At 45.1% G+C, this 114,393-nt stretch overlaps 7 protein-coding genes, 2 long non-coding RNA genes and 1 pseudogene across 20 annotated transcripts; 5 read left to right on the forward strand and 5 right to left on the reverse strand.

Moving 5' to 3' along the window:
* Positions 1–3,275: 3,275 nt before the first annotated feature.
* Positions 3,276–31,355, reverse strand: Gtf2h1 (general transcription factor IIH subunit 1). Its single transcript, XM_021655203.2, has 15 exons — positions 30,895–31,355; positions 24,948–25,116; positions 22,383–22,575; positions 21,380–21,542; positions 19,351–19,444; positions 18,586–18,735; positions 18,387–18,466; positions 15,024–15,151; positions 14,822–14,909; positions 12,793–12,881; positions 11,200–11,317; positions 10,119–10,209; positions 9,632–9,747; positions 6,502–6,594; positions 3,276–4,235 (listed from the first exon to the last, which is right to left on the reverse strand). Exons 2-15 carry the CDS (start codon positions 25,099–25,101, stop codon positions 4,149–4,151), a joined length of 1,644 nt encoding a protein of 547 aa, XP_021510878.2. The 5' UTR covers positions 25,102–25,116; positions 30,895–31,355; the 3' UTR covers positions 3,276–4,148.
* Positions 31,356–31,471: 116 nt separating this feature from the next.
* Positions 31,472–70,425, forward strand: Hps5 (HPS5 biogenesis of lysosomal organelles complex 2 subunit 2). 6 transcript variants are annotated; one of them, XM_060378705.1, is made up of 23 exons: positions 31,472–31,638; positions 35,524–35,690; positions 38,216–38,326; positions 38,422–38,486; positions 39,043–39,235; positions 40,780–40,913; positions 43,191–43,403; positions 43,651–43,722; positions 46,793–46,881; positions 47,571–47,749; positions 48,373–48,531; positions 49,577–49,763; positions 50,392–50,515; positions 52,056–52,205; positions 52,712–52,783; positions 53,066–53,643; positions 57,711–57,831; positions 58,031–58,186; positions 59,009–59,128; positions 59,962–60,075; positions 62,205–62,311; positions 67,925–68,106; positions 68,782–70,425. In XM_060378705.1, the coding sequence occupies exons 2-23, from the start codon at positions 35,583–35,585 to the stop codon at positions 68,965–68,967; spliced, it is 3,420 nt and encodes a 1,139-aa protein (XP_060234688.1). In that variant the 5' UTR covers positions 31,472–31,638; positions 35,524–35,582; the 3' UTR covers positions 68,968–70,425. The 6 variants fall into 6 exon arrangements, with proteins under 6 accessions (XP_060234688.1, XP_060234690.1, XP_021510883.1 ...); XM_060378707.1 differs by having other exon boundaries at positions 35,559–35,690; XM_021655208.2 differs by lacking the exons at positions 67,925–68,106; positions 68,782–70,425 and adding exons at positions 63,658–63,928; positions 65,401–66,475.
* On the reverse strand, positions 64,362–71,804 carry LOC132652822 (serum amyloid A-4 protein). Of its 2 annotated transcripts, none has more exons than XM_060378750.1 (3): positions 71,727–71,804; positions 67,278–67,416; positions 64,362–66,932 (listed from the first exon to the last, which is right to left on the reverse strand). In XM_060378750.1, exons 1-3 carry the CDS (start codon positions 71,764–71,766, stop codon positions 66,770–66,772), a joined length of 342 nt encoding a protein of 113 aa, XP_060234733.1. In that variant the 5' UTR covers positions 71,767–71,804; the 3' UTR covers positions 64,362–66,769. The 2 variants fall into 2 exon arrangements, with proteins under 2 accessions (XP_060234733.1, XP_060234739.1); XM_060378756.1 differs by lacking the exon at positions 71,727–71,804 and adding an exon at positions 69,130–69,227 and having other exon boundaries at positions 67,278–67,433.
* A 2,004-nt stretch (positions 71,805–73,808) lies between these two features.
* On the reverse strand, positions 73,809–76,323 carry LOC110559661 (serum amyloid A-5 protein-like; annotated as a pseudogene).
* A 7,658-nt stretch (positions 76,324–83,981) lies between these two features.
* Positions 83,982–85,902, forward strand: LOC110543558 (serum amyloid A-5 protein-like). 4 transcript variants are annotated; one of them, XM_021629854.2, is made up of 4 exons: positions 84,086–84,156; positions 84,580–84,668; positions 85,123–85,261; positions 85,656–85,902. In XM_021629854.2, the coding sequence occupies exons 2-4, from the start codon at positions 84,584–84,586 to the stop codon at positions 85,792–85,794; spliced, it is 363 nt and encodes a 120-aa protein (XP_021485529.2). In that variant the 5' UTR covers positions 84,086–84,156; positions 84,580–84,583; the 3' UTR covers positions 85,795–85,902. The 4 variants fall into 4 exon arrangements, with proteins under 4 accessions (XP_060234712.1, XP_060234710.1, XP_021485529.2 ...); XM_021629855.2 differs by having other exon boundaries at positions 84,583–84,668; XM_060378729.1 differs by lacking the exon at positions 85,656–85,902 and having other exon boundaries at positions 83,982–84,156; positions 84,583–84,668; positions 85,074–85,252.
* A 2,350-nt stretch (positions 85,903–88,252) lies between these two features.
* Positions 88,253–90,210, reverse strand: LOC110543557 (serum amyloid A-5 protein). 3 transcript variants are annotated; one of them, XM_021629853.2, is made up of 4 exons: positions 89,999–90,210; positions 89,487–89,572; positions 88,894–89,032; positions 88,253–88,499 (listed from the first exon to the last, which is right to left on the reverse strand). In XM_021629853.2, the coding sequence occupies exons 1-4, from the start codon at positions 90,193–90,195 to the stop codon at positions 88,361–88,363; spliced, it is 561 nt and encodes a 186-aa protein (XP_021485528.2). In that variant the 5' UTR covers positions 90,196–90,210; the 3' UTR covers positions 88,253–88,360. The 3 variants fall into 3 exon arrangements, with proteins under 3 accessions (XP_021485528.2, XP_021485527.2, XP_060234722.1); XM_021629852.2 differs by having other exon boundaries at positions 89,487–89,575; XM_060378739.1 differs by having other exon boundaries at positions 88,894–89,081; positions 89,487–89,575; positions 89,999–90,024.
* On the forward strand, positions 90,202–97,705 carry LOC132652831 (uncharacterized). The gene is made up of 3 exons (XR_009590378.1): positions 90,202–90,564; positions 97,207–97,488; positions 97,582–97,705. It is a non-coding gene; the product is annotated as an uncharacterized LOC132652831 (long non-coding RNA).
* Positions 97,706–98,330: 625 nt separating this feature from the next.
* Positions 98,331–100,377, forward strand: LOC132650721 (serum amyloid A-5 protein-like). Its single transcript, XM_060376063.1, has 3 exons — positions 98,331–98,336; positions 98,541–98,676; positions 99,716–100,377. Exons 1-3 carry the CDS (start codon positions 98,331–98,333, stop codon positions 99,910–99,912), a joined length of 339 nt encoding a protein of 112 aa, XP_060232046.1. The 3' UTR covers positions 99,913–100,377.
* Positions 100,378–104,297: 3,920 nt separating this feature from the next.
* LOC110559672 (serum amyloid A-4 protein) lies at positions 104,298–108,370 on the forward strand. The gene is made up of 3 exons (XM_021655211.2): positions 104,298–105,019; positions 106,710–106,865; positions 107,211–108,370. The coding sequence occupies exons 1-3, from the start codon at positions 104,922–104,924 to the stop codon at positions 107,371–107,373; spliced, it is 417 nt and encodes a 138-aa protein (XP_021510886.1). The 5' UTR covers positions 104,298–104,921; the 3' UTR covers positions 107,374–108,370.
* On the reverse strand, positions 104,555–106,728 carry LOC132652835 (uncharacterized). The gene is made up of 2 exons (XR_009590382.1): positions 106,037–106,728; positions 104,555–105,367 (listed from the first exon to the last, which is right to left on the reverse strand). It is a non-coding gene; the product is annotated as an uncharacterized LOC132652835 (long non-coding RNA).
* Positions 108,371–114,393: the final 6,023 nt, after the last annotated feature.

A 114,393-nucleotide genomic window follows, 5' to 3' on the forward strand; every position in this document is an offset into this window, starting at 1 on the left:
GAGCAAGCTAAACTGGGAAAGGGCAGAGGTAACTGAGGAATCCCAGGCAAGACCTGACACAGGAGACAGCGGACCTAAGTTTAAATCCGGCCAGCTTTCCATCCTGGCTCTGGTGGATGCAGCACGGCAGGGTGCTTCCCGGGTAACCAGAGACCCATTACCTTTCTAGCTCCCAACATTCTGCTGTTTCAGACTGAAGGAAGTACCACAAGGTCACGTAGTGTGACTTTACACTAACCCTACCAACCTTACCAGCTTCTCTGCACAAGGCAAGACATGCTTTTCCAACTATTGCAACTTGCAGCTCACGGGCTCAACTGACTTTAACGTACTTTAGAGAATGAAAGCCAGGGTGCAATAGCCTGTCATAGAAACCTCACCTAAGTGCCTGGAGGTGGCTTTGTACTCCAGGGTTAATCCCAACTGCGCTTCTGGTCAGTTACTTGGCTAAGACTTTCTTTTCTTTTTTGTCTGAGACAGGTTTCTCTGTGTAGCCTTGGCTGTCCTGGAACTCACTCTGTAGATGGCCTCGAATGCACAGAGTTCCACGCCTGCCTCTGCCTCCCTGAGTGCTGGGACTATAGTTTGTGTGCCACTGTGCCTGGCTTTCCAAATCACTTCTAATCTACAGAATGATCTTCAGTACCCTCTGCTTCACTGGCTGCTTTGAAGGAAGTGATATGACAGTTACGTGTTCCGCACAGGGTTGGTTTATGACAGTCCTGTCATTAGTAGCTGCCATTACCATCCAGAATTTGGGTGGGGTGGGCGAGGTGATACTAGGTTTTACAATGGTTAAGGTTTTTTTTTTAATTACTTAAGAATTTTATCACTGTGTTACCTGCATTATGTATGTGCACCACATACAGTGCCCACAGAGATCAGAAGAGGGAGCTGGATCCCCTGGAACTGGAATTATGAATGAACTGTGTGGGTGCTGGGAACTAAACCTGAATCCTCTATAGGAGCAACAAATGCTCTGAAATGCTGAACCATCTCGCCAGCTCCTAAAGTTCATTTTTTTTTTTATGCCAGGCAACGATGATGGTGCAATGCCTTTAATCCAAGCACCTGAGAGGCAGAGGCATGTGGAGCTCTGTGAGTTCAACGCCAGCTTGATCTACATAGTTCCAGGACAGCCAGGATTATTATGGAGAAGCCCTGTCTTGAAAACAAAACAACATAACTTATTATTGAGACAGGGTCTATGAAGCCCTGGTTATCCTCCAACTCACTAAGACCAGACTGACCTCAGATTCAGAGATATGCTGATTGAGTGCTCAGAACTGAACTCAGCTCCTCTGGAAGAACATTATATGTTCTAGCTGCTGGAGCCAAATCTCCAGCTCCTAAGTTTGTTTTAAAAGGATCCCAAAACCAAACTATTTCAAGTATAGATAGACATAAAATAGAACTACCTCTCACAATGACTTCAAACTCCTGAGACACGGTCACATATGTGCATTTTTTGAAGACGGGGTCTCAAATAGCCCTTGACCTTTCTATGTAGCTAGGGAAGACCTTGAATTTCTGTCTCTTGCCTCCATCTGGTCAAGTGCTTATATTATATGGCATCACCATGCCTGGAGTATCTTGGGATTAAGTCAGGAGGGCGCTGTATAGCTAAGCTACATCCCCAGCCTCTGCTGACTCTCTTCCACTCTGCATATAATGCTCCACTTTCTCACCTTTCTAGTCCCAATTACTCCAAAGCACGGTAGAGTCTGGCTTCCCTGCCTGCCAGACTTTATTTAAATTACTACCAATTAATGAAACAACTTTATACTCGAACCTTCCAGCTGTACATGCGGCTTGCAATTGGAATTAAAGCCCTTTATCCAAGCTAGGTATGGTAGCTCAGGTTGGTAACCCCAACACTCAAGAGGCAGAGAGGATACTCTAAGTTCAAGTTCTCCTGTTCTACACAGTGAGTTACATACAGACTAGCCGAAAGTAGATAGTAAGACTGTTTCCAAAAGAATAATCAGCCACACCCTATAACCCTTTGCAGGCTCTGCTAAATCTCCAATTTTAACATTAACATTTTTTCCCCTTGTTCCTCTAGCAGTTGGGAGTCTTTCAAAGCTCCACCATGTTCCTTCCTAGAACAAATGACTTTCTTTATAAAGCCTTAACCTCCAAGGCTTAGCTAGGATGTCATGTTTTACTGTGCAGTGGATCATCCTTTTTCCACACTGAGTGCTGGGATTACAGAAACATTCTATCATGTATTGCAAAAAATTTTATGTGTATATCCCAGTTTCCTAGCACCTCTTTCCTTCCTCAAGCTCCTTTATGAGCATCATTTCATCTTTCTTGTTACCAGGGTAGCTGGCCTCGAACCCAGAGATCCACTTAGAGATGACTGAGATTAAAGGTGTGTGCCACTGGGGCTGGAGAGATGGCTCAGTAGTTAAGAGCACTGGCTGCTCTTCTACCCGGGTTCAATTTCCAGAACCCACACAGCAACTCAGTTTTCTGTAACTCCAGTTCTAGAAGAACTAACCCCCTCCCCCAAAATATACAACAAACAGGCATAACTCATATATAAAAACAACAAAGTAAAAATGATAGACCCATCGCTGTTATCATTTCTTAATGTAACACTCCAGTTTTGCTTATGCCTATCTATACCAACAATAGTCCTTTTTAATTTCAAACTTTTAAATTTTGCTTTACTGCTGCTATTACTCTAAGTAGCTGTGTTAGTAACACATCTGAAAAGCACGCTGTGAAGTGTTAGGGCCTCTCTCCCTTTTACCAGTTCAAAGCCCTACAGAGGACATGGTCTACTGTAACATGCTATTAGAATAACCAGCTTTGATAAGCTGGTGTGATGGCACAGGACTTTAGTCCCAGCACTCTGGTGGCAGAGGCAGGGAGATTTCTGAGTTCAACGCCAGCCTGATCTATATAGTGAATTCCAGAGTAGCCAGGACATCATAGTGAGACCATCTCAAAACAAGAAAAAAGGGAGCACACAGCTTGCAAATATATTTAAAAGAAGAGGCGGTCCTTGGGCAGCACCTGAGTGTGCTCAGCTTTCCTAATGGGAAACTACAAGTGATGGTTGTCCAGTTAAAGGTGCACAGCACATAATACAAGTATCTACAGTTGTTTGCAGAGAGGCAGGAGCTGACACACAAGAACAGAATAAGGCACAGACTCCGGAAACAACCCAGGCGTATATTACCAATGTGAGTGTCATAATTAGGCTCCTGCAGTCACTACCCACTCACTGAGATAGTAGCAGTCAAGACACCAAGAAGAGCAAGTATGAGAAATTTCCTTTATTTCTTCTAAACAGGTGAAAATAAGCAATTCTTATACTTCTCACTTGTAAGATTCTTAAACTCTTAAAAAAAATGCAATTTCTTCTTTTCAAAGCACATGCTGTCTTTAAAAAATTCTCAGCAATATACATTTGCACCCAAGAAATACATGCAGCATCATTGTCGCCTGACAACACCCTGCACTAACCCACCGACTCCCGCAGACGTGCCTTCTACTTGGTGACTGAGAGCACAGGCTTCAGTGCAACACTTATTTCCGTAGGAAACGCAGGGCCAGTGGTGTCTTCTGACAACTGTGTCCTGATGGCTGAGCAACAGCCCCTCCCGGCCTTCTTTAAAGCACTTTTCTTTAACGTGCTGTAGGGGACAACTAGAATTCAGTAACATTTGAGGATCCCCATGTGGGATGGAGGAGGGATACTTAGGGCTACCCTGTGCCAGAAAATTAGGGAAAAAATTACCCAGAAAACAAAAACGAAAAACCTCAGATTTTATCAATGCACCCAGTAGGTATTTTTTTCCTTTAAATTTTGAAAGCAGCTTAACGTGAATGAAAAGCAGTTCCTGAGTAACTGCAGTAAACAGTCTTTAAATACATATACATGTACATAAACATATATATTTGCAACTTAGCTCATTTTGGTTCTGCCTTAATTTACCTCCCCAGAGTTAGGTGAATCCCGTCCCTTCCTTCTTTCAGTTCTCATGTGCAAGTACAATAGCATCAGCTCTGGGAGTCGGCATGCAGCAGATGTCTCCTCGGTGTGAGCATCTGCTTGTCCTCAGCCAGGTTTCCAGAGTCACTGCAGGTCAGCTTTGTTCAACCCACAAAAACCTGTGAGTACCAAGAATGCTTCACGTCTTCTTCATCAGGCGCCGTGACTGCCACGAGTGGAGCTTGTTGTAGGCTGTCTGCAGCATCTCTTCTATGTGACTTACCAGCTGAGAGACACAGGGAGACACAGGGAGTACAGTCAGGGAAGCTCAGGCTTCACATCCAAACCTGGCACATATATCTAAGCCAACGAGGCGTGGGATAAGCGCTCAGGCAAAGATGCAACCACACTCTGTATGCATAAGACAGGTGGTGGGTGCAGCGCAGGGTCCGGACAGCCACCTACTCGACCTGGCTTGTGACAGTGCTGCCTGGCCACTACCCAGCACCAGGATGTGAAAGCTCTCACTGAATTCCGGGCCTGCTTCTTTTGTGCAATGAGAGCCAAACCAAAATGATTTCTCAGTTGATACACTGGATGGCTAAGAAGGCCAGGATGGCAGTAGCAACACATTTTTTCCTGAGACACTCACTGGAACAGTCTGGCTTGGAACTTTTGGCAGTTTTCCTGCCCCTGTCTGAGTGCCAGGATCACAGGCACACTGCAGCAAAACCTGACTAAACTTTGTAACACTTCTCTCCTTTGTGAGTTTAACTCAAGTCAAAGGACCACAGTAACACTTGAGGTTAGAAAACTTGAAATGCGCTTCCTTATAGGTGTGTGAGTGTTTCGTGGTAAGAAGTCTTTTATTATTCTGGGTGGAGGGGTATAGATGAGGGTAAATCGTTTTAGCAGGTCAGTGTTTTTGGTCTAGATCAGGGAGATTTAAGTATGCCCCCACCCCAACTGGACATGTAAGGCACTGGACATGGAGAACACTTGCCTTGAATGTATAAAGTACAGATTCAATCTTCAGCAACCCTCAACCCTAGTTCCTTTTCTCAGGGGAGGATAGTCTGCCATTCTTTGTCTGGAAAAAGTAGCAATTTTTCTTTCTGCTTGACAGGTAGCAGTGGCTTTATAGTACCAATGAGATGCGTTCCACATACTACTATATGGCTGTACATGGCCTGAGAATCCTCAGCACAGTGCTGCAAACAGTTAAGTGAGGTGGCACAGGGGGCAGAGACCCTGCTTAGTGTTCTTGTATAGTAAGAGACACTCAAGGCTCACCGGAAAAAAAATCATAAGTGAAGATTTTGCAGGTTTCAGATTTCGCAAAATCCCATTTCTAATCATCCTAGTCATTGAAATGCTGGATGCCATGTTTGCATATACTTTTTCTCACCAAGTCAGTATCTCTTGAAGAAATCTCTTTGACGTTTGCTCTAGTTTTGCTTGGAATCAAGACCTTGTGCAAAGCGATGCCGCTTCATCACGGGCCTTACCGCTGTAAAGCACCATCCAGGAAGAGCTCAGTTTCCTGTCATTAATAATTTACCTGTCTTTCACTGCCAGGTTTGTGAATGACACTCACATTTTCCAAATTAGTAACATATTTTTAGGACTATATCCTTGGTAAATCTATCAAGAGAAACAAGGGCTGGAGAGATGGCACCTGGGGCCTCGTCCAACAATCTGAGTTTGACCTTTACATCCCACTCATTTTGGAAGGAGAAATGACTCCTACAAGTCGTCTTCTTAGTAGTGTGAGACACACACACCTCTGTCCTGCCTCAACATACTACATAAAACAGAAAACATTGAGATGATTCTTATAAATACGGGTAGGAGGCAATGGTGTGCAGCTGGATGGGACACTCAGGAAATTTGCACTAAATGGCAAGTATTTTTTTTTTTTTAAGTATTTTTGTTTTAAGACAGGGTCTCACTATGTAGTTCTGGCTAGTGTAGTGAGAATTCTTTAATTTTGTTTCTTTAAAAAAAAAAAACACACACAAATACTTTAAGAATGTTTTCTTTTCAATTCCAGCTGTGCGGATATGGAGGTTTGCAGCAGCTGACTATGATTTACCTAGTGCTCTAGCAGAGGCATGGTTTTGCCAGCTGCAGATAGTTTCTGCGACTGTGTGACATTCGGATTTCCGGTAACTTTTTCCAGGGCCTGAGAGGCAGAAGGGGTGTGGTTGGGTGTGCTTGTTTAGGGGGGTTGACTGCATGTTAGTTGTGCTCAAAGGAAAAACAAGAAAGAAATTAGATTCAGTAATCTCTATCTCTCTCCCCCCTCTATCCTTCTTTCATTAGTGATTAGGGAGTGAAACTGGGGGATAAAGGGTGGGAAAAAGAACCCACAAAATGGCAAAGGCCAGCTATAAGAGTAGTACATGCACTTTATACTCTGTTTTGAACGCATGGCACATTAAAAAATTAAAAATAGTATACTGAGCAAAGAAATGAACAATGTACTCATATATATGAAAGCAAAGTTAATTACATCATTCAATACAAAGAGGCAGAAAATTGGGACCTACATTTGTGCTTAAATACTGCCTCCGAATCTTTTCTTGGAATGGGCAGAGCTTTGTAACTTGGAACCGTTCCAAATTACTCTTCATTTTCACTACCTAAAAAAGATGAGAAACAACAAATTACAGAGAAATTGCAAAGAATCTGTAGGAACCAAGAGAAGAATACTATCTTCTTTCTAAGAAGGTGACGTCTGTTAACGATAACCATGTATATTCTTTTATTTTGGTTTTTCGAGGCAGGATTTCTCTGCGTAACCTTGACACCTGGAACTCACTCTGTAGACCAGGCTGATCTCAAATTCAGAGATCCACCTGTCTCTGCCTCCTGAGTGCTGAGATCAAAGGCATGCGCCACTATCACCCAATAATCCAAGTATATTTCATTAGTCATAAATCATCTTTAACAACATATGTAATCACATGAGCATAAATATCTGCAAAGAAGCAGATCATACCCTTTTAAAATTTCTCATTTAATATGAACATCTTTTATTCAGTAAATACTTATCTTAGTCACTGTTTTAAATGGCTACATAGTGTTTGACTGTGTGAAAAAAAAAATCACATGCTTTCTCATTCGATTCTCCTTAGGTATTGGAGCCCCTTCTACTATTTTAGTCTTATATGGTGGCATAGGAACATTTCTCTAGCTAAATATTCATACACATTATAATTTCCTTAATGTCAATCTTCATTATTTATCTCCTTTTCGTTGTTTTGGTTTTTGAAACAGTCTCTGTGTAGCCTTTGCTGTTCTGGACTCCTGTACATCTGAGTGTTTGTCTGCATGTTTGCACACTATACTATGTTTGTGCCAAGTACCCCGGAGAGAGATTATCTACTGGAACTGGAATCACAGATCAACTGCTCTTTTAACTCTCTGTCCCAACTTTAGGATAATTCTCTCCCAACCCCCTGACAAGGTTTCTACATAACCCTGGCTGTCCTGTAACTCATTCTGCAGACTAGGCTGGCCTTGAATTCAGAGATCTGCCAGCCTCAGTCTCCGAAATGATGGGCTTAAAGGCATATGCCACCATTGCCTGTCACTTTACAGCAAAATTTTAAACAAATTCTAAGTCAAAGAATGTTTATAATTACGGAAAACAGATTCTCCTCTTAGCAACTAGGCATTAGTGATCATTCTGAGTGTTATATTTAGTAAATTGTTGGGTAAAAATGTTCTTTAACTGCAATCTGAGTGAGTCTGAGCTGCCTGGGTCCACTTTGCCTCCTTGATAAGGGTGAAAGCCCAGGATCTTGCACATGGCTTGCACTGCCACTGAACTAGGTTGTCAGCCTTCTTCTTTCCCCACCCACTATGGAAGTGCAGGAGTCAAATTCAGGGCTTCACACCCACTACACAAGGGCTGTAGCTTTTCTTTTTTCTTTTTCATTCTATCATATGGCAAATCACATTTATTGATTTTTGGTTTTATCTTTCCACCATGAATTCTAGAATCTAAACTCATGTCATCAGAGGTGTATGCCTTTAAAATCAAGACCTATGACTGAGCCATTCTGATGGCCTTAAGGTTTTAAAACTTATATTAAATTTCTTTTTTACTATCTTTCATTACAATTTATTCAATTTGTATCCCGGCTGTAGCTCCCTCCCTTGTCCCCTTCTAATCCTGCCCTCCCTCATCTCCCCCTATGTCCCTCCCCTAGTCCACTGATAAGGGAGGTCCTCCTCCCTTTCCCTCTGACCCTAGCTAATCAGGTCTCATCAGGACCGGTTGCTTTGTCTTCCTCTGTGGCCTAACAAGGCTGTACCCCCCCAGGGGGAGGTGATCAGACAGCCTGCCACTGAGTTCATGCCAGAGAAAGTCCCTGCTCCCCTTACTAGGGATCCCACTTGGAGACTTGAATCTATGGGGTATATTTGAGCCGGAGTTTTAGGTCCTTTCCATGCACTGTCCTTGTTTGAGGTATAATTCTCTTCAGGGTCACCAGAGCCCAGTTTTTACGGCTCTGCTGGTCTCCTTTCGAAGCTTCTGACCCCTCCAAGTCTTTCTATCTCCCCTTTCTTTCATAAGATTCCCTTCACTCTGCCCTTTATTTAGTTCTGATATGCAGATTTTTATAAAAGATAAGGTCTTACTAGGTAATTCTGGATAACTTAAACTTCTTATGTAGATCAGGCTATCTTCAAATTCACAATTCTAGAATTAAAGGTATGTATCACCATTCCCAACTGTTGTCTGAATCTTGAACTCAAGATTTTTATCTCCTCTGCTTGAATACTTGAATTACAGCTGTGTATCCTGTCTACCTGTTACTTGTATTCTCTAGGGTCCTGGCAGTCAGGTCCTTTGCTTAATGCTTTTATTTATTAAGTAATTAATTTTTAGACAGGATCTCACTGTGAAGCTCTGGGTGGCCCAGTGTCTCATGCTGGGGTTAAAGGTGTGTAGCATCCCACCTGACCCTTCTGCCCATTGTTTTAAAAGGTTTTTTTCCTTTTTCCCCTTTCTTTTCCCTTTCCCCTCTCTTCTGCTGCTGACTGGGCCCTGGACTTCTTCCTAAGCACATGCTCTAGCACCCAGCTTTACTACCTGTCCTGCCTTTTCCTTAATGTTTGCTTAAAGAGCAGTTTTTAGAGGATGCAACACATAGTTTTTGTTAATTGTTCTTTAATAGGTAACAGGAGTTTTTATTTATTTTAAATAAATAAAATTCATAATTCATGCTAGGACTTGGGATGCAACTTAGTGGTAAAACACTTAAGCATGCATAAGTCTCTGGAATTAACCCTAGCAATACAAAAAGATAAAAAAAAAGTGCTATTTGTTGTCAGTCTTTGCGATTTTTTCCACTTTATATTTTTATTTGTGATTTTTCATTAACAAATGTATCAAATAAACAGTAATCTGTACTGAGTCTCTGTTTACCACTTATTTATGGTCTAGAGGTAGGGTGTTCTAAACTATATTCTCAGTTATGCAACTTCTATGGCTCAGTTTCCTAATCTAGGAAATGGGTATTATAATCAATATCTTTCCCATAAAGACACAGTGAGGCTTAAATGATGTATGAATGCCTAACAGTGATATTATCTGGCACATGGTAATGCATGTTTACCTCTCAGTCATTACCACAGTAGCTGGCTGTATTTAGAATCAGTTCTAACCTTTTCTTCTAGGAATGGTGTATTAACAGGAAAGCAAGACCAGAAATGCCTCAGAAGCTCGCCAACAGCCACATACAAATGTTTCAATTCAGACTGAATATCATTTGGCACCATTTCTGCAAAAAAAAAAAAAAAAAAAGAAGAGGGCATTAGGGCAACAGCTACTCCCACAGTCCTAAAAATGAACACTCTAGGTGCTGAGTGTAGAGCTGAGCAGTGCTGAGCATGCACATCACACAGGAGGTCTGGGTTACAGGCCCCAAGCTCATGCCCACAAACCCACAAACCCTCAGCAAAATACCCCACTTCCCTACATGGTGGCGAGAAAGGACTCTTGTAAGTTGTTCTCTGACCTCCACATGTGCCATGGCACTGACAACTTCTGCACCCCAGCAAAGAAATTTAAAAAAAGCCAAGCAGCACAGCCTTGGCATTTCTTTGGCACTAACTTAAGCAGAGAGAGAGGAAGAAGGTGGCCGCTACGTACGGTTTACAGCTTGTTGTGCCCCTCCTTGCATGAGTGCTCCTCCAGGTGACAAGGCTGTAATGGTGCTGCTAGCAGCACTGCTTGAGAGAACCTGAAAGGAATGGATCAGAACTGACTTCACTCCCTCTTGGCAGTTATCTTAACAGTAGTTTTACTCCTATGCAAATATGTTATGTATAGCAACCAGAGTGAATAACTTCTCTTGAGGCTAGAAATGGTCTGTGTAGAAAACTCATCTAGCAGAAACATAGTAGCACCCTTAAAAGAACCTTTAAATTTTTTTTAACTGCTACGTGTGTGTGTGTGTCTGTGTGTTTGTGTGAGTCAATGCCACAAGTGTGCAGGTGCCTTTGGTATCTAGCGAAGGATATCAGATCCCTTGAAGCCAAGTTAAAAGTGGCTGTGAGCTACCAACTGTGGGTTCTGGGAGGCAAATGTGAGTCCTCTGAAACAAGAGCAGCATGCATTTTTAACCTCTGAGCCAAGTAATTGTCTGTCCACCTCCTAAAACTTCACTTTAGGAGATTTTAGTTCCCTTAAGTCAGCTATGCTCTGACAATATTAAATATGGGACACTGAGATACTTCAGTTTGTTTGTTTGGTTTTTCAAGAAAGGGTTTCTCTGTGTAGCCTTGGCTGTCCTGGACTTGCTTTGTAGAGCAGGCTGGCCTCAAACTTGGAGTAATCCACCTGCCTCTGCCTCCCTGAGTGCTAGGATTAAAGGTGTGCACCACCATGCCTGGCAATACTGCAGTTTATAAAGGTGCTTGCTGGCAAGCTTGATGACCTGAGTTTAGTCCCTGGGACTCACATGGTAGACAGCACTGACTCCATGTTGTACTGTATACTTGGGGTTATACAACTGCTTTGGCTCTGTTTCCTAATCTATGGGTCCCAAGTTTACACAGACGTAATTACTTACGTACAGCTCCTAGAACACTATAAATTTTCATGAAAATGGCCTCATGCAACCCAGTATAAAGACCAACATGTGTTTAGTTACACAGTTCAGTTGGCTGTGCTTGTAACCTGAGGCAGCAGCTACAAGAATTCTGGCCTTGAAACAGTGTAAGTCACCTACCTGAGTTAACTTGGGTGTATAAGCTTCCATTTCTTGTCTAATACTTTGAAAAGAATTAATAATATCTTGACTTGTTGCATACTGTAGTGACTGAATTGGAGTAGGACCATGATAATACCTGGAGATTAGCACAGGAGACATAATTATATAGAGTAAAGGTGTTCAGTATCTCTTTCAAATATTTTATCACCAACAAAACATTCCCTTACAGGAAAAAAAAAAAAAAGAGATAATACATGTGGGTGACGTAATCTCTTCCTTCGAGGTTTTATTTTTTTATTTTTAGTTTTAGGTATGTCAGGTGGTGGCGGGCAGGCATGTGCATGTGAACACAGAGGCCTGTAGAGGCCAGATGCTGGATCCCCTGGAGCTGGAATCACAAATGGCTGTGACCCGCTTGCTGTGGGTGTTGGAAATTACACTGGTGTTGGTATAATGCTCTTGTGGACTGTGTAGTTTGCCCTTGTTCATTCAAATGCTGATTTTTCTACCCCACTATGTGGTTTCAATCCCGATACTGCACTGTGATGTTTACTCTAAGTAACTCCTTTCTCAACTTTCTGTAAACATGCCATCATTCGTTCTCTGTATTGTTAATAAAAGATAACCAGACAATGCCGGGCAAGACAGGGAATAGGGTAGGACATCTTAGTCTGGTGTGGGAAGGAGAAGGGACAGGAAGTTTAGGATAGATCCATGAGGATAATACCAGGAAACACTAGAAGAAATGAACTGTATCTAGGATATGATTAAAAAGCAAGCATAATGTGTGAAAATCTGAGTAGAAAAAGCTCTACTAGCTTGGAGGTTTAGGATGGAGAATTACTGCACAGTGCTTTAGGCTAATAAGTCCTAGTCTTTCTGTGTGGTTATTGGGGTTTATAGTTGGTTAGGGAGCAACCGCTGCTCTACTAAAATATAAATCAATATTAATATTAATAATATTTTAACAAACAGAGGTCCTCTGCAAGAGCAAGGTGAGTTCTTTACCACTGAGCCACTTCTCCAGCCCTTATAATTTCTATGAAAAAGAAGAAAGTAATATGAAAATCCAAAATCTGAGCATGTGAGATGGCTCAGTGGGTAAAGGTATCCACTGCTAAAGATGACCTGAGTTGGGGCCTAAGTGAAAGGAGAGAACTGACCCCAAGCTGGCCTGACTTCTACACTTGCTGTGACATATGGACATATCCTGTATAGTAAATATTAGTTTTCTCGAGTTTAATAAATGAAGATGCATTCCAGGTTTGTATAAAGTTACTTTTTTTAAGATTGATTTTAGGCTTATTATGCCTATATGTATATCTGCACTTCATGGGTGCCTGGTGCCAGAAGAGAGTTGGATCCCCTGGAACTGGAGTTCTGAATGAGTCTTATTAGCCCAGGAAAGCCTTCAATTTGCTGTACGGCTGAGGATATCCTTGAACTAGTAGTGCTCCTCCTACTTCTTTCTTCCTCCTGCTGAGGTCACAAAGCAAACTTTTAAAGAAAATTGTATATTGTGTTTTTCTGGCAACAAACTGACTTTAGATTTGCAGAGTCTGTTCTGCACTGACTGCTGTGTAAGTATTCGCTTCCACCAGCCAAACTGACCTGTCTGACTTCTTGAGATTCAATGCAATTGTTTTCACGGAACTGTTGTTTCCCAAGTCTTCATATTCAATGGATTCCTGTAACTTCGCCTGTAATTATTGACATGGTATTTTTGTCAGAAACTGAAATTTCACAGAGTATGAAAAATAAAGCCTTTCTATCATGAGCAAGTACCTTTTAATTGGTTAAGACAGTATTCTCACCAATACCCAACATGAAGTAATATTTCCTACACTTTGGTCATACCAGTGTTATATATATATATGTATGTATATATATATTATATACACACATACAAATATATACGAGACAGGGTTTCTCTGTGTAGCCCTGGCTGTCCTGGATCGCTCTGTAGACCAGGATGGTCTTGAACTCAGAGAGGGACCTGCCTCTGCCTCCTGAGTGCTGCAATAAAAGGCATGAGCCACCACAGTTGTTTTTGTTTGTTTGTTTGTTTGTTGCTTTTTAAATGTGTATGAGTAGCAGTCTATGAGACATAGGCCTTTGATCCTTCTATCTCTGCTAATCTGATACTGTGAGCTGTTTTTGAATACAGGCATTCTCCGTTTTGAATTGGGCCATAGATACACCTTGACAAGCAGAAAACATTGTAAGTTGAAAATGTACTTAAAACCCTAGAAAGTTATCACAAAAATAAGTAACTGTAATGAGGCTCACCTGTATGTCCTTACTATTTCTTATAATTTTTTTTTGGGTGCTGAGGAATTGAATCCAGCACTCCCTGAATCTTCACTAAGCTCTTTACCACTAAGCTTTACCCCAGCCCCACTAATTCTAACAAAGTTACAATGGCTGCATAGACCTTTGTAGATACAACATGAACATCAACTGCATTCTATCTAATTCTATGTCGTATTTCTATCTAATTCTTTGCACAATGCAGCCGTCCTTTCCTTAAATATGTACAAGTGGAAGAGTATAAATCGTTAAACTTTTCACCGTCCTTTCCTTAAATATGTACAAGTGGAAGAGTATAAATCGTTAAACTTTTCACCGTCCTTTCCTTAAATATGTACAAGTGGAAGAGTATAAATCGTTAAACTTTTCACCGTCCTTTCCTTAAATATGTACAAGTGGAAGAGTATAAATCGTTAAACTTTTCATATGTACTACTTGACTGGCCTCTACGTATCCTTTTTATACATGGGGAGAAGGGACTTATAAAGAAGTGAAATTACGAGCAAGTAGCTACTTCTATCCACACTTCTGCATTCTCCTAAATGGCTTTTTAGTGAGATGTTTTCTTATTTATTTATTTCGTGTAGATGGGTGCTCTATCTACATGTACACCTGCATGCCAAAAGAAGGCATCATATCCCTGTATTGATGGCTGTGAGCCACCATGTGGTTGCAGGGAATTGACTCAGGACCTCTGGAAGAGCAGACAGTGCTCTTTTTTTTTTTTTTTTTAAATATTTTATGTGTGAAGGTGTCAGATCCCTTGGAGTTGGTGGTAGACAGTTGTGAGCTGCCATGTGGGTGCTGGGAATTGAACCCAGGTCCATTTCAAAGAGCAGACAGTGCTCTTAACCACTGAGCCATCTCTCCAGCCCCCAGACAGTGCTCTTAATAGCTGAGCCATCTCTCCAGCCCATAATGAGAAGTTTTTAACCAGGAAATACCAATTTAATGGAAGGGTTAACTAACTTTCTTTGTAAACAAAACACAAGAAACTTTCTACTGTCTCTGTTAAACATTTGTTTCTTTGTAAACAAAACACAGGAAACTTTCTCTCTACTGTCTTTGTTAAACATTTTCCCCAGAAAACAGATTCACACACGCAGAAACGGGAGGTAAAACTGAATAAACTGCTCATCAGAACAAAGTCAGTGGGAAGCTAGCAGCTTAAGTTTATGTTGAGCTTCATAATGCTCTACAGTGATGGGAATGCTTCTAACATCTCAGTTAAAAATCAAAATCAGCCTTACGAAATAAGTAATATAAACAACTTAGAAACCTTGTACCTAGAGATATGCAATCCCCAAATGGCCTCACTTGATGCCCATACCCTTTTGACTGCTGGCTGAAAGCAATCTGCATCTCCGGAATTTCCATCCACACTGCTGGGCTCACCATTCTGTCCATTTTGTGCTTGTCTTAAAAAGCAATGGAAAAACAAGCTCATGTCAAAATTGCTGAACTGAACACCACCACCCCTTCACCTGGTTATCCTGAAAAGGTCAGTGACAATTTCTACATGTATACTTAACTGTTTCCTGAGACCAGCAGCCAGGACCATGGCACTGTGGTGGTTAAACCTTTTAATGATGGCAGCATTACTATTCTCCTTTATGGATTTGGAATTGGAAGTAGACGGCACAGAGGAAATGCCATAGCCCTGTGAGAAACAATTCAGTATGCATCAAAATGAAATACATAATTGGGTAGCTAGATATAGAACACACACTTGTAATTCCAGGTACTGGGACATGGAAACAGATGAAATCCTGGGGCTTGCTTGCCTTTCAGCCCAGACTACCCAACGAGAGATCGAGCATACATTATCAGGTCAGATCTGATCTAACAGCCTGGCAAGATGTGTCAATTGGTGTAGCAGGCATCGGTATTACGGTAACTGCTGTCTGAGTTTCAGGCCTGATCCACAAGAAGTAACTCCTGTTTGACACAGCAAACCTGATCAAGAGCTGGCAGCTAGAGAGATCACAGGCCCAAAGCAGAACCCACATGGCTACACTGTCTTCTGAGTACCTCATGTTCACACCCATATATTGGTGTCAACAGTCTTTGCCAAAGAAAGTTCGTGGGAAAAAAAAAAAATGGGCTTGACGACCATGTAACTATTTATTTTAAGCATTGGTATTTTGCTTGTATATTTATCTGTGTGAGGGTGTCAGATCCTCTGGATGTGGAGTTATAGACAACAGTGAGCTGCCATGTGGGTGCTGGCAATTAAACCTGGGTCTTCTGGAAGAACAGCCAGTGCGCTTAGCCACTGAGCCATCTCTCCAGCCCCCATGGAGTACTTCAATCTTTTCATTTTTAATCTTAAATCTTTAAGTCTTTAATCCCAGCACTCAGGACGCAGAGGCAGGCAGATCTCTAAGTTTGAGGCCAAATTTACAGAGAAACCCTATCTTGGGGGTGGGGGAGGACACTGACAAAAAATCCCAAAATAATTTTTTAAAAAATTAACAATTTTTTTGAGATTATAATATAATTACATACTTTCCCCCTTCCCTTTCTTCCTTCCAAAGCCTCCCATATACCCCCTTCCTGCTCTCTTCCAAATTGATGACCTCTTCGTTAACTGTTGTTACATACACATATGTATGGAAGCTTCCTATTGTAGAGGGTGGCAGTCAGAAAAAAATAGTTGAAAATAAGGGATGCTAGAGCCTGGCCCTACATAGGCCGTGTATTTAACACCTGGAAGGGAACACTGTGGAAGCAGGGCACAAAAGAGTGAAGGCGCTGCAGGGTGGAGAGGCACGAGGCACCAAGGCGTGCGTCCTCTGGGCATGTCGCCACCACTGCAGCCGTTTCAGGCACTGCACAAATCCCGCATGAGATCGAGCACCAACATTTCATCATGAAAGGGGGAAGAGCCCAAAATACGGACAGTTAATTGCCTCTGGGAAAAGGAGTATCACTTTTTTCAGTAATGTAGTCACTGATAAGCTGCAGCAAGTAAATTCCTACCCATGCACCTTGACAAAACTCAGCGGGTCCCACACATACAAAAGACTCAAGAGCAAAAGGACTTCATACTGGGAAGGAGGAGGGTAGGAGGGGTTGGGATGAACATGAAAATGCATCATATCCATGTACACGGCTGTCTAAAGAAATAGAAAATAAAAAAGGTGGAAGTGGAAAATCAGTAACTGAGGTTGAACACGTGTGTGTACACACACACAGAGAATGAGAATGAACAAGCAAGAAAATGTAGACCCTCAACTCCTGGTTGTATAACATTTTCCAGTTGTTAGTCTAGACAGGTGACCAACCATCTAGAGTCTAACGATAGACTCCACCCACCCCTGCAGTTACCCCTAACTCCCCTATTTGTTTTCTTCACAATTACACCTTCAAAAACAAACAAACAAACAAACAACAACAACAACAACAAAATGGCAGTACTCATTTCATCTGACAATTTTGCCCATCAATCTGCTGTCAGTGAAGTGTAGGCGTATGAGGCTGCCTATTCTTGTTGCGTGGCCTTCCCTAGTACACGGTAATTAGTGATTATTTGATGAACTGCAAAGACTCTGTAAGCCAGTTCATTAAGGTTAGGAAATAAAGGAGCTAGGAGGGAACATGACCAATATTACTGGAGGGGAGGTGGCTCAAAGTTACTAAGCAAACATTAACATTTTTAAATAAAATACGGAAGAGCCACAAACAGGTTTATGAGGATCATCATAAAGGTCTGTTTCACTCTGCATGTAAACTATCTAAGCAGAGGGACTGCAGAGATTGCTCAGCAGTTAAGAGCATTTGCAAAAGGCAGGCCCAATTAGCAGCACCCATATGGCAACTTAAGTTCAGCTCCATGGCATCTGATGCCCTCTTGACACCCACACACACACAGCACACATTCAGACAAGTAGGCAGGCAAACAAACAAAAAACAAACAAACAAACAAAAAAAAATTTCATAAAAAGAAAAAATCTAAGTAGTAAATACTAATAATACAGTTGGATAAATGATTTAAGAACTTTGGAATTAGATGAGGGCTATAAGGGATTCATCACATAATCAGTATTCAAAGAAACAAGCAGGAGGCCTGGAATCATAACCGGTAAGGGTTAAAACACGGAAAGGCTGACAGACAGGCAGTCAACAAATGTATGCTTATTTACTAATCTTCACCCACATTTGTTTAGATTAAAATTTTATTAGAACAATGACGTGAGTCCACTTTCTAGAGAACTGCTCATGGGAAACCTTAAAAATTATTTCTGAAAACATTAAGCCACTCAAAGAACTCAGTTCTCTGAGGCAATGTTAATTTACTTATTATATAGCACGTGTATGATTTCTGTGGATGAGCATGGGTGGTCATGTAGAAGTTATAGGACCATTTTTGCGAGTTGGTTCTCTCCTACCACTGTGTGCTCTGAGGTTCAAACTCAGTTGGTCAGGCTTCTGAAGCAAGGACTTCCCTCTACTAAGCCTCTAGTAAGGATACTCACTGGTATCCTAAGACAACTTTACTAGCAAACGGCAGTATCCAAAAGCCTGTCTTCTTATTTTCAGTTTTTTGAGACAGTGTTTCTCTGTGTAGCCTTAATTGTCCAGGACTCCTTTTGTAGACTAGGCTGGCCTCAAACTCAAGAGATCCTGTCTCTGCCTCCCTGAGTGCTGGGATTACAGGTGTGCCTGACAACGGCCAGCAATTTGGTTGTTGTTTGTCTCTTTTTGTTTTAAGGTATGGGGAATCAAACCCAGGGCCTACTGCATACTGAAAAGCACTCTGACAAGCTACCAGTATTCTGCTTATTTTAGGATATTATACATGGATCATCTAATTTAGGGCATATTTAAAATACAAACAATACTGAAAACCAGGAAAAGATCATTTTGTCTCTACGTCCCTTTATTGCTCTTACCTCATCTAATGGTTTATCTTCCAAAGCTGTCAAATCTAGCATTGGATTTTTCACTCCTAATGAAACCATTGTTTTTAATCCTAGAAAAATCAATGAAAACACAGGTTCAAACCTCATCTTTTTCAGATATATTTTAAGAGTTTTAATAATAGCTCCAAAAGTCAAGAATGGCAAGGATGACTGTCAGGTGGCCACTTACCCTTTTCATCTATTTTGGCACATTCTGCAAAGAGATCCTTTGATCCTGTATTTAGTCGGTCCCTGTGAAAATAATGGGACTGGAAAAAGCGTGTCCAGAACTCCTTTTCTGTCATGTTGTGTGGTACAGTTTCTGCATATTTCATTTTTACTGTGGAGGGAAAAAAGTCCACATAAGATATCTTATATAGTGAGTTCCCATTTCTTAAGAGCCTTATAATTCTCTCTCTGTTTTTTTTTTTTTTTTTTTTTTTAAGATAGGCTTTCTCTGTGTAGCCTGGGCTGTTCTGGAATTCACTCTGTAGACCAGGCTGGCCTAGAGCTCAGAAATTCACGTGCCTCTGCCTGGGATTTATAAGGCGTGTGTCAACACTGCCTGGCTAGAACCTTATAGTTCTTAAAAACTGGCTCACATGACATTCTTTCTTACGTTATGCACTACAGAATTAGAAATACGGAATAAAATTTAACACACTTAGGTGAGGCACCATTTATGAATTTTCATAAACTATAAACAATTTCTTTAATCATCTAAAGTTAAAAATCAGTAACTGAAGGTCCTGGAGAGATGGCTCAGATATTAAGAGCACTAGGTGCTCTTCTAGAGGTCCTGAGTTCAATTCCCAGAAACCACATAGTGGCTCACAACCATCTATAGTGAGTTCTAGTGCCCTCTTCTGGTGTGCAGGTGTATAAGCAGGCAGAATAGTGTAAATACAATAAATAAATAAATCTTTAAAAAAAATAAATAATTGACTCTTCTCACCTGCTGGATAGGTCCTAAATATAGATTCAATGATATCAGAAGTTAAATTATATCTCAAACCATTACATCCATCTGTTTGGGGCCGCACATCAGCCTAAAACAAAGACCACAAACATATGTACATATATACACTTGTTAGATATTTGCAGATTATGTCTAGGTTCCCAATGGATAATACAGAGGTGAAACAGTTTCTGAGCAAACTGCAGAGACCGCACGCCCCACACCAACTGTATACCTAATGATAGGGTGCAAAGAAACCTAGACTTGTTATCAGAGTCCAGGAGTCCTCTAAGTCTGCTTCTCTGAAGCCTGGAAGAGCCAAACAGACATTTTCAAGAGTGGCCAACGTCAGACTCTACTACAGCTTTAAAACAGAAGTCATACAGTTGCCAGGACCTCTGTGAACCTTGGCTTACAGTAGTGAAACAGACACTGGCTAACTGGTTTCCTCAGAAAAGACTTTATGAATCAGACTCACCATTAATCACCCAGAAACGTTCTGAATTTTCATAACAGCTAATCAGTTTTTAGTTTGTTGAGACAGGGATTCTATGTAGCCAGGTTAGGCTGGAACTCTATGTAGCCCGGGACAGCGTGGAACTCAAGATCCTCCTGCCTCTGCCTCCCAAGTACAGGGATCACAGATATACACTACCATTCCTGGCCTCCTGTTCAAAATTTGTTGAATGAGTAAATATTCTTCTCATTTTTTCCTATAAAAAAAATCACCCATTTCCTAATCGAACAGATAAGGTAACCCTAATTTTTCTAATAAATGTTTTATAGTCTTAATTTTTCTAAATGATGGCACCCTCTGTACATTTAACTGTGTACTATGAATAAAACACAGCAACCATTATATAAAAGTACCAGACCTGGGAGTGGTGGCACACATCTGTAATCTTCTCTTGGAAGCAGAGGCAGGAAGATCACCTGTAGTGTGAGGCCAGCCAGGACTACACAGAAAGATCCTACCTCAATGTAAAAAATACTAAGTGTTTTCTTAGAAGACTATCATTGACAACAAATTTTTCTTTCTTTTCAGACAGGATTTCACTATGCAGAAGTACTGACACTTACATATATAGCCCGGGCTTCCTTGAATTCAGAGATCCTGCCTCTGCTTCCTAAGTGCTGGGATTAAAGGTATGTGCCACCACACCCAGTGACAACAAAATTTTCATTAATTTACTTCAAAGGAAATGACAAAACTTTCAAGAGAAATTGCTTTTTGGCCTGGGAAGATGATTCAGTGGGTAAAGCATGGGAAGATTTGAGTACTGATGGCCACCATAAGTTGGACACTATGGAGCATGTGTAACCCCAGTATAGGTACAGGCAAATGGGAGGTGGAGATAGGAAGAACTCTGAAGAGCATGGGCCAGGTAACCTGGCCTATGAGCAGAAAACAAAGCTCCCAAACTCACAGGACACTTGGCTCAAAAAAAAATACCTTAAGCTATCTCTGACCTCCATATGCAAAGCATGGCACATGTATGCCCGTGTTTACAAACACACACCGAATCCAGAAGCTTTTCTTTTGAGACATGTTCTCAGAGAGCTGAGTGTGGTGGTCTGAGTGAGATGTCCCCTGCAAGTCTTAGGCATTTGAGTATTTGGGTCCTAGGTGTTTGGGGAGGACTAAGAGGTTTGGCTCTCCTGGAGCAAGCATGTCACTGTGGTTGGGCTCTGAGGTTTCAAATGGACTCACATCAATCCCACAGACGGCAGCTTTAGCTGTTGCTCTAGGAAGCCTGCTCCCACACCATTGCTCTACCATCACAGACGCTAACCCTCTGGAACTGTAAGCTCAACTCTTGTAAGTTTCCTTAGTCGCGGTATTTTACCACAGCTACAGAAAAATAATTAAGATTTTGAGACTGGCCTTAAACCACTGATCCTCCTGCTTCTTCTTCCTAAATGGTAAGATTACAAATATGTTTCCCTAACCCCTAAATGTGCCTGTTACAAAAATACTGGAGTTTTCATATTTTTCTCCTTCATAAATCTAGAAAGGTCAACATACCAGAAATGCTGCAGAAATGCCAACATCCTGCTTGTGACTGGAAACAGAACTATCTGCTGTATTCACATTTAAACGATTGGCCCAGAATTCCTCAGCACTGATCACTTGGCTGACAACAAGGTCTTTATAGAGCTGGAATAGAACAGGATCTTCTTGGAGCATTCTGGGGACAGACACAGCAAACGTAATTAAACTTCTGTGATAGTCACAAGACTACCTTCATTTTGTGATGACTGAGCAGCAGAAGTCATTTGATTAAATCATTTTTAGAGTAATAAATCAAGTACAAAGGGAAGTTCGAAGAAGCAGACTAAATCTTCTAAGACAAAGAATTGGTCTCATCCATTTTTGTATCCTTGCAATACACAGTCCACTTTATACTTGAACAGTACTATATTCTTCCACACAAGAGTGAACAAGAGACTGACAGGACTCTCAGTGTTCATTCATCATTTTGACAAGCATAAGGAACTGTAAGTACCAATAACTTAGATACTGTTAATGAAACAATCTCTTATCAGAAATCTTCATTGCCTTTCTATCTCAGTATTTCACAGTGTGGAAATCTTCTTATTAATATACTAATATTTTGCCATTGAAGAAAGGCTTTACTGAGGATAAGAAAACACAGAAAAAGGCACACAGAGAGAAAGACCCTCAGTAAATTAGAGGTGGGACTCAGAAGTCTGAACCCCTACAGTATGGACTCGATTCTGTTAGTCACAAACATACTCCGAATAGTTTACTATCTTCTCTATAATACAGAACTGGAGAAAGAAAGCAAAGAACCATAGTGTTTTGTAATGCCAGGTCTCCTAATCAAATGGTAGCCCCGATGCAGTAACTTTTCGGGCTGCGTGGTCTTGTTTGCCTGAAGTCACACAGTAAACAAATGGTAAAGTGGAGACTCAGAGCCAGTAACAGCAAAGAGCCCATTTTCCCATAGAAGGGAGGCTCCGCCAAGCACACCTGAAGAGCGGGGAAGCAGAGTTTCCACTCTTACCTGTTCTTCTCTTCCAGCTCTTTATTGGTTTTCCGCTTGAACTTGGGCAGCAGCTGCTGAAGGAGGTCCTTCACTGCATCCCGCTCTTTCACTGCTGTGCTTTCGTTGGAAAAGTGGAAGTTTGTTGTGTCCCCTGCATGCAGGACCAGCTGAAGTTGTATTTTAGCTTTTCCTTCTGGACTGATTTTCTGGCCTAAAAGAAGCATGAAGCTAACTAGATGAGGATACCCACACTGTAACCCTAGCACTTGGGAGTTGGAGGCACGACGACCAGAATTTCAAGGAAATCCTGGGCTACAATATCAAGCTTGAGCCTAGGTTAGACACAGGAGACACTGCCATGCAAGTCTTTACAAAAGTAAATCAGGGGGTGTGGGGGAGACAGACAAGACACACAGAATGTCTCACTTTGTATTTTAAGCTGGCCTGAAACATGGAACTTTATTTAGTCTACACTGGCCTCAATTTTTGATGACCCCATTGGATCTACTGTCTCCTGAGTGCTGTGATCACAAAAATGTGCCATTTTACCCGGCATGTCTAAATAGGTTTTATAAACCTTGAACAGACATTTTGGCCTCAAAGATGATGCTTCCAGACCAACAGTTTAGATGAAATGTTTTAGCAACAATACATGTATTTAAATCATCAGCCTTCATGTTGCATTATTCTGTCCCTCCAAAGCAATCACATCATCACTTTTTCCTAGGCCTTCTGTTTGTTGTTTTATTTTGTTTTAAGACAGGGTCTCACAAAGTAGGCAAGGTGGCCAGGACCTAGAACTTGTAATTCTCCTTCCTTAGCCCCTCATGTCCTGAGATTAAAGGCATGTACACCACTTAGAGAAGTTACATTCAGATGTTTAAAGACACCTGTAATTTTCTGAAGTTGCTACTATACATGCCTGTAGGGTACATAACCACTGCCTCACCCTTGCTCTGCTTTGGGCTCCTCTCCTAAGAAGTCATGTCCTTTGGAAAAAAAAAAAATTCTAATTATGTATTATTTATAATTACATGTATGTGTTTGTACATATGAATGCAGATATCTGAGGATTCCAGAAGCATCAGAGCTGGACTTGCAGGTTGTTGTGAGCTACCTGCTGTGGGTGCTGGAACTGAACTCAGGTCCTTGAGAAGAGCAATACATGCTCTTGACTGTTGAGCCATCTCTTCAGCCCATGTCCTTTGGCTTAATTAGCCAACTTCTGTTATGACAGAAACACACCACTCATTTTCCCTTGAACAATTTATCATTTATAACTTTCAATGGCTTCTTTCAGAATGGGAATTTTCCCAAAAGTAATTTAAGATGCAAATTGTTCTGATACTGCTCTAGACTGGGGTATGTACTCAATGCTGGTATTATGGAAAAGTGGGGGATTCACATATCCTTTTATATACTGTGGGTATAAAAACATACCTATTGTAAAGACACAGAACTTACTTTGTATTTCTTTCTTTCTTTTTTTTGGTAGGGATGCGGAGAGGAGAGACGGTCTCCCTACGTAGCTCTGGCTGGCCTGGAATTTGCCATGTAGACTGGCCAGTCTCTACACCTTGAATGCTTAAGTAAATGCTTATACATTCCACTCAGCCTTTTATTTTCTACTTCTAAGTAGAACTACTTATAGGTAGTTCCCAGGAACAAAAGGAATTATTTTAAATATTTTTCCTTTGGGAGATTAAGAATTTAAGTTATTTCAAAGGAAAAAAGGTAGGAAATTACTCACCTCCAGCATTCAAATGGAGTTAAATCTCCGAGAAAGAACTGGTACCTACACACAAAGGATGCCCACCTGAATGCTCAGAGCTTTCCAGTTTAGGAAGTGGCATGGTGCTTTTCCATAGATAAGACTTTTATCTATGAGAAAACGTATGTCGAAGGAAAGAAGTAACTCTACAAACAGCCACAGCTAAGAGTTTACACTTATTCAGGATCTTAGGTAAAGACCTTGGTAAGCCACTCTACCACTATGGCTAAGTGGTAGAGTGCTTGTCTAGCATGTGAAAGACCGTAGGTTCCTACCCAGTAGATAAATGTACAGATTAGGGGTTTGTGGAACTGTAGAAATCATTTTCAAATTAAAGAGTCCAAATTTCTGGTGCACTTAAACCTACTGTTCAACTGCACAATATTATACATAATGAATAAATAAATAAATAAACAACCTTGCAAATACGGCAAAATGTATTGATTTTAGCCTTTATAGTAGAACATTCTTGGGTAGGGAGATATAATTCAGTGGCAGAGTATGTACCCAGAATACAAAAGTCCTTGGATCTGATCCTCAATACTTCCTATTTTGACCTCAAAAGCTCTATATTTCTCCCATCTACCTCCATTATAAAGTTGAGTCTATTTTTTCGACAGATAATAGCCATAATACAAAAGACTAATTAGATAACTTGCCTAAATGCAAAATTCTGTTGAAGGGATAATCTGGCATTATCTACCAACCTACTTACAAACCTCAAGAAGATATTAGCACACATTTCTATAATGTGAAACTATCTATAGTAACAAACTCTAAACCAATATTAGATGTTACTATATATGCCTTACATTTAATATCTGCATACATATGGCTGATTGTAAATCTGTCTTTGCCTTCAGGTGCCCAGGCAATTCTTTCTGCCATGAGGTACAGTGCTCCATCCTGCTTCTTCTGACGAACCTTCTTTACAATCAGCAATACTTCTTCAGATGAAGTTGCCATGACAACTGTAAGGTGCTAACGGAAGAGTAGAAGAAAAAGAAATCAACGACATCAATTTGGGTTAAAAATGAAAAAAACAGTTGTACAGAGCTGGAGAGATGGCTCAGTGGTTAAGAGCACATGCTGCTGTTTTTGAGGAACCAGGCTCAATTTCAAACACCACAGGGTAGTTTATAAACGTGTAAGTTTGAGGGAACCTAACCATCTTCTGCAGGCATAGCATGACTATGGCACACATATGCACACGCAGCTAAAACAGGCACAACAACAACAACAAGATGTACAATTAACAAAGCAACAAAAGGCATACTGACTGCTTTAAAAACTGTGTATGCCCACATACCATAACCCAAAACAAATGGAACATTTCTGGAACATTCCCGTTTACCTATGAATGTGGGCTTGTTTCTAGTCAATTCTTCTCTCAAGTAGTTAATTCCTGATTTGTATTACCCCAACTTCACTTAAGTACAGGGATCACTATGGTATGCTATGAGACATGTTGGTAATCTTAGTACTTAGGAACATAAGGCAGGAGGGGCATAGTTCAATGCCAGTGTGTGCTACAGGAAAACCCTGTTTCAAAAGAAGAGATAAAGAAAGGGCTTGAGGAGGAAGCAATGGCAGGTAATACAAGGCGCCATTACAGGTATTATTTAATCTCATTTAGTCCCTACTTAATAATACTATGAAGTGGGCTCTATTGTTAGTTTGATTTTATAGAAAAAGAAACTGGATGTGAGATGTCAAGATGCTTTCCTGATACAATAAGTAAAACTAGGTTTCTGTCTGGGTCAGGTTGACCTCAGAGCTACACTACGTATGTCATGCATGTTCTGCATGTATGACCAGAAGGGAGGCAACAAGTTGATTTTTTCCTTCCCTGACTAGCTACAAGTATGTATTTTTGAAATGAGTGAGGTGATGACCTGAATTTAATCCCTGGGTCCCACAAGATGACAATAGAAAATTGATTCCTGATAGTTGTCCTATGACTTCCCAGGTAAGCTTTGTTTTGTGTGCACACATGCATCCACAGACTGCATAAAATGATCAGCACTTAGGAGGTGGAGGCAAAATGATGGCTGCAAGTTCCTGGCCAGTCTGAACTATATACTGAGTTCTAGGACAGCCAGGGCAACATATAGGAATACCCTGGCTCAAAGGGATTAAAAAAAAAAAAAAAATCCTCCCAACAGTTGATTCTCTAGAAAACCAAATGAAGAACATGTAGGTAAGAAAAACTAAAACAGCATTAGTTACTTATAATTCTGCAAGGATAACATTTTAATTTAAAAATGTTGACTTTGTAACATTTATGGAACTTAAATACTTCTTGTTTTTCTCTGAGACAAGGTTTCTCCCTGTAGTCCTGGCTGTCTTGAACTCACTATGTAGACCAGGCTGGTCTCAAACTCACAGAGATCTGTCTGCTTCTGCCTCAAGAGTGGTGGGATTAAGGGAGTGCACCACCCACCTGCCACTGCCCCACATCTGTTAAATACTTACTATCAACTTTGTAACAGTCATTACGGGAAACTTAAATGTAGAATGTAAAATGATATTGTGTACCACATAAAACACATCTTAGAAAACATTAATCAAAACCTGTGGAAGATGGAAGTAAAGTTAGGAGGGGGTTATGTTTAACCCAGTAATGTTAAACAAATCAGTAGTTGGAAGGATAGCAGCCATGAAAGAGCCTATAGCAAACTTCCAATGAACCGTGTTTGGAAAATAACCGAAGCAAATGGGGTAAAACAAATCCTGAAAGTCAAAAGTTCAGTACATGGATAGAACTTACTTTTAGTACTTAACCATGGCCCTTCCTACATAACATGAAAACCATCACCACTAAAATTTATTTAGGGAAGGGCTGAGATGCAGCTCAGAAGTTGAATACTGGCACAACATTCTCTAGGTCCTGGGTCAATCCTTCCTCCCCTCCATTAAAAACTAAGAAAAAAATTAGACAAGTTATTAACAGTGGGCACAACTGTCGCTTGTCTCAGATAATTTGCTTGTGCAGTTTCTTTGGTCATCTGTAGTATATTTGTTAACTGTAAAGAGGATAAACTTGGGAGAGCTAACAGATGCACTGGGTCCACTTTACAATGGCTTCTGTGATTTTTCAAAATTCTTGGAGGGATTTCCTTGGGTTCTTCCCAGTAGAACTCTGTAAGAACCGCAGTTGTTTCTTTTATGAAAAATATTGCTGTAGGCTACTTTAAATCCAATCTGGTCAATGAAGAAATGTACTATTGTATGAAATTATCTGTCACAAGGCTTCTTTATAAATTGTCCTGCTATGAAAGGGATGAATACATTCCTTTACAGTTAAAAACCTTGCCTGAAGCTGCATGTGTATGTCTTTGTTCTCAGACTTGATACATTTTTCTCTCACTTCAACTGCTTTTCATTCATTTTTTGCTTTTCATTCTAATTTTTGAGGTTACTGCTGTTTTCTAGTATTATCTACATAGCACATTATCACAACTTGAATTGATTTCTTAAGTAACTCTACTTGAAGCAGTGCGCTTCCTCAGAAGCAGCAGGATCTTCCTGGGCCTGCACCATTTCCTCTGAATATATTATGCCTTCTAGTTCAATGTTTTTATGTAATTCCTGAGTGTGTGAACATGTGGGTCTGTTTCTTGTGCCTTCTCTTGGGCTCTTTTCCTTCTGTTTGTTTTATCCAATTCTGACATATTACTTTTGTGTTATCTTTTAAATTTTTTAAATTATTTTTTATTTACATTGGTGTTTTGCTTCTATGTATGTCTGTGTGAGTGTCAGATGCTGTGGAACTGGAATTACAGATAGTTGTGAACTGCCATATGGGTGCTGGGATTTGGACCTGGAACCTTTGGAAGAACAGTTTGCTTAACCACTGAGCCATGTCTCCAGCCCTTGTTTTATTCTTTTGTAGTATACTTGATATTCAGGGAATGGATACAGATGTGAACTGTAAGGAGCAAATGGAGGGGAAACCCTATAAGGACATATTATGTGAGGAAAAAATATTCAATAAAAATTAAAATCATTTAATAATAAAAAAGAATATTCTCCAAAACCAAGATTTTGCAAATAAGTTTACAAAATTAAAAGTGTGGTACTTTTCAGGAAAATGTCTGAATATGTGCTATATAATATATTTGCTTAATGTTTAACAATGTAAAGGCATGATTAGATACTTTATAGACACATCTCATTTTTTTAAACTATAAGCATTATACTTCAAAAATCTACCACAAACAAACTCCTACTTGTTTTATAGTCTCAGAGTCATACTGGAGAGGTGTCTGAGCTCTGTGCAGTAGATGCAGTTTGTGCGCACAGTACCATGTTTTTCTTAGAGATGGAACCCAGGAGTGAATCTTACATCACTCCCCTCAGCCCTGATATCCCTGAAATGGGCACTGTTTAGCATGAACCATTTAACACTGCTGTTACATGTTTCTTGGAACCAGAGCCCAATTTGGTGTTTCGATTATGTGCAGACGTGACTTTCAGATGTTTCTCACACCCTGGGTATCACAGCAGGAGCTCGACGACACTGACAGCCATGGGACCGTATGCAGTGCATTTATCTTCCAGCAGTAAACATATATGTGGGAAAAACAATGTAAGCTTCAAAGGGCCAAGGTTCAGTGTATTGTGTTCATTACAATATAGCAGCCAGCAGCACAGGGTAATCCTCATAAGAGTCTAATATGGATTTATGACATCTAAATAAAATGTTTATTAAAGGAATTTGGTCTCAGCCAAACACAAGAAACCTATGCACATACTTCTTCAAGTCAACTACAGTTTTTCACTCACAGACCAGAGTGTCATTTCTCACAAAGATTCCCAGAATTAGATCCTGCCTGAGAAAGAAATGTCAGGAAAAAATTATAAGAGCTGAACAGAAATCTTTAATTACAATCTCTGAATTTCCATTAGCTACCTTCTTTTCCAAAGTATACAGGAAGATAAACTCCTTTTCACTCTCGCCTCCCGGAAAGGAGTTTTACAAGAGTGAGCTATATCTACTGGCATAAAACAGATACCTGTTCAGGAACATCAAAGGCAGAGGACAGAAGTGCCAAGTTCGAGGGCAGTCTAAGGTATATGCTAAGATCTGAGCTTAAAGAAAAACAAGGAGTAAAAAGAACTCTAGAATGCTGCTTGTTATCAAGTAATCACAAAAAAAATTTTTTTCTTAACCAGTGCAATAATACAGGGAATAAAACCTGCGAAGTATGAAAAAAAGTAACCATAATGGGTGCTAGGATTAAAGGTGTGAACCTGTACCACAGCGGTACAGGCTGCTTCTCTGTGTTGGAATTCCAGTCAAAAATTCATGGGAGAAATGTGTCACTTCTTTAAAATGTTTGAAAATCACTGGGGCTTGAGAGATGACTCAGCAGTTAAGAGCACAGGCTGCTGCTCTTCCAAAGGACCCAGGGTTCATTTCCCAGCACCCATCTGTAATTCCGGTTTTTTAGGATCTGACACCTTCACACAAACATACATGCTGGCAGAACACCAGTATACATTAAAACAAAACAAAACAAAACCAATAACTAACTTAAAAAAAGAAAATAAAATAACTCTGGGGTCAGACGTGGTGGTTAATGTCTTTAATCCTAGCATTTGGGAGGCAGAGGCAGTCGGATCTCTGTTGAGTTCAAGGCCAGTCCAGTTTACAAAACAAGTTCCAGGACAGCTAGGGCTGTTACACAGAGAAAACAAAAAGTCTCACAAGTCTGGATGCTGAGAATATTTACTGGAACCAAAACCTTATTGTGCTTTTTAAACCCCTCAGTTTTCTGTACCCAGACCTGCATCCTTGCTTATCCAGCAATCTACATTGAGCTATACCCACAGTCCTCTGTTTTTCTTTGCTGGTTCTGGGGATGAAATTTATAGGAGCCTAGCAAGCACTCTTAGCTTTGAGCAGCATTCCTGACTCGCAAACTTGTTTTTACCGAATTTTAAACTCAAGTCTTTAAACGAACAACAAAAAACCAAACACCAAACGAACAAATAAAAAAAAATCAACAAAGAAAAAACCAAACAAAATTAAATTGTGCATATGTAAGGGCACAACTTCCGGTAATTGGTTCTTTTCTTCCTCCACGTGGGTCCCAGGAATGCAACTCAAGCTTGGCAGCAAGCACCTTTACCAGCTGAGCCATCTCACTGTAGTCCTGGGCAAGTTTTAACATCTTTCTCCCACCCTTGTTTTACAGATAGTAAAATGGGTATGTACGCGCCAACTTCGCCTTAATTTAGCCTCTAAAAACACTGGAGAATTTATAAAAATAATCACGTTTCCGTGTATTGATGGTCCACTTTCCATTACATGACTGTCAAACCAGTCATAACTGAAGCTGGGTGTGTGGCTCACGCTTTAATAACAGTTTTAAGATAGAAGCAAAAAGGCACGTAGCCACCAAGGTGAAGGCTTCTTTTACAGAAATCGAAAGACTCTCCCGGGCAGACTTCCTAACGGGAGGGGCCGCGGTGACCCGGAGAGGCCTCACTTCCTTCGCTCTTGGGCTTCGCTCTTGGGAGTGAGTCCGACCGGGTTCAGTCCCTCTTGGCGGAAGAACGGAATGCCTTCAGGCAATAGATGAAGGGTCGGGGCACCTCCTTACCATTCGGGGTAAGAAAGGCAGCCCACACAGCCCGCGTGCGTGGCCGTGGAGCCTACTGCAGGGACGGGCAGAATCCACGCCGCCCCGCGCCCCCGGGCCTGTCAGACCCTTACCGCCCACCCGCCCCCATTCTTCGCTCTGAACTTACCGGGTGGGGGCTGCCGCCTCCGGCCTCGAGTGCGTGAACCGCGTCCTGTCGGGTCTGGCTCCGCCGCGCTCCTTACAGCCGCTGCAGAGACGAGACTGAAACCCAGCGGCCGCAGCCGTCGCCACCGCCTCTGTTGCCGGGGGGTCTCGCCTCCATCGCTGGCTGCGAGGGCGCTGGGGGCACGTGACCGGAAGTGCCGGGGCGGACCTCGGGGCCACGTGACCCCCCGTGCGGCCGCCATGACACCTTCCGCTGGCTCCCGCCCTCCCCCACCGACTCCCGCCTGTTTCGTTTCCCCTCTCCGGTCTCAAGTGATGAAGAGTTTCGGGGATTCGGTTTGGCTCGCCTTCCTGCCTAGAGAGCATCCGGTCCGGATCGGCGGCGCGTCCTCGGCTCGAGGCGGCTCTCTGACTGCAGGCCGCAGGGAGCGTAATCGCGATCGCGGCCGGAGGGGGAGGGAGCACGCGCGGGGAGGGGCGTGACCGTCACGTGACAAGGAAGTGCCGTTAACAGCGCTTTCCCCTGCTCCCTGGCGCCTCTGGATGACGTTGCGAGGGCGGGGCGGGGCGGGGCGACAGCGAGCCTGCCGTTCTGGTTCCGCTGTCAGTGCCTGTTGAAGGTGTGTGGATCCTGCCTAGGGAGGCGGTCTGAGCCGGCTAGGCAGTGCGCGGTTCTTTGAGCCGGGCTGGGAGAACCTCTCCTCCAGAGCGACAGATGCAGTTTAAAGTCCCTGCCGTCTAAAAGGTAGCTGTGATTGATGGGAGCGCTTGTGGTCAAGGACTGTTCTGCTCATCCTGCATCTCCAGCGGGGCCTTCAGGGTCTAGGACGCCGGTGAATGAACGTATACATGAATGAATGCATGAGCGAGTGGTTAATTTTTCTGAGGCAATTATCTGATCATTCCTTCTTGGATAGGAAGATTCTTATGGAAATAAAGTCTATTAATTCCCCTTTGCATAAATTCTTCAATTTTTTTGTTTACCTTTGTGTTTCCTTTCACGCACCTTGTAGGACGAGGTACGCTTTGATTTGCATTGGCTTTGTGAGCAGCAATCACTGTCTACCACTCTTGAATCATCATCGAAATAATCCCAGGAAGTGGAAGAGTGTTTCACTTTTTCGTGGATTCTGTTTTCGTTTATTTTTGGGGAAGGAGGTGGCATGGCATGGCATACACAGAGGACAAGTTTGTGTAGTTGGTTTTGTCCTTCCATCTTTCTGTGAGTTTTGGGGACCAAAGTCAGGTCACCATGCCTGCACAGCAATAAACCATCTCTTGGGCCATTCTTTTTTCCTTTTCCTTTTTTTATTTTTATTTTTTGTGTATTCTACTTTCAAGCATAGTTTGTTGTGAGTGTTGTGACTCTTGGAAAAACCTTTTTAAAAAATGGTAGATGTTCACTGATTTTTGGCAAGAACTTGCCATCTTCTAAAAGGCTAGAGTTAAAAAAATTTTTTTTTTGATCTGACAACACACAGAGGTAAAGTTTAAGTTCAGCTTTTTGAAAACGTGAGGCTTATTAGTTTGAGAATATTTAACAAACAGCATAATAAAAACTACATAAGTTCACATTTATGGAAGGAAAGAAGAACAGAATACTCTTCAATAGCTGAAAAATAGGAGAGAGAGTAAGATGGGAAATGAAACTAAAAAAGGAAGTAAAGATGAGATCACATGGAAAAAGAAGCTATTCTTTGCTTGTTGCTACTACTGGTTTCAAACCAGTTTTAAGTCTTTTCTATTCAAAATGTCAAGAGAGAGGCATTCTTTTTTCCCACAGATTTACTGGGAATGCCTCCCTTTCACTTCTTTATCACTCACTCCTTACTTTTAAATTTGTATTTTCTAGCATCTGCCCATTGTACTTTACAGAAATTGTATACGCTCTCCACACTAAATCCTTCAGTGACTTTCTATGACCTACAAAATTAAGTTTAGGACCCTTGGCATAAAGTTGGAAGTGGTTTGTACCTTGAACCCAAATTTGCATTTTATATTTAACCAAGGACTAAACTTGCATTCTCCAAAAACATTCAGCACTTTTCCATTTCTCCTGTTTCAGCTCCACCTGCTACCTTTTCTCTTTCCCTCCCTATAAAAGCTGACCTGAGAGTAGTGTTACTTCTTTTGGGAAGTTTTCTGCATGTTTGACTTCCTGTTATCCTTTAGGAAACTGTGTGTGCATGTTTATGTTATTTGTGACTTTCTCTTTATTTGACCAGAACTGATTTCTGGAATTCTTTTACTTATCATGTCTTCACAACTATGCCTACTAGTTTACTAACTACTAACTACTCAATAAAATAAGTGACTGAAAAATAGTTTTCTTGGATAAGGAATTGTGAAATATTTTGTGTATAGTCATGCTTAAGTTTTTCTTGTTTGTTTTAGAACACAATTCTTACAGAAGTTAAGTTGTATTATATTACTAGCAGAAAATAAAGCTGTATTACATGTCTATAATAATAAAAAAATCACAGGAAATAGCAAGGACCCATTCTGTCCTTGTGTCTAGTATAAAGACGTTGAGTTGAATTCTCTGACACCACAGATGTAAGAAAAGCCTGGGGGCTGGAGAGCTGGCTCAGAGGTTAAGAGCACTGGCTGCTCTTCCCAAGGTCCTGAGTTCAATTCCCAGCAACCACATGGTGGCTCATAACCATTTCTAGTAAGATCTGGTGCCCTCTTCTGGTGTGCAGTTGTACATGCAGACAGAACATTGGATACATAATAAATAAATCTTTAAAAAAGAAAAAGAAAGCCTGCACGTGCTTCTGTGTGTTTTACCACTCACTTGAAGGTGTGCTCTAAGATTAGGACTTTGTTTTGTCCTCTGCTGTTATCTCCACAACGATGTCCAGCATGTAAGTGATGCTTGGTACATATTTTCTGAATAAGTGAATGGGCTTCTAAAATAGTGGGGAAAGCACAAATCATAGAAAAAATACAGATAGCTGCTTCTGAATTTTTCATGGTATCTGTTCACCTTAGAATTTTTAATTATTTTTATTTGTGTGTATATTTGGTATATGGATATGTGTGTGGGGACACTCCTGCCCATGTGCATGTGGAGGCCAAAGGTGAATATCATATGTCCTCCTTGATGTACTGCTATGCTTGGCTTCTATGTGGGTCCTGAACAGCTATACTCAGGTCCTTATATTTATGCATTACACTCTTTACCCACTGTGTCATCTCCCCAGCTGCTGCTCCTGTTTCTTCTCCTCCTTCTCCTCCTTCTCCTCGATAACTTGGTGGGCAGCAGAAGACTGAGAAGTTAAAATTGATGAGGAGAAGGTTTTGAAGCTGCTGCTGTCCCTCATAGCTGCTTGACATTAGCTATGGTCAGCTCCACTGTGTTCTTTGACATGGACGTTGATGGCAAGCCCTTGGACCCATCTCTTTTAAGCTTTTCCAGATAAAGTTCAAAAGACAACAGAAAACTTTCTATGATCACTGAATTGATTTGATTATAAGGGCTCTAGCTTTTACAGAATTAAACCAGGGCTCATGTGTCCCAAGTGGTGACTTCACAGACCATCATGGTACTGGTGACGAGTCTAGATTTTACTGTCGTGAGGGTTATGGGAAGCTGAAGTTGGAGCTTGCAGATTTTAGCATCATATCTGTGGTGGACTGTGCTGGACCAAGCGCAGCGCTTCCTTGTTTGTGTGTGCACTGTCAGAACTGATGGGAGGGCAAGCACGTAGATTTTGATCCTACGAAAGATGACTTGACCATCTTTGAGTATAAGATAAGATCACCAACCTCTTTTCTCTTTTTCTATGGAAATTGGTGACACTTGACCACCTCCTCACCAAAAAGAAGAGTAGTTGAACAGATAAGATGTCTCATTTGGCATTTATTGCCTTGTATTCTTCCCCTGCTCATCCCTTTCTTGTTTCTTTTGTGAAGGCCTTTATTTTGTCTTTTTTGTTTTTAATTTAGGGTGTTTCTGTGAGTGAGTGTGAGTGTCACAGAGTGTGTGTGGAAGCCAGAGAACTTCTGTGAGTCAGTTATCTGTTTAGCAGGTGTGATTTAGGGATTAAACTTGGTCATCTCAGACTTGACAGTAAGCAGGTCTGGGCCGTCTGGCTGGCCCTAAAGCCCTTATTTTTTTGTGGTCTAATTCTCTGTACCTCACTTCTCAGTAGGTACATTCACTCCTTTGGCATACACATGAAGCCCCAGCTAGACTAGAGAGAAAGATCCTGTTCAGCACTGTAAAATTGTTAGCAGATACCTAAGGTTTGATGACGAGGCTTCATCATTTGAGGCCTTTACAAAGGTTGCCTCTTAAAAACTTCCTGTAGACAGATGATTTATGACACAAAGAAGCACAGTGGAATTACTACCTTTTTCTTGAGGAGTTTGTCCAGTTTTCCCTTTAAATCCTACTCTGTCCATTATTAAATTGTTCCATAGTATAGTGGGATAGGACTGTGGAGGGACTTGGAAATCCAGGCCTAAAACTCTTGAGAGTCAGGTAACGACAAGTGTGAATGAACCTTTGAGTGTAAATGATACCTAGGTGTATCCCCACCTGAACTTCCAGAGATGGTTGCCTCTTTCTGTTGAATGTTAATATAAGTTGAATGAGTGGTGATCTTAAATTGTGTTTTTGCAGGTTTATTTGAGTGAGAACTCCTGTGTCTGTTACAGAGCAGTCTTCATCTTTCTGGCTAGATGACTTCTGTGCCAGTGATACCAGAGGCCTACAGCCATGTCCTTGCAGAGTTTGAGTCCTTGGACCCATTACTCACAGCCCTGCGGCTGGACTCCAGTCGTCTAAAGGTGAGCTTCTGTTTCAAGACAGACCCTCACGTGGCCCGTTTCGCTTTCATAGCCACGAGTTCATGCTCTGCCATTCTCAGCCCTGCTGTGCGTTGTTTGTGTTGTAGCCTGTGGTGCCTTACATGGCAGCAGCTTGTTCTTTACTTTTGAGCTATCATTTGACTCTTCCTCAGTTCTGGAATGTGATACTGATAACTGTCTCAGAAAGTGACATGCTTTATGGCGTCAAATGAACATACCCCATTATGTTTTAGAACAGCATGAACTACTGCTGTTAGGTCAAGAGGAGGACTTTGATGCAGCCCTGCATAGGGAGGGGATAAGGCAAAAAGCTTGTGGAAATTACATGGTTTCCTGAAACCTCAGATTCCTGATTAAACACAGGGGTGTCACAGTGACGAATAAAGTCTTCATCAGTCTCAAATGATTTTTATTCTTTTTTTTTTTTTCAAGACAGGGTTTCTCTGCATAGTCCTGACTCTCCTGGAACTTGCTCTGTAGATCAGGATGGCCTCAAACTCACAGAGATTCACCTGCCCTTTCCCTCCTAAGTGCTGGGATTAAAGGCATGTGCTACCACCATTCAGCCTGATTTTATTTTTAAACTTTTGCGGCTGTCTTAAATTACTTAACCTTCTGCCTTTCCTCTCCATCCTTTTCTTTCTTGGCCTTTCCATTCTTTTCTTTCTTTTTTCTTTTCTTGTCTTGTCTTGTCTTTTTTTTTTTAAGACTAAGTCTCACTCTATGACCCAGACTTGTTGGAACTTGCCTGTACAGCCTAGGCCGGCACCACTCTCATGTGATATGCCTGCCTCAGCCTCCGCAGTGCTGATTGCAGGCATAAGACAGATGTCCCAGTGCAGATTTCTGCCCTCTGAGAAAGGGAGAAGAGGGACTAAAAGCTAGTGCAGTCAGCAGTGGTGGAGGCCAATACTGGAAATGTTTTTAGCTACAAGTTACGGCATACTTTACTGTCGGACACAACAGTAAATATGTCCATAGTAGGCATTGTGGAATTCTGAGTGCTCGTGAGAAAACAGGAGTCTCATGACCTCAGTTTCTTCAAAACACAGAATTGTTCTTGGAATGTGTTTTCACGTTCCTCCCAGGGGTAGTGCATAGGAGTGAGTTTCATTCAGCTGTTGTTATTCATGGGCCTCTATGAGAACATGTTTTGCCATGTGTGGCCTGTCCTTGTGATTGAACACCTTTCTCATGTGATTCTTCTTAACTCTCAGAATATAAATTGTCCACTGCTCTGAATAAAGTTATTGCATAAGTTGTTGCATAAGACGTTAGCCCTCCTCTCATTTAGGCCCTGTTTTCCAGGTTCACACTGCTAATTAGAGTGGCAAATACCTTACAAATAGTGGTTAATGTAGAAGTACATTTATAATCTGGAGTTCAGCATTACTTGATTTAGAGTAGTGACCCAGTCAGGCTACTAAGAACACAGGGTTTTCTATCTTTCTTCTCCCATCATACATGTTGACTTAATTACAGTAGTAGTAGTAGTTTAATATCCTATCTAGATTAGCAACTCCAGCAGGAATGAGGGGCCAAGAGCAAAGATTAGGACATTTTCTTAACTCTACCTTTCATTAGAGAAGACAAAGCTTCCAAGAAGTTTCTAGCAAGTTGTGTCCACTGGCTGGGACTGAGTCTCTTGGCCAACTCTGGCAGCAAAGGAACCTACAGAAAGGAATACTTGGGTTTTTGAGCTTCTGTGTTGGAAAGAAACAAAATTGAAGAGGGTTGAGAATAGTTTTTTGTAATCTACTAATACATTTTTGGCACAGGTACTGTGTACAGCATGGTCACAGCTTTGTCTGGTGGCTCAGGAGAGAAATGAGTAGACTGAGGCTGTGAGGAGACATGGCAGTTGTGGGTGTGTGTGATGGTTCTGCAGATAGAGGTAGTGAAAGTGAGCAACTGATTGAAGCAACTAGTTTGTCCTCTGGTAATTGTTTTGTTTCCCCCATTGTGGCTAGCACTAAATGACCTGGCCAAATTATGAAAATAGGAACTGTTTAATAATTGGTTTGTAATAAAGAAAAATTACTCATTTATACGATTGAGTCTATTCAGCCTTTTGAGATTCAGCTAAAAGTTTAAAAGCAAGCCAGGTATGCACCTATAATCCCAGCACTCTAGGAGGCAGAGGCAGGCAGATTTTTGTGAGTTTGAGGCCAGCCTGGTCTACAAAGTGAGTCCAGACAGCTGGGACTACACAGAGAAACCCTGTCTGGGGTGAGGGGAGTCCAAAAACAAAATGTTCTTTTTTTGGCATATTTCAGTATTCTAGGATTGCAAATTAGTGTTGTTCCATTGTGTCCTTCTGGATAAAAGGGAAGGAAGGAACAGACTTGCAGTGCTTATTTCTAGTGCTAGGTTATTTTTAACAGTGCTAGGAATGCAGCCTAGGTTCTTGTGCATGCCAGGCAGGTGTCCTGCAAGCAAGCTACATCCCCAGCACACAATGGCTGTGGCACAATCACCTCACACTTCTCTCTTCATCCTTTTAGTGTACCAGCATAGCTGTGTCTCGGAAATGGCTGGCACTAGGTAGCACGGGAGGAGGACTCAATCTCATTCAGAAAGATGGCTGGAAGCAAAGGCTGTTTCTCTCTCACCGGGTAAGACCAGGGATACTCTCCCATTTTTCCAATGTAATCAAGCATTTAGAGTAAAAGAAGAATGAAAACAAACTATTCTTTGTCTGACGTTCTAGGAAGGTGTGATCACTCAGATTGCCTGCTGTTCTCATGATGATGACTATGTTGCTGTAGCTACCAGGTGAGAAACTCTTAAAAATGATGGTCTTTCCCCTGCATGTGAACCCGATAGGTGTGCTTGGCAGGATGACCAACCATCTCATTTCCCGGTGTTAGCACCGAAAGCCATGTCCTGGGAAACCAAATCTCTCAGTGCCCAAGTCATCTGGGAGGGGTGGTTGGTCACCCCAGGGTTTGTGAAGAATGATCTGAGGCAGCGACATCTGAAAGGTCTTGAACCGGGAACCGGCTCCTTGAGGAGCCGATCCTCACACCTGGGTGTGTCTTAGTTCCCTCTCAGCACCGCTTTCTCTTTCTAGTCTTCATGCTTAAGCCTATAGTAAAATTTTAACAAAATTTCCAATCTTGCTGAGAGAGAGAGAGAGAGTGAACAGATAAATTTGAACACATAGGTCTTCTAATTTATTGATGCTTTGATTTATAACTTTTCCCCCTAAGAACAAGAGTTTATATTGTACTTAATATGGTTAATGTTATTTTGCAGTTCAGCTTTATCATTTTTGTCATTGCTGTAGCTTTTTTTGTGGTAACTTGATCTGCTTGTAACTTGTCTACAGTCAAGGTCTTGTAGTTGTTTGGGAATTAAATCAAGAGCGTCGTGGGAAACCAGAGCGAATTCATGTGTCTTCAGAACACAAAGGCCGAAAAGTTACTGCCCTCTGTTGGGACACAGCTGTTCTGAGAGTCTTTGTAGGTGACCAAATGGGCAAAGTATCTGCCATAAAACTCAATACTTTGAAACAAGCAAAGGTGAGGCAACGCTCCAGCGCCGTGTGTGCCCTGTGATGTAAGGTGTGAAGCTCTGAACTGTGTATCTGCTGGATACTGACCTCCCTCAGTATTGAGTCCTAGCAGAAGTGTAACTTGTGTGGTCTCAGTTACTGGACATACCAGGATATTCTGGCTTGTTCATAATGACACATCACAGTTGTTACTTGATTCCTGATGCATGTTTGATTCAAAATACAGTTGAGTCCATTGGTGGTGGTACATTCCTTTTTTCTTTTTTCAGAGCGGAGGACTGAGCCCAGGGCCTTGCGCTTGCTAGGCAAGTGCTCTGCCACTTATCCCAGCTCTTGTGAGGCAGAGGCAGGCAACTCTTTGAGTTCGAGGCCAGTCTGGTCTACAGGTCAAGTTCCAGGGCAGCCAGGGCTACACAGAGAAATCCTGTCTTGAAAAATCAAAATGAAAACTAAAATTGAAACCATATATATAGCATAGACTTAATTTCCTTTTTACTCAAAAGGAGAAAAAATATCATATGTATTTATATGGGCACATATACATATATAATATATATTATATATGTAAATGCATATAAATATATATTGGCTTTGTGAGACAGTGTTTTCTCTGTATACCTTTGGCTGTCCTGGAATCTTATATATTTCAAAGTAATAAATTTTCTTTCATTCCAACTTTATAAAGATACTAATTACAAATAGAACCTTGAGAAATTTCTGTAGTTAGGTATCAAATAATTTCACAGACTTTTATTGCTTATTTTGGTTTTTTTGAGACAGAGTGGGTGTCCTGGAACTTGCTGAGTAGAGCAGGCTGGTCTTGAACTCATTGAGATCTTCTTGCCTTTGTTTTCCTAGTGCTGGGATTAAAGGTATGTGCCATCACCACTTTCAGTTTCACAAATTGTACTTTCCTGTCTGTCTTTCTTCCTTCCTTCCTTCCTTCCTTCCTTCCTTCCTTCCTTTCTTTCTTTCTTTTTTGAGATAGGGTTTTTCTGTGTAGCCCAGGTTCTCCTAGAACTCACTCTGTAGACCAGGCTGGCCTTGAACCATAGAGATGTGCCTGCCTCTGCTTCCCTAGTGCTGGAATTAAAGGTATATGCCACCATGCCTGGCTTTATTTTTATTATTATTATTATATTTTGAACTTTGTTTTGTTTTGTTTTGTTGGTTTATCAAGATAGGGTCTTGGGCCTGGAGAGATGGCTCAGAGGTTAAGAGCCCTGTCTGCTCTTCTAGAGGTTCTGAGTTCAATTCCCAGCAACCACATGGTAGCTCACAACCATCTATAATAAGATCTGGTGCCCTCTTCTGCCATGCAGCCAGAACAATATATACATAATAAACAAATCTTAAAAAAAAAAAAAAGGCCGGGTCTTAATTCAAAGGATTGGCCTTGATCTCACTGCAGTCTTTCCAGTCTCAGTTCCCTGAGTCCTGAGAGCACAGGTGTGCTACCCCTCCTGGTGTGTTTTGGCTTATTTTAACAGGTCGTGCAAAAGAGGTTGTGTGTATTGCTGTGAATATATTTCCCTCTTACGTCCCTTTTAGGCAGCTGCTGCCTTTGTGATGTTCCCTGTTCAGACAATAACAACAGTCGACTCCTGTGTTGTCCAGTTGGATTATTTGGATGGAAGATTACTTGTGTCTTCACTGACTCGATCCTTCCTGTGTGACACTGACAGGTATGCTAAGTGACCACACAGCTGTATAGAATTTCAGGCTTTCCAGGTCTGAGTACTGCTACTCATGGAGCCAAAACAAGCAGTCAGTGAGCCCTACCCAGTGGCTTACCTAAGAGTCATGAGAAGGCCAAGAACTTGTTTAATGGGTGGAGTTAGAAAGTCTGCCCTGATTTTCACAGTTCGTTTTTTGTTTCGTTTTTAAACATTTGTTGTGCATTTCATGGCATTTTACTAATGGGCAAAACTGGATAAAGAATTACCATATCTTTGTGAAGCTGACAAAATCCCGCTAAAGTCTCGAGGGTAGAGACATAGGTACAGTGAATGGCAAAGCAATGTGCTAGATGTGGTCAAGAAAAACCAGACAGGATTGGAAACAGCTTCAGTGAGTGTTATCTCTCACTGACAAAGTTCTTTAGTTGTTGCTCATGCTCAGAAGTGTTCAGTGGCCATTGTTTTCATGCTGGCCCTAGTTGGTTTGCTGGCTACCGTATCTCTTAGGATCATCCCTTCTTTAAAAAGTTGTTATGCAAAACTTGAAGCATGCACAAAAGAATGAGTATTGTACAGTCAATAAGGCCTTAAGTGTGCATTTCAGGGGTTACAGTTGAGTTGCAGTAATATAGAACCTGTTGAAGAAATAGCATGTAGAATTTCCCATTCTATTATCAGTTTGGGAGGTCGTGGATAGTATAATAATAGACACAATTGCCGTTTGTAGTGTGGTATGTGCTGTGAAAGCAGGGTAGGAGAAGCAGATAATTGAGCAAATGGGAGCCTAAGACATTTCTCAAAGGATGAATGATGCAGACAAGTCATGAAGAAGACCTATCAGGAGACAGATATCACATTTTCTCTCATATGTAGAATCTGGACTTGAATAAAAAAAATATATACACACATGCCTTTATACATGAATGGCCTGAAAGTAGAAGGGACTATTAGAGGGAAGAAAGGGACAAGCACTGCAAATTTTCCCTCCTGTAGATTCTGGAATTATGTATAGATGTATATTAAACAAGCATGTGCAGTCCTTTTAACTGCATCTGTATCAGTTGACATGGGCCATAGGTAGATGTCCAGGCAGATGGGGAAGGGAACTAGTAGAAGAAGGAGATAGGAGGTTGGGAGGTAAGAGGCTGATGGGGAGGTAATTGCAAGCAAAGCCCATGGCATAGATGTTTGCAATGTCAGAGTAAAACCCATTATTTTGTATAGCAACTAAAACAATCGAGAAAAGAAAGTCATGCTTGTAATCTCAGCACCTTGGAGGCTGAAGCAAGAGAACTGCAGAGAGTTCAAGTCCAACCTGGCTACATAAGAAGTTCTAGGTCGCCTCCGACACAATCTGATAGGCCTGCTCTTTGATCACCTCCCCCTGAGGGGAGAGCAGTCTTCTTACCAGGCCACAGAAGATGACAGAGCAGCCACTCTGGTTGTGATCTGATAGACTAAGATCAGAAGGAAGGAGAGGAGGACCTCCCCTATCAGTGGACTTGGGGAGGGGCATGCATGAAGAAGGAGGAGAGAGGGTGGGATCGGGAGGGGAGGAGGGAGGGACTTATGGGGGGATACAAAGTGAATAAAGTGTAAAAAAAATTAAAAAAAAAAAAGAAGTTCTAGGTCAGCCTGGCTATAGAGGGAGACCCTGTTTTAAACAAAACCAAAACCCAAACAGACAAGTAACACAGAGAAAATAGTAAGAGGCGTTTTTAAGAAGAAGTAAATTAGCCATTATCTCCTCTGTATCTCATGGAGCTCAGCTCTCATCGCTAACTGGACCACTCAGGGAACAGAATGTACCAGGACACAGAATTTCAAAAGGTCGTGGCTTTTAAGAAAAGAAAGAGCTCATTGGATGTTTGTACTGGGGGAAGGCCTTGGAGATAATTGGGAAATAACAGCTTGCATGAAATATCAAAAAAATTATGTTATGCATAGTGACGGGGAAAGCCGTCGGTAGGGTTCACAGTAAATAAAGTGGTAATGCCTCTTGGATATGAAACAGGCTTCGCTCATTCTGTGAATAATAACAGTACTGATGTGAAGAGCTTGGCTTTCTGTCACAGGGTGGTTCTAGTAACCAGCCCCGTTTGGACCAATCTATGCCATTGTTTTCTCCTGTAGTACTGACAGAACAGAAAGAGGAAAAGGGCATTGTGGGTGGGAGTATATGGCCATGCTGGTTTGTAGTACCAGTTTTCCTTCTTTGATGTGATTGCTTTTAATGTTTCTTTTTTGTAGTAAATCTATTTTGTCTTTGTTGCTGGAAATTAGGGAAAAGTTTTGGAAAATTGGAAATAAGGAAAGAGATGGAGAATATGGGGCTTGTTTTTTCCCCGGAAGATGTGCTGGGCTCCAGCAGCCTCTCATCTACTGCGCGCGCCCAGGCTCCAGGCTTTGGGAAGTGAGCTTCGATGGGGAGGTGCTCAGTACACACCAGTTCAAGAAGCTCCTGTCGTCGCCGCCCCTCCCTGTGATTACTACAAGGTAGCCACTTACGGCAGGGCCTCCTGGAGGCCTCGGCTTAAAATCTGTGGAGCTGTGCAATGTCCCAGATTTGATTATACCTTTTAAAAGTGAGAGAGAATTTTTATTAAACGATTTAGAGACATCAGAACAGTTGTTAACAACTGTCTTTATGATTACAGTGACTTCAGTAAGGGGAGATGCCATTTAGGAATTTGTTTTCCAGTTCCCGTTTTCTCTATAGTGACCAGGTCTGTTTACCTTCCAGATCAGAGCCTCAGTATGACCATGCAGTCGCATCCTCACAGTCGCTGTCGTTCCCCAGGCTCCTGCATCTTAGGTAAGTTTCTCCTTTGCCCTTTTCTCCTTATTCAGAGGCCATTTGCTTTTATGTTTATTTTATTTTTATTTTGTTTTGTTTCTTCAAGACAAGGTCTCAGTGTGTGGCTCTGGCTGTTTTTGGACTCCCTCTATAGACCAGGCTGGCCTCGATCCCAGGTTCGCCTGCCTCCTGAGAGTTGGGATTTAAGGCATGCACCCCCACCACTGTCCAGCCTATTTTTCAATTTTTAAAAATGGTGTTCAAGTGTGAACACAGGACCTTGTATGGCTATTTCTCTACACCTAGGCTAAACTACAGCCAGTGAGCTTAAAAAGATTTTGTGTATGTGTGTTGCTGGGAATCAAACGGAGAGTCTTGTGCATGCTAGATGAGCAGAGTCTGCCACTGAGCTGAACCTCAGATGGAATCTTGCTGTGTTGCACAGGCTGACCTCAAATTCTTGGGACCAAGTAATTCTTTCTCGGTCTCTCAAGTAGCTGGGACTTTTGTTACATGTTACTACAGTCAGGCCTTTCAACTTTAAAGAGAGAAAGAGAGAGAATGTTTGTGTATGTCTTCTTTAAAATTTTTATCTTTTTTTACACATTTTATTTTGCCTGTGTATATGTCTGTACATCATTTGCATGACTGGTGCCAGAGGGTATCAGATCTCTGGGAACTGGAGTTAAAGACAGTTGTGAGCCGCCATGTAGGTGCTAGGAATTGAACCCAGGTCTTCTTGGAAGAGCTGTTAGCTCTTTTAACCACTGAGCTGTGTCTCCAGCCCCACTCTCAGCTTTTTAATTTAATTTTATTTTTTAATTCACTTTACAGCCTGATCACAGACCCCCTCCCTCCTTGACTCCCGGTCCCACCCTCACACTCTCTCCTACTCCCCCATTCTTTCATCCTCAGAGAAGGGAAGCCTCCCTCAGTGGGTACCAACCCACCATGGTACATAAAGTCACAGCAAGACTAGACACATCCTCTCCCATTGAGGCCAGACATGGCAGCCCAGCTAGGGCCACTTCCAGCTTTTTAAGGTTGTTTTTATGTTGAATTATTTCTGGGAAGTTTGGCGGTGACTGTGTTGCATACTATTCAGAACATAAGAGAAATGAAGAGATCCCTTTCCAAACCAGTCGGAGAGTTTATAATTGTCAGGGAGCTTTCCGGCAGGCAGTACCCGCTGGTAAAGGTTCTCATCCTCTTAGAAACTCTGTACTTGGTGGGCTGCTGTAACGATGTAGCGTGTCAGTGTGAGCACACGGCACATAAGCAGTTGTGGAACCTGTTCTTGGAAGCTCAGTGAAACCAGCTCTCTGTCTTTTAGGTCCTTAACAAGTAACTTACATGAAGGTCCGCTCCAGGCTGACAGTTCACTTCCGCTTAGGGGTTAGCCTACCTAGTTGCATTAGGTACAGAGTCAAATACTAAGCCACTCTGGAGTTTGTCAGCTGCTCTACCGCGTGGGTGGAGGGATCTGTCTGAGTTCCACGTTACAGTGAGCAGCTATTCCTAGTAGCTTTTACTAGTTATTATAACTAAGTGAAAACTCAAAGAATGATAGTGTTTTTGCAGGCACTCAGTAGAGTGGCCTACTGATTGGAGTTTTTCAAAGGGCAACCAACAGCTCTTTTAAAATATAATGAAGATGTTAATATTTTCCCCAAAGGTTACATTAACTCAGGTCACAATGGATATGGGGCTTCTTTCTCTTCTCTGACTTTGCTGTTGCTGTTTAAGATTGCCTTCGTCTCCTTAGTGCTGTGATCATAGGTATGTGCTATCACACCCAGCTGCTTTGACTTCTTTCGTTTATATTTTTTCTTTGACTTTTTAATTCTTTTATCTTTGGTGTCACAGTTTATCATCATGAAGGAATGGAAGGATGAAGAATGTGTGAATTATAAGCCTGGGTTCTTAAGTCTCCTTTGTCGCCTTCATTTAATCAAAGCTACTGTTTCTTTTATATTCATTTTACCAGGTGTGTGTTTGTGTGTATACATACCTGTCCTGTGGGGGTGGTTACTGGAGGAGGTCAGAAGACACTGTGGTGGATCTCCTGTTGCTAGAGTTGGCAGCGGTTATCAGCTGCTGGGTGTGGGTGCTGCAAACTGAACTTGAGTTCTCTGGAAGAACAGAATGTTCTTAACCATTGAGCCATCTTTCTAGCCTCTGGGTTATTTATTTTCTCTTCCTTCCTTGAAGTGGAAGTTTCTTGTTTCTTTGAAGACTCAGATCTTACTATTAATTTTGATGATTGATTGATTGATATCTCATGTGCACTGGTGCTTTGCCTGTCTGTGTGTCTGTGAAGGGGGTCAAATGAAGGATCGGTGGTTGTGGTAGTTAGAGAATCTATTACTATTTGATAACTCAATAAAGTGTAATAATCAGGACCCCAGGAAACAGGGAATGACTTTCTGGAATAAATGAGTTTGAAGGAAAAAGGTTCTGTGAAATTCAGAGGTAAGATCTAGCTTTGGAGTTGCACTCCCCAGTCTAAATGTGAGGCCTTGAACCTTCAGGCTGAATGGCCCTGGCATGTTATTTCATCTCTGATAAAATAAAGTAATACTTGTACCTTGATGGACTCACTAGATTATGTAGCTGGAGCCCTTCATAATACTTCTAGTATGGCCAGGTGTTCTCAGCCTGTGTCACCTACACACGCTGCTAAAGTCAGAATATTGCCTTTCCTGACAGAGACTCCAAAGGCGATTCACTGTAAGTGGTTGGTCTGTCTAAACGAGTGTCTGTATTATATCTGAGAAGTTTAAAAAGTGTCACATAAATCTTTCTTAAGCACGTCTTTTTCTTTTTCTAGAAGCTATTTGTGTTTGTGTCTAAATTTTCCCAATCTGGCACCATTTGATGCTGTGTTTTCATTGGGCTTAGGAAGAAGATGGTAAAGTTTGTTCAGTTGGTCACCGCTGTATTTTCTTGCACAGTCTTATTTAACTTGAGTAGCCAATGAGAGTTTGAGTCCAGGGAGTAATAAAGTTCTGTGCTCTAGTGAACCTGAGGTTTGTGTTTATTTAATTATATTTTGTCATTTTTTGATGTCTTTTATTTTTTCTTCCAGTGAACACTGTGTGCTGACTTGGACAGAAAACGGAATTTATATTTTTATTCCTCAGAATGTTCAAGTTCTTCTTTGGAGTGAAGTCAAGGGTAATTATATTTTTCTTTCTTAGGTAACTTTTAGTCTCACAATTGTATGTGAAAATTAATTATGAGAAATTTTATAATGTGAGAAGTTGAAAATGCAGGGAATAGTTATTGTGTGTGACTAACAGAGAAAACCAGTTCCTTTACTTGTGGTTACAACCAGAGATACGGGAAAATGTAGCATTTCTGATAAGACAGTTCCTTGGTTTTGCCTTTTGGGGTCCTTTCTCCCGAGAGAGAAAGGAGGGTCGTTAGTGACCACCTTATTGTGCGAGCTCCAGGCTATAGCTCTGTGCAGGGTTACAGTCTGGCCCAGAGCGTGTTGCCCGGTTTCTCACTCCCAATTCCTTTTCACAGGAAATAGCATTTTAAACTTAGGCTTTTAGATCAGGAAGCTGTGGGGCTTTGTTTTCTAGCCTTACAAAAGTATCTAAATATGATTTCTTTATTGAAATACAAGTATAAAAAGAGATGACATTTCATTCAGCCAAATATTATTCACTTTATAATTATGATTGTAGCCCATGTAAAATGGTAGGGTTTTTCCTTCTACTGCTGGGGATCAAGTGTGGGCCTTGTACATCCGGGCAGGTACCTGGTCGCCAAGCTGCATTCCCAGCTGGGCCTTACAGACGCAGCAAGGGCTGTTTGGTTAATATCCTGTCTTTGTGGGTTTGTTTGCTTGTTTTTAGGTATTCAGGATGTAGCTGTCTACAAGAATGAGTTGTTTTGTTTACACTTTAACGGGAAAGTCTCCCATCTTTCCCTGTTATCTGTGGAGCGCTGTGTGGAACGCTTGTTGAGGAGAGGCCTGTGGGACCTGGCTGCTCGCACATGCTGTCTCTTCCAAAATTCCATCAGCACCAGCAGAGTGAGTTAGCGTTGACCTGTGGATGTTCATTACGGATCGCTATAAAGTTGCTTATCTTTATTAACCTTTTTGTGTGACTTACACATGTAGAGTTCAAGTCTTCAAAGAAATCATGGCAGATGTATCTGAGGGTGGGTGAAGGGTAATGAAGGTGGTGTATTTTTGGTTTTAAGAAAATATCAAAGTGGGTGGTGCTAGTGCATGCCTTTAGACCCAGCACTTGAGAGGTAGAGGCAGGTGGATCTCTGTGAGTTCGAGGCCAGCCTGGTCAACAAAGTGAATTCTAGGACAACCAGGGCTACACAGAGAAACCTTGTCTTGAAAAACCAAGGGGGAAAAAAAAGAAGAAGAAGAAAAATAAAAGGGAAAAAAATATCATATTAACTTAGAAATATATTTTAATTTCAGAGCTTGCTTTAAGGGGGATGATTATACATAATGGTAACTCTTAGTTCTTAATATAGAATATGTTCTCATTAAATCTCCCTAGCTTACTAAGCGTTCTTAAAACACTTGTGAAGGTTTATTCTTGTGGGAGCACCTTTAGCACTTTGGCTGTTTGGATATAGCTGCAGTTACAAACAGTAAACTGTTTTCTTGGTGGTTTCTTATCCTTTTATTAGGCGAGAAAAACACTGACTGCAGATAAATTGGAGCATTTGAAATCTGAGCTGGACCCTACAACTTATAGTGAACTAATTTCTCAGCTGGATGAATTGATCTTAAAATTTGAGCCTTTGGACTCAGCTTGCAGTAGTAGAAGAAGCTCCATTTCCTCACATGTAAGTGCTCTTTCTTAACTTAGTCATTCAGTATGTATGTTGAGGGAAGACGGCATGCACACATGGGCAAGCACAAATGTCAGGGGACATCTTTCAGGGATCAGTTCTCTCCTTCCTCCATGTAGGTTCTGAGTATTGAGCTCAGGTCATCATATATGACATCAGGTGCCCTTTTTACCCCTGAGCCATTTGCCAGCTCAGTAACTCTTTTAAGAGTTTTTTAGTAAGTACAAGGATTTTTTTGCTTTCCCCGTAGTACTTTTTTGGGGAATAGTGGCTTGGAGATGTCTGCTTTTTCTTTTTGTTATTTTGATAGACTACGTGAGGTAAACAGTGTGTAAAAAGGGAAGGGTGCAAACTGTGATTTGAGAAAATTTAATACATGGTTGGTTGGTATTTTCCATTAGGCCTTTGGCAAGGAGAACATGGTAGAAGAAAGCTGTTCACCTAATAGCATCCAGGAAGCCAAGAAGGAAACAAAGCAGGGATGGGGTCCCAGTATCTCATTCAAGGGCATACTGTTACTGAGCCCCACTTCAAAGGCTTACCACCCCCCAGTAGCACCATAGATTGGGCATCAATACATGGACACATTCAGAATCCAACATGTAACAGGGGAGCCTTTTTCCATGGTGAGCAGTGGGGAAAATCAGGTGTCTTGAAGCTACATTTGTTTGTCACTGTTTACTGCTCGCTGTTCCCAAGTTGTTCACATAGCTCCATGTTTAGTAAGGCGCTTTCAGTTTGTGACTTCAGATGTTTGACGTTATCTGAGGTCTCAGTGCTGCTCAGGACTGCCTCATTCCAACCCCCTTTCTCACTGCCTGTTTTCCAAAGGCAGGACAGGCTGAGTGCTGTGGTGGGCGACACAGTATCGCTAGCTTATCTGACACGGGGGTGCCAGCTGCCCGCTCTTTGCTAGTGTGTGCTGAGGAGCTGTAGCTGTTGGCGCTGACCTTCCGCTCTAGTATTGTCATCCTTCTGAAAGGCTGTGTTGCGTTACATGGAGAACTTTGATCTTGAGGGGAGTTATTTTCATTTTTAGGAAAGTTTTAGCATCTTGGACTCTGGTATTTACCGTATCATCAGTAGTAGAAGAGACAGTCAGTCCGACGAAGACTCTTGCTCCCTTCACAGCCAGACTTTCTCAGAAGATGAGAGACTTAAAGAATTTGCCTCGCACCAGGAAGAGGAGCAGCCAGAGCACAGCTGTGGTGCGAACAGACATGAAGGTGATGAGTGTCTCTTGTTAGTCACTGATGAGGAACAGTTGCTCACTGCAAATTGCCAGGATAATCTGCAGAGAGTTTCTTCCTGGTAGAGACTAGCGGCCTACAGATCTGCTGGCCGCTAGAAGTTGGTGATGTATAGGTTGCTCTTTAACTCTTGTTTGAACTAACATTTGTAAAGTGCCTAATGTGTGTCATGCATAAAAAATGCTACACAGGTTAAGACAGAGCATTAGCCAAAATAAGGAAGAATTTTACCTCACTAACCACATTATTTTCCACCAGGAATGAAAGATGGCTTCAGTTTTGGGAGCCATTGCCTTCCCTTTTCAATGTTCCAGCATTCCTGTGACTGAACTGTTGAGAAGAGATTAGTAGACACTCTAAACTACCCTTGTGGCTTGTGGGGATTCAGGGTTAGTAGTTGATAAAGGTACCTGGCTCAGTGTTTCACGTGGACCATCCATGCATCCCATAATCCTGTGTTCTGTGCTCATTTGTATCTGGATCAGTTATGATTTTGGTATAGAATCCTTCATTTCCTTTGCTTTATTCATTTATGAATTTGTTTGGTCCTTTAAAAAACTTCCATGTGATTAGATGTTTGTTTTTCCCTACTTCTACTTATTAGACAGTGTTTTCCACAGTCCAGAGACGTCTGAGATAGATAAGAATGAAGCTTTTCTGCCCTTCAGCATTCCGCTGCCATTTCGCTCTCCATCTCCCCTCGTATCTCTTCAGGCTGTCAAAGAAAGGTAAACAAGGCAGTCTTGTCATCTGATTCCATTTCTCACTTTGCTTCAGTTATCACCTGACATACTGAGAAGGAAAAGATTTTAAATGATAAAAAGGTCTCAAGCTATTTCTCTAATAAACTGTTAATATGAACTGCTAATTTCTCCTTTCAACCCTGAGAACTGAAGTGTTCCTCTTCGTTTGTGAAGCTTAGTATGTAAGTTGTAGATGAGACCCGTATACCAGACATACCAGAATTAAATATTGTAGTTTCTTCCCTCCTGTATGCCATAGTGTGTCCACGTGGAGGAAGGAAACAACTTTGTCTCATCAGTTCTCTTTCTCCTGTGCGGATTCTAGGGACTAACTCATCCTGTCAGGCTTGGTGGCAAGTGCCTGTACCTGCTCAGCCATCTCTCTGGCCCATTAGTCTTTTTTTGTGTATGCAAAGATTTATGTATTTGTATTTATGTGTGTGAGGCTGTGTGAGTTTATGTGTACCATGTGTGTGCAGGTGCCTGTGGAAGCTAGGCTCTGTTAGATCCCCTGGAACTGGCGTTACGGGTAGTTGTGAGCCCTCATTTGGGTACTGGGAATCAACCACTGAGAATCAAGGTGTCTTGCATTACTTTTAGTCATTTCTTGATCCTTTTTCACTTAAAGGGTCATAAATGGAGGATTTCCCCCACTTCTTGAGACGTGTCCTCACTATATAGCTCTAGCTGCCATGGTACTCCACATGTAGACTGGGCTGGCATCAAATTCACAGAGCTCCACCTGCCTCTGCTTCCCGAATGCTGGGGTTAAAAGTGTATACAGCCATATCTGGAACAATTGGAGATTTCTGAGAATTCTTCCTAGTTCGTATGTGAAACCAGTCTTGGTGCTGAGAACAAGAGAGATGTATTTTCTGCCCAGCTACTTCCCAAGTCCTGCTAGGTGCACATTCCTCTGTGTAGAAGGTCTGTTGCGAAAAGTTGGGAGCTAAGTTCCATGAAGAAGTTCCTTGTTTTCTGACCAGGAAGTGGCTGATGGCCACACGCTTAACTTGCCTGAGTTGAAGGAGACATTACATTGCAGAGACAACTGGATTAGAGATCTTCCCTTTAGCGATGACTTATTCAGGACAGTGTTTTGTTGTCTTTATTTTTTTTTTGAGACAGGATTTCTCTGTGTAGCTTTAGCTGTCCTGGAACTTACTCATAGACCAGAATGGCCTGGAACTCACAGAGATCTGTCTGCCTCTGCCTCCTGAGTGCTGGGATTATATGTGTGTGCCACTGCTTCCCAGCTTCAGGACAGTTTTATAAACACAAAGAATCACTTTATTCTAAGTTTATATGAGCCTCCTGTGAAGTGTGGGTGATCAGAGAGTGTGCTCGTTTGCTATAAGCAGAGTCTGTCTTGTTGAGAAGTTCAAGATGGCCTAGAGTACTAATAGAAGGATAAAAACATCAGAAGCAAGTGCTATGGCAGCTGTAATATATAACTACTGTTACATATCGACTCTCGACAGTGCTGATATGTTTTCATGTTAGCTTTTTGGTATTTGACTTCCAGTGTTTCTAGCTTTGTGCGTAAAACTACTGAGAAAATTGGCACCCTTCATGGAAGCCCAGAGATGAAAGAGATATTTGAGTCCAAGGATGTCGAGCAAGCACATGAAGAGGAAGTGAATGCAGTTCCGTGCCCTTTGGAGGAAGACCCTGAGTAAGTCTGTGTCTGAGTCTGGAAAGCTAGGAGAGCTGCCAGTGTGAAGAAGCCATAGACTGTACTGTTGGAGACTTTGGGTGACACTGCTCTCTGGAGACTGTTGCATAGCTCAGAAACTGCAAATTCCACAGTTTACAAGGAATTAACAGAGTTTTGGTTTCATGTCTCATTCACTTTTTTCTCTGTCATCCTGTCACATTCCTGGAATGTCAGAGAAGTGTTAGATTAAGCGATGACTAACATCTAGGTCTTGTCCTAGCTCTTCTGACTAGCTTGTAACTTTAAGTCATTAATACTGTCTGGCCAGTCAGCGCTAGGATGTGTCATTGCTTGATGAATTAGAACTGAAAATTTGATGAAGATAATGGGGAATAAGATTCTCTAAGTCAATGTGGCATGTAACATACTTGCCATTTGGTAAGCAGCAGAAGTCTTGGGTTAAGAAAGCTTTGCTTGTCCCTAATGCCTGTGAATAGGATTCTTTCTTTTCCATGCTTTCTTAGGGAGAAAGAAATTGGTCAGCCTCCTGAAGAAGACAGGCTTCAAGAACTCACAGCAGTGACAGCAGAAGCAATGTGAGCGTGGAGGGTGTACAGTGAGTGGGGTTGGCCTTTGTGTCCAAAGGCAGTAGTGGGCTTGACTCTGTAGGTCAGAGGTAGCCTTATTTGCAACGGATGATCAGTAATCAGTAATGTACTCCAGTGTCTTGTTGGCTTGCTGGGATAGTTGTCACTTAAAGAGCTCAAAAGCAACATCTATCCCAGGTGAGCGTGGTTTACCAGTTAATTGTTTAAACTGAAATAATCTGTTTTTAAAAAGCAAATGAAGCAACTTTTACATTTGTCTGTTTCTCACAGGACCAAGTTACTGGATCCTCTGGTTTTGTTTGAACCCAAGTCACTAAGAATGGTTTTACAAGAGTGGCTGCCACAGTTAGAAAAAACATTTGCCATGGAGGACTTTGCTGGCATTTCCAGTACTAGCAATCTACCTGTGAAATCGGATCTGGATGTGCACCTCCATAACGAGTCAGAAAAGAGAATATTAGATGAAGAAAGTGAAAAAGAAAGAACGGTCTCTTTAGGCCTTGAAGAAACTGGTGGTAAAACAGCCTGTGGCTCTGTACGCAGCCTTAGGGAGCCCTTGGGCAGCAGCTTTCGAGTGCGTTCTCCATACACCATAGCAAACAGCCTTCAGAAGGACCTGGTGGAACTGACAATGTTGTGCTTGGAGCTGAACGTGTTGACCTCTGCGGTGGAAAGCATAGGAGGACCTGTGGACAGTGCTCCTCAGCAGCTCTCTCCTGAAACCCTGGCTTCTCAGTTCCTAAAGAAGTACTTTTTCCTCCTGGACTTGAAAAGAGCAAAGGATAGTATCAAGCTGAGTTACACCAACAGCCCTTGTGTCTGGGACACTTTTATTGAAGGACTGAAAGGTAACTGTCAGGTAGCATTGCCTTCCCTTCTGTTTTCTCCTCGCTCTCTTAAAAAATATTTATGTGTATGTATATGTGCTTCTCTTGCTGTGTGCTATATGCATGCTTGAAGAAGCCTAAAGAAGCATCAGATCCCTTGGAGCAGGAGTTATAGGTGGCTTGTGTGCCTCCTCTTGTATGTGGGTGGAAATCAAACCCAATGTCCTCTTCAAGAGCAGCAAGTGCTTTAACTGCTGAGCCATCTCTCCAGCCCCTCCGCTCTCTGTGTCAGTTTGTGCATGCACATGTGTCCATGTGAACCCCTGCATACGTGTGTGTATCATGGCACAATTGTAGGGCTCAGAGGACAACTTTGGAGTCACTTCTCTCCTTCCATCCTGTGGGTCCTCAGTATTGACCTCTGGTGTCAGAGTAGGTGGCAAGCATCTTTTCCACTGAGCTATCTCAATGATTCTGTTTTCTACTCATTTAAGCTTTAATAGTTCTTCAAACATTGACTTACTTTGTTACTCTATTATAAGAAATTGGTTTTGTTTTTCTTAAAGTGACATTCAGAAAATGTTATAGCAATGTTGGAACAGCTGGGGTAAAAGTAAAATGTTTGTGAGTGCAGATATGGGAAGGTGCAGAAAATTCTTTCAGTGGCTTGCTAACACAAAAGAGTATACTATATATTGAGTATACAGTGTGCTACAGAATGTGGTAAATGCTCATTCTGTACCAGACTTCAGAGCAGATGAACTATTTTAGATGAGGTGATGGAGGCACAGAGATGCTGGCTGGGCAGGCTAGACGGCTGTAATCATAGTCCAGCTCAGATACACACTTTATTTCTTGCTTGTTTAAGGGTCTGGGAGAGCTGTTCCTTCGCTCAGTGGGCAGCTCTCTTCTTTGTGGAGTCCAGGAAGTTCCTTGAAGTTCGCTATAGTGTTTTCAGCTCTCTCCTTCCCTAAGGTTCATGGCTAAGGCTGGCTTCGTGTATCTGGGGAGTGCCACCTGGCTTACCAGTCTTGTTTCACATGACACTGGTGAGCATCCCTTCCCCCAGCACGCCCTAACTGCAGAGGAAATGCAGTCCCTGTCCAGTTCTTGTGTACAGGAGGGTGGGGAGTGTGTAGGTCTATGTTGCACAGCCAGCAGTGTCTGCTCAGGCTTGGCTGTAGCTCATGCCAGCTGTCATCCTCACAGACATGTTCACATGTGTTGCTCTTTCCTCTGCTTTGTTACCCGGGTTTTGAGGTCCCTCCCCCCTTTGGAATTCTGCCTGAGTAGCAGATACCATGTTGTCTCCAGCAATTGAGATTTTAAACAGTTTCTTCATTGCCCAAAGTGAATTGCCATGGGTATACATACTTGCATATTATCTACATTAAAGGTCTTTTAGCTTCCTGGCATCTAGGGCTGGTGAGATGGCTCACCAGTTAAAAGCTGTGGCTGCTCTTCCAGAAGTCCTGAGTTCAACTCCTAGCGACCACGTGGTGGTTCATGAAGTAATCTGATGCCCTCTTCTGGCATGCAGGTGTATAAGCAGCAGAACACTCATATATTAATAAAAAATATTGTAAAAATGCATATACAGTTACAGTTCTGCTTCAGTTCACATATAGCAGCTTAAAAGCCTAAGTATTTTGTGTGAAATAGGAAGATACTTCTTTTCAGATAGAATGTTTGACAGTGTTTCTAACTTAAATTGCGTCTTTTTTCTTGTCATGTGATCATACTCAACCTTGATCCCCAGAAACCGGCAGAAAAATGTGTGAGTGTGGTGGTGGTTGTTGCTGCACTGCTACTGTAGCACATGCAGGGCACAGCTGAAGTTTGGGGTGCGTGAAGCTTCCTCAGGTTCCTGCCTGAAGCAGTCAAATGGGAAGCACTGTGGGGCAAATGCTTCTCTTTAAGGAGAAGATAAAGACTGCTTTGAGGCAGGCGCCACCCGACCTGATGATGTTTCAGTTAGGAAGGATGTGTTTCATTGTTTAGCTTTGCCTTTAATCTTGGGGATTAGAAAGATGGCTCAGAGTGTACAAGCACTTGCTATAGGAAGACGAAAGGAGAAGGCACTCCTCACAGTTGTCCTCTTACCTCCACATGTATGCTGTGGCATGCAGTCCTACCTCATACATAGAAACACACATTGATAATAGTTATTTTTTTAGGTGATCATAGAAAGTAAGGCATCATGGCATCTTCATATATGTGTCATTATACTTTTTCTCATTCATTTCCTGCCTTCTCTTTCTCCCTTGCAGCTGATGCCTTTTTTCCTTCAGTTCTCTTCTGTTACTTTCTCTGTATCCACGTAAGACAAAACATGTGGCATTTGTCTTTCTGAGTCTGGCTTATTTCCAGTGGCATCCATTTTCCTGCACGTCATGATTTCATTTTCCTTTATGACTACATAAATTCCATCTGAGTATGCACCATTTTTAATCTACTCATCTGCTGATAGACATACAGGCTGGTTTGGTGTCTTGGGTGCTGTGAGCACTGCAGCGACATGAGTGAGCAGGCATCTTTGGCGTGTCGACTCGGGATGAATGCCCAACAGTGGTGTAGCTGGTTCCTACGGTAGATGTAGTTCCAGCTGTGTGACAGACCTCTACATTGATTATCATAGCTGCTGCACCAGTTTGCTCTCCTGCCAGCCCCGGGGAGCCCTCCTCCCCACATCAGGGCCGGCTGAGTGGCTGTTTTCCTCATGTTCCTCCCCACATCAGGGCCAGCTGAGTGACTGTTTTCCTCATGGTTCCTCCCCACATCAGGGCCGGCTGAGTGGCTGTTTTCCTCATGTTCCTCCCCACATCAGGGCCGGCTGAGTGACTGTTTTCCTCATGGTTCCTTCCCACATCAGGGCCAGCTGAGTGACTGTTTTTCTCATGGTTCTGAAACTGTTCTTTGCATATATCTTCAGGACCATGAAAACTACTGGGGGAAAAAACTCATTTACTTAAGTTCAGAATCATACCCTTTTTATTTTCATTCCTTTTCTTTTTTTTTTTTTTTTTCTTTTGAGACAGGTCTCTCTATAGAGCTCTGGCTGTTCTGGAACTCACTGTGTAGATCAGGCTGGGCCTCAAACTCATGAGTTCCACCTGCTTCTGCCTCCTGAGTGCTGGGATCAAAGGCTTAAACCCCCAGGCCTGATTTTTTTTTTTTTTTTTTTTTTTAACCAGGAAAGGTTTGTTTTCTTTTGTTTGTTTTTTTCTGAGACAGGGTTTCTCAGTGTAGTCCTGGCTGTTCTGGAACTCACTCTGTAGACCAGGCTGGTTTCTAACCCAGAGATCCACCTGCCTCTGCCTCCCAGGTACTGGGATTAAACGCATGTGCCACCATACCCAGCCCTCTGAAAAGGTGTTTAACTAGATTGCCACTCACTTCGTTCACTATTTTGGCTGTAAATGATTTCTGGCTGCTCCCAAAAGTCAGTTCTTTTTTCTTAGGATAAGTATTTGCTTGAGTGCTGTTTTTTCAAGGTCAACTATTTTTAAATTAATTTTACTAAATTCAATTCTACAAGATGATATGGGGTATTGGTTGTATAAAAACTGAACAATTTGCCTTTGAAAATAGAGATGTGGCTTGTATACACACACACACACACACACACGTCCTATAAACTTATTTTTTAAAGCATAGTAGTCACTTTCATAGTCACTATTTGTTCTTTTGTCCTCTGAAAATTTCAGTGAGTCTGAAGAGGAGGCTCAGTGGTTAGGTGCCAGTGCTTTGCTCTTTCAGAGGACCTGAGTTTGGTTCCCCGCCCCACATCAGCTGGCTCAGCTCTAGCTCCAGAGGATCCAATGATCTCCTCTGACCTTTAGGAACAGCAGCACACATACCCAAAAATAAATATCCGAGTGAGTTTTCTTTCCCGATTTGACTTTATGGTCTTTGAATGTTGAGATTATATAACGGTAGGTTTTGTTTTTGTTGCCTGCTGAGCTTAACAGATGTTGGGACCTTGCCCTAGTGGGTGACAGTAGTGTGTGATAAAGACTGTTGAATGAATGTGTCCAGGAACATTTGCAGCAGAAAGGTGAAGGGAAAGGCTGTGCTTTACTTTTCAGAAATGGCAAGTTCTAATCCTGCCTACGCAGCGCTGGAAGAAGGAGATCTGTCCGCAGGGTTGCAGCTGCTCGATGGCGCCGTCCCTTCCGATAGCCCCTTGTTGATTGCATTTGCCACCCGGTAGGTTGTCATCTATGTTGTTTGTGGGAACCCAACATCTACAGTGTTTTTATGGCTTGGGATCTAAAGTTTGGCTCGTTTGCATATTGTGCAGTTTCTTATTAGAGTATTTGTTCTTATTTCTTAGGAGTCCTTAGTATAACCAAGCCAGGTTCTGGCATTGAAACTGGAAACTGATGTGCTCTGGTTTCAAATGCAGGTTGTATGACAGATTTGGGGAGTCTGCCCTTCGAGCCTTCATCAAGTTTTATCCTTCCATCTCTCCTTCGGACATCGCACAGCTTTGCCATCATCATCCTGCTCAGTTTTTGGCTTATCTAGACAGTCTGGTGAAATCAAGGCCTGAAGATCAGTGGTGAGAAGGCGTGTGTAGTCTCTATTTTAGGTGGAGAATTGTTTCAGTTTTATCGCCAGTGGTCATATTTTCATTGTTAGCTACTGTGGAAGATGAGGCTTTGGTCCGTTTTAATCCCCATCACCCCTGCAGCACATCGCAGATGCACACGTAGCACACTTTACCTCCATTCTCTGGGAGGGTCTCAGGTTCTCTGTGTAAAGTTAAGTCCTTTGTGCTGGAGAGATGGCTCAGCAGTTAAGAGCACTTCCTGCTCTTGCAGAGGACCCAGCTTCCATTCCCAGCACCCACATGACAGCCCACAGCAGTCTGTAACTCTAGTTCTAGGAGATCTGATGCCCTCTTCAGTGACCTTCCACGGTAGTACAAACCTGTGACAAGCGACAGATATAGAAAATAAAAAATAATCTTCAAAAAGAAAACAAAAATTCTTGACTCAGTAGGGCTTCCGCTAAAGCTGACAAGCTTCTCAGTCCCTGCTGGCCAATGCTTTTCATTGAAGTGGCGCCGCTTTCAGGGGTGGATCTGTTTCTGCCCTTTTACTCTTAGGCTGAGCCATCGTTTCTCCTCTCCATAGCAGGAAACTCCCATTTCCCATTTAGTTATTAGACTGGAAACTTTCTGTTTGCCACATGGGTCTCCCCCCAGCTTTTTCCTTCGCTCACAGCTGGTTGTCATTTGGTAGACGGATGCTCTCACGGGCGTTTCCAGGTGTTTGCAGTGCAGGAGCTTTCGGGTTGTCCCCCAGTCGTTTTCTCTCCAGCCCCACACTGTGTTCTTTCTCGTGAAGATTAGTGGTTTTTCTCCCCAACTTGCTCTCAGGCCATCCTTCCTTGAGTTTCTTCTACAACCAGAATCTTTAAGACTTGACTGGCTGCTTTTGGCAGTGTCCCATGATGCTCCGCCAAGCACAAGTACAGTGGATGATGAAGGACATCCCAGGTAAACCGTCTTCCAAGTGGAATTGCTTGTATGTTCACTTACAGCGTTCATGCTAGTTTAGGAACAGCAGTAGAAAAACTTAACCAAGTACTGGGAGCAATGAGATTACATATCCGTGTAAATCCTAGTGGTTCTGAACACTTGTGAGCTTACAAACTCTAAAAGAATCTCACGATTCCATTCAGAAAAATGCACATTCATGTAAAAATTTGCACATAACTTCAAAGAATTAAACTGGTCTCCCTGCAGCTCTTTGGTAGATCCACAGTGAACCCTGAATTAGCCTGTCTTAAAACAAAACAAAAAAACTGTGTGTGTGTTTTCTTTCAAAAGACATGTCAACTAATTTGTAAATGTACCAGTAGGATTTGAAAAAAATAGAATCTGGAAAAAAGAAAAAAACACTAGTATGCGATTCAGAAACAGTCCTTGTATTTTCTTTTAAGGGAAGCACTTTTGAAAGCACTGCTTCCTGCCAAATGCCTATTTTGTTTGACTTACTCCTTGGAAAAAGGCCTAGAATGATACAGAGTGCCTATAAGTGATAGAATCAAGGTTTTGATCAGTGTTAGGGTTAAACTCAGAACCTGCTTACTAGGAAGGCACTCTAACACTGAGATACACCCTCAGGCCCTATTTTCAATGGTTTTTTTGTTTGTTTCATTTCAAGATGACCAAGTTAAAAGTAGCTATTTTTTATTTTTTAAGAGCAAAATATTTGGACAGTATAATAATGGAATATGCTTCACCTATAGTCTTACCTATCAGATGACTACAAAGTACTTTATAGAGTTTATTTCCTACTTGACTTGCTGTATTCTTTCATTTCATAGGCCCCATTCACACTTGCTTTCCTGGGGTTATAGTCAGCTGATCTTTCTTCTGGTTAAACTTCCTGCAGACTTTACCACCAAAGAGAAAATGGCTGACATCTGTAGGTCTTATGGGTGAGTGAGGACGTTTGCAGATGCTGGTGTGGAGACTGGGGTCCGGACATAACCTAGTTAAGGTCCTGCTTTATTTTGTGTGCTTTATTATGTAAGGATTCAATTTGATACTAAAGTGTAAATGCACCTTAAGATAAAGTGCCACCATTTTTATTGTCTGTGTTTGGCTGTTTTTCCTGCATGAATGTCTGCGTACCACAGAGACCAGAAAAGGGCATCATGTCTCCTAGAACTGTAGTTACAGAGAGGTGTGAGCCACCATGTAGGTGCTGAGTGTGGAACCCAGGTCCTCTGGAGAGCAGCTGGTGATCTAAGTCCTGAGCCATCTCTCCAGCCCCGTGTTGTGACAGTAAACATCAGCAATTTTTGCAATTTTGTTCCTGTAATGTTAGGAGAAAATGGCCTCTTGAGTTCCTTGTACTCCCTCTGTCCAGTTTTTAGAGCCACTTTTCAGGCTGTTCTATATTATAGAACAGTCTGCAAGATTTCCAAGAAGGGAGAGATCAGAATAGGCTCCCTGGTGAAGGGTTCAGGAGGGGAAGAGATTGGGAGTTGGCCCTGGAGACCATGGGGCAGGATGGATCTGCTGAGGGGAAGCTGTAAGAAGATGAAAACCCACACTGCTAATGAGAGGATTAGGCACTGTCTAGGTGTACTGGCTTCTGCTGCACCTGGTACACCTGGTATTTTTTAGAGGACCTTCATCTTCCCCCTTAGAGGTAGTTCATGCATTGACAACTATGTGATACCTATTTGTTCATTGATAAATAGGTATGAGGCTGGCTAGGTGGCAGGTGGAGAGGTCAGGAGCTAACCTTTTGGACTTAAATAATAAGTTGTTTGTTCTATCTTAATTTGATTTGGGGAGGGGCATGTGCATGCCCTGTCATCTGTGTGGATATCAGAGAGCAGCCTTCTAGAGTTGTTTCTCTTTTTCTACCAAGTGGATACCAGGGATTGAACTCAGGTTGTCAAGCATGACAGCAAGGGCCGTGACCTGCTGAGCCATCTCTCTGGCTTCCTTTTAGACTCTCCAGAGATTATATCTAGTGTCATACCCAAGAAAGGAAAGCCCACAGGAAGAGATTGTGTTAATTATTACAGGATGAGGGGTTGGTGATTAGGGAGAGCACCAAGGAGAAAGTGAAGGGTTGAGATTTGGAGACACGTCCTGATTGTGTATTGAATGTTAAAACTTAAAAAGCAGGGGCTATTTCGGGGGTTAAGAGCACTGTACTCTTGCAGAGGATCGAGGTTTGATTCTCAGCACAGCCACCTGTAACTCCAGTCCCAGAGGCTCTGACACCCTCCTCTATCCTCCACTGGGGCCAGACAGGCATGTGGCACATATACATACACCCCGGCAAACAACCTGTACATAAAGGGACAAATTAAAAACAAAACTACTTGCAAAGCACATAAAGCTTTGTTTCTTCAGTGCACTACATTAAGGCTGTCGAGTAGAGGGTGTGTGATAGTGGAAAGATTCTGCTGCTCCGCCCACTAGCCACATGTGCTCACCAATATTTAGTTGCAAAACTTACTTCTAGCAGCTGGAGAGATGGCTTGTTGCTAAGAACACTTGCTATTCTTGCAAAGGACCCAGATTCAATTCCTAACACCTACATAAATGTTTACCACTGATATCATTCTATCCAGGGCACCTGATGCTCTCTTCTGGCCTCTGGGGGCACTGAGCATGTATATTATGCAGAAACATGTAGAGACCAAGCATTTATATGCACAATATAAAAATAAATCTCAGGGGTTAAGAGCACTTTCTAGAGGACCTAAGTTCAATTCCCAGCATTCATGTGCAGCTTACAACTGTCTATAACTCCAGTTCCAGGGCCTCTAGTACCCACTGTTGGCCTCCTTGGGCAGCAGACACAGATGTGGTCCATAGACATATGTGTAGGCAAAATACCCATACGTATAAATTTTTTTAAAAAGTTTTCTAAAATAAATAAAAAGCTTGAAAAAGACATATCTTAAAACAGCAAGTTAACTCTGGGTTTTAATTTTAATCCACTTTTACCTTAGACCTTAAGGACCCGAGGGGCTAATACGGGCAGGGCAGTTTGTAGACATTTACTGCACACTCCTCTCATCAACTTTGTCTCTTTAAGTTTCTGGCCTGGGTATCTTACACTGTGTCTGGAGCTGGAGAGGAGGAGAGAGGCCTTCACCAACATTGTGTACCTGAATGACATAAGCCTGATGGAGGGGGACAATGGTATGTAAATCCCAGCTGGGAACCCCTCACTGTGCTTTCTGCAAGTCTCTCCCAGCTTTGCAGGAAGCAGTTCACAGATGGGGTGGATGCTGGGGTGTGGACCAGCTCAGAGCCCTGGATCTGGGCCTGGTTGGTAGCCCAGTTGGTCAGCCCAGCAGCTCCCCGGTGCCCACACCACCAGGACCAGCTCTCCCGCTTTGCCCAGGTGAGGCAAAAAATGAGGACTGCCATGATGGCCAGCAGGCGTGAGCACCTGCCGTTCCTGCAGAGGACCAGAGTTTGCTTCCCGTCACCCCACGCCGGGTGGATCAGACTTGCCCATAACTCCAGCTCCAGGGACTCTTGATTTCCTTTTCTGCTACTGTGGACACCCCTACATATGTTCTCACATATGTGTGTGCGCACACATGTGTACACACACAAAATCAGTCTTAAAAACAGCTGAGCAATGTAGCTTCCTCCCTGAAAGCCCTGGCACTCGTTAAGTTTTCCCCGTGGACCTGACCTATCATCTTCTCCTCGCCGCACGCTGTTAGTGATATTCACTGACAGTTTCTTGTTTTGAGACAGGGTTTCTTTGTGTCGCCCTGGCTGTAGCCCAGGCTGCCTCTGCCTCCCAAGTAAGTGCTGGGATTGAAGTCATGCACCACGCACTGTAGGCTTTCAAGAGCTCAGCTGGGTCTTTGCTGTGTCACATTCTCTACTGTGTCATCTGCGTCAGCCTCCCCTGCTTGCCCCTACTCGAAGGCTGGATGCCATGCAGACTGCATGTTTCCCCCTGCCTGTTTCATCCTCTAGCTTTTGCTCGGGTATTGCTTCTTCGTAGAACCTTTCTCTGCTGCTCTGAATGCACCTGCACGTCTATAGTCCTATTCTCCTTCAGACACTCAACCTGGTTTCTAAATAGTGGTTTACATATATATGTAAGGCTGTGTTAACCTGATTGCTGCAGGACTGTGGAGGTTGTGTCTGTTGTGTTCCTCATTGCAAATCCAGAAAGTTTGAGGATGGTTTTTAATTCTGTGTGTTCAGAAGGTTTGGGCTAAGGTGAAGCGACTCTGTTTCCTGTTTTTCTTGTTGTTGGGTTTTTTGTTTGTTTTGAGACAGGGTTTCTCTGGATAACAGCCCTAGTTGTCCTGGATTCATTTTGTAGACCAGGCTGGCCTCTAACTCAATAGAGATCTGCCTGCTGTAGCCTCCTGAGTCCTGGGATTACAGGCATGTGGTATTGTCGGCTGAGACTCTGTTCGTGAATGTGTTTGTTTTTAAGTGTCCTTACAGTTCTGGTGCTTCATGTATGGAGCCTGCATGCTTTGGGTCAACCCCAGTATTGTTTCTGTGTGCAGGGTGGGTCCCCGAGACCTTGGAGGAATGGAAGCTTCTCCTGCATCTGCTTCAGAACAAGAGCGCAAGGCCAGCCCCTCAGGAGTCACTAAACGGAAGCCTCAGTGATGGGCCTGCCCCCCTCAATGTGGAGAGTGTGGCACTCCTGTTAGCTAAGGCCATGGGCCCAGATCGGGCCTCGTCACTGCTGCAGGAGTGTGGCCTGGCCCTTGAGTTGTCAGAAAAGTTTACCAGAACCTGTGACATCCTGAAGATTGCTGAGAGAAGGCAGAGGTAATGCCAGCCTGTCATCACTCAGTGGTGCCTGGGCACGTGGGCTCTCACACTCACAGAGGGAGATGGGCGGGAGTGCAGAGTCATGTCTCATTTACTCGCTAGCACATGAGGAGACTGAGACACATCTGTTGACTGTAGAGTAAAAGAGGAAGCCAAAGTAAAGTTTTACTCATAATCAAGATCAAGCTACTCTTGAGGTTCATGTGTGTCCCAGGAGTGTGCGTCCTCAGTTTCTTTAAGAATGGCTTTTGCCAGGTCTGTAAGCCAGCTGCTTAGGAGGCCAAGGCTGGAGAACTACAGGTTCAGAGACACACAGGGTGGGTTAGTGAAATCCTGTCTAAACAGAGTGAAGACAGGCTGCAGCTGTAGCTCATGGCGGAGCATTTGTTTGTCATCCCTGAAGCCAGTTTAAAAGCCAGGCAAGACTATATGTGTATGCATACACACTTTATTCAAGTTCCTCTCTTGCTGTTTGTGGTAAAGTAGATATGGTGGAACAACAGAAACCAAGTCAAACACACTGTAATCTCAGCACTGGGAGGCGGGAACAGGAGGGTCAGCAGTTCAAGGCCACCCTGGATTGGATAGCAATAATTACCTGTCTTTAAAAAAAAAATAAAAGAAAGAAAGAAAAGAAAGAAAGGAAAGGAAAACCATGTGAAATTTGCTGTCTAGAACATTTAGTTATTTAGTGTATGCATGTTGCTAAGCAATCAATTTCCAGTATATCTTCTGTGAACTGACACACCAGAGCTATTAAACAGGCCTTCATTCCCATACCCGGCAACCACCATTCTGCATTCTATTGAGTTTGAGCATCTCAGATGCCTCATCTAAGTAGAATGATAACAGCATCAGGTTGAGTATCCCATTCTAATGTAGCTGGGAACAGAAGTATTTCAAGTTTCAGAATTTTTTGGATTTGAGAATATTTACATTTAAAAGTTTTGGAGTTTTGAGTCAGAGCTGCTCAACTGGCTTGCATTTTCCTAATGACTATTGATGCTGGATGAACAGTTGTGCTTAAGGTTTTGATGTCATCTCTGGAGAAATAACTCAAGTCCGTTGCCCTTTTTGTGCTCAAGTTGCTGGTTTAGTTTCAAGTCCGTTGCCCTTTTTGTGCTCGAGTTGCTGGTTTAGTTGCGGAACTCTGCCGTGTTCTAAATGTCTAAATGCCTCTCGCCAGGCAAGAGTTGCATACATTCTCTCCCGTTCCAGAGTACTTGTTCATTCTGTTGTTCCTTTCCTTTCCTTTTCTTTTTTCCAATGCTGGGCTTGAGGCCTCCTCTCAGCCTGGCAAGCATTCCAGTTCTCTGAGTCATCATGTCCCCAGCCCACTCTCTTCGTTTCAGCCTGTGTCTTTTGAGCACAGAAACAGTGTTTTGAATCCTCTTAAGTATTTAGAGTTTTTAATCTGCTACTAAGAATGAGAACAATTGAATTTCTTGTTTCTTTCTGTGGAATTTCAGAGCGCTGATACAAGGCATGCTTGAGAAGTGTGATCGGTTCCTCTGGTCACAGCAGGCCTAGTGGGAGATCTGGCAAGGCATGATAACATTTTGACCACGTGGAATCCTGCTCTAGAGCCTTCAGAGGGCCTTGCCACAGAAGGAAAGGGAACATCCCAAACCATGCCCAACAGAACGAGCCATGCCGCTGCAGCTGCTCTTGACGCCATCTCCAGCTTGGCACGTGGCCTCCGTGGCTCTGAGACCTGAGAACTTCTCAGCCCTTTAAAGCCGGCTTTTGGAAGGAGTTGGCTGCCATTCACTGGAAGCAGCACGGGAGTGGCCCTGCTTTGTGGTAGTCACTGTGTACAGGGTGGTGGCTGAGCTGTTAGAGCGTCAGGGAATGTTTTCTGCTGCGCAGCTCTGTTGGCAGAAGCTGTCACATGGAGACAGACAGTGTTATGAACAGGGGTTCAGTACTTTCCACATTTACATGAGGCATTCTAGAAATGACTGAGTCAGGACTTGGAACAGTGACATTGTTTTTGTTGATATATGTAATACTGAAGATCCAAACTAGAGTTTTAAATGAAATTGCCCATAACTGACTTGAGCTCAATTTAAAATATTTTTCCAATATTTATTTGATAGTTTCTAATCTAAACCTACATATATTGACTAGTCACTGAAATGTATTATCTGTAATTTTTAAAGAGAGTGACCAAAAAGAGTTCTGCCCCCCCCCTTTCTTTTTCATTGAGTGATGCACTTTTTCTCCTCTCCCACTCCCGTCCCTCTCTTATTAGAAACAGAGCCTTACTTTGTAACCCTAGCTAGCCTGGAATTTGCTGGTAGACCTGGCTTCCTCAGCCCTATGTTTGCTTCTGCCTCCTGAATGATAGAATTAAAGGTGTGTGTCATCACACACACATTTTTTAAAAATTATTTTTAAAAAGCTGTAATAAGAGAAAGCCAAGCACTAATATAAATTATAACAAATGATTGTATTATTTAAGCCATGTAACTTGATTGTCATTTATGAGGCTTTACATAACATGTTTCATTGTTAATAAATGAAGGTTTTGTTTGGACAGAACATGGACATGAGATTTATTTCTCAGTGGTCTGTAGGAATATATTGTGGAAATGCAGTGTGGAGTAGTGTTAGATTCAAGGAATGAGTGATCTGTTTCTTTTTTCCCCATTTCTACACTAAACCAGAGCAGCCATGAATTCTGCCATACTAACACACGACCTGGGTATGGTTTGGCCTGGTAGCCTTGAAGGCTTCACAGAGCGGCTTAGGATGTCCTTCCCACCAGGACACCCCATCGAGGGGAGAGGGATGTGGTTCCCAGCCTAGTCCCTGAGTGCAACCTCAGTGACAGGCTCAGAACTTCTCAGGAAGACCCTCGGGTCTGAAGTGATTCGGGTTTTTGCCACTGCGGCCCCATTCCTCCGCTTTCTGGGTAGACTGCAGGCTTTCCAATCCATAGTTCCTGATTCCAAAATAGTACCGGTTTAGGAGGGCCTGGAAGTATTTCCTGCTGGTGCTGAAATCCAATGAAGAGAGACAGAAGATGGATTACACACTGAGACAGCTGACCTTGGCTACCAAGGAATCACCCAGAAAATACTGGAGGAGCAAATGCTAAGGCACAGAGAAGGGGAAATATTAATCTCCTGAGCAAAGTCCTCAGCCAGCTGGTCCTCTTTGTGACATGATGCCTTGGAGACCCCAGTCTTTTTTTCACTCTGTTGATGTGGGGGGACACCCATGGGCGCCGTCCATCCATGTGCCTCTCTCTTGCCTACAGACTGCCCACACCCTGGAAGCCGGGGCATAAGAGAGGCCACAGGCAGGAAGAGTGAGAGACGTGAGACACTAGCACAATTACCTGATTATCTTAGCAGCCCAGATGCCCCCAGCTCCTCTCTGTTGGGCCTTGAAGTTCCCACGAGCATAGAAGTATCTGTCTGAATCTTGGTAATTGGCTTCTAGCTTGTCCCGATAGGCTCTCCACAAGTCCCAAGTCCCTGCAAAGGAAGGAAAGCTACAAAAGTGAATCCAGTGCTACACTGGAGAAATGATGAAAACTTCCTGTGGATTCCCAGATCTCCGCCTTGGAGAGGATAATCCTTTAAAATGATACATGGTGGTGAATGATCCTTCCCTGGTGAGCGGAGGGAGGGCCCTCTCCGTGGACTAGCCGGGGTTGGATTGGCTGACAGAGTCCTAGGCTGCTTCTTATATGGATCTGTGTGTGTGTTATGTACTAGACTGTCCAGTAAGGGAGATCACAATGGACAATGGCATCCCAGGGGTAAGACCAAGGAACAGCTGTGCAGGGAGGGGAGGTAGAAAATGCACACTTCCCATGGGCCCTACAAAATCCCTGACAAGCAGCTCAGGGACGAGGGCTAACAGTTTGAGGGGAGCACACAGGGGTGAGTGGATGGTCACAGTGTGATTATTCCCGCCTAGACACCCCAGGCCAGGGAATGGTGCCAGGTGTATTTATAGGATGGGTCTTTCTTCCTGTAGACTGCCCGGGACAGCCTCACGGACACACCCAGAGCCGAGCCTCCTACATCGGTCTAGACGCAGCCGAGCTGGCAGAGAAGATTAATGGTCACTGGCTGCTGCGCCTCCGGCCCACTCGCCCTTTAGCTGGGGCTCTACACACACCACCACCGCCCAGAGGACTACAGAGAAGACAGGCTGAGGTGCTGTGCGTTAAACGCCTAAGGGGGCACGTCAGAAGTCACACTCCTTCCCCATCCCTGGGGGGGAGGGGTGGAGAGAGACGTACCGACGTCACCGGGAGGGTGACAACAAATTTAACAGCTGGTGTCCATGCAGCAGCCGGGACTTTATCACTGTAAACTACAGAACTGTAGAGTAGCCGACCCTCGGGACACTGCCCACCAGGGTCTACCACAGCTTAGACGGCACGCCCCTCCCAACCTGTGTTTCTAATCCTGGGCACACGTCCACAGCGGAAACAAGTGTGGATGTCCCTAACAAAGAGGAATGAATAATCACCAAAACACACCTACAAGGTGTTCATTTTTTTAAAGATTTACTTATTTATTTTATGTGTATGTGCACATTATAATGTATACTTTACATACATGACTGCAAATACACCTGCATGTCAGAAGAGGGCATCAGACCCTGGTATAGGTGGCTGTGAGCCACCATGTGGGTGCTGGGAATTGAACTCAGGACCTCTGGTAGAGTAGACAGGTCTCTTAACCACTGGTCCACCTTTCCAGCCCCATGATGTTCATTTTAAGAGTTCCCGGTAATGGCCCCAAACTAAAGGATCCCGATTGTCTGACCAGTGCTAAATTTCTAGGAGTTCTGCATCCTAACTCTTGGCTGTTTGTCTGACACAGGATTATCTGTGGGAATGTGCACATTTACTAAGCTCACGTCCCCCCGGAGACATACAGAGAGTTCACTTACACTCTAAGCCTGGGGCATCTGCTGTGATTCCCTCTGGGGGAGCACGCTTTCTGGAAATCCTGACCCCTCTGCCTCAGTATCATCCATACAGGCCGGACCTTGTGAACTGTCTCTGAAGAGTGAGTCCTCAAAGGATGCCAAATGTAGAAATGGAAAGCCACAAAGAGCCAAACTCCTGTCCTGACTCATCTGTAGCTTTTTCAGGGCCCCCCCGCCCCTGACAGGTGTGCAGCGTCTGCTCGGAGGAAGTCAGTTAACTGGGAGGCCGCCCTCCTGACTTGTTCCCTTGTACAGCTTCCCTGAAGAATGAATACCAGCCATCACCACTGACTCCCAGGAACAAAGAGCAGAAGACAAGGACTGTGACAAGACTCATGGTGCTGCAGGAATAGGAAGAGAAGTCAAAACAAACCTACAGGCTGGGGGCTGGAGTGGGGGGCACACACCTCAAACCCGGAACTCTCACGGCAGAGGCAGGTAGATCTCTGATCCTAAGGCCAGCCTGGTCTACATGGTGAGGTACAGACCAGCCGGGGTTAGGTAGTAAGTCCCTATCTCAAACAAACAAACAAAGGCAGACCCACATTTTGACAATGGAAATGCATTTCTGTTTGTTCATCCCTGAATCATTACTGCTAGGACAGTGAAAATGGGCTTTAGGAGTCTCCGCCAGACCGCTGGATAAGCAAGAGTTCCAAGGTATTTCTGGCTCCCAGCCCATCTGCACCTAGTGAAGCTGACTACAGCTCAGCAACACGCCTTTTCTCAGTCCCCTGATCCACTTAGCTCAGCCCCCCAAAGACACGGTAAACTCTGGGGCTGGGAGTCAGTCGGTACCGAGCTTTCCCAGCGAGTCTGAGGCCCTGGGTTTCATCCCAGCAGCACTACACAGAACGAGGCCTAGTGGTACCCAGGAGGCAAGGCAGAGGAGCAGAAGGTTAAAGTCATCCATGGCTTCAAAGCTAGTTCCAGGCCAGCGTGGGCTACATGAGATTCCATCTCCAGGGGGGAAACATCAGAAAACATAATTTTTCCCAATTATAACTTACCAACTATATACAAAATGGATCTCGGGAGTCAAACATGAACAGCACCTCCCAGGAAAACAGCATGGCCCTTTCTCTAGCTGAAGATCCAGAGGAAGTAGGGCTGCTAGGACCTTCTCTCCATGGAACCTGCTGCTCTCTCTCCTGGCTTTACCATTAATGAGAAGAGCACTTTTAAATCCAACAAACCTTGGCCGAATCCTTCTTGCTCAATCTTTCTTAGTAAACAAAGAGTTATGGGCAGGGACTATGGTCCAGCGGTAGTTGGACTATGGTCCAGAATGCTTGCTGAGTTCAGTACCCAGCTTGAGAGAGAGAGAGAGAGAGAGAGAGAGAGAGAATGTGAACTGAGTAAATTGTTCCCTTGCTCATAATAGTTTTTTAAAATCTAGATTACCCAAAATTGTTTGTGTATTGTTTGTGTTTTGTGATTTTTTTATGTTTTGGCAAGTTTTCCTACTTCCTGCCCTAACTTCCCTGGATAATAAACTTCAAGCTGTAAAATGAAATAAACCCTTTCTTCACCAACTTCTTTTTGGTCACAATATTTTTGGGGTTTTTGGGAGGGGGGCGTTGTTTTATTGATTTTTTTTTTTCTGTAACTGTTACTTTCAAGACAGGATCTTACTATGCAGCTCTGGCTGTCCTGGAACTCACTTTGTAGACCAGGCTGGCCTCTATTCACAGAAATCTGCCTGCCTCTGCCTCCTGGTGGCTGAGATTAAAGGCATGTGCCACCATGTTTGGCTGGTCATACCATTTTCCTACAGCAATAGAAACCCTAACTAAGACATGGACACAATTCCAAAAGTCCAGACTCCTAAAGGCCAAGGTCTTGCTTGCTCTTGCTGCGTACACAGAATCCCTGTGGCTGGAAACAATGCCAAGGTTCTAGCTTCATGTCTGTCGCTGTCATAGAAGACCCTGATGGGGAGTGACTCAGAAGAGAAAAGGGTTTATTTGGTTCACAGTTCCAGGGTGCAGTCCAGCATTACAGGGGGTAGGGGGACAAAAAGTCAGACAGTGGATAGGTCATGATTGATAAGACAGAGTTTTATCAGTATACAGAAAAGCCTGTGAACAGCAATAAAATAAGCAGAGAGGCCTGGTTATGATCAGAAGGTATTGGGGTAGGGAGGAGACATCTGACCAGCGCCAAGGAGGAAATTGATGGGCAGCTGCCCAGGGCTCATCTTGGAGCAAGGCCCACTTTGCTGAGAAGCCCAGCCTGGTGCATAATGCTTTGCCAGCTAGGGCCTGCTTGGCAGGAGAAGCTGGTGTGGCTGAAGGCTAGAGCAGCTCTGGTGGGGTTGTGTGGGGGCCCACATGGGTTCAGCCTGGGGGGTCACAGCTTTCTCTGCTTATCTTCTGTGTGAACCATAGTTATTCTTCCCACCCAGCAGTCAAGGCAACCCTGCACAGACTTGCCCAGAAGCTGGTGCGATCTGTGCAGTTCCCATCACAGGTGATCCTAGGCGGTGACAAACTGATACTCGAAACTAACGGCACGCCTAGCTCACAGGAAGTCTGTGTTAAATACTCGCCCCTGAGCAGATGGAAGGATGTAACTGAACGCTTTAAACATTTCCTAGTGTTGCTTACAGGGACACGCAACAGCCAAGCAAGGGGCTGTGTTGTAGGCGGTGATTAATGTTTACTATTGGTTTATCTTCTAGTAATGCTGCTGTTAATCCTCAGCAGCTGTATAGCCAAATCACCACACAGAGACTGGGTTTTTAGTTAACCTAGAACACAATGCTGGGCAATATTTGCTCCCTCCTAAACCTCAAAGCCCTCAGTTTCTTAACATTTAGATTTCCCCATTATACTTGCTTGTTGTGAAATATTAGGTCCAGTCCATTTCTCCATGTCGTTCCAAGATCTCTCCTCCAGCTCTGCTCTCCTAGCTCTCCTCTGCCCCTTCTCCTCCCACTTATTTCCTGTCCTCTAACTCCTCCCCTCTTTCCTGTCCTCTGGCTCTTCCCTGCTCAACATTGTGTCTAGTTGCTATATTTTGTTCTGTTTACACAAGAGTTGAGACAGGATGCTTAGAATGAGTATCACAATGCAATATCCGGATTGAAACCAGAGAGTTGGGGTGTCGGGGAGAAATCAGTATTTGAATGAACAAGGGTAGGTGTATACATTTTAAAAGAACATTATACCAACAGGGCTGCATAAATCTAACCCCACATTTAGGAGGCTGAGGTAGAAGGTTCATGATCTCGGCCAGCCAGGGCTACATAATGAAACCCTCTGTCAAACCAAATATTAAAAAGGCAAATAACGGGCTGGAGAAATAGTGTTCAGAGATTAAGAGCACTTGTCTACTCTTCCAGAGGTCCTGAGTTCAATTCTCAGCAACCACATGGTGGCTCACAGCCATCTATAATGAGATCTGATGCCCTCTTCTGGCATGTAGGTGTACATGCAAATAGAACACTCATACTCTTATAAGTAATTATATACTCATATAAATAATTCTTTTTTTTAAGGCAAATAGTATCTGAGTGTGGTGGCACGCACCTTTAATCCCAGCACTCAAGAGGAAAAAAGTCTAGCCTAGTCTATAGAGTGAGTACCAAGAGAGCCAGGACTATCCAAAAAAAAAACAAACTGTCTCAAACCAAACCAAAACAAACAAAACAAAAAAGGTAAGTAGCTCCATTTGTCGATATCATGTAGCAGATGAAGCCATGAAATTGTCTTTCATTGTTAACACTGGAAAGAATCCCCTCCTCTCCCTGTCTCCCTGGAGACCTAGACAGACGATGGCTCAGGCTCTCACTGGCTTAGTTAATGCCCACACACAAAAGAGGAAAATCTCCTTTGCTGAGTCTACAAATTCAAATGCAAATCTCACCCAGAAACCATCTACATACAGTCTAGTGCTCCATGTATGCACCTGGTGTCCAATGAGAGCAAAACATGCTGACAAAACAACTGTCCCAGGTAGCAAGGCAGTTCAGACCTTTGCTAACAGAGATGAAGTGAAGGCATGACTGTGTTCAAGCAAGCCCTGGATTTGAACCCAAAACTGCCACATAAAATAAATAAAAAAGGAAACAATAACTGGGGCAATGGAACAGTGTGTAAGGGGCTTGGGGTGCAAGTCCTAGAATCTAAGATCAACCCCCAACACCCATGTGATCAGCACTGGGGAGGAAGAGGCAGGCAGGTCTGGGGCTCACTGTCCAGCCAGCCTAGCTGACCTGAAAGTCCAGAGAGCTCCAGGCCACTGAAAAACCCTGAATAAAAAAGAAGGCAGACAGTGCTTGAGAGAACAAAGATGAAGTGATCCTCCTGCCTCCGACACAAACACATCCATCTGCACAGGCAGTAATATATACACACACACATGCACACCTGCACACACACACATGGAAACATTACATTGGGAGACGGTGAGTTACTCCTCTGCTGTAATGAGTAATTGGATAACTGGTGGATAGTTGGATTTGAAGGTGTTGCTGTGATGGTAGAGTATCAAGGCAGCAGTGGCTAAGGCAGCATTCACCACTAGAATCATCCAACAGTTGTGTCCTCTGCCCACAGAGGCAGAGAAAAATCAGACTAGGGCATGAGGAAAAGAAGAAAGAGTGCAGGGACAGAATAGACACTGGGGGGTGGGGGTCAGGACACGGAAGGGCCTGGAAACAGTAAGCCCGTAACTTCAGAGTCTTGAGGACTTGAGTGAGCATGCATGAAGACTGGGGCAGTCATCAGAGCTATCTATCTGCTCTGACTGCTGAGCACGCATGACCTCAGCCTAAACAAAAATATTCATCACCTACAAATCTATTACACACACACTATAGGTTATCCTCACCCACGAGGGATGAAAACTGAAGTACCACGTGACCTACCTGCAGGGCCCACAGCACAGCTCCCTGAAGCTGACAGAAGGATGGTCAGTACTTGCCAGGCAGGCCAGAAGGCCTGTAGTGATTGGGGTCCTTGCCACTGCGGCCCGATCTGTGTCCATGTGTCCTTGTGTCCACGGCCTATGAGACTCTGAAAGCCTTCTCTGGCATCACTAGGAGAAGCAGACACAGAGATCAGTCACGAGCTGTGTGGACAGTCTCCTCTCCCAGGTCTGCCCTTCTCATGGGGTGGCTTCAGCAGGAAACCAGGAAGGAGCAGGAAGGAGGACTTGTGGAGACCCAGTCCTGCATAGGCCAGGCTGATCATCTTTTGTGAGTTGAGTATCACCAGAGAAGCAGGCCTGCCCCGGTCGAGCTGCCTGCTGGCTCCGAGCACAGCCCAGGGTCTATGTCAAGCAGAAACAGAGCATGAGCAAAAGGAGGAGTCCAGACTGGCAAGACCTTACCTGGGGCTCACCTCATCTCTTAGGAGAGTGAGCCCTGCCACCCACTCCTGGTCGCGTCAGTTGGTGGTACCTGATGACTTCAGCGGCCCAGACTCCCCCTGGCCCCCTTTGGGCAGCGTCATAGTAGCCCCGAGCGTGGAAGTATTTGTCTGAGTTTTTCCAGTTGGGCCTCTCTCATGTCAGAGTAGGCTCTCCACATGTCCCCAGCCCCTGGATGGGAAAGGCCACAGGAACATGAGCCTGAAGACTCTGCCCTGCCTTAGGGGGGACATAGGAACTCAAAGCACTCCTGGCCTGAGCTGGTGCTCAGAGCAGCCTGAGACCACAGCAGGCAGGAACATTGTCCAATCTTACTTGATCTCCCCGGGTTCCTGTTGAGACTCATAATGGGGTGGTTTGCTCCATGTGTAAGCTAACCAGCACTGTGCTCCCGTGAGCGGCTTATTATTACTCAGATGGGAATGTGGAGCGGAAAGAAGGCATCACAGAGCAGGATTTTGCAGCTTCAGTCAGACTGGAAGGTTGGAACCCTTGTCTCCAGGGCTCACCTGAGCACTGAGCACATTCTCCAGAATCCCTGATGCCTCCCAACAGGTTTTGGCAGCATAATCCCCTACCAGCTCATCTAATGTATTTCCAGACATTAAAAATCTCCCATGAGCCACTCTCACATTACCCTTGTTCAATAATGAATTTACATTACTTAGGTGTTATGGTTATTTTTATAAAACTGTGTTTGTTTCTTAGTTTCTCTCTTAACCCAACATAATTGAGACTCTTTTATATTTATTTAATAATAAGCTTTACGGCATAAGAACTGAGCAGTTCTAACTCTGTCCTTAACCCTCTAAGCTAATTTGGCTTTCTCTGAGCATGCATCCCAAAGATGCTTGCTCTTTGTAGCTTTCCTAATTCAGCTCCTTCTCCTGATGTCTCTTGGACCTCTCCTGTGATCCCCTACTTCCTGCTCTATCTCCTTCTCCCCTGGTTGGTAGGAAATCTAGTCCTATTCTCTCCTCTGCTCAGCTGTAAGCTGCTTTATTGGCATGCTCAGGGACAATTGGGGAGCAGTGATAACACAGCATTGAGATAGGAGATTCTTAGAACAAGGATTATTCCCAGACATGGGAGGTATAGAAAAGAGCATTTGAATTACACAATGACCTTATGCCTAAACTTAAGTACTTCTGTGTGAGGAGACACAGAAAAGAGAGAGAAAGGCTGCGCGTGGAAAGGCTTCCGTACTCACTCTTAAGCAACCTGCTCCACAGAGTGCTGCACAGCTCTGTAATGGCATCTCTGGCCCTCCTGGGCAGACTTGCAGTGTAGTGGTTGCTCGAGGAGGCAGTAGAGCCACAGTCCTTGGTGGCTCCGGGTTCTATCACCTAGGGAGCCACTGACAACCCACAGTGAATTCCTAAGAGTCTAGGACTAGAGGACACAGCTTCAGCAGGATTGAGCCTCCTGGCCATGCACACCTAACACGGTTCCCAGGGGAGACGGCCATCAGACACCACCAGGAAAGCCTGGCCTCATGCACAGCCAGGTTCAAACCATGGCTCTGCCACCGGCTCTGCTCAGACCACTACAGTCATGCGTCCAGAGGTGTGTAAGCATGCACCCCACACAACCCATCAAAGTGCATACTGAGTTGCTGTGCCCATCACACTGAAGCCATATTTCATTCATCAGCCTCACCTCGCTAAGCCTCTCCAGTGAAGGAAAACCCACCAAGAGCTCCCAGGGGCAGAGAGCAGAAAATGAGGCTGATGGGGACTTCCTCCTGCTGAAATGAAAGGAGAGGCTTGAGGAGATACACAGATTTCTTTGCACCCTTGGGCGTCTGTTTTCCAGGGAGAGGCTAGCCGCCCAACCCCACCGATGCTCCCTTGGATCCCAGTGGGTACCCAGGTGACCTCACATCCCAGTGGGTACCCAGGTGACCTTGCAGCCTCAAAATCACAAGCTTCAGTTTCCACCCCTCATCCCTGAAGCAGATCTGTCTGGGGCCACAGCAAGGCAGCACTGATGGAGGAAGACAAACACTGGGACCAGATCACCACCCCCTACAGGAGCCTACAGCTCATGAGACACATTTCCCACTTGTCCCCTCAGCTCTGTGTAAACTTCACAGCATATAAACATGCAAGACAACCGTGAATTTAAAAGGAAGCCACAGTCTAGGAAAGAAGAAAGGCATAGATGTGTTCATAAGTCACCCGTGGAGTCTTCTGTCGCCTGATTCTGGAGGAGCAGGGACGGTCTGTGGATGTCGGGGAGGGGATGCTGGCATTGAAGCTGAGACTTCCCGATGGGTATATGGACCTGGAGCCAGGCTTGGTCCCTAGAGAAAGTCCCACCACGTCATCTCCTATGAAAGACCTCCAGAGACACCGCCCTGGTTCCCACTAAGCTCTTTACTCACGCTTCAGCCTACCTGGTTGGGCAGCTAGAGGACCAGGACAGCTTTGATTCTCCTTTGTTAGCTATTGGCTTCAGAAGCGTTCCCCGGGAGAAGGGGCTCCCTTAGCTGCTCCAGGTGGAAAGCGAGAGCTCCTCTATCCAGGATGTAGGTTTCTCGGCTGTTGGCCTATGGGGGACTTCATGGGTAATCAGATGTGTTGAATCACTGAACCTCATGACGTTCCTGTCTGTGATGCCTCAGGACAGTGGGTCCAAGTGATTGGTTGGCCAGAGCACACAGCTGGAGGTGGAGAACCTGCAAAGGCAGTGTGTCTGAGGGCGGCCGGAATGACAGAAGTGACATTAAGTAGAAGGATGTCAGAATTAGTCATTGTCCAGAGATGGCCATGGACAAGCTAATGTGCAGAAATGTATGATAACCTGTGACTGGATTTATTATTTTTTTTTGTTTTAAAGATTTATTTATTTTATGTATATGAGTGTTCTATCTGCATTTACACCTGCCAGAAAAGGGAATCAGTTCACGTTATAGATGGTTGTGAGCCACCATGTGGTTGCTGGGAATTGAACTCATGACCTTTGGAAGAGCAGCCCCCAGATTTATTACTTTGTGTCCATGGTCGCACCAGCGTTTAGGGAGAGGAATAATCCCAGCAGCTCCTTTCTTGTAAACCTTTCTGGTGCCCAGTGAGCTCTTCTTCCACAGGTCATTTTCCCTGATTGTCCAATGTGGACACACCAGACAGTTTTTTCTGCTTTGGCATTTCCTGGGTGAATACTGAGGAAAGTGAGGATGCTGAGAGGTAGGCAGTGTGCATCTCAGAAGAAGATCAGGCTTCTCAGAAAAGCAGTTAGGATAACTCCCGCGGCGGGCAGTTGCTTCCCAGTCATTGCCTCAGCTTGCTTTTTTGTTTTCAACCAACACTTCAGAGCTTAAGTCTCTCCCTGCTTCCCCTCCTCTTCTCTCTGAATTTTCACAACAGGATCTCTCCGTGTAGCCTTGGCTGTCCTGGAACTCACTCTGTAGACAGGCTGGACTCAAACTGAGAGCTCTGTCTGCCTCAGCTTCCCAATGCTGAGATGAATGGCGTGGGCCACCATTGCCTGGCTGACCTAAATATCTTTGATTTCGTGTCTATACTAGAATTGCCAGCCTTCCCCCACAGATGTTATGTGTTTCTGAAGGTGCAACTAGCATTTTCCTAGCATAAGGTCTCAGCTCTTAGGGAAGACCTCTCTTCCTCAATTTGCTCCATCTTGCAACAAATGGATTAACTAAACTGGCTCCATAGGGACCAGGTATTAAAAGGGCCCTACTGCTTCCTTACCTCAATCCTAGAAGCCTGAATTTAGGGCCAAGGCTTTGGGGAGCAATGAACTAAGAAACTGCTAGAAGGAAGGAAGGAAGGAAGGAAGGAAGGAAGGACTCACTCTCTCTCAAAGAAAGCTCAGCCCCAGCCCATCAGGGAACTGCTAGACCAGACAGGTGAAAGATGAGGACAGCTCTCAGGCTGTATTCCCTTGAGGGTCACTCTTAGCTGAGTCCTGGCGTGACACCAGCTTGTTTAGGAACACAGCCTGCTGCCATTCAGAAAACAATCTGTCTTGGACTTCTCCAGCAGAGACAATCTAGGGAGGGGGTTCTAGATACCACAGCCAGCCTAGACAAGGTAACGTCATTGCAAACTGAAGAGGATGGAGGAGACAGGCTGATTCTCTGGCTGAAACTAGTTTCTTGTTACTCCTGCTTTGCCGGCCTCTGTTCATCCCGGCAGACAAGCTCACTTAGCCTCCTCTTTGTGCCCTTCACTCCTCTGTCATCTAGCTCTTCTCTCTTGGTATGAATGAGAAACAAAATTTCAAACTCCCCGTCATATTCAGCATGTGGAAGAGACCGGCATCAAGATTCTATTTCATGTCACAGGTGTCTTACAAGCACACGCGCCATTAGGGAACAAAAGAGGCCAGTTATGTTCATGTGACCCTGCCAGCCAGCTAGGAATCTGACCAATCTACCTTCTTCTATGACGTTAAAGGTTCAGAGAGTAAAAACAAAACAGAAGAAACAAGCAAAACCAAACCAAAGCAGACTGGTTACTCCTTGAGATTGTTTTGTTTAGGGAATGATTCCTAGGAGTTAAAACATTGTAACTTCAGAGTGACAGCAGAGGTTGGGGCTGCGCTGCCTCTGCCTGTGTGTGGGGTTTGTCATCAAGATGTGGGTGGCAGAGTCATCGCCATGTTTGTTCTAGTGCGACTTGCAGAGCTAGAATACTGGGCCAACACATTTCCTGCACTGGAAGGTCCAGCCATGTGGTGTTTACTTCGCAGGGACCAATACTAAACACATAGCACAAATCAGGGCACCTCAGCGCCTCAGTCTAAACCATTTCTGTTTTTGTGATCAGGTGTAGTAACTTTGTGAATACCAATTATTTTCACTATTTCTCAAGTTAAAAAAAGAAAACAAAAACAGAAACAGTCTGCGGTTGCAGAGATGGTCCAGCAATTAAGAGCATTTGCTGCCCTTCCAGGGGACCTGAGTTTGGTTCCCAGCACCCATGTCAGGTAGCTCACAACTGTCTGTAGCTCAGTTTCAGGGGATCAATGTCCTCTGTGCATGCATGTACCTGTTGTACATTAACTCACAGAGACAACATATGCACACATAAGTAGTAAGAGGAAGTATATATATCCATCTTCAGATCCTCTTGAAAATCTATTCAGAAATCTACTGAGAATTTTTTATGCAATGAAATGACCAAAATACCAACTGCCTTATTACTGACCAATGATCACATTAGTGAACATTCTGTGTGCAGTCCACGCTAACAGGGAGAAGGAGGGGTTAATTCCATCTTCTTCAAGTGGTACAACATATATTTCAAATTCCAAAAGTTAAAAAAAAAAACCAACATATTAAACATAAGAATTATGAAACAATTTTAACATCATACAGTTCAAAGGAATTTCAGAAGTGGCCAAGGGAAAAATGCATTCCCAGTGTTTGTTGGTGTTCAAACTGAAGGAGCCATGTGGCTAGTCACTATTCGACACACAGAGATGCCTGTGAACTCAGGCCGGGAGCTGGAGGTGACCCAATCTCAGAGCAGGCACTTGTGGGACATTGGTGTGTGGTGTGTCTTCTTGCAGCACAGCCCTGTGCTCCAGTGTCTGACGGTGGAACCGCACGCTGACATCATTCTCCCGTGCGGGTCACCTCTGTCGACAGGCACCAAACACACAGAAGTGGAAGGTAGGCCTAGGGGATGATAGAGCAGAGGCCAGGAGTAGCCACGGGCAGACTGATGCTTGCGGTGGCCCGAGCCTCTGGGATGCATTTCTGATGGCTTCCTTTTCACCCTAAAACAGGAGGCAAACCTGTCCACTGAGAGGAAGCTGGAAAAGGTATTGGTGTTCAGGAAACTAGAGAAGTGAAGAGCAGCAGTGAGGACATGAGTGGGACCAGCCTGATCTTGGAGGCAGGACTGTAGGACAGTTTAAGGTAGTGATTTCAAGACAAGGCACGGGAATATTTTTTCTGAGGATGTTCCCATGCTACACTGAAGGTTAGACAGGGCAAGTGGGCATGGCTGCTCAATAAACTCTTACATTATCAAATTCATTAAAGGGACTCATAAAAATCCATAATCTATAAAAGGGATTCATTAAGGGTGAGTGAGGGTGGTGGGCTCTAGACAGATGTGGGCATAACATCAGAATCCAAGCCTGTGAGCACTGCCTGCTGGGGAGGCGTCCCCACAGAGTCTCGGGAACAGGTTTTTCTCTTAGGGTGGAGGAGAGGAGAAAGACGGGGAAGAGGCACTGTGTGACAGGACATAGAGAGCCTGGAGGAAACCCAGCACGCCTGCTTTCTCCTGGACTCACGGCTCCACGTGCGTGCATCTGTGAGCGCAGCCAGGAAGCATACACAGAAAGCAGCCAGACTTTTGACAAATAGTCTGTGTGGATCCCTGAACACTGCACCTGACTTGTGTCACACGGCCAGTGGCTCCTAATGGTCAAATAGACAGCGTGTGAGGTAGGAGGGGAGGTAGTGTGTACAGACTGGGAGTTTAAAGCTGGCTCAGAAGGAAGGAAATGGCACAAAACTACAAGTATAGTGTTGGCCACATGATAAGAGTGTGACCACTGCTAATGCAGAAAAGGTCCCAATATACTTTAAACGGCTAAATTTATCAGTAGAAAAAATCAGTGGGATCATCTCAAGTGCCCCTAGCTGATTAATGGATAAAGAAAATGTTTTATAGTCATCCAATGGAACACTGCCCCACTATAAGTAGATTATAAATAGAACTAAGACATTGTTCATTATAGCAAGCCAGACACAGAAAGACAGTTATCAAGAAATCTCATTAATGTGCAGGATCTAAAGATGCTAATGCCATGGGGATCAGATGTGTTTTTACCAGAGGCTGAGGAAAGGCTGGTCAACAGGTGCTAAGAATGAAACAAAAAGAAGCTTCCACTGATGCAGTGTCACAGGGGGATTAGCATACGAACCAATAATAATCGGCTAAAGATCTCAAAAAGCTAGAGGAAAGGGTTCTGAGTATTGTTTTCTTTAGCCCCAAAGACATGAGAAATATTTGAAGGGAGAGGTGTGTCCTGATGGGAACACACAGAGGCGTGACTTGTGAAAACTCAGCTGGTCCTCCGTAGATGTGTTAACAGCTTCAGGAGGACTTTGCAGAAAGCAAACACCCTCCCCTCTGCCCTGTTTCCACCTGCTCGCAGGCACCACCTCAAGATCTTTAGGCTTCCTGAGCAGCTTTGGAGTTTCCTCCTTTGCTCTCAACCAGTCCTTCGAGGAGTAACCGCCAATGTCAAGACATGAGGCAGGTGACACTGTGTCAGATCCTGGGGTGGGGGTGGGGGGAGCAGGCTCTACTCCTGAGCAGCATCCACGCCTTCATCCTGGCTTCAGAGACCACCCAAACTGCTGCCCTCACTGTCACTCCCCACGCCCTTCCATTGCATTGTCCTCCTCACTTCAGCCACACTGATGTGTGTTCTGCAACCCCCTTGTATTTTTATATCAGTGCTCTAAGGAGAGTACCACCAGGCATTCCAAGCTTTGGAAGATTCAGAAGTATTATTCAGAGATGAGGATGATGGCTCAGAACACAGTGAGATTAGCTGACATCACTGGGATCATTTGCAGTGAATATGCTGGAGGAATTTTTTGCTCTTCCATGATGTTTGGAGGGCAGTTGGGAGTTTTGTCTACAGATTACAAACAACGGTGTCTTGTTCTATGGAGACTGCTTGACAGATGTTGACCCTCAGGCATGCCTGGCAGGTGTTGACCCTCAGGCATGCTTGACAGATGTTGACCCTCAGGCATGCCTGGCAGGTGTTGACCCTCAGGCGTGCCTGGCGGGGGTCTTTAGAGTACAGACTCCTAAGCCAGAACTTGAAGGTCCTAGTTGGCATATGCTTGATGGTGCCAGGGAAATCTGAGTCTGAAGGCTTGGTTCACAACTCACCTTTGCAGAGAACATTGGTGTGACAGGAAAGAGGCTGATAATGAATTTGGCAGGTACTCAAAACAGGTCGATTCAAAAAGACTATTTGCTCTCTATGGCAAAAGAAGAACCCAAAGTGGGATGGAAAGACTGCTTTTGTTTTTTGTTTTGTTTTCTTTATTTGTTTGTTTTCTTATGAGGGAAAAATAGAGCTAAAGGGAAACACCTGCGTTGGGGTCACAGGGACAGGGAGGGATGGGTGAGCGTGACCCAGAAATAAGTGAGTGTTGTGCAGAAAGCATGGTCAGGACGGGGAGGTAAGGAAAGCAGGCTGGACAGGGGCCACAGCCTGTGGCTGAGTGTGGGCTGCTAGCCTGTGCAGGGCTGACACTCAGGATCCCATGGGTAGGAAATGAAACCTTCTGATATGCAATGCGGGTTCAATCCGCCATTCACTGGGGTTAGAGAGCGGGTGGAAGGCGGAGAAAGCCATGTGAGTGTGCAAGGGCACTAGACATCTAAAAGCGATGTTTACACATCTAAGAAACAGTTGTTCAGAAGTGAGAACCCTCTCTCTGAAATTCCCAGACAGCATGCAAACGTGAGTTGAGAAGGCTTTCTAGGCCAGGCCTCCCTTCAAGATCTCCACTTGTGCATACAACTCATGCTCTCTCCCAGGAGAAGAGCACTTTCTTTGTGAGTTAGTCGAGTTACAGCCAAGCTGTTCCCTCTTTACACCATGCCCCTGAAGGATGACTCAGCCACTCAAGTGTAAAATGGCCTGCCTTTAGCCCCACAGCCCAACGGTGACGCTGTAGAGTCCAGGTGGCTTCTCAAAGGCCAGTGCCCAGGGAACAGTGATCTTTCTGGTAACTCTGCCACCCCTTGAAAGATGAGCAGTTTCTGGTAACTCCAGGGTGGATGATTTGGTTTGGGATAAAGCCATTGGGTCACAACAATTCCAGCATCAGGCAGCTGAAGCAAGGACATTGTCCCCATGTCACCTCAACACAATGATCTCTGAGAGAAAGTCCTGTTACAAAATACTAGAGACTTCCCAGGAGAGCCTGTGACCCTGGGTTCCTGCTATAGAGCCTAAGATCCAGATGCCTGCACTTGGAAACCACACAGCCTGGAGGTGAAGAGCCACCCTGCTCCCCAGACCTACAATGTCTCCGGCTCTGTCCCATACTGACCCAGTGGAAGACACTTCACGTCCTGGAGGGTGGCAGATAATATCTAAGGGAAAGAGTACAATGGATTGTGGCCCAATTTATGCTTAGTCTGGTCCTATATTGAAATGAATCCTAAAACTACATAATATGGTAGATGTGTAGGCATCTCTCAACCTTATGAAACCCACACTGTGGTGATAGTCTGTCTGAGCAGAGGGGATACAAAGCTCCCTCCACAACCCTGCCCCGCTCACAAAATTAATTCATCTACTCACGTGTTGAGACAGTACAGATGGGGACAATCCTCCCGAAGAGGGGATAGTTTGTCAGTTAGTGGAGATGCTTGAAGCATCTTTAGGAGCATACATAATTTTGAGTAAACTCTCAGTGATACGAGTTCAGACATGAATTCAATGAAGCAGCCACAGGGAACCAAGCAGGCACACTTAGGCAATGACGAGGATAGAAAGGTGGTGGCTGCATGGATTACGATGCCACAGCAGCACACGGCCTTGGTCTTCAACCGTGATGCCTTCTTGCCACAGCACTGTTCCACTAAGCAACAAGTGTCTACCCAAACCAGAAAATGACAAAACAAAACAGAGAAAACTGTCTTCTGTGTCCACATTGCACAATCAGGGAAAATGACCTGTGGAGGAAGAGCTCACTGGGCATCAGAAAGGTTTCTGTTGTCGTCTTTACAAGAAATGAGCTGCTGGGACTTCCCAAGGCACCATGCCAGGCTCTCCCTGCCCCTGACCTCAGCAGGGGGGCTCAGCATAAATACCAGCCTCCTCTCACCTACAGCCACAGCCCACCAGCTCTGCCCAGCAGACATCAGGTGAGGGACAGACCCAAGCACAGAAACTTACTGTGTGCTGGGTTTCGGCAGGCATGCTTTCCTCTTGAGAGAAGCTCCTCGCTTCTGCTCACCTGCTCCGGGGCTTGTGCCAGGCTGAGGGAATGTGTGGGAAAAGCGTCTTCCTGAGTCAGAGGCTCCCAGAGGGACTAGAGACCTGGTCTCTGCCCGCCAGCTCCCTCCCTGCTGCCTGACTGCCTTCTTAGACAGAGGTCATTCAGCTGGCAGGACAGGGTCAGCACGTAGGCCTTGTGTCTCTGAGGAGGGTCCTGCTGTGAGGTCTCAGGGGGCACTGCCAGGACACACATGAACAGAAGGAGTGACCAGAGCCTCCTTGGATAAGAGACACCCAAGGGGGAGACTCAGGTCTCTGAGCATCTCCTTCATCCTCATCTTTCATTTCAGCAGGATGAAGCTTCTCACTGGCCTCATTTTCTGCTCCCTGGTCCTGGGGGTCAGCAGTTGGCTTTCATTTCTTGGTGAGGCTTTCCAAGGTAAGGCCGAGGGACAACTACCTCTGCTGATCTCCTGAGCATTCAGGAGGGATGGGCTCACTGTCCTGCTTGGCAGGATGGGCCAGGGTGTCCTGCAAGGCTTCCTGATATGCCCGGGATATAGCAGGAGGCAGAGCAGAGATTGCAACCCAGCTGTGCTTGAGCCAATCCTGTCTGCCTGCCAAGTCTGCCTGCCACTTCCTAAATTCATTTGTGAACAATATGAGGTGAGGGTGGCATCACCTAGAAAGCTGTAATACCACCTGGGTCAGGCCGAGTCTTCCCCGTGCACCTACAGCTGCAGGACTGGGCTTGGGTGTGGCCTGGCCTTGGGTGTGTCAGCTTCAGGCTGCTCTGAGCACAGGCTCAGGCCGGAAAGCTTTGAATTCCTTTGTCCTCCCTAAGGCATGGATAGAGTCTTCAGGCTCATGTTCCTGTGGCCTTTCCCATCCAGGGGCTGGGGACATGTGGAGAGCCTACTCCGACATGAAAGAGGCCAACTGGAAAGACTCAGACAAATACTTCCATGCTCGGGGGAACTATGATGCTGCCCAAAGGGGGCCAGGGGGAGTCTGGGCTGCTGAAGTCATCAGGTACCACTGGCTGACGGGACCAGGAGTGGGTGGCAGGGCTCACTCTTCTGGGCAGAGCAGGGGAAGATGAGCTTGGAGAAGATCACGCTAACCTGAGGGCCTCGTCCTCTTGCTCATGCAGCTAGAGTCTCCATCTATGCCCGGTGTGGACCCCGGGCTGCGGCAGAGTCAGCACACAGCCATGCTCTGTGAGCCTGCTCCCAAGTGCAGACAGGGAGTGGCTCTCAGCCTGTGCTCCTCCAGTGTGGGGTGACCAGCCTAGGACCAGGGTCTCAGCCCCTCCTTCCTGGCCCTTCCTGGTTTCCTCCTGAAGCCATCCCATGCACAGGGCAGAACTGTCGGGGTAGACCTGTCACACAGCTCGGTTACAGGTCTCCTTCTTGTCTGCTTCTAGTGACGCGAGAGAGAACATTCAGAGTCTCTTAGGCCGTGGACATGAGGACACCATGGCTGACCAGGAAGCCAACAGACATGGCCGCAGCGGCAAGGACCCCAATCACTACAGGCCTGCTGGCCTGCCTGACAAATACTGAGGCTGTGCTGTGGGGTGTGGGTACGGGCCTGAGTTTTCAGTCTTGTATCCACAAAACCTGTTAGACAACACTTAGTAGCTGTGTAATAAACACAACAAGAACAAATAACTTGTAGCAGCGTCTGATTTCGCACGAGGAGGGAGGAACTGGCTCATATGAAAGTGTACAGGAGAATCACCAGCGCGGGCTCAGCCTGCACCTGACAGGTGACGGCGTCTACAGGCCACAGAGGACTGGTGCATTGATAGCCCAGGATTCTGACCTCCGTGTCTGGCCTTCACAGTCCGTGGTAACTGTGTCTTGTTCCTTTCTCCTTTCTCGGTGTGTTAGTTTGAGTTCTCTCAATGGTGGTGACAAGATTCACAACCCCAGAAAGACTGCACTATGGCACCTTCTCCATACCACTGCCACCATGGTGATCTTTTGTCCATTTCCTACAGACTATAAAACCAATTATCTGCCAGCTTGTGTCCCCTCCACCGAGAGTCCCTCAGTCTTTTTCTTCCTGCTGTTTTCTTTTCTGTCTGTGTCTATCTCTCTGCCTGTCTGTCTGTTGAGAGGACAACATAATTTGTCTCCATTTTAGGCTCAGGGCTAACTTTAAAATAAAAGTCCTCAGTCCCCCTGTCTCTGCCTTCCAAGAGCAGAATTAAAAGCATGTGCCACAAATCCTGCTTCATAAAAACTTTCTATTGCTTGCACCTGTGTGTGGTCACTGTCCGGCAGACAGCCCACAGCAGTCTTTAAGCAATGCTCAAGCAAGGGCGAGCGTAGCCCTGGAGGCCAGGTGAGACCCAAGAGAGCAGACGCATGGGTCTGTTTAGACACCATTTCCCAGGTTCTGAATCACAGGAAGGTCATGGCTAAACAAGAATGTGGCCACATCTATCCCACCTTTTCTTTTTTTTTTTTTTAAGACATTATCTCTTCTACTCTAGGACATTGAGTATCTCCCAGAATTTCAGTATAGGGCCGAGATGAAGTCATTCTAGGTCTCAGAAGCCAAGACGGCCCTTCACCTCAGGACCATGCTGTTTCCAAGTCTAAGTGTCTGGATTTTAAGATCTATGTTAGAGACTCAGAATCATGGCCTATCCTGGACAGGCTCTCTGATGTTTTGTAACAGGTCCTTCCCTTGGGGATAAGCATGACTGGGTACCTCAGGAACAACGTCAGGGTTGGTCTGCTAGAAGCCAGATGACTCTGACCCATGGCCCTTTCCAACCTAAGTCACCATCCTACAATTCCCACAAACCACCCTTCATCTTTTCAAGGGGTGGACCAATTACCAGAAAGATTCCCTTATGGAGTACTGAGTTTGAAAGCTGGAGTAGGCAGAGGGCTGGCTGAGGTCTGCCTTGTCCTGGATGCTTGTCCTCCTACAGACTCTGTTAGGCCCTCTGTACACTCTCTGCAGGCTCTGTGACAGAAATTGCCTTAGAGATTTGTTTCTTCTTCCTGTGTATCGGCATCATTCCTAGGATAGGTTGTGCTCAGGACAGTGGGAATGAGATGACTGTGACTCTCTGACCCATGAATCCCTGGCTTTAGGGTGAAACTTGAACCCTCTGGGCTGTGTTTAAATGCCTCTGAAGGCAGAGTAAGCCTGTAAATCCTAATGGATGTGGTTTGGTTTTGTTTGTCTTATACTGTTTAAACTACTCAGGACTCACAGAGCAAGGCAAGCACTATACCACTGTGACATGTTCCAAGATCCATATTCACATCTGCATGCTGCTGTAATCTCTGAAAACAAAATTGTGTTCATAAACACTTTATGTACTAGAGATGTCTGAAAAATAAAATACAGCCATATCTATCTCTGCTAGGCAGCTTTTCTAAGCCTTTCTCTTTTCTTCTTCACTCTGGGCCCCCCAATGCATACCAAACCAGAGCAGCCATGAATTCTGCCATACTAACCCATGACCTGGGTATGGTTTGGCCTGGCAGGCTGAAGGCTTCACAGAGCGGCTTAGGATGTCCTTCCCACCAGGACACGTTGGCTGATGCTGACTGTCTAATGGGAGAGAACTCTCCCTTCACTTCCAGCTTCAGTCCCTACAGTGGCCAAAAGATAGAGCAGAGCTCAAGGCAAGCAGATGCTGAGAACTGGCATGGCTGCCATCATGTCCTCATAAACCTGTCTAGGGCAAGTTACCATGGTCCTCATTTCCCAGCCAGCATTCCTAGCCCACACCTCCAGACTTTAGCTTCCAAGACAAAGAGAAAATAAAATCATCAGCCAAACATTGCCGCTTGAACAGTCTTCACAGTTACCACGGACTGTGAAGGCCAGACACGGAGGTCAGAATCCTGGGCTATCAATGCACCAGTCCTCTGTGGCCTGTAGACGCCGTCACCTGTCAGGTGCAGGCTGAGCCCGCGCTGGTGATTCTCCTGTACACTTTCATATGAGCCAGTTCCTCCCTCCTCGTGCGAAATCAGACGCTGCTACAAGTTATTTGTTCTTGTTGTGTTTATTACACAGCTACTAAGTGTTGTCTAACAGGTTTTGTGGATACAAGACTGAAAACTCAGGCCCGTACCCACACCCCACAGCACAGCCTCAGTATTTGTCAGGCAGGCCAGCAGGCCTGTAGTGATTGGGGTCCTTGCCGCTGCGGCCATGTCTGTTGGCTTCCTGGTCAGCCATGGTGTCCTCATGTCCACGGCCTAAGAGACTCTGAATGTTCTCTCTCGTGTCACTAGAAGCAGACAAGAAGGAGACCTGTAACCGAGCTGTGTGACAGGTCTACCCCGACAGTTCTGCCCTGTGCATGGGATGGCTTCAGGAGGAAACCAGGAAGGGCCAGGAAGGAGGGGCTGAGACCCTGGTCCTAGGCTGGTCACCCCACACTGGAGGAGCACAGGCTGAGAGCCACTCCCTGTCTGCACTTGGGAGCAGGCTCACAGAGCATGGCTGTGTGCTGACTCTGCCGCAGCCCGGGGTCCACACCGGGCATAGATGGAGACTCTAGCTGCATGAGCAAGAGGACGAGGCCCTCAGGTTAGCGTGATCTTCTCCAAGCTCATCTTCCCCTGCTCTGCCCAGAAGAGTGAGCCCTGCCACCCACTCCTGGTCCCGTCAGCCAGTGGTACCTGATGAATTCAGCAGCCCAGACTCCCCCTGGCCCCCTTTGGGCAGCATCATAGTTCCCCCGAGCATGGAAGTATTTGTCTGAGTCTTTCCAGTTGGCCTCTTTCATGTCGGAGTAGGCTCTCCACATGTCCCCAGCCCCTGGATGGGAAAGGCCACAGGAACATGAGCCTGAAGACTCTATCCATGCCTTAGGGAGGACAAAGGAATTCAAAGCTTTCCGGCCTGAGCCTGTGCTCAGAGCAGCCTGAAGCTGACACACCCAAGGCCAGGCCACACCCAAGCCCAGTCCTGCAGCTGTAGGTGCACGGGGAAGACTCGGCCTGACCCAGGTGGTATTACAGCTTTCTAGGTGATGCCACCCTCACCTCATATTGTTCACAAATGAATTTAGGAAGTGGCAGGCAGACTTGGCAGGCAGACAGGATTGGCTCAAGCACAGCTGGGTTGCAATCTCTGCTCTGCCTCCTGCTATATCCCGGGCATATCAGGAAGCCTTGCAGGACACCCTGGCCCATCCTGCCAAGCAGGACAGTGAGCCCATCCCTCCTGAATGCTCAGGAGATCAGCAGAGGTAGTTGTCCCTCGGCCTTACCTTGGAAAGCCTCACCAAGAAATGAAAGCCAACTGCTGACCCCCAGGACCAGGGAGCAGAAAATGAGGCCAGTGAGAAGCTTCATCCTGCTGAAATGAAAGATGAGGATGAAGGAGATGCTCAGAGACCTGAGTCTCCCCCTTGGGTGTCTCTTATCCAAGGAGGCTCTGGTCACTCCTTCTGTTCATGTGTGTCCTGGCAGTGCCCCCTGAGACCTCACAGCAGGACCCTCCTCAGAGACACAAGGCCTACGTGCTGACCTTGTCCTGCCAGCTGAATGACCTCTGTCTAAGAAGGCAGTCAGGCAGCAGGGAGGGAGCTGGCGGGCAGAGACCAGGTCTCTAGTCCCTCTGGGAGCCTCTGACTCAGGAAGACGCTTTTCCCACACATTCCCTCAGCCTGGCACAAGCCCCGGAGCAGGTGAGCAGAAGCGAGGAGCTTCTCTCAAGAGGAAAGCATGCCTGCCGAAACCCAGCACACAGTAAGTTTCTGTGCTTGGGTCTGTCCCTCACCTGATGTCTGCTGGGCAGAGCTGGTGGGCTGTGGCTGTAGGTGAGAGGAGGCTGGTATTTATGCTGAGCCCCCCTGCTGAGGTCAGGGGCAGGGAGAGCCTGGCATGGTGCCTTGGGAAGTCCCAGCAGCTCATTTCTTGTAAAGACGACAACAGAAACCTTTCTGATGCCCAGTGAGCTCTTCCTCCACAGGTCATTTTCCCTGATTGTGCAATGTGGACACAGAAGACAGTTTTCTCTGTTTTGTTTTGTCATTTTCTGGTTTGGGTAGACACTTGTTGCTTAGTGGAACAGTGCTGTGGCAAGAAGGCATCACGGTTGAAGACCAAGGCCGTGTGCTGCTGTGGCATCGTAATCCATGCAGCCACCACCTTTCTATCCTCGTCATTGCCTAAGTGTGCCTGCTTGGTTCCCTGTGGCTGCTTCATTGAATTCATGTCTGAACTCGTATCACTGAGAGTTTACTCAAAATTATGTATGCTCCTAAAGATGCTTCAAGCATCTCCACTAACTGACAAACTATCCCCTCTTCGGGAGGATTGTCCCCATCTGTACTGTCTCAACACGTGAGTAGATGAATTAATTTTGTGAGCGGGGCAGGGTTGTGGAGGGAGCTTTGTATCCCCTCTGCTCAGACAGACTATCACCACAGTGTGGGTTTCATAAGGTTGAGAGATGCCTACACATCTACCATATTATGTAGTTTTAGGATTCATTTCAATATAGGACCAGACTAAGCATAAATTGGGCCACAATCCATTGTACTCTTTCCCTTAGATATTATCTGCCACCCTCCAGGACGTGAAGTGTCTTCCACTGGGTCAGTATGGGACAGAGCCGGAGACATTGTAGGTCTGGGGAGCAGGGTGGCTCTTCACCTCCAGGCTGTGTGGTTTCCAAGTGCAGGCATCTGGATCTTAGGCTCTATAGCAGGAACCCAGGGTCACAGGCTCTCCTGGGAAGTCTCTAGTATTTTGTAACAGGACTTTCTCTCAGAGATCATTGTGTTGAGGTGACATGGGGACAATGTCCTTGCTTCAGCTGCCTGATGCTGGAATTGTTGTGACCCAATGGCTTTATCCCAAACCAAATCATCCACCCTGGAGTTACCAGAAACTGCTCATCTTTCAAGGGGTGGCAGAGTTACCAGAAAGATCACTGTTCCCTGGGCACTGGCCTTTGAGAAGCCACCTGGACTCTACAGCGTCACCGTTGGGCTGTGGGGCTAAAGGCAGGCCATTTTACACTTGAGTGGCTGAGTCATCCTTCAGGGGCATGGTGTAAAGAGGGAACAGCTTGGCTGTAACTCGACTAACTCACAAAGAAAGTGCTCTTCTCCTGGGAGAGAGCATGAGTTGTATGCACAAGTGGAGATCTTGAAGGGAGGCCTGGCCTAGAAAGCCTTCTCAACTCACGTTTGCATGCTGTCTGGGAATTTCAGAGAGAGGGTTCTCACTTCTGAACAACTGTTTCTTAGATGTGTAAACATCGCTTTTAGATGTCTAGTGCCCTTGCACACTCACATGGCTTTCTCCGCCTTCCACCCGCTCTCTAACCCCAGTGAATGGCGGATTGAACCCGCATTGCATATCAGAAGGTTTCATTTCCTACCCATGGGATCCTGAGTGTCAGCCCTGCACAGGCTAGCAGCCCACACTCAGCCACAGGCTGTGGCCCCTGTCCAGCCTGCTTTCCTTACCTCCCCGTCCTGACCATGCTTTCTGCACAACACTCACTTATTTCTGGGTCACGCTCACCCATCCCTCCCTGTCCCTGTGACCCCAACGCAGGTGTTTCCCTTTAGCTCTATTTTTCCCTCATAAGAAAACAAACAAATAAAGAAAACAAAACAAAAAACAAAAGCAGTCTTTCCATCCCACTTTGGGTTCTTCTTTTGCCATAGAGAGCAAATAGTCTTTTTGAATCGACCTGTTTTGAGTACCTGCCAAATTCATTATCAGCCTCTTTCCTGTCACACCAATGTTCTCTGCAAAGGTGAGTTGTGAACCAAGCCTTCAGACTCAGATTTCCCTGGCACCATCAAGCATATGCCAACTAGGACCTTCAAGTTCTGGCTTAGGAGTCTGTACTCTAAAGACCCCCGCCAGGCACGCCTGAGGGTCAACACCTGCCAGGCATGCCTGAGGGTCAACATCTGTCAAGCATGCCTGAGGGTCAACACCTGCCAGGCATGCCTGAGGGTCAACATCTGTCAAGCAGTCTCCATAGAACAAGACACCGTTGTTTGTAATCTGTAGACAAAACTCCCAACTGCCCTCCAAACATCATGGAAGAGCAAAAAATTCCTCCAGCATATTCACTGCAAATGATCCCAGTGATGTCAGCTAATCTCACTGTGTTCTGAGCCATCATCCTCATCTCTGAATAATACTTCTGAATCTTCCAAAGCTTGGAATGCCTGGTGGTACTCTCCTTAGAGCACTGATATAAAAATACAAGGGGGTTGCAGAACACACATCAGTGTGGCTGAAGTGAGGAGGACAATGCAATGGAAGGGCGTGGGGAGTGACAGTGAGGGCAGCAGTTTGGGTGGTCTCTGAAGCCAGGATGAAGGCGTGGATGCTGCTCAGGAGTAGAGCCTGCTCCCCCCACCCCCACCCCAGGATCTGACACAGTGTCACCTGCCTCATGTCTTGACATTGGCGGTTACTCCTCGAAGGACTGGTTGAGAGCAAAGGAGGAAACTCCAAAGCTGCTCAGGAAGCCTAAAGATCTTGAGGTGGTGCCTGCGAGCAGGTGGAAACAGGGCAGAGGGGAGGGTGTTTGCTTTCTGCAAAGTCCTCCTGAAGCTGTTAACACATCTACGGAGGACCAGCTGAGTTTTCACAAGTCACGCCTCTGTGTGTTCCCATCAGGACACACCTCTCCCTTCAAATATTTCTCATGTCTTTGGGGCTAAAGAAAACAATACTCAGAACCCTTTCCTCTAGCTTTTTGAGATCTTTAGCCGATTATTATTGGTTCGTATGCTAATCCCCCTGTGACACTGCATCAGTGGAAGCTTCTTTTTGTTTCATTCTTAGCACCTGTTGACCAGCCTTTCCTCAGCCTCTGGTAAAAACACATCTGATCCCCATGGCATTAGCATCTTTAGATCCTGCACATTAATGAGATTTCTTGATAACTGTCTTTCTGTGTCTGGCTTGCTATAATGAACAATGTCTTAGTTCTATTTATAATCTACTTATAGTGGGGCAGTGTTCCATTGGATGACTATAAAACATTTTCTTTATCCATTAATCAGCTAGGGGCACTTGAGATGATCCCACTGATTTTTTCTACTGATAAATTTAGCCGTTTAAAGTATATTGGGACCTTTTCTGCATTAGCAGTGGTCACACTCTTATCATGTGGCCAACACTATACTTGTAGTTTTGTGCCATTTCCTTCCTTCTGAGCCAGCTTTAAACTCCCAGTCTGTACACACTACCTCCCCTCCTACCTCACACGCTGTCTATTTGACCATTAGGAGCCACTGGCCGTGTGACACAAGTCAGGTGCAGTGTTCAGGGATCCACACAGACTATTTGTCAAAAGTCTGGCTGCTTTCTGTGTATGCTTCCTGGCTGCGCTCACAGATGCACGCACGTGGAGCCGTGAGTCCAGGAGAAAGCAGGCGTGCTGGGTTTCCTCCAGGCTCTCTATGTCCTGTCACACAGTGCCTCTTCCCCGTCTTTCTCCTCTCCTCCACCCTAAGAGAAAAACCTGTTCCCGAGACTCTGTGGGGACGCCTCCCCAGCAGGCAGTGCTCACAGGCTTGGATTCTGATGTTATGCCCACATCTGTCTAGAGCCCACCACCCTCACTCACCCTTAATGAATCCCTTTTATAGATTATGGATTTTTATGAGTCCCTTTAATGAATTTGATAATGTAAGAGTTTATTGAGCAGCCATGCCCACTTGCCCTGTCTAACCTTCAGTGTGGCATGGGAACATCCTCAGAAAAAATATTCCCGTGCCTTGTCTTGAAATCACTACCTTAAACTGTCCTACAGTCCTGCCTCCAAGATCAGGCTGGTCCCACTCATGTCCTCACTGCTGCTCTTCACTTCTCTAGTTTCCTGAACACCAATACCTTTTCCAGCTTCCTCTCAGTGGACAGGTTTGCCTCCTGTTTTAGGGTGAAAAGGAAGCCATCAGAAATGCATCCCAGAGGCTCGGGCCACCGCAAGCATCAGTCTGCCCGTGGCTACTCCTGGCCTCTGCTCTATCATCCCCTAGGCCTACCTTCCACTTCTGTGTGTTTGGTGCCTGTCGACAGAGGTGACCCTACGGGAGAATGATGTCAGCGTGCGGTTCCACCGTCAGACACTGGAGCACAGGGCTGTGCTGCAAGAAGACACACCACACACCAATGTCCCACAAGTGCCTGCTCTGAGATTGGGTCACCTCCAGCTCCCGGCCTGAGTTCACAGGCATCTCTGTGTGTCGAATAGTGACTAGCCACATGGCTCCTTCAGTTTGAACACCAACAAACCCTGGGAATGCATTTTTCCCTTGGCCACTTCTGAAATTCCTTTGAACTGTATGATGTTAAAATTGTTTCATAATTCTTATGTTTAATATGTTGGTTTTCTTTTTAACTTTTAGAATTTGAAATATATGTTGTATCACTTGAAGAAGATGGAATTAACCCCTCCTTCTCCCTGTTAGCGTGGACTGCACACAGAATGTTCACTAATGTGATCATTGGTCAGTAATAAGGCAGTTGGTATTTTGGTCATTTCATTGCATAAAAAATTCTCAGTAGATTTCTGAATAGATTTTCAAGAGGATCTGAAGATGGATATATATACTTCCTCTTACTACTTATGTGTGCATATGTTGTCTCTGTGAGTTAATGTACAACAGGTACATGCATGCACAGAGGACATTGATCCCCTGAAACTGAGCTACAGACAGTTGTGAGCTACCTGACATGGGTGCTGGGAACCAAACTCAGGTCCCCTGGAAGGGCAGCAAATGCTCTTAATTGCTGGACCATCTCTGCAACCGCAGACTGTTTCTGTTTTTGTTTTCTTTTTTTAACTTGAGAAATAGTGAAAATAATTGGTATTCACAAAGTTACTACACCTGATCACAAAAACAGAAATGGTTTAGACTGAGGCGCTGAGGTGCCCTGATTTGTGCTATGTGTTTAGTATTGGTCCCTGCGAAGTAAACACCACAAGGCTGGACCTTCCAGTGCAGGAAATGTGTTGGCCCAGTATTCTAGCTCTGCAAGTCGCACTAGAACAAACATGGCGATGACTCTGCCACCCACATCGTGATGACAAACCCCACACACAGGCAGAGGCAGCGCAGCCCCAACCTCTGCTGTCACTCTGAAGTTACAATGTTTTAACTCCTAGGAATCATTCCCTAAACAAAACAATCTCAAGGAGTAACCGGTCTGCTTTGGTTTTGTTTTGCTTGTTTCTTCTGTTTTGTTTTTACTCTCTGAACCTTTAACGTCATAGAAGAAGGTAGATTGGTCAGATTCCTAGCTGGCTGGCAGGGTCACATGAACATAACTGGCCTCTTTTGTTCCCTAATGGCGCGTGTGCTTGTAAGACACCTGTGACATGAAATAGAATCTTGATACCGGTCTCTTCCACATGCTGAATATGACGGGGAGTTTGAAATTTTGTTTCTCATTCATACCAGAGAGAAGAGCTAGATGACAGAGGAGTGAACGGCACAAAGAGGAGGCTAAGTGAGCTTGTCTGCCGGGGTGAACAGAGGCCGGCAAAGCAGGAGTAACAAGAAACTAGTTTCAGCCAGAGAATCAGCCTGTCTCCTCCATCCTCTTCAGTTTGCAATGACGTTACCTTGTCTAGGCTGGCTGTGGTATCTAGAACCCCCTCCCTAGATTGTCTCTGCTGGAGAAGTCCAAGACAGATTGTTTTCTGAATGGCAGCAGGCTGTGTTCCTAAACAAGCTGGTGTCACGCCAGGACTCAGCTAAGAGTGACCCTCAAGGGAATACAGCCTGAGAGCTGTCCTCATCTTTCACCTGTCTGGTCTAGCAGTTCCCTGATGGGCTGGGGCTGAGCTTTCTTTGAGAGAGAGTGAGTCCTTCCTTCCTTCCTTCCTTCCTTCCTTCCTTCTAGCAGTTTCTTAGTTCATTGCTCCCCAAAGCCTTGGCCCTAAATTCAGGCTTCTAGGATTGAGGTAAGGAAGCAGTAGGGCCCTTTTAATACCTGGTCCCTATGGAGCCAGTTTAGTTAATCCATTTGTTGCAAGATGGAGCAAATTGAGGAAGAGAGGTCTTCCCTAAGAGCTGAGACCTTATGCTAGGAAAATGCTAGTTGCACCTTCAGAAACACATAACATCTGTGGGGGAAGGCTGGCAATTCTAGTATAGACACGAAATCAAAGATATTTAGGTCAGCCAGGCAATGGTGGCCCACGCCATTCATCTCAGCATTGGGAAGCTGAGGCAGACAGAGCTCTCAGTTTGAGTCCAGCCTGTCTACAGAGTGAGTTCCAGGACAGCCAAGGCTACACGGAGAGATCCTGTTGTGAAAATTCAGAGAGAAGAGGAGGGGAAGCAGGGAGAGACTTAAGCTCTGAAGTGTTGGTTGAAAACAAAAAAGCAAGCTGAGGCAATGACTGGGAAGCAACTGCCCGCCGCGGGAGTTATCCTAACTGCTTTTCTGAGAAGCCTGATCTTCTTCTGAGATGCACACTGCCTACCTCTCAGCATCCTCACTTTCCTCAGTATTCACCCAGGAAATGCCAAAGCAGAAAAAACTGTCTGGTGTGTCCACATTGGACAATCAGGGAAAATGACCTGTGGAAGAAGAGCTCACTGGGCACCAGAAAGGTTTACAAGAAAGGAGCTGCTGGGATTATTCCTCTCCCTAAACGCTGGTGCGACCATGGACACAAAGTAATAAATCTGGGGGCTGCTCTTCCAAAGGTCATGAGTTCAATTCCCAGCAACCACATGGTGGCTCACAACCATCTATAACGTGAACTGATTCCCTTTTCTGGCAGGTGTAAATGCAGATAGAACACTCATATACATAAAATAAATAAATCTTTAAAACAAAAAAAAAATAATAAATCCAGTCACAGGTTATCATACATTTCTGCACATTAGCTTGTCCATGGCCATCTCTGGACAATGACTAATTCTGACATCCTTCTACTTAATGTCACTTCTGTCATTCCGGCCGCCCTCAGACACACTGCCTTTGCAGGTTCTCCACCTCCAGCTGTGTGCTCTGGCCAACCAATCACTTGGACCCACTGTCCTGAGGCATCACAGACAGGAACGTCATGAGGTTCAGTGATTCAACACATCTGATTACCCATGAAGTCCCCCATAGGCCAACAGCCGAGAAACCTACATCCTGGATAGAGGAGCTCTCGCTTTCCACCTGGAGCAGCTAAGGGAGCCCCTTCTCCCGGGGAACGCTTCTGAAGCCAATAGCTAACAAAGGAGAATCAAAGCTGTCCTGGTCCTCTAGCTGCCCAACCAGGTAGGCTGAAGCGTGAGTAAAGAGCTTAGTGGGAACCAGGGCGGTGTCTCTGGAGGTCTTTCATAGGAGATGACGTGGTGGGACTTTCTCTAGGGACCAAGCCTGGCTCCAGGTCCATATACCCATCGGGAAGTCTCAGCCTCAATGCCAGCATCCCCTCCCCGACATCCACAGACCGTCCCTGCTCCTCCAGAATCAGGCGACAGAAGACTCCACGGGTGACTTATGAACACATCTATGCCTTTCTTCTTTCCTAGACTGTGGCTTCCTTTTAAATTCACGGTTGTCTTGCATGTTTATATGCTGTGAAGTTTACACAGAGCTGAGGGGACAAGTGGGAAATGTGTCTCATGAGCTGTAGGCTCCTGTAGGGGGGGGTGATCTGGTCCCAGTGTTTGTCTTCCTCCATCAGTGCTGCCTTGCTGTGGCCCCAGACAGATCTGCTTCAGGGATGAGGGGTGGAAACTGAAGCTTGTGATTTTGAGGCTGCAAGGTCACCTGGGTACCCACTGGGATGTGAGGTCACCTGGGTACCCACTGGGATCCAAGGGAGCATCGGTGGGGTTGGGCGGCTAGCCTCTCCCTGGAAAACAGACGCCCAAGGGTGCAAAGAAATCTGTGTATCTCCTCAAGCCTCTCCTTTCATTTCAGCAGGAGGAAGTCCCCACCAGCCTCATTTTCTGCTCTCTGCCCCTGGGAGCTCTTGGTGGGTTTTCCTTCACTGGAGAGGCTTAGTGAGGTGAGGCTGATGAATGAAATATGGCTTCAGTGTGATGGGCACAGCAACTCAGTATGCACTTTGATGGGCTGTGTGGGGTGCATGCTTACACACCTCTGGACGCATGACTGTAGTGGTCTGAGCAGAGCCGGTGGCAGAGCCATGGTTTGAACCTGGCTGTGCATGAGGCCAGGCTTTCCTGGTGGTGTCTGATGGCCGTCTCCCCTGGGAACCGTGTTAGGTGTGCATGGCCAGGAGGCTCAATCCTGCTGAAGCTGTGTCCTCTAGTCCTAGACTCTTAGGAATTCACTGTGGGTTGTCAGTGGCTCCCTAGGTGATAGAACCCGGAGCCACCAAGGACTGTGGCTCTACTGCCTCCTCGAGCAACCACTACACTGCAAGTCTGCCCAGGAGGGCCAGAGATGCCATTACAGAGCTGTGCAGCACTCTGTGGAGCAGGTTGCTTAAGAGTGAGTACGGAAGCCTTTCCACGCGCAGCCTTTCTCTCTCTTTTCTGTGTCTCCTCACACAGAAGTACTTAAGTTTAGGCATAAGGTCATTGTGTAATTCAAATGCTCTTTTCTATACCTCCCATGTCTGGGAATAATCCTTGTTCTAAGAATCTCCTATCTCAATGCTGTGTTATCACTGCTCCCCAATTGTCCCTGAGCATGCCAATAAAGCAGCTTACAGCTGAGCAGAGGAGAGAATAGGACTAGATTTCCTACCAACCAGGGGAGAAGGAGATAGAGCAGGAAGTAGGGGATCACAGGAGAGGTCCAAGAGACATCAGGAGAAGGAGCTGAATTAGGAAAGCTACAAAGAGCAAGCATCTTTGGGATGCATGCTCAGAGAAAGCCAAATTAGCTTAGAGGGTTAAGGACAGAGTTAGAACTGCTCAGTTCTTATGCCGTAAAGCTTATTATTAAATAAATGTAAAAGAGTCTCAATTATGTTGGGTTAAGAGAGAAACTAAGAAACAAACACAGTTTTATAAAAATAACCATAACACCTAAGTAATGTAAATTCATTATTGAACAAGGGTAATGTGAGAGTGGCTCATGGGAGATTTTTAATGTCTGGAAATACATTAGATGAGCTGGTAGGGGATTATGCTGCCAAAACCTGTTGGGAGGCATCAGGGATTCTGGAGAATGTGCTCAGTGCTCAGGTGAGCCCTGGAGACAAGGGTTCCAACCTTCCAGTCTGACTGAAGCTGCAAAATCCTGCTCTGTGATGCCTTCTTTCCGCTCCACATTCCCATCTGAGTAATAATAAGCCGCTCACGGGAGCACAGTGCTGGTTAGCTTACACATGGAGCAAACCGCCCCATTATGAGTCTCACTAGGAACCCGGGGAGATCAAGTAAGATTGGACAATGTTCCTGCCTGCTGTGGTCTCAGGCTGCTCTGAGCACCAGCTCAGGCCAGGAGTGCTTTGAATTCCTATGTCCCCCCTAAGGCAGGGCAGAGTCTTCAGGCTCATGTTCCTGTGGCCTTTCCCATCCAGGGGCTGGGGACATGTGGAGAGCCTACTCTGACATGAGAGAGGCCAACTGGAAAAACTCAGACAAATACTTCCACGCTCGGGGCTACTATGACGCTGCCCAAAGGGGGCCAGGGGGAGTCTGGGCCGCTGAAGTCATCAGGTACCACCAACTGACGCGACCAGGAGTGGGTGGCAGGGCTCACTCTCCTAAGAGATGAGGTGAGCCCCAGGTAAGGTCTTGCCAGTCTGGACTCCTCCTTTTGCTCATGCTCTGTTTCTGCTTGACATAGACCCTGGGCTGTGCTCGGAGCCAGCAGGCAGCTCGACCGGGGCAGGCCTGCTTCTCTGGTGATACTCAACTCACAAAAGATGATCAGCCTGGCCTATGCAGGACTGGGTCTCCACAAGTCCTCCTTCCTGCTCCTTCCTGGTTTCCTGCTGAAGCCACCCCATGAGAAGGGCAGACCTGGGAGAGGAGACTGTCCACACAGCTCGTGACTGATCTCTGTGTCTGCTTCTCCTAGTGATGCCAGAGAAGGCTTTCAGAGTCTCATAGGCCGTGGACACAAGGACACATGGACACAGATCGGGCCGCAGTGGCAAGGACCCCAATCACTACAGGCCTTCTGGCCTGCCTGGCAAGTACTGACCATCCTTCTGTCAGCTTCAGGGAGCTGTGCTGTGGGCCCTGCAGGTAGGTCACGTGGTACTTCAGTTTTCATCCCTCGTGGGTGAGGATAACCTATAGTGTGTGTGTAATAGATTTGCAGGTGATGAATATTTTTGTTTAGGCTGAGGTCATGCGTGCTCAGCAGTCAGAGCAGATAGATAGCTCTGATGACTGCCCCAGTCTTCATGCATGCTCACTCAAGTCCTCAAGCCTCTGCAGTTACGGGCTTACTGTTTCCAGGCCCTTCCGTGTCCTGACCCCCACCCCCAGTGTCTATTCTGTCCCTGCACTCTTTCTTCTTTTCTTCATGCCTTAGTCTGATTTTTCTCTGCCTCTGTGGGCAGAGGACACAACTGTTGGATGATTCTATTGGTGAATGCTGCCTTAGCCACTGCTGCCTTGATACTCTACCATCACAGCAACACCTTCAAATCCAACTATCCACCAGTTATCCAGTTACTCATTACAGCAGAGGAGTAACTCACCGTCTCCCAATGTAATGTTTCCATGTGTGTGTGTGCAGGTGTGCATGTGTGTGTGTGTATATTACTGCCTGTGCAGATGGATGTGTTTGTGTCGGAGGCAGGAGGATCACTTCATCTTTGTTCTCTCAAGCACTGTCTGCCTTCTTTTTTATTCAGGGTTTTTCAGTGGCCTGGAGCTCTCTGGACTTTCAGGTCAGCTAGGCTGGCTGGACAGTGAGCCCCAGACCTGCCTGCCTCTTCCTCCCCAGTGCTGATCACATGGGTGTTGGGGGTTGATCTTAGATTCTAGGACTTGCACCCCAAGCCCCTTACACGCTGTTCCATCGCCCCAGTTATTGTTTCCTTTTTTATTTATTTTATGTGGCAGTTTTGGGTTCAAATCCAGGGCTTGCTTGAACACAGTCACGCCTTCACTTCATCTCTGTTAGCAAAGGTCTGAACTGCCTTGCTACCTGGGACAGTTGTTTTGTCAGCATGTTTTGCTCTCATTGGACACCAGGTGCATACATGGAGCACTAGACTGTATGTAGATGGTTTCTGGGTGAGATTTGCATTTGAATTTGTGGACTCAGCAAAGGAGATTTTCCTCTTTTGTGTGTGGGCATTAACTAAGCCAGTGAGAGCCTGAGCCATCGTCTGTCTAGGTCTCCAGGGAGACAGGGAGAGGAGGGGATTCTTTCCAGTGTTAACAATGAAAGACAATTTCATGGCTTCATCTGCCACATGATATCGACAAATGGAGCTACTTACCTTTTTTGTTTTGTTTGTTTTGGTTTGGTTTGAGACAGTTTGTTTTTTTTTTTTTGGATAGTCCTGGCTCTCTTGGTACTCACTCTATAGACTAGGCTAGACTTTTTTCCTCTTGAGTGCTGGGATTAAAGGTGCGTGCCACCACACTCAGATACTATTTGCCTTAAAAAAAAGAATTATTTATATGAGTATATAATTACTTATAAGAGTATGAGTGTTCTATTTGCATGTACACCTACATGCCAGAAGAGGACATCAGATCTCATTATAGATGGCTGTGAGCCACCATGTGGTTGCTGAGAATTGAACTCAGGACCTCTGGAAGAGTAGACAAGTGCTCTTAATCTCTGAACACTATTTCTCCAGCCTGTTATTTGCCTTTTTAATATTTGGTTTGACAGAGGGTTTCATTATGTAGCCCTGGCTGGCTGAGATCATGAACCTTCTACCTCAGCCTCCTAAATGTGGGGTTAGATTTATGCAGCCCTGTTGGTATAATGTTCTTTTAGAATGTATACACCTACCCTTGTTCATTCAAATACTGATTTCTCCCCCACACCCCAACTCTCTGGTTTCAATCCGGATATTGCATTGTGATACTCATTCTAAGCATCCTGTCTCAACTCTTGTGTAAACAGAACAAAATATAGCAACTAGACACAATGTTGAGCAGGGAAGAGCCAGAGGACAGGAAAGAGGGGAGGAGCTAGAGGACAGGAAATAAGTGGGAGGAGGAGGGGCAGAGGAGAGCTAGGAGAGCAGAGCTGGAGGAGAGATCTTGGAACGACGTGGAGAAATGGACTGGACCTAATATTTCACAACAAGCAAGTATAATGGGGAAATCTAAATGTTAAGAAACTGAGGGCTTGGAGGTTTAGGAGGGAGCAAATATTGCCCAGCATTGTGTTTTAGGTTAACTAAAAACCCAGTCTCTGTGTGGTGATTTGGCTATACAGCTGCTGAGGATTAACAGCAGCATTACTAGAAGATAAACCAATAGTAAATATTAATCACCGCCTACAACACAGCCCCTTGCTTGGCTGTTGCGTGTCCCTGTAAGCAACACTAGGAAATGTTTAAAGCGTTCAGTTACATCCTTCCATCTGCTCAGGGGCGAGTATTTAACACAGACTTCCTGTGAGCTAGGCGTGCCGTTAGTTTCGAGTATCAGTTTGTTACCGCCTAGGATCACCTGTGATGGGAACTGCACAGATCGCACCAGCTTCTGGGCAAGTCTGTGCAGGGTTGCCTTGACTGCTGGGTGGGAAGAATAACTATGGTTCACACAGAAGATAAGCAGAGAAAGCTGTGACACCCCCCCCCCCCCGGCTGAACCCATGTGGGCCCCCCACACAACCCCACCAGAGCTGCTCTAGCCTTCAGCCACACCAGCTTCTCCTGCCAAGCAGGCCCTAGCTGGCAAAGCATTATGCACCAGGCTGGGCTTCTCAGCAAAGTGGGCCTTGCTCCAAGATGAGCCCTGGGCAGCTGCCCATCAATTTCCTCCTTGGCGCTGGTCAGATGTCTCCTCCCTACCCCAATACCTTCTGATCATAACCAGGCCTCTCTGCTTATTTTATTGCTGTTCACAGGCTTTTCTGTATACTGATAAAACTCTGTCTTATCAATCATGACCTATCCACTGTCTGACTTTTTGTCCCCCTACCCCCTGTAATGCTGGACTGCACCCTGGAACTGTGAACCAAATAAACCCTTTTCTCTTCTGAGTCACTCCCCATCAGGGTCTTCTATGACAGCGACAGACATGAAGCTAGAACCTTGGCGTTGTTTCCAGCCACAGGGATTCTGTGTACGCAGCAAGAGCAAGCAAGACCTTGGCCTTTAGGAGTCTGGACTTTTGGAATTGTGTCCATGTCTTAGTTAGGGTTTCTATTGCTGTAGGAAAATGGTATGACCAGCCAAACATGGTGGCACATGCCTTTAATCTCAGCCACCAGGAGGCAGAGGCAGGCAGATTTCTGTGAATAGAGGCCAGCCTGGTCTACAAAGTGAGTTCCAGGACAGCCAGAGCTGCATAGTAAGATCCTGTCTTGAAAGTAACAATTACAGAAAAAAAAAAATCAATAAAACAATGCCCCCCTCCCAAAAAACCCCAAAAATATTGTGACCAAAAAGAAGTTGGTGAAGAAAGGGTTTATTTCATTTTACAGCTTGAAGTTTATTATCCAGGGAAGTTAGGGCAGGAAGTAGGAAAACTTGCCAAAACATAAAAAAATCACAAAACACAAACAATTTTGGGTAATCTAGATTTTAAAAAACTATTATGAGCAAGGGAACAATTTACTCAGTTCACGTTCTCTCTCTCTCTCTCTCTCTCTCTTTCTCTCTCTCTCTCTCTCAAGCTGGGTACTGAACTCAGCAAGCATTCTACCGCTGGACCATAGTCCCTGCCCATAACTCTTTGTTTACTAAGAAAGATTGAGCAAGAAGGATTCGGCCAAGGTTTGTTGGATTTAAAAGTGCTCTTCTCATTAATGGTAAAGCCAGGAGAGAGAGCAGCAGGTTCCATGGAGAGAAGGTCCTACCAGCCCTACTTCCTCTGGATCTTTAGCTAGAGAAAGGGCCATGCTGTTTTCCTGGGAGGTGCTGTTCATGTTTGACTCCCGAGATCCATTTTGTATATAGTTGGTAAGTTATAATTGGGAAAAATTATGTTTTCTGATGTTTCCCCCCTGGAGATGGAATCTCATGTAGCCCACGCTGGCCTGGAACTAGCTTTGAAGCCATGGATGACTTTAACCTTCTGCTCCTCTGCCTTGCCTCCTGGGTACCACTAGGCCTCGTTCTGTGTAGTGCTGCTGGGATGAAACCCAGGGCCTCAGACTCGCTGGGAAAGCTCGGTACCGACTGACTCCCAGCCCCAGAGTTTACCGTGTCTTTGGGGGGCTGAGCTAAGTGGATCAGGGGACTGAGAAAAGGCGTGTTGCTGAGCTGTAGTCAGCTTCACTAGGTGCAGATGGGCTGGGAGCCAGAAATACCTTGGAACTCTTGCTTATCCAGCGGTCTGGCGGAGACTCCTAAAGCCCATTTTCACTGTCCTAGCAGTAATGATTCAGGGATGAACAAACAGAAATGCATTTCCATTGTCAAAATGTGGGTCTGCCTTTGTTTGTTTGTTTGAGATAGGGACTTACTACCTAACCCCGGCTGGTCTGTACCTCACCATGTAGACCAGGCTGGCCTTAGGATCAGAGATCTACCTGCCTCTGCCGTGAGAGTTCCGGGTTTGAGGTGTGTGCCCCCCACTCCAGCCCCCAGCCTGTAGGTTTGTTTTGACTTCTCTTCCTATTCCTGCAGCACCATGAGTCTTGTCACAGTCCTTGTCTTCTGCTCTTTGTTCCTGGGAGTCAGTGGTGATGGCTGGTATTCATTCTTCAGGGAAGCTGTACAAGGGAACAAGTCAGGAGGGCGGCCTCCCAGTTAACTGACTTCCTCCGAGCAGACGCTGCACACCTGTCAGGGGCGGGGGGGCCCTGAAAAAGCTACAGATGAGTCAGGACAGGAGTTTGGCTCTTTGTGGCTTTCCATTTCTACATTTGGCATCCTTTGAGGACTCACTCTTCAGAGACAGTTCACAAGGTCCGGCCTGTATGGATGATACTGAGGCAGAGGGGTCAGGATTTCCAGAAAGCGTGCTCCCCCAGAGGGAATCACAGCAGATGCCCCAGGCTTAGAGTGTAAGTGAACTCTCTGTATGTCTCCGGGGGGACGTGAGCTTAGTAAATGTGCACATTCCCACAGATAATCCTGTGTCAGACAAACAGCCAAGAGTTAGGATGCAGAACTCCTAGAAATTTAGCACTGGTCGTCTGATCCTTTAGTTTGGGGCCATTACCGGGAACTCTTAAAATGAACATCATGGGGCTGGAAAGGTGGACCAGTGGTTAAGAGACCTGTCTGCTCTACCAGAGGTCCTGAGTTCAATTCCCAGCACCCACATGGTGGCTCACAGCCACCTATACCAGGGTCTGATGCCCTCTTCTGACATGCAGGTGTATTTGCAGTCATGTATGTAAAGTATACATTATAATGTGCACATACACATAAAATAAATAAGTAAATCTTTAAAAAAATGAACACCTTGTAGGTGTGTTTTGGTGATTATTCATTCCTCTTTGTTAGGGACATCCACACTTGTTTCCGCTGTGGACGTGCGCCCAGGATTAGAAACACAGGTTGGGAGGGGCGTGCCGTCTAAGCTGTGGTAGACCCTGGCGGGCAGTGTCCCGAGGGTCGGCTACTCTACAGTTCTGTAGTTTACAGTGATAAAGTCCCGGCTGCTGCATGGACACCAGCTGTTAAATTTGTTGTCACCCTCCCGGTGACGTCGGTACGTCTCTCTCCACCCCTCCCCCCCAGGGATGGGGAAGGAGTGTGACTTCTGACATGCCCCCTTAGGCGTTTAACGCACAGCACCTCAGCCTGTCTTCTCTGTAGTCCTCTGGGCGGTGGTGGTGTGTGTAGAGCCCCGGCTAAAGGGCGAGTGGGCCGGAGGCGCAGCAGCCAGTGACCATTAATCTTCTCTGCCAGCTCGGCTGCGTCTAGACCGATGTAGGAGGCTCGGCTCTGGGTGTGTCCGTGAGGCTGTCCCGGGCAGTCTACAGGAAGAAAGACCCATCCTATAAATACACCTGGCACCATTCCCTGGCCTGGGGTGTCTAGGCGGGAATAATCACACTGTGACCATCCACTCACCCCTGTGTGCTCCCCTCAAACTGTTAGCCCTCGTCCCTGAGCTGCTTGTCAGGGATTTTGTAGGGCCCATGGGAAGTGTGCATTTTCTACCTCCCCTCCCTGCACAGCTGTTCCTTGGTCTTACCCCTGGGATGCCATTGTCCATTGTGATCTCCCTTACTGGACAGTCTAGTACATAACACACACACAGATCCATATAAGAAGCAGCCTAGGACTCTGTCAGCCAATCCAACCCCGGCTAGTCCACGGAGAGGGCCCTCCCTCCGCTCACCAGGGAAGGATCATTCACCACCATGTATCATTTTAAAGGATTATCCTCTCCAAGGCGGAGATCTGGGAATCCACAGGGAGTTTTCATCATTTCTCCAGTGTAGCACTGGATTCACTTTTGTAGCTTTCCTTCCTTTGCAGGGACTTGGGACTTGTGGAGAGCCTATCGGGACAAGCTAGAAGCCAATTACCAAGATTCAGACAGATACTTCTATGCTCGTGGGAACTTCAAGGCCCAACAGAGAGGAGCTGGGGGCATCTGGGCTGCTAAGATAATCAGGTAATTGTGCTAGTGTCTCACGTCTCTCACTCTTCCTGCCTGTGGCCTCTCTTATGCCCCGGCTTCCAGGGTGTGGGCAGTCTGTAGGCAAGAGAGAGGCACATGGATGGACGGCGACCATGGGTGTCCCCCCACATCAACAGAGTGAAAAAAAGACTGGGGTCTCCAAGGCATCATGTCACAAAGAGGACCAGCTGGCCGAGGACTTTGCTCAGGAGATTAATATTTCCCCTTCTCTGTGCCTTAGCATTTGCTCCTCCAGTATTTTCTGGGTGATTCCTTGGTAGCCAAGGTCAGCTGTCTCAGTGTGTAATCCATCTTCTGTCTCTCTTCATTGGATTTCAGCACCAGCAGGAAATACTTCCAGGCCCTCCTAAACCGGTACTATTTTGGAATCAGGAACTATGGATTGGAAAGCCTGCAGTCTACCCAGAAAGCGGAGGAATGGGGCCGCAGTGGCAAAAACCCGAATCACTTCAGACCCGAGGGTCTTCCTGAGAAGTTCTGAGCCTGTCACTGAGGTTGCACTCAGGGACTAGGCTGGGAACCACATCCTTCTCCCCTCGATGGGGTGTCCCTGGGCTTGGTGTCCACGGTAAGCCCAGAGAAGCTAGAGATGCCCAACAAATACTTTGAAGATTGAATTTATTGATGGAAACAGGGAACCCTGAGAAATACTTTCTGGGAAGAATAACTATGGTTCACACAGAAGATAAGCAGAGAAAGCTGTGACCCCCCAGGCTGAACCCATGTGGGCCCCCACACAACCCCACCAGAGCTGCTCTAGCCTTCAGCCACACCAGCTTCTCCTGCCAAGCCGGCCCTAGCTGGCAAAGCATTATGCACCAGGCTGGGCTTCTCAGCAAAGTGGGCCTTGCTCCAAGATGAGCCCTGGGCAGCTGCCCATCAATTTCCTCCTTGGCGCTGGTCAGATGTCTCCTCCCTACCCTAATACCTTCTGATCATAACCAGGCCTCTCTGCTTATTATATTGCTGTTCACAGGCTTTTCTGTATACTGATAAAACTCTGTCTTATCAACCATGACATATCCTCTATCTGACTTCTTGTCCCTTTACCCCTTTTCAAAGAGAACACCATTTTGTGAAGGCCTCATCCTAACCTTAGGAATCCTAACCTGGAAACTGCACGAGGACCAGGGACAGAGCTCTTTTGGAGGGTGCTTTCTTAGCATGCATAAATCGCTAGGTGGATCCCAGAACTCTAAAACCCGGTAACAGTACACACTTACAATCCCAGCACTGGAGGGGTAGAAGTTCAAGGCCAGCCCTGGTTATGTAGCAAGACTGAGGCCAGCCTGGGATACATGACACTCTATGTCTCAAAAAAGTACACGCACATACTGGCGCCTATCTTAGCTCAAGCTCTAACTAGTCTTAGCCTATTTTACCTAAGAAATGCCTATCATGTCATTATTTCTTAGTTTTATTCTCCTTGTCTTTGATCTAAATAAAAGTCCACTTCCTGTTCTAGAAGGGAATCGAGACACCAGCAGGAATGAGTGTATTAATTTACTCACAAAGCAAAGGCATTCTTTCCAGTAAAGGTCAATTCAGTTTGTAGAAACAAGCAGACCCTGATGAACAGGGAGATTCTGGTCATAAGGGAATAACTGCCAGAGCCAGGCCCCTAGATGGAAGTCCACTCTGAAGGAGCAGAAAACGTTGCTTGTTCAGAGAAAGAAAGGTGAAGATGGAGTCTGTGGGGCAGAGGACAAGGAACCCAGGAATTCGGTTGTATCAGCTCTTGCTACATGCTGCTTCTTTTAGAGCAGCATCCGTCGCTATATCGGCCTATCTGTCTACAGGGAAAATGCACAAAAAAAAAAAAAAAAAAAAAAGGAAAAAAAATGTCTGTCTCGCTCTGTATTGTCTTTGTGCCCACGTTACCTATTAAACTTCAGCTCTACAGGCATGAGCTAAAGGAAGAGAATGAGGTCTGTCTGTATTCCCCGGAAGTCAGCACATGTGGAGAAGTATCTAACCGATGTGCTAAGTGTGAATGTTTTCTCAAGGAAAACATTTACTCAAGTGTTAGTCTGCAGACTACGGTAGCGAGTCACTTTGAGATGACTCTGGAAACTTGTGCCCAATTTGATGCTCAAATGCCAGCCAAATGATAAAGTCTTACTGTGATGCAGAAAAGATTTATTTTTCTCAGCAATGCTTTGCAGCTCTCATAGAAATAAAAATTATGAAGTATATAGATAGACTATGAAAAGCCTTGGGAGAAATTAATGCATGTTTGGACTCCAAGCGTGGTGGCACATGCATATAGCTTCGGCGCTCAGGATGCAGCGACAGGAGGGTCACTGCAAGTTTGAGTCCAGCCAGGGCTGTCCTGCCGTCTAGCTATCTAGCTACATAGCTGTCTGGGTCAATCTGTCTCTGTCCCAGTCTCCCTCTCACACACGCTAAAGTTCTGTTTTTCGCGTGGGGCAGCTCAGCAGAAAACACACCGTGTGACGGCCCACTGCATTGCTTTAAAGGGTGAAACAGCGTGAATGGCACCCAGTACACTCACTGCCAAGAAAAGCAAGGTTTGGATTACATGAAGATTATGGTTTCGTGTCACTCACTTCCTTTATACATATATGTTTTATCAACAGTACTTTTAATAATTAAAGTACTCTTTTAATCTTTCAAAATAAGATTAGCAATGAGCTTTTATGATTCTTTTCATGTTTCTGTTGCTATCAATACTTCAAGAAACATAATTTACACATTTTTATATTTTGTGTTATTTATTTTGAGAGAATTCTTTGTTTTTCTTTATATATATATTTTAAGGATTTATTTATTATTTATAAAACACCCTGTTTGCCTGTGTTCCTTCGCACCAGAAGAAGGCACCAGATCTCACTAGATGGTTGTGAGCCACCAGTGGTTGCTGGAAATTAAACTCAGGACCTTTGGAAGAACAGCCAGTGCTCTTAACCTCTGAGCCATCTCTCCAGCCCCACATCCTTTACATTATACTCAGTTTCCGTCTTAAATCATTTTTGTGTATGTTTACGAAGAAAGCACAAAGAAAGTAAATATATTTATTCCCACAGGAAGCAGGTTTCATCAACACTGTCTGGTTATCAGCAAGTTCAAGCCACATCCTAATTTAGGAATTCATAATCAGTAAATGTGTGTTTGAGATGTGACAAAGCATGAAATTTAAACTTAGACTTCATTACGGTTACCGAGAAGAAACAAACTTTCTCTTCTGGTGACCTTTACTTGTGATTGCACTTGGTTCAGCACAGACATGCCTCGGGTCGGGGGCCAGGAAGGTGGCTCAGCCTGTGAAGTGCTTTCTGTACAAGCATACTGACATGACTGTGAACCCACAGCACCCACAGAAGCGCTGGGCGTATGGCACGCACCGATAGCCCTGGCGCTGGGAGGGGAGACGGACGTGGGCAGACCGCTGGCGCTTGGAGGCCAAATGTGTGAGCTTCCGGTGCAGAGATTTTCTGCCTTAAAAACACTACAGTGTAGTGAACCAGAGAAAGACAGCAAATACCAGTTTTGTCTTCTACCTGCATGTGCACACGTGTCCCTGCACCCGTGCAGGCGTGTGCGAGCACACGCACATGCACGGACCCATATTAAAAGAATAATTAAAATAAATTCTAGGGTACTGGGGATGTGCCTTAGTAGTAGAGTGCTTGCCAATATGTGTGAAGCCCTGGGTTCAATTCCTAGCTCTGCACAAACTGGGTTTCGTGTCTCCTTGGAGGTGGAGGAGGGAGGATCAGAAGTTCAAAGTTATGCTTGGCTACATAGTGAGCTGTAGACCAACCAGCCCTGATACACGAGACACTGTCTCAGAAACAAAATGTTGCACTTAATGGATGGAGCCAGAAACAACCGTCCTAAGTAAGGTACCCCTGGAATCAAAAAGACGAACATCACATGCCTCAGCTCAAACGTCACATGCCCTATCTGTGTCTGTTAGCTTTGAGTTTGTACATTTCTGTTTCACTCAGAATTCCCACACAGGGCAGGAGTCAGTAAGGAGCAGTGGGAGAGGGGAGAGTCAGTTTCCTCCGAGAGTATGGCCCTGGTAGGTGGACCACACTCCTGTGGAAGACCGCGCAGCCAGGATTTGGGTGTCACAAATCAGGCCTGGTGAGAGAGAGAGAGAGAGAGAGAGAGCAGGATATTGGATGCATAGCAAGGGGGGGTGGGCCTGGGTGAAGATGCTCAAAACACATCATATGAAATCCTCCAAGATCTAATAAAAATACTTCATAAAAATGAAGAGGAGCACAGAAGAAGAGCGGGTCAGATGGATGGGCAGGGGAAGGTGCCTGCGCAGCCTGGGTTCTATCCCAGGAGCCCATGTAAGGGTGGGAGACGAGAACGGAGCTCTCCTTGGACCTCCACGGGTGAGGTCTACGCAGTGTCTACGCATACACTGACCATCACTAAATGAAGCGGGGGCTGCAGAGATGGCCCGGTGGCTAAGAAGGTACTGTGCGGCTCTTCCAGAAGACCCGAGGCTGGGTCCCAGCACCCATATTTGGGAGGCTCACAACCACCCGTAACTCCAGCTCCAGAGGATCTGGCTTCCCCCCTGCCTCGGCGGGCACCTGCCCTCATGTGTACCAGCTCGCTTAATACAATTAAAAAATAAAAGCAAAGAAGCTTTAGGCATTGGTGAGGCGTGCTTTTATGTGTGTCTCTAAGGAAGTTTCCAGAGAAGAGGAAAGATCCTCCCTAAACATGGGTGACACCATTCTACGATCAAACATAGACACGCATAAAAATAAGCAGTGAAATAAATCTGTTTTTAGGCTAAACAAAGCTGAGTGTGTTTTCTGTTACTGTAACAAAATAACACACCTGGATACCTTATATAATCTTCACATGTACTCGGTTCACGATTCTATAGGCTGGGAAGTCCCACGGTGGACTTTGGTGCCCGGTGAGTGTCCTGTGTGCTGCAAATGTCACACAGAGAGGGGTCAACGCTGGTGGCTCCCTCTTCTCTCATGCCACCGTGGGGCTCCCATCTTTATGACCTTTTTCTGATTCCTACCTTCAAGCCTCCAAAACCCACTGCCACTTGAATTTGGGATTGAATCTCTAGCACGTGAACTTGAGGGGAGGCATCCACAGCACGGTGGCTCCTGTCTCTCAGGAGGAAGGAGCCCAGCTAGACAAGGAGGCACTGCAAGACCTTCACTCCCGCAGCAGGGACTCCGGACCGCCCCCTCCCAAGGAGACTCACAGACCGGTTAGATGCAAAAGCAAGAGGCACTAGTTTATTCTGATCGCGATGGGGGTCGCCCCTTCAGGGCAGGAGACGACCCCAAGCATACAAAGCACAGAGTTTTTATGCCTAAAAATCAGACCACACATGTTTCTTTACATTGACTGGTCAGCAGAAAGATAGCAGTTTTGCAGCTGGCAGCTTGTAGCTTCTTCCAAGAGCAGTCCTCCCTGCCCCAGGTTTCTTATCTCAAAATGAGCTCCTCCTGTCCTCTAGGGAGGGCCATCTGGTCTGGCCTCTACTCAAGGTTTAGTAGCCCTAGCTGTTTTTCTTTCTAAGCTGACCCTTATTCAAGGTCCAGTTGTTTTTCTTTCTAGTCTGGGATGGTCCCATTTCTCAGCAGCACTTTTCAGTAAGGGGCAACAAGGTACCGATACAGTGTAGGGAAATCAGGCCAGATAGCCTGTCAATGAACCAGAAATGACCTGTGGGTTGGTTGGCAGCGTCTCCTCCAAGCCCCAAAGAGGAGTGGTTCTTGAAATCAATGTGGGAACAGGAAGAGAGGAGGGGAATGGCAGACAGGAAAGGGGAGGAGAATGACAGACAGGAGAGGGGAAGGGAAGGCAGATAGGCAAAGACAGACATTTTGCAGAGAGGACTGCATGATGAGTTAGAACCTTCGGGTGAGGGACAACCCAGTGTGTGGTGACCCATCTCTGAAGGAACTATGTGAACAAATCATAAAATCTTGTTCTCTTCCCGCACCCAGCTCTGGTTAGAGCTCCCCACTGGCCAAACTAAAGGGAAGGGGCAAAGAACACAGTCAGGGCATCTGTGCAGGTGGGCTCCTAGGGCAAAAACAGAGGACAGAAGGGCAGAGAGGCTCTGGGGGACAAAGACAAAGGGAAAGCCTGGGGCAGACTGCACAGTCAGAGTACTTGGCCTGGCTAACTGCAGCCAAGTGTTGCTGACAACCTGAAATAGTGAGCAGGAGGGAGCCATCCAACCCTGCTCCCCCAAGTCTCAAAGTCTGGAAAAGTCTATGTTACAGGACACTGGGAGGGCAAGATGGGTGTGTGTGGGGAAATGTGGCTGATAAGGCTGGAGCAGCAGAATGAAACTTAGTGCCCCTTTTTATTATTTCTTTGAGAATTTCAAACAATACACTTTACCATGTTCACCCCGTCTTGGCTGGCTTTGTGTTAACTTGATACAAGCCAGAGCTAACTGGAAAGGGAGCCTCAGTTGAGAAATGACTCTCTTTCTCTCTCTCTCTCTCTCTCTCTCTCTATGTAGCTCTGGTTGTACTGGCTATGTATGTATACTAGGTTGGTCCCAAACTCACAAACGTTCTCCTGAGTGCTGAAATTAAAGGTGTGGGTCACCTTGCCCAGCCTCGGAGGACATTTTCTTCATTACTGATTGAGTGGGAGGGCCAAGCCCACTGGGGCAGTGCCACCCTTGGGCAGGTGCTCCTGGGTTCCATAAGAAAGTGGAGTGTGAGCCATGGAGTGTGAGTGCAGCAGCCCTCCTGTTGATGGACGGCATGTAATTCACCAGGCCAATAGGCTCTCCCCACCACAAGGTACTTTTGGTCATTGTCATAGTTACTGCCCTGTTTCTGTGACAAACAGCACAACCGAGGCAACTTACAGAAGAAAGCATTTCATTGGGGGTTTGCTTACAGTTCGGAGGGAGAGTCCGGCATGGCAAGGGGGCATGGTGAGGGAGCAGGATCTGAGAGCTTACCTGTTGACATAACAACTATGAGAGGCAGAGACAGAAGGGGGGGAGGGGGACAGAGAGAGGGAGGGAGGGAGAGAGCTAACTAGAAATGCTGTGGGCTCTTGAAACCTAAAGCTCATCCCCAGTGTCACACCCGGTCCAATAAGGCCACACCTCCTAATACTTCACAAACAGTTTTACCGAGTGTGGACCCGGCATTCACATATTTGAGACTATGGGCCCACTCTCATTCAAGCACCCCAGTCACTGTGATGATGACAGCAGTAGCGACCAACGACCAACGTAGCTCCTTCCCCAGCTCCCCTCAGATCCGCCCTGCCCTCTCTACCAACCCAACATGGTGTGCTCTTGGAGTGTTTTTGAAGTGCACCAAGTCTCATTTGTTCTGTCCAGAGACCCCTGGCTGTGTGGCCTTTCACCAGAACATGGCTGACCTACTGGCGCTGAACCTTTAAAGAACACTCCCCCTCCTTCTTCCAGCCTCTGCCGATTGCTTGGCTAGGGGTGGAAGTTTGTCTGGCTTGAGCCTATGCCGATGTTGTGCCCACTGCCATA

The sequence above is a fragment of the Meriones unguiculatus genome, chromosome 1 (genome assembly GCF_030254825.1).
Source record: "Meriones unguiculatus strain TT.TT164.6M chromosome 1, Bangor_MerUng_6.1, whole genome shotgun sequence".
Taxonomy (NCBI): domain Eukaryota; kingdom Metazoa; phylum Chordata; class Mammalia; order Rodentia; family Muridae; genus Meriones; species Meriones unguiculatus.

Coding starts and splice junctions, on each gene's coding strand:
- Gtf2h1 (XM_021655203.2), bottom strand. CDS start 25,101: ATGGCAACTTCATCTGAAGAAGTATTGCTGATTGTAAAGAAGGTTCGT. Junction 6,595..9,631: donor CACCATTCCTAGAAGAAAAG/GTTAGAACTGAT, acceptor CATCTTTTTTAG/GTAGTGAAAATGAAGAGTAA. Junction 4,236..6,501: donor GGCAGTATTTAAGCACAAAT/GTAGGTCCCAAT, acceptor TGTGTCTCTCAG/CTGGTAAGTCACATAGAAGA.
- Hps5 (XM_060378705.1), top strand. CDS start 35,583: ATGACTTCTGTGCCAGTGATACCAGAGGCCTACAGCCATGTCCTTGCA. Junction 38,487..39,042: donor TATGTTGCTGTAGCTACCAG/GTGAGAAACTCT, acceptor ACTTGTCTACAG/TCAAGGTCTTGTAGTTGTTT. Junction 59,129..59,961: donor GATGATGAAGGACATCCCAG/GTAAACCGTCTT, acceptor TTCATTTCATAG/GCCCCATTCACACTTGCTTT.
- LOC132652822 (XM_060378756.1), bottom strand. CDS start 69,227: ATGAGTCTTGTCACAGTCCTTGTCTTCTGCTCTTTGTTCCTGGGAGTC. Junction 67,434..69,129: donor GAAGCTGTACAAGGGAACAA/GTCAGGAGGGCG, acceptor TCACTTTTGTAG/CTTTCCTTCCTTTGCAGGGA. Junction 66,933..67,277: donor TGGGCTGCTAAGATAATCAG/GTAATTGTGCTA, acceptor ATTGGATTTCAG/CACCAGCAGGAAATACTTCC.
- LOC110543558 (XM_060378727.1), top strand. CDS start 84,023: ATGAGCTGCTGGGACTTCCCAAGGCACCATGCCAGGCTCTCCCTGCCC. Junction 84,157..84,579: donor CTCTGCCCAGCAGACATCAG/GTGAGGGACAGA, acceptor CTTTCATTTCAG/CAGGATGAAGCTTCTCACTG. Junction 84,669..85,073: donor TCTTGGTGAGGCTTTCCAAG/GTAAGGCCGAGG, acceptor GTCCTCCCTAAG/GCATGGATAGAGTCTTCAGG.
- LOC110543557 (XM_021629852.2), bottom strand. CDS start 90,195: ATGACCTGTGGAGGAAGAGCTCACTGGGCATCAGAAAGGTTTCTGTTG. Junction 89,576..89,998: donor CTCTGCCCAGCAGACATCAG/GTGAGGGACAGA, acceptor CTTTCATTTCAG/CAGGATGAAGCTTCTCACTG. Junction 89,033..89,486: donor TCTTGGTGAGGCTTTCCAAG/GTAAGGCCGAGG, acceptor TTTCCCATCCAG/GGGCTGGGGACATGTGGAGA.
- LOC132650721 (XM_060376063.1), top strand. Junction 98,677..99,715: donor GTGGAGCAGGTTGCTTAAGA/GTGAGTACGGAA, acceptor TTTCCCATCCAG/GGGCTGGGGACATGTGGAGA.
- LOC110559672 (XM_021655211.2), top strand. CDS start 104,922: ATGAGTCTTGTCACAGTCCTTGTCTTCTGCTCTTTGTTCCTGGGAGTC. Junction 105,020..106,709: donor GAAGCTGTACAAGGGAACAA/GTCAGGAGGGCG, acceptor TCACTTTTGTAG/CTTTCCTTCCTTTGCAGGGA. Junction 106,866..107,210: donor TGGGCTGCTAAGATAATCAG/GTAATTGTGCTA, acceptor ATTGGATTTCAG/CACCAGCAGGAAATACTTCC.